Source organism: Triturus cristatus, chromosome 2_2 (assembly GCF_964204655.1).
Source record: "Triturus cristatus chromosome 2_2, aTriCri1.1, whole genome shotgun sequence".
NCBI lineage: Eukaryota > Metazoa > Chordata > Amphibia > Caudata > Salamandridae > Triturus > Triturus cristatus.
Window position 1 is genome coordinate 142,953,133 of NC_140582.1, and position 144,179 is coordinate 143,097,311.

At 44.4% G+C, this 144,179-nt stretch overlaps 1 long non-coding RNA gene across 4 annotated transcripts; it reads left to right on the top strand.

Moving 5' to 3' along the window:
• Window positions 1–16,835: 16,835 nt before the first annotated feature.
• LOC146861981 (uncharacterized) lies at window positions 16,836–100,894 on the top strand. 4 transcript variants are annotated; one of them, XR_014978356.1, is made up of 5 exons: window positions 16,836–16,944; window positions 17,045–17,141; window positions 17,224–17,276; window positions 75,341–75,610; window positions 77,128–78,699. It is a non-coding gene; the product is annotated as an uncharacterized LOC146861981 (long non-coding RNA). The 4 variants fall into 4 exon arrangements; XR_014978358.1 differs by lacking the exons at window positions 75,341–75,610; window positions 77,128–78,699 and adding an exon at window positions 99,774–100,894; XR_014978357.1 differs by lacking the exons at window positions 75,341–75,610; window positions 77,128–78,699 and adding an exon at window positions 17,546–17,752.
• The last annotated feature ends 43,285 nt before the right edge of the window (window positions 100,895–144,179 follow it).

The following is a 144,179-nucleotide window of genomic DNA, read 5'->3' on the forward strand; positions in this document are numbered from 1 at the left end:
AAAATGATTTTTCCTACTGGATTATTAGGGAGATCCTTCCCCAAAGTAGCAGCATTTACAGGATTTATCAATTGCGAGGGCTGCAGAGGGAATACCTTATCCAAGTTGATTGGTCTATTATTTAGACCAGTACTGCGAGGACCTGGGGTCAAACCCTGTATGATGGTCGTTGGAGGTTGGTTATTTGCAGTAGAGTGTGATGTCTTGTCTTGTGGCTGTGGGATTTTGGCTGATAGGGTTAAGTCTTTAACTTGGGTTTGGATAGCACGAACATCATTCCTGAGGCCCATGCTATCCACGAGCAAGGACTCCATTTTCCCAAGTCTATCATCTAGATGTTTCAGCTTTTGTTCCACAGGTTGGATAAGAGAAGATATAAGAAGACTCAGTCTGCCCACCAATAAATCCAGATCCAGGGAACAAGAGTTTACGGGTGAGCTGCCATTCTTGGCAGGACTGTCTGTTGAAGTCTCACAGGAGCGAGGCTCCGGGGGTGCTGTAGACAGGGGTGGCAATTCAATGGTGGATTTAGATTGTTTTGGTTTTCTACCCCGTACCAAAGTATCGGCTTTCCTCTTCTTTGGGATTGCACCCTCCTTGGGTCTTGACTCCTTTTCATTATTTAGACTCGGTTCGGGTGGAGCCACAGTTGTATTGGAGGGCTGACCACATAAAGCTCGCATTAAGACCTCTGTCTGAACACCAGTAGCACTACTTGACCCCTTGTTATGTGGATTAGGTGGAGAATCCACGAAGGCTAAATTTGGCTGCATGGGGACAGGGGAGCTTGCATGGGCAGCAAGGCCCAGGGAAGATCTTCTCGAAAGGACCGGATCTAATGCGTCATTTCGATTTCGTGCTCTAACACCGATGATACCCTTGTTATGAATTGATCCAATGTCCCAGCTACCATCCCTATAGGTGTGGCTTTTGTGCCCCTTCTAGTAGCCATTGTATTAAGTACGGGTGATACACTCAATTGATGTACGTACTTACAGTTTACAGTAGCTGTTAGAGGGCTGGCCCTGCCCGGCCTCTTCCGGCCTCGGACGGCCACAGACGGTCCCGCCCTTGTCCCGGGCTTCTGTTTATACACCACCACCACTACCTCCAGTTCAGCCAGGAACCAGGTGGATGGGGCACACTGGGTCAAGGACACAGGCGTGTGGATGTAGGGGTTGTGGTAGGGAATCTGTCGGCCAGCAAAGTGGGGCCACTGAGTTCACTGTCTCTTAGGCGACCATCAACCAAGTCTTGGGATCCCTCCATCAGTCTCAAGACATGATGCCAGGTCCTGATGGAGATCCGGGAGATGAAACAGTTGCAGAGGGAACACAATGTACTAATGGAGAATCTGAACTCTAATTTCGGTTCCCTGACTGGGGTGCTGCATGACATTAACACCCACATGTGCAGGGCATTTCCTGCAACATCTTCCCCTTTCTGTGGTTCAGTTATATTTGGCCCATTCACATCTGCCTCAGCCACAGAAAGGGAGGCACTGCCACAACAGGAATCTGGTGCACCCACCTCAGCACCCTGCACCTGTGGATCTGCCCTGCCCCCACCTTCAGGAGGGGATGTTCAAGAAGACAACTAGACGAGGATAACAAGACTTCCACCACCACCATCAGCAAAAGACGCCGAACCTAATTTCCTCCATTGTTACTTTTTGATGTCAGTTGTATTCTGGTCATTTTCTCTTAGCAACAATAGTTTCATTCAGAATGATTGGTTGTTTTAATTTTTGGTTTGGGTTTTTGATTTCATCCTGTGTTTAATTTTTTTGGTCATGTTGAATAAAGCAAAACTGACAAAGTCATGAACTGTTGTTGTATTCCATCCACCAAGTTTATTTTTCTATACTTCATACATTTTAAAATGTCTACTTTAAAATGATTGTTTAGTCATAAATAATTTCCATTTCAGTAAAGTGTCCCACATTTTTAAAGAAATAGCAAAAATAACAACAACCACAGATCAATAATTAGTAGTTTATTAAATTTGAAGAAATAAATGTTTGAGATTTTTCCTTAAACATTACTACCCATGCATAACCGAAATGCTTAATGCCTTTTTCTCATTTACACTTCCAGTCCTTGCCACCAAGGAAGAATGGAATATAATCAAATACATCACATTAAATAGTCTAACTATTTTTGGTTTATGTCATCAGTTGGAGCCAGATATCCTGGCTCAAAATAGGAATCTCACATTAATAACAATAGTTTAAATCATGGCAGTACTCCATTTAGTGACCCCAAGATCATTCAAAAACAGGGTTGCAATATCTGGTGCAATGTTACAAGCAACTTGGCATGTTGTGCCACAAGAAGTTCTTTCTACAATGATAACACACAGCCTCAGACACTCAACACAAAATGAGGTTTTTGCAAATGTGAAGGGAGATTAATTTGCCGTGTGTTAACTACTACATGTGGTCAGAGTGATTTAGGCAGCACATATTGGCTTGCTGCCAACATTCCCCAGAAAAGTCTAACGCAATCTTGAAAACTTCAATTCAATCACTGTACAAGTTGTCTTTGAACAAGAAAATGTACATCCAAAGTCTCTGAGTGTATTTCACTGCTTCAACCCATGTTCCCTTTGTACTTCACGTCAGCAGCATATAACTGAAAATGTCACAATTTTAAAATGTCCAAATGAAGATAGTATGGTGAAGAAACCTAAAACAGATTAAAAAACAAAAGCAATTAGTTGATTACATTACAGAATTTTCACATAATAAATTAAACATTTTGAGGACATATTTTCTAACAACAATCAAAGATAAGCAATGTAAATGAACAGAGTACTCAATGTATCAAAACGTTGTTCGACAAATCTTTGCACTGTGTTTTCCTTAACTTGCCGTTTCTAAAACATGTCCTACACAGACTGTCATCCTCATCAGATTGAAAGCTGGTTTAACATATATTTAAATATAATGTAAGTATAACATTGTCACCCAGTGGCTCTTCGTGGTCTTCATCCTCTGCAATGTATGGGATGTTCCGTTGCAGAGCTACATTGTGTAATATGCAGCAGGCAATGGTGAAGTGGAACATCTTATCGTGAGTAGAGGAGGGCTCCACCAGTCTTATCCAGACAAATCAGGCCTTTAGGAGCTCAAAAGCCCGCTCCATGGGCCTCCGTGTTCTTCCATGGGTCTCATTGAAGCGGACTTCCACTGGTGTTGTTGGATTCCTCAGTGGTGCCAACAACCATGGTCAGAAAGCTGAGACTTCTATAAGAATTTTTTTTTTAGCCAAACATGTAACAATATTTTAGATCATTAAACTCAGAATTAATCAAACAATATATTGACAGATTAAACTCACCAACAAGCCAGGACCTCTCAGGTATAAGTTATGACATTTTATGCAGTATGCTGTTGTTCCGTAATACTTAGGAATCATGGGTTGATCCAGGAAAAGGAGCATGCACGCTTGTGATTTACAAATCAGGTAAGCAGACAACTTGACATTGATTGAATGGATGTTTTTTTGATTGTGGTAGAATTGTTCCCTGTCATGTAGTGTCCTTAAGGTGATATGTGTGCCATCAATTGCTCCAACTGCATGTGGTAGGTGACCCAAGGCATAGAAATCTCCCTTCACATTGGCAAAATCCTCATTCAGTGGAAACTGCATGTAGGCGTTGGGTTGTATCATCATTGAAGAAAGAACTTCTTGTAGCACACCACTGAAAGTTGGCTGTGACATTCCACCAGATACTGCCACATTGTATTTGAATGATGCTGTGGCTGCAAAATGAAGTACTACCATGATATTGGCTAGTGGTGTTATAGCTGTGGGATTCCTATTGTCAGGCAGAAGATCTGACTCCAGCTGATGACACAAATCAAGAATTTTTTGCCTATTCAATCTGATTTTTTTGATAATGTACAGTTCATCCATGGGGCAAGGTCTGGAAATGGGCTAAAATCTTGAGGTTGTCAACCTCTCTCTCTCCCTGGGTTCATAGGCATGCATTAAAAAAGAATGAACAGAATTAAATATATTTTGCAAACAATTTTTCCAGATCTAACACAAATGTCATGTATATGTAAAAATATATTTGGTTACTTATCTGTACACATTTCCTAGTGTTTTCTTTTAGTGAAAATAACAATTTTGACATGTTTATTATTTTTTCAGGAAATGTGTAAATAATACCATTCAATGTGTTATTAACACTTTTGGGAAAAATATCATCTAAAAAGCAGTCTCTGGCGCTATAAACAAAACCATGCAATATTGCATTCAAACACAGTAATGCACTGAATAAGACTCAGAAAAATAGTGAGTAACATTACCATGTTGTAACCGGAAACGGACTAGTTAATATTTTGAGTGGTGGTGGCACACTTTACATACGCAATCACACATTGAAACAATCTAAAATGGTGGGAGCCTGACCTCGCTGGCATCACAATTGCTATCAGACGTCCATTGGTGGAAGTTGACTGTGTAGTGGGTGTAAAACTCCATGACAAACACAGCTAATGTGAGTGAAAGCATTGTACAAATGCCAATGGATGTGTCCATCTCTGTTAATGATCATGCATGTCGTGTGCATATATGTGGAGTTTAAAAAAATCTCACTTACCTCCGAACACTGCAGCCAACAACACCTCCTCATCATTTGCTGCTGATTCAGACCTCTGGGAGACACAACGCCAGGAATAGCAGGTCACCTGAGGAGCTGAAATTGCTAGCTATGGAGGTCCATGGCTCACTGGAGGAACAGTTACATGTTTAAAATGTACCTTTTAGTTTTTGAGTGTGCATTTTTAAACACATTATGGGCCTCATTTAGATCTTGGCAGACATGTTACTCTGTCACAACGGTGACAGATATCCCATCCACCGAAATATAAATCCCATTATATCCTATGGAATTTGTATTTTGGCAGCCAAGAAATCCTTCACCTTTGTGACGGAGTGACCCATCCGCCAAGATCTGAATCAGGTCCTATATTTGAAAACATTTTTATGTGTTGGGTGTTGATACCCTATATTTTATTTGGTGTGTATTGCTATGTAAATATATGTGTAATTTAGATATGCTCTTGTGAAATCTACTAAATTAACATTATGTTGAGTTAGAAGATGCATTACATCCAGTACCAATTAATATATATATATTTTTACATACCAAATAAAAGTTGTGTTTGCTATTTGTATTATCCCACAATTCACTCAGCCTGCAAACAGTTGATCATGACCTACCAGTAGCTTTCAGACACCTTCAGAGTAGCTCAGAGCTTTTAGTGTATTTTTAAAATAGTAGAAGCTCATATTTACCTTTAAAAGTTAAGTGAAGGCTATGTTAATTTTGAATTATTGTCTTCCGGCTGCAGATAGCAGGGCCTGAAAATGAACAGTGTACAGTCAGAATCATGCCCCCAGCCGGGGCTAGGCGTAGGAGTGTCTGGTAACAATGAGCAAGTGGTTTATCATCTCGATGATATGCACTGATCTGAAGTATGTCTTACAACAGAAAATGTTATAGACTAGATGCTGTCAGTGACCTGGATTAGTGAGATAAGGATAATTCAAGAGATAAGGGTACTCAACAGGTTACAACAATATTGTTTCATTGTTTGAAAAGAAAATTATAAAATTTCAGTTGGAACTTCATGCTAATACTTGTGAATGATCTCTCAACATTGTGTTACAGCAATACAAACAAACAAAAAGTTGCAAAACAATTTTTTTGTTTCTATTTCTGTATCCATACAGGTCAGGGTATACGCGCATGAGAAGAAATCAACATGGAAGGCCATCACCAAGAAGGTGCTGACCCTGGGGGTCTACAAGCGTGTAGCATCTATTGCCATTAGACTTGGGAGGACCTACGACACTGAACCAAAAAGTCATCTGAAGTCCAGATTGGACAGTCCTCCCTAGATGGGAATCTTGTGCAACGTACCCTGGCCCCCCTAATCGCCTGCATACTTGAGGTGACCTATCCCCAGCTTGATGGGCAGTTGAGAGCCCAACAGCAGCCTCAAGGGGGAAAGTTCAAGTTTAGATTTTTCATGTTTCCACACTTGTTTTTGTTATGGCAAATGAATTATGGCATCAATGGTTGACACATGCCCAATGCACAAGAAGAGTTCTTGGAATTGTAAGTTTTGCCCAAGGTGCATAATAATGTTTTTTGTATATGAATTTGTGGTAAATAATTCCACTAGATTTCTGGTCTGTACCAAAGGACTGTTTTGAGCAGACACATGTCTACCTAAACAACATATATACCTGAAATTGCTATCTGTTAGAAGAGACAGTTGTACCAAACAAGCCACAAGTTATTATTGTGTCAGGTGTGATGCTCCGTCACAATTGTGAAGGATGTTAAGGTAGCCCTATTACAGGTGCCATCACATAAAATACACTTAGGACACAGTGTTGTTCTAAACATCACATTGTTCAGTTGGTATTGTAAACAAACAGAAGGAAGCATGCAAACAAAATGACTAAAACATTATATTAAATGCATACTTTTGTGATTGAAAACATCGCACAAATATGTTTAGAATCAAAAAGACTATTTAATTTATGTAATAAGTGCTGGATTTGAATGATGTCTTACTCCTTCACAAAGGTGCATGTAAAACTGTCTGCTTTTTTGGTAAAAATGTTTGTTTGGCATATATTATAGAGAAAACAGACAGGAATGTGTAAACATTGGTGACAGAGAAACACATATCCAAAAATGTATTTCAAATGTCTTTCGATATGTCCAGAAGATATATCTATGATCAACAAATATAGTATACTCGAAGGGACATTTGCAGATGGAACGTTACGTCACATATATGTTAGGGTATCCCATCTTGAAAACTCATAATCAGCCACAACTCTTGCCTCATTATGAAATTGTAGGAATCCGTCCAGGTTTGATCTGTTGCATATCGTAATTTGTATTTTAACATTTGAATCAAAAATTGTATATGAATCAATGTATGAAATATTTATTGTGATGTTGTACCAATTTTTGCCTAAAGTGAAAGACAGTAAATTTGAAAAATATTTTCACAATTGGAAAACAAACTGGGAATTAAATTTAAATGTTTTGGAGTCAAATGTAAAAATGTTTTTGCTCTGTACCAAAGTGGATTAGAAATGTATCAAGCCCTATGTATTTAGTTATGATGTAGAAGTCATTTGCAAATGCCCAAGCAAATGGAACATGTATTCAGATTCCACCAATATTGCACAGCATAGGAATAATTGTTAACACATAATAGGAAATGTTTGAATACATATATTTCACATTTGTTTGCCTTGTACACACACCACATATGTATTTTCCCTTCATATAATTTTTTATGACATAATCTCTCTATTCAAAACTGCAAATCAGAACCATTCAGAGGTGTTAAACATTTCCTGGAATGAATTTAAAATGATTAAGAGACAAGATCATAAATTATATAGGAGAAAAAAGGGGACTTTCTAAAAACTGTGACCAAACGGTTTCTGAAGTTGTTACTTACATGCATGAGATTATGATAAACATGAACTAAAGTTTTATAGCGTTGAGTCAGGTGAAATCTGAACATTTGGAAAAAAAATTGAGAAAAAAGTTCATCATCGGTTCTATTTACGCAGATACAATAAAACTATTGTATATGTCTTTTCAGCATCCTCAAGAGCAGGTACAGAGGAAACTGGCCACAAAGGCGGGGAGGCAGGTGTCCACTGTGTTTCAGGTGCTGGACCACCGACTCTTCCAAACACACACCTACACACAAACCTACACCCACCAAACACAAATGCGCACTCTCCCAGAACAACATACACCTGCTATGAAACACATCCACAAATATACACAACATACACCATACCCACATGCAACTGCTAAAACAACCGACACATGCACATCTACCTCCGAACCCCAATCCTCTCCTACCCATCCTGCCCTTTATCCTCATTCAGATTTTTTAGCAGGTTTGTCCTTGGCCCTTTCCAAACCCAAACCCAGCCCTCCCAAGAAAGATCACTGAGGTACCTGCTCTGTGCTCACTAGATGCCCCTTCCTGAGGAGGTTCTCCTTGGCAGTTTCATAGGAGGCATGTGTGCTGCAAAAGCACCACAGTGCACTTCTGGACATTTATTTTGCTGTTATATTTATAATTGTATTCTAATAAATGTGAACTATTTTCTTTTCACCAAATTTCGCCTGACATTATTTTTCATGGGCAGCTCTTTGATTCCTAGAAATGATATTAATTAAATTGTGAAGGACATATTGTCAGTGACCATTAGGACAGGTAGTATATAATTTTGTTAAAATGTATACTTTGTAAAGTCCATACACTAGTTTAAATAGTATGTAATGGACATTTAGATTTTGGTGCAAATATTAATCATTATACTGGACACTTACACCAACACATGATTGTTTCAAATTAGTTTTTAAGTGTTAATACAGATGTGTTTATTTGAACTTGATAAGTGATAATAATAAACACACATGCATTACATCTCAAAAATGATGTGTGAATTGAAATATAATAAAATACAGGAAATGCACTAGACAAGGGGACATGGTATATGACAAGGGGACATGTTATATTGTCAGTCAGTCAATACTTTATTTCGGCTATATAGCCATAAAAGCCAATATACATAACAAAACAATTACATACAAAGCCACAATATACAATTGCAAACGATGGACAAAAGGTGATTATGTCTCCATGATTAAGCAATACCAATTAAGATATAAATAAGAAAATTAATTTAATTAAAAGCCAGAGTTCTTAAAATGAATAATACTATAAAACTGAGAAAGACATGATAGAATAAATCTGTAGAGCAAGGGTAATCCATAATTTCATGCCTCATCAATCAATTACAGTTTAAGACCAAAGCGTTTCCTAATGATATATACATTAAATAAAAATCTACTTATACCAAACACCATCAGTTGGGAGGTGATAGATTTTAATATGCGCTCCGCTGCTTTATATGACTTGACCCCCATGTTTTTACAAAGGGGTTTAATCCAGCAAATCCTCGGTTTCATATAAATTGGACAAAAGAAAAGTATGTGGGCAAGGTCTTCCCTAACCCCTTGAGAACACATAGTACACGCATCCGAACCATTTTCCCCGACCCACCTACATGTGTAGGTATTTATCAATAAAACCCCATACCTGCATTCTAGATAAAGTGATTTTGCTAATGGAGGAGCGATCTCATCCATAAATTCTTCGAAGTTAGGTGAATCTTTTATGTTTAAAAAATTCTGGGACAATATGCCAATAGTAGAACCCAGAATTAATTCACCAGTAACATGGGACCAAAAAGTATCCTTAAGAAGTTTTTGGGAAAACTGGGTCAAATTGTGGGGCTCCTCCCAAAAATGTAAAAGCCCTAGTCTCTTAAACCACATACATATATACTTCAGCCATGGGGTTTTCAAATGCTCATCCAACTTAATTAGTTCAATCAGACCAGACTTGTAGTCCCTCAACTCTGGGGTTGACCATACCCTGGTCCAATACAACAGTGGTCTTAATCTAGCTAAGTGCTCTGTTCTTTTAAGATTGACGTCCAGAAATAGGGGAACAGCGGGAGTACGAGTCGGTATTTTAAGTAGACTACGCACAAAATTGTTTTCAATAATCCCAAATTTGTTGGTATTGCAAAAACCCCATTTCTCAGCACCATAGAGAGCTGCTGATTGAGCCTTAGCTTTAAAAACCTCCAATGCTGGAGAAATAGCTTTGGAATAACTTGCTCCATGCACCTTTAGGATAGGGAGTGAGTTTTGTTTGAGGGACAACAAACTTTTATTTAGCTGACCTCGACAAGTCAATTTGTTATCCAACATCAAACCCAGATAATTAAAACTTTCTACCTGTTCCAGTGAACGATTCTCTAAAAACAAGTTTTTCCTAGGGGTTTTTGTAGGGTTTATGGCCATGTATTTGGTTTTCATTGGGTTTATCTCTAAACCCTTTTCCACACAGTAATTTTGGAAGGAATTAACCAAATTTTGCAAGCCTCTCCTAGTCTGGGAAATAAGAATAGTATCGTCGGCAAAAAGTAAAGAAGTGATTAATTCGCCGTCTAGTTTCGGGGAGTCATGGACGCAATTCCTCAGGTATGTTGGAATGTCATTCACATACAAAGAGAACAATGTGGGTGCTAATACGCAACCTTGGCACACACCTCGATCTATCGGGATCGCTTTGGATAATTCACCTGCCTTTCCCCATCTAATTTTAGCATAGTTCCCTGTATGTAGTCTAACAAGTTCATTAAGTAGTTCACCTGGTACAGTTAACTTCTTTAAAGTAGACCACAACAGCTTACGGGGAACGAGGTCAAAGGCGGCCCTTAAATCCAAAAACGCCACATAAAGACTACCCCTTCTAATATTTATATATTTCCAGCAGATGCATATAAATCTAAACACCTGATCAACTGTGCTAATTTTTGATCTAAAACCTGCTTGGTATTTGGTCAGTATCTTTGTCTCCTCAATCCAATCTAAAATCCTGTTTAAAATGTGTCTGGCAAGGATTTTTTGTAAAATATCTATTAAACTAATAGGTCGGTAATTGCTAGGATCATGGCGGTCACCTTTTTTAAAGATTGTTATGATTTCTGCCCCTTTCCAAGATTCTGGAATTGGTGTACCGGCCACAATTGAATTGCTTAAAAACTTAATGTAAGGTCCCCACACTTTCACATCATGTTTCAGTAGATCACCAGGGATTCTATCAGGACCGGGGGCTTTACCTGTTTTAACAGCTAATAATGCCCGGTTTGTTTCTTCTAGGCTGAAACGTAATGGAATAATGCTTTTAGCAAAGTTAATGTCTATATTGTCAAGGGACAAATCATCCTTACTAATAGAATAGAGTTTGGAAAAGTGATCACACCAAGTTGATTCGTCTAAAAAAATGTCCTTGTGTGATCTACCTTTCTTATTTCCCTTGGCAATTAAATTCCAGAACGTAATTTGGTCATGTGTCTTAGCTGCACTCAGTAAGGCCTCCCATAGGTCAGCGTCCCATGCTTTTTTAGCTTGATTCATAATATTTTTGTAGGCCAATCTTGCATTTTTTATATCACTTTGGCTCCCACTTTTTACTGCAAGGATCAGCCGTGATTTTGCAACCCTACAGTCATGGTTATACCACTGATTTTCTAACTTTAAAAGGTCCATATTTTTGTTCCCTTCTTTTTTATAAACTTTACTCAGAAGGGGGGCTAAAGCGTCGACCAACTTATGATGTAATTCAAGGACTCCCTGAGTGCCTAATAAAGGCATCTGGGGTGTCCCAATAATTTCATTAAATTTGTTATAAATGTTGGACAATGCTTCTTTTTTACCCAATATATAAGACCATTTTATAGTACGCCTATTGTTAAATATCTGAAGCTCTCCAACCGGAGAGTTTGATGGGCCTTCTACAGGTAGTCTAAGTAGAAAGAGAGCAGGATCTAACCATAATTGGAGAGGAAAGTGATCACTCTCTATTCTGGAGTTGACCTTAAAATCAAATATTGATCCCCATAAGTTTCGAGAGGCCATTACAAAATCAATATGTGACCTAAGACTTCCCTTAAAATAAGTTGGAGCTGATGGACTATCTGAAGGGAAGCGACCGTTACATGATTTTAAATCATGTGACACAGTCATCTGTAAAATCTGTGTGGCAGCTATTGAGCTTTTGACAGAACTTAAAACCTCCAGTGGCATGATATCGTTGACAGCATCTTGTTCATCAAACAATCTTTCTAGACCCTGAATAGGTTCATATTTGCAATTGAAATCTCCACAGATTAAAAGCTGAGCGTTATCTCCTAAGCCTTCTAAAGTGGAATCCAAGATTTCTATCACCTTTGATTCCCTGTTGGATGGGTATGGTCTATTATAAATGTTTATTAAATAAATGACTCCTTTCTTACTAGTCACAATTTTTAGGCCTAACAGGTCAGGGCAGGGGATAGATAGCTGGCTAACCTCTATTTCCATGGTGACTTTAACCCAAATAACCAACCCCCCCGATGCCCTTCCTCTATTTGATGGTGTTGCTTTAGAGCTGAAGGTTTTGTATCCTACTCTATGGGGAGTTTCTACCATCCAGGTTTCTTGAAGGACGATGATATCATGTTCCTCAATAAATGAGCACAATTCCACATCCTTCAAGTTCCTGGAGAGGCCAGCAATATTCCAGGATATTAGTCTAATGTTAGAATTTTCAGTGACACATGGAGGAGATTCCCTTAAACTAATAACATCACTAACAGTGTCATCCACAAGTGAGGCAGGAGAATTTCCTATTACCTCTTTATAATCATCAATATTATTACCCGGTGTTTCTAGCCGTACTGCGTTTGACTTCAGAGCCATGTCTGAACCAGCTGCGTCTTGCTCTCCCCACCAATCTCTGGAAATCCCAGCTAGATATGGCTGTTCATCTAATGGCATAGTTAGAACCCTCGGTGTTACCATGGTTTCCGAACCATGAATTTCGCTACTTTTAATAGTTCCCTTCGGGTGAGTAACCAATAATGGGACTAAGGTTATGTTTTTATCAGCTTTTGTGAGTCAATCGTTTTCATCTAATTCGCTCAGTACTGTATATCTATTCTCCGTATGGATTTCGAAATTTACTGGATTATTAGTACGAGTGAATCTTTCCCTGTACATAGATTGTATTGGTCTATCTAGGTGTCTATAAAAGTAGCCCAAAGAGTGTACACGCACAATATTCTCTCCTAATGCAAGGGAAGCTGCCCGTAATAGAGTGGTTGCGACATGTTGTGGGTGTCTAAAATTTATTATAACACAATCCCCCTTACATGTTTTCCTTGTGTTACCTAACCAGGAAACTCGTCTGGTGGACAGTATTTGATCTGAAAAATTGGTAGGAAAACCGCAGTTTTTGTTTAACCAAGCAACTGATTTCCTCTTAAGTGAATCTTGCGTTTCATATTGGGAATTAGAAGTTACTGGGTCAAGTGGAGGAACATTAGATAAGACAACCACATAAGGTTCGCAAGCTGGTGGAAGGTTGACACAATGTAATTTTTGTACTGTAGCTCTGGGCCCCTTACTATTAGGTGGGTCCGTATTGGTTCGAATACCACTGGCAACTGGTGGTAGTGGTCTCATAGGACCAATAGGGACCCCATCCTCCAGTGTAGGTAGCGGAACAGTGTGAATGGGTTGTATTGGTGCTCTAGACAAAATAATAGGCTGTTTCATCTCATCCAAGAGACCGCCCAACCTCAATACCTCAGTTGATAAAACTTTTCTACAAGGGGCTTGATCATAAGCGCTAATTTTTCCTCAAAAATTTTGGCTATTACCCCCGAGAGAACAGAATTTTCAACCTCGTTAAGGGTCTGTATTTTAGCATGAGCCACAGTATTTCTCTGATGTTGGTCTGGCAGTGACTTATGAAACACACGTCCCTTTTTAGGTTGGGGCTTTCTGCATTTCCTGACCGCTCTTTTCGGGGGAGATGGGAGCGATTCAGATACTCCAGGCGACTCCAATAAACCTTGGCTTGAGGTGTCGACATCATTATCCACAATAAGATGAATCGAATTTTCCAATAAGGGAACTTCAGTAGAAGGATCCACTATGGCAAGAGTGTGAGCACTACCATCTATGGACGACTCTATATTATCTACAAAGGACTCCTTCCCTAGCGATTATCGTCTTTCACTGTTGATCGTATTAACCCTTTTAACCAGGTAATTATCCATTGTGATTTTAGCTTTTGCCATAACAGGACACACGTCACGATACTAGATATTTGCAAATATAATCAGCAAAACAGGAGGATCACCAAAGAGGCAAGTTGACGACTAATGCAGAAAAAATAAATATTGCAATACATTTGCTATCTTATGAGTGGCAGCGACTACTACGCTGCGAGTTATGACCTATATATTAGCAGTCTCGTTGTAAAAGCTCGTGACTGACAAGGTCCAATAAAACGATTTTACTTGCAGTTCAAGCGTCGTCCATGCAATCAAGGGGGGTGGCCCGACCCGACCTCTTCCGGCCTCCTAACGGCCACACAACGGCCCGCCCTTTGCCCGGGCTTAGCCCAGCGCCCGCCCGCGCGCGTCCCGCGACGCGGAGGGAGCCTCTCTAATTTATGCGCCTCCGGGCGCGCTGCTCTGCGGAACCAGGAAGTGGCGCCAAGGACTCTGGGAGCTGTAGTCTCCCCCCACAGCGGCCAGCGGAACGATGGCGGCGGGGGAGACCAACAGCGTTGCCGTCTCACGAGAGATGTGCCAGGGAGTTGTTGCGGCGTCAGGTGAGTTTTTCCAAATGCCCCCGCTCCACCGAGGGAGCCTCTCTAATTTATGCGCCTCCGGGCGTGCTGCTCTGCGGAACCAGGAAGTGGCGCCAAGGACTCTAGGAGCTGTAGTCTCCCCCCACAGCGGCCAGCGGAACGATGGCGGCAGGGGAGACCAACAGCTTTGCCGTCCCACGAGAGATGTGCCAGGGAGTTGTTGCGGCGTCAGGTGAGTTTTTCCAAATGACATGTTATATTACTAATATATTATCTGATTTAAGTTTAGGACTGACATTGGTTTTACAGTTATTTCAAACTAAAGGTTACTCCTTATCTAGAACAATTTCTACATTTTATTACATTTCATGTATCCCAATAATGTATAATGCATATGTTTTTAATTTTTATAGTTTACAAAAATTAATTAAACACACCTGTATGGGCACTTTCTTTTGTCCATTTTTGCGGAACTGTCCATTTTCAGGAAGGCAGCTTGCACCAAATGTGATAATACATTCAAATTGTACAGGTTTTTTTCTTTACTTTTTTTAAACATCAAAATTCCACACATATGCATTACACATTGGCATGTCATTGCTTGTAGGAGAGATTTAAAAATGCACGAGTCCTGAGCAAATGTTACCTTTTGACTGCTCAATTTACAAGTTAAAAGTAGCAGCTAACCTTCGATTTAAGTGATGACAGGGTTAATTTGCGTTGTGGTCAAGTATCAGCAGCAGCTGCAGGACTTGTACAATAGGGTCCATGACGGAACAGGAAGTGCAAAACAGAGATAAAGTAAGTTTCTGCCTTATATCACTTTGAATCTACCAATTCAGGTGTGGAGGATTCCCTGCCACAGTTGCTTTGATGGGAACGCCCATTGTGATTGGCCCGGTGGACAAAGTGGCTGTACTCCCTTCAGGAGCCGCTTTTGCATATTGCACTGTCGGCACGAGTAGAAAATTCTGATGGAAGCAGCACCACTCTGGCGGTCTTTCTTCCATGGACCCAACAGCATCTAAATAGAGTGGGAGGACCGCCTAGTTGGCAGACTGGTGATCTGACGGTAAATCAATGGCAGGATTGAATCCACCAAAATCTAAAGCAGGCCCTAAATCATAAACTCCTTCATATTTCACATATATGTCACCTCTAATTAAAACGTCATGCTCGTTCAGTTAACCACTCTTCCCAGTACTAAAGATTGGTTAATATGTATATCCAGCCACGGTGCAACCAATACTAGATTAGTATGTAGACTGTCATCATTGTAAAACCAGTGCTAATAAAGAAAATCAGGAAATGGTGACCCTTACTTGTGCTATCGATATCAGCTTATCATACGTCCCATTTGGAAGTCCCCAATCTTAGTACAAAAGAGTGCATTGTGGCACGAAGTAAAGCATGTCAGCAGTAGTTAAAATGAGTGAAATGTGGTCTGTCACATATAATGCGAATGAGTGCCCAACCTGGGCGCTTAATATCGTCCCACCGCTTAAGGTGAAAATAGAAAATGTGTTAAGTATAGTGATTACAAGAGGCTGCGTAACTCAGTGGTCAGTGTTTATATTTGTTACGATACAACGGGTCCTACCAATTTGAACGTTCTGCGTTTAGTATGAGTATGTGCCCTAACCGATTACATGCTGAAATATTGCATGAGCAAATTGCTGCATAAAATACAATTTTCCAACAAGGATGACTTAACAGTACACATTAGGACTCCGCACCTGGGAAGAGTACTCCAAGCCCCTCATTGAGTATTTTGAGTTGTAAAGTGGCGTGCAGCATGTCTGCCATCTTGATGCTGGTATTTATACCTATAACCAAGTATGCTGCACATACTGAGTCAAAAACAGACTCCAAGTATAAAGTCACTTTGGTTGCCATGTTGGAACTGGAAATGAAATGCCTAACATTAAACTAGAGAAGAATATCATGTAACAGACACATCAACAGCAATAAAAAACAAAACCGCATGTGTGATAAATATTTTAAATTGTCATGGCCCTGACCATATATAATTATATATGCTGACTCGTAATCACACGATGCCTGGTCAATCTAATGTGCTAAAGTTCACAATTATGACATTTGGTTCATTTGAGATTGAGTACAAGTGTGCACCTTAAATCTTCTTATGCTGACTTATGAACTTTAGCACATAAGATTGTCCAGGCATCGTGTGATTACGAGTCAGCATAAGAAGACCCAAGACGCATGTTCGCACTTATAATTATATACACAAAATCTTCACATTACCCACTTATAAACTGCATATAATGGTCATCATCAATGGTTAACATAATAGTCCATCACAGGTTCGTTTTAATATTAGACTCTTTTTTGAACGAAAGAATAATCAGTTCTTTTTGTTTGATTAACACAAATTCACTAATAGTAATAGAGAATCTAGTGGTACCATGACATCACGCTAAAATGGCAACAACTTGGAAACGTACTCGTTATTAGAACCTTATTAGTAGTCCACTTTCAGTATCGACTATCATGATGATACCACAAGAGACTATAGTCCGTCTTTACTGTTGATTCAATATGTCGTCACGTACACGTTATAACCAGGAAATGCATTTGTGGTTTGATAGCGAAACCCGGATACAAACGCCGTCTACTTGATTACCAACATGGTAAGCCAACACACTCCTAAACAAATATAGTTTTTCTATCTTGATTAGGAATTACCATTTACATTAGGTAATCTGGAAATATTTTATTTTCCGTTTTTAGACTGCCTACGATCACCGTTCGCGATTCTACTCGCACTTAGCTTCTACAATTATATGCAACTTGGCAAAGCGCCATTTCTTGTGCATTCCACATGAAGGTGAGCTATAACCTTAAGAAAGGAATAGCAGTACTGTCTGTTTCCTTATTATAGTACATTACGATTTTGTTCGTTTCTTTAGGTTTTAACAAGATAACAGGGAAGACAACACCTGACAGTACATTATCAGGCAAGGTACGAATAGTGGATTTAAGTGATTTTTGGATCTGCTAGAGCATGGCAGAGATACATATCATTCCTCATCTCAGTGTTTATTCTCCTTAGTGGTTGAATTTTGAGAACTCTAGAGCACTGACATCTAATTTACAAGGTATCGTAAATCACTGAACACATTGACCACTTTGGTGAGGAGAGCACAATACACACATAAATCACAACGAGTTTTACTGTGATTAACCAATCCCATAAAGTGCAGATTCTGAAATTTTCTCCTTTTTCCACAGCATACCCCTGACGAAGGGACACAATGTCCCGAAATGCATTGGGTGTTCTATGATATTATCATTGTTTTGATTAAGATACATGCAATTTTTGCGAATATGTTTGATTACGTTTGTTTATGTAAAACATGTATATAGATGAAAGTATAAATTGAATAGAATGTATACCATTTGTTAGAATCATTATGTTTTGAAACTGTAATAAATGTTGGAAAGAATTTCTAGCAGTGCAGATTGCAGTCCCAGTAATCTTTTCAGTACTAGGCCACTTATTAGGTTACAGCATACAACAGGTCACATATAATTTGTGCCTGTGAAGAATTCTTTTTGAATATGAACCACCTTGGTCGGAAATGATATCCTGTCCATGCTAGTGTCACTATATATGAGGAAATCCAATGAGTCCGATCTTATTGAAACAAAGCCACTAACATACAAAGGTGGCGAGGGGTCAAAAAACGGTTATCGTACTGTGGTCGAAACTTAAATAGATTATGGGTTAGACCGCCAAGAATAAAAAAACAATCTCCTATGTGCAGAAGAAAAAATTAAATCTATAGCAGGTTTTCCCGCTATATTAATTTCTGTACAACAGATTCTTCTACCCAAACCTAGTTCCCTAATGTTCACCCATCTTTCATATAAAAAATACAGTTGAAACTTTCAAATTCACTACTTCCACTACAGCCTGACTAACAGTAGAATATGTGTTGGAGTTTGGAAAGGTCAGATTTACTTATCTCAGTTCAAGGCAAGCATCCGTAGATAATGCAGGGCTTGCATTCACTCGTCCAACTTCGTCCAACTTCAGCGTACGGGACATCACGGAAAGTGCTGGATGACAGCACACAAGCCACTAGTCATCCCATCATACCAGCACAAACCCTCTTCTCTAATTTTGAGCCATTTCGCATATGAATAATATATTGTAATAGTAATTTATATAAATAATAAAAAAATGCAAAAAACTAAATTAACATATATAATTATGCATAAGATTATATTAAACACTTTCTGCCCCATTGCCCCAAAGTTACAAAGCAGATAAAGAAACTAAAATAATAACAACAAAAAAGAATACATGATATTAACAGGCTTAAATATGATTATTAATAAAAAAATATTATAATGTATTAATATCCATATAATATAAAGCAATTAGGTAATTAATACAATCAATTATCCAATTAACAAATTAACTAAAAAAATAACTTTAGCATAATCTTAAAATTATCTTTTAAGTAACTACAAAAATTATTTACATAATGAATTAAATTAAAATACATTTTATAATCTATTAAAAGCATTTTTTTGAGAAAAATTCCCACTCTATTCCACTACAAACCTAACCCAATTTTGTTGGAATGCCTCTGATTTAAAATGAATAATTTTACTGCCTTTTCGTTAGCAGCTTATGAATACGTTGATGACTTCTGGCAAAGTGCAAATGCCTGATGGTTAACGGGAGGTCTATAACAATTCACCAATTATCAGATGAAGCTACCTATCTTCCACTGGGTTACACATGATAATCAAACACTAACTTTCTTAGGCCTAACAACCGACTGGTCTGCGATAAGACTAAATGTGACATTATTAACTCATTGGGCCACATTTACAAGGGCATTGCGCCATCGGTGGTGCTGTGCCCTGCTCCATATTTACAAGGCAGTGCTAAGCCACTTTGTGCAGCTTGACGCTGCCTTGTAAATATGGCCCTCCTTGGTGCAGTTTTCTGTGGCAAAGGGGTCCGCAGTGGGTGTTACTGTGGCCGTTTCCACACAACGCCCATTGCTTTTTGGCACTGATTTGCAAGGATCTGTAAATCTGAGGCAGTGCCAAAAATGTACGCCTCCCCAGGGGAGGCGTAATAGTGGTGCAACAAGGAGAAATACTTTTGTTTCTCCTCATATTTTGCTCTTTCTTTGTGTGCTGCACATAGATGGAGCAAAACACCATTGATGATTGTTTTTTTGCAGGAAGGTGACCCTTCCTGTACAACACCAATCATCCCTGCAATGCAGGCACCCTTGCACCATGATGCAAGGGTGTCTGTGCTAAGCTGCTTTTTTTGCACCTGCGCAGAGGTGAGTACAGGAATGCACCATATTGTTGTAAATATGGCGCATTCCTGCACTAAGGAAATGACACAGCTCAGCCCAGCAAAATTGCTTGTGACACCGGGCTGCTACATTTTCTTGTAAATATGCCCATAGTGTTCAAGATCTTTGAGAGCCAAGACCGAAATGAAAAAAAACAGCAATTTGTATCTCTTTATATCCGTTTTGGCTTGTTGCATTTTACTGTGGAAAGGTTTCACAAGTAATTGGGACCAGAGCAACACAAATGAATGCTATCAATGATAAGTATTCACCCTGACTAATCCTCTTAACTCGTCTATTCCTCAATGCATAAATCTGACATAAATCTTTGAGGGTCTGAAATGTTATACTTTTGTGTTTTTTTTCGCCTGATAAGTTTACAAGCTAAGTAAGCCATGTTAGCCATCCTTCCCTGTCTTTATGCTCAGGTGATTGTATTACATTGCACATTCATTTCCGGAATCACAAGTTATTGGAGTACCTCAGATTAGCCTGCAAAGTAAGATAATTCTAACTCAGCAAGAGCTCAACCACCTTTTCTAGTGACAGGCAGTAGCAGCTCGTAGTGGGAGTGCTGCCGGGCGGTGGGGCGGGGCGAGGGAGGGGCAGGGTGGGGGGTAGTAAACTTCGGCATACGGCCTACCGGAGGTAAGTACATAAACAAATAAATACAATGAAGTACATTGCGCACGCTGCAACGCCATATGCCTTGCAGCGCGCGCAATGTCATTTGTTTTTTTATTTATTTATGTACTTACCTCCCTTGGCCGTATGCCAGAGTTTACTACCCCCCACCCTGCCATTCCCCCGCCCTGCCACACCGCCCCGCAACACTCCCACTATGAGACACTACTCGTGACAGGCAGCTTTTTTTCCTAGCACCTCTAAGTCGCTATTATCCTCACATAAATGACGTGATCAGCATATAAAGGACGTGTTAAAATAGCATGAGGGTGTAGAAAAAAAAATATTGATCAATGTTCATTATATTCATCCTGCCAACTACTGATAGAGGTAACTGACCCTTTTATTCAGACTTTCAAGTAGAAGATAAGATGCAATTTAGATTTTATTACATTCCTTGCTCTAAATACATACTTAGCTCTAAATTACGGAAACAATGGGCAAACCTTTTTTCAGTGAATCACAGCATTTACAATTGATGTCTGCATGGTTTTTTTCCAAGAAAAAAAGAATTCCTGAAAATCCAGTATTTGTTTAACACTACTATTTTAAAAACACAGGGAAAGTGCAAATATGCCTCAATACATTCCTGGGGCGTACTGTGAGCAGGTAGGAACATTTGTATTACTTTGAATTAAGTGAATGACTTGTAGTAATATCATCTTGCGTGTGTAACTGTAAGAAATTGGGTTACTAGTTGAGAGGGTGAAACCCTACTCAAGCAGCAACCACAATGCTTGCACAATGCACGCCAGGGTGAAGCCACGTACAAACTCCAAACTATCCAATGCTCAAACCTCTGGTAGCTTGGCACGAAAGCAGTCAGGCTTAACTTAGATGCAATGTATAAAATATTTATGCAGCACTTCAAACAGTAATAAAGTGAAAACAGAACACAAGATCAATCCCACACCAATTTAGAAAAATAGAGTAAAATGTAATAAATTATGTGAGACCAAGGGAACAAAAATCAAATCAGTTGTAATGGAGATATGCAATTCTAAAGATTTTAGGTAAGTGGAGCACCTAAAAGCACAAAGTGCCACTCGCAGTTATCTGGTCATGCTAGAGCAGGTGAACGTCACAAGTTCAGGGCAACCACGATGGAGTGCGGTTTGGCTATAGGGACCAGGTTAGTCCAGCTAAAAATCTTACCTTCTCAATGTCCAGGTTAAAGAGTACCATTCACTGTGGAGGAGGCCCTGTGGATCAGGGAGAGTGTTGCAGCTGGTCGTCGCTGTAATGCGAAGAGCAGGTTGGGCATCAAAGGTGGTCGTTGATGGAGCTCCTGTTGGTGGTCATAGTTGGCTATCACTGCTGTAGCACGAAATGCAGATCTTGAATTGCCGGTTGTCTCTGGCGGTCATTGTAGCACAAAGAGTCAGGATCATCGGAGCTTCACAATGACAGTCATTACCTTCTTTCACAGAAGGAGCTCAACTGATGATTGCCAAGTGTCCAGGACCTGCGGAGGTACCGCTTGTAAAACTAAAACCCACATGTCTTACTTTTAAATTCAATTCACCGTGCCCTATGAGCTTTTAGGGTCTACCATTGGTGTGACATTTATGTATAAAAAAATACATGGTTTCGAATTGGCCGTTAAAACTGCACTAAAGGCTGCCATAACAGACCTGAGGCAAGTTTTAAAGTGCTACTTTAGTGGGTGGCATAATGAGTGCTGTAGGCGCTCTAGTAGCATTTAATTTACAGACCCTGGGTACATATGACTGTAGGAGAGTAGGATCTGCTTCACATGTTTACCCCCACTTTTTGCTCGTGTTTCACTGTTTTTCGACTTTAGTCTGGCTGGGACCCTGCTATTCAGAGCCCCAGTCTAGCTGCTTCCTCTCTAAAATGATTCCATGTACGTTAGATACAGTTCAGATTGGATCTGAGGTGCCCTTATAAGTACATAGTATATGGTATACTATGTACCCAGGGCATAGGTACCCCAGAGGCCTACCAAAGGCTGAAGCATGTATTATGCCACCCTGGAAAGCCACCCAAAATGACACCACAGGTCTGCTACTTAAGCCTGGGTAAGGTGCTGCATGCACCCCTTACTGAGACATAGGTTCACTATATCTCACCATATACTGCACATACAAACCTATCAGTCACCCCTATGGCAGGCCTTATCAATCCTGAAGGCAGGGTGCTTGGTTATATGTGAGGGGGTGCCCAGGCATGAGCTGAGCCCCTCTGCAGCCTTCAGAATGTCAGTAGTGCAGCCAGACCATATACTCTTAAGTGCATTATAACCAGACGGTAAATGCTAACTTTGGATTGGCTGCACGGAAACATGTCATGTTTGGTGTCAAACACCTTGGAATCATACCCCACTCCAGTAACTGGTGTGGGAGTATGATCCCACCCTTCTAGAGGGAGAGACATGACAGCACTGGTATACCCAGTAGAAACTTAATAGAGCCCTATTATCACAAAATGGATGCTGCAGCCACAGACTCAAGTCTGGCCTCCTACTGCTGACCAATACTCCGGCAGGTGAGGGATGGTCAATAGGTTTCCTGTCACAGGGAGGTGTAACCACCTCCCAGACAGGGTTATGTGTATTGGGGCTGGGTGAGAGCACTCTCTGAGTGCTTTGAAGTCCTTCACTGGGGGCACATTTGGTGTCCCTGTGCATAGTCCAGCTCAAACTGGTTCAGGGGCTTCCAGTCCCTGCTCTGGTGTGGAACTGGATAAAGGAAATGGGTGTAGCCACCCCTCTTTTCAAACCCTCCCATAGGTGGGTCCCCAGAGTATGTCCAACCCCCTACCTTAGTATAAGTATGGGACCCCAGTCCTTAGGACTTTAGATTACCCTGGACGAAACTCTAAAGATGAATCCTGGACCTTCAACGCTCTGCTCAAGACCAGAGGACTGAAGAAATCTCCATGGGGGTCAAGGAGTGACTCCACTGCTTGGCAGGCACCAATGACGCAATTTGATGGTCTGCATTTCTGAAGCTCCCGCCGGACTCCGAAGTATTTGCAGCCCAGGAAGAGGATTTCCAGACATCTCAGAGGCCGACCGAGTCCCCAGCAAAGCTGAGACCCACAGCCCTTGTGAGTAGCGTAACTGGAACTCCTGGTCAGCGTGCACTTTTGCAAGTACATTGACTTCTCGACGTCTCCTGAAGTTGTGCTTGGGCTGACTTATAGCCCCTACCTCGAGCACTGAATCCACCGAAGATTGTCGGCCTGGTCATTCCGAGTGACCCGTGGGCCACCATTTTGTGTTTTGTCTTGAGGTCCCTTCGCGATCCCTGGTCCGTTGACTTTGAATTTCCTTGGGCTTCTCTGGTTGCTCCAGACGTGCCCCAACTCCCTACCAAGTGGTGAGTCCCACAGACCTTGCTGGTCTGCACCGAAGCATATTTCTCGTTTCTGCGTGGGTTGCTGTTGCCAAGGCTTGTTGTGTCCAATCCGGGCACCGACGCTGCAGCACTCGACATCCTTTGTGGGACAGCTCAAACTCAGCTCCTGGCTGTCCTCGACACCTGCTGGTCCTCGAGGCTGAAGAGTCAAGCTTCACCTCTTTCACCTGAAATCACCCGACATTGGTGGGCATCTGCTCATCACCTTCCTGGTCTCTGGCTAGTGACCCAGACTCTGTCCCCTCTGCTTTCAGGTTCTTCTCATCTTCGATCCAGGCTTGGATCTCTTCGAACACTTCGCATCTTCACGGCAGCAGCACTTCTTCGCCACCTCCCATTGAAATTGACGACGCGACCCGAAACCAAAAGACACCTATGCACCCGGCTTCCCTGGGTGAGGTAACACGAGTACTCCAGTGCTTCTGTGGGTGCCAGCCCTAGAACTTCCTAAGTCAAAAAGGGTTTGGACCTGACTCATTTCTAAGTGTCCCTAATCTTTAAAAATCTAACCGCAACTTTCCCCATAGAAGCTAACGGGAGCTCGCAGCTTTTTCACACACTGCACACAGCCCCTGTGTCACTACCTTGGGTGGTTCCTTGGGGTCCCAGTGATTCTACAGGCTCTAGGCCTTGTGTCTAGTTAAGTCGTGGTTCTTATACCACTATTTTAGTATATGGTTTGGCTCACCCCTAGGGCCTGACGTGTATTTGTGCTATTTTACTGTGATTATTGAAGTGTAACTTATGTGTTTTGACCTCTAGTCTCATAAAGAGACTAGAAAGGTGTGTTTAGTAATAAATACATATATTTTATATATATTCCTGGTGTGGATATCTTTCATTTAGTGACTCAAGAGATTATAGACTGAAGGACTGGGTTTTTCTAAGACCCAGCGGTGCCAGGGAACAACACCTGAAACATTCGCGGGTTACCTGTTCTGGCGTACCAAACACAGAGACACGGGACACTTCCAGCGACGTCAGAGATCAGCGTTTATTTACTGCAGGGATACAGAGGTCACAAGAAGTACACAGCGTGTAGGTTCTCGGAGACTGCTTCAATTTGCAAAAGTGGATCGCTCCTTTTATACACGTTTTTCCCATAGAACAGTATAGTGAACAAAGATTACAACCCGGTTCCCATAATAAACTTCAAAAGGGTCGCGTTCATGTTTCAGGAGGCCGGAACATAATCACAACAGTATTGCCAGTTCCCAACTGTAAAAACATATCTTCTCTGCAATAAAACACATTCCATCCTGATCGTAAACACATTAGGAGAAGGGACAAGAACAGATGCAAAGAAAGGACAAGGATGCACAACAGATTAGAGAAGAGTGTTAGGAGTAATAAAGGGAACTTGATAACGGGATCAGAGACACCGTGTCTAATGTATGCATGGCTGAAACAATAGACCGGCACGGCAAGATGAGCCTTGAGAGGGGCCATCTGCCTTCGTCGTGTCGTTCCCCTCGTCATAAAAGTCATACTCCAAAGAACACGTGTCCCTCGTATAAGCTTGGGAGTCCCAGGGTCACGAAGCGGACAAAGTCCGTTCGCTGGCTACTTGAGGGCAAGAAACAAAATGGATGCCGTATCTAAAATGGAACCCGAGGGGTCAGATGAACAAACCCAAAAATCAGACGAACCATACGTGGTTGCGTAGCGAAACTGCGTACACCCACTATACTCGTCATTTGCGGTTCATAGATACCCAACTCACCCATATTCGTCACCACCCAAAAAGGTGTCGTTCCGTCCCACACGGAACCTCAGACGCTCCTTTTGCCCTCATGTAGGCAAGCACTAGTCAAGATCGGAATCTATTTCAATATTCATCAGATCATTCAGTTGCTGCTGGAACATCATTCTATTCATCAACGTCTCCTTGGTAACAGATGGTCGTCTCATACACGTTGTAGCACATAGGCCACATAAGGCAGGACCACACTGTACACAAAGACAACACGTGAACAGAAACGTTACAACAACTCCTACGATCATCAGAATCTTCCAACCCCAAGTTGACATCAGGCCCCAAAACCATCCTAGTAGCGTCCAATTACCTTCGTCCACGTGTATGGACTCGGAGATCTTGTGCAACTTCGAGATGGCTTGGTAGACAGTTGGAGCATTGTCAGGAATAAAAATGCAACAACTCGAATGGATAACTTTACACACACCACCTCTATCTGCGAGAACAACATCCAGAACCATACGGTTCTGCAACGTCATGAGTCTATCCGCCTGAAGTTCAGCTGTGAGATTACCAAGGGCACTTGCAGTAATATTAGCAGTCGACTCTACTACACGTGTCAGCTGTCTTAGGTTCCTACTATTAACCATAGGTCCCCAAAACGGCAAAAAACCCTTAAAGAAGTCTCCTGCTTCTTGACCGGCAGTGTCCTCTTTGCTAATAACACCTCTCACAACTCTAGTCTTGTGATAATCTGAGGCAACTGTGAAAGTCGGTGGTAAAAGATTCGCAATATAACAGGTACCCGAAAAATCACGGGGTAACCATGTATATGCGCATTCATAACATACGAAATAAGTGCCCTTAGCGGTCAGAAAAACAGGGGAGGAGAGCATCGGCAGAACATACGTATCAGTGCAAGCACTGTTGCCAAGTTGTGCTCTCGGATTTCGACCCAGACCTTTTAAGCAGAAATTACCGAGGTGTGGTACAATCCATATTGGGGACGAGCTCTTAAGCTGTCTATCACCCACTGACGTACTATACTCAGCCTCACTCAGATCCTTATAAGCCTGTACCTCTTCATTTGGGATAAGCGATGCATCAAAAACATCTCTATCTAAATCCGCTATCGCTATCGCCAAAGGTTTGTGATACGGCCCAGGACCAAAATTGGCAGAACGTGGCTCTCGACTGGGGTAGGAATCTAGTGCACTACGGAACATAGTTTGGAATGCTCGAGCCGAACCCTGGGAACTGTAAGGAAGGACCAAATATGGAATACCCCTATCCATGGTATGTGGCATTAACCCACACACCCAACAATTGGTAGTATTCATCACCAACTGATGCTGATGTAGAAGTTGAACGAAGGAGTTATTCATAAATTCCGCACGCCTAACCTGTTCATGTTGAGGCAGGGGATGAAAAGAATGTGGGGAAACAGTGGTGAGGGAGCTCAGTTTAGGAGAAGAGGTAGGTGAAACAGAAGGTAATAACAACTGTACTCCAAAATACACTCCACCCACCAATAACATAGATACGATCAGGAACAATAGGAACACCTGAAACAAAAAGCATTTTGTACATACAACTCTTCTTAATTCTGATCTCTGCGCCGACATCCTTTCTACTTCCAACAACTTAGAGAATGCCATCCTCTACAAACCGTCCGTGACGTACTTGACGCACTTCGTTCTGAGTAGCGATTATCAATCCCCAGGAGTTCCCAGGAATCGACAAAAGTAACCGACCTAGCGTCAGCAACCTGCTAAACAGAAAGGAGTACCCGCACGGCCCTACGGTGACCCGGATGGAGAGGTTCCCTCGAAAAGTTCAGATTACAAATCTCTAAGCCGCGGGAAAGCACATAAAAACTCAAAAAGAAAGGATATAATTGTCCATAATGTTCATAACATCAAAAGCAAATATACAATTAATTTTTATTAGTCCTTGAACGAAGAAAGTATCGACTTCTTCCAGGTCGAGTTTGCTCTACAAACAATTGTTCGGCTGGCGCAACAGTATTCGATGAAGTGGACAACGAGTCAGACCTTGGGCTTTCTGCTACCGATAACTCCACATGTGGGTTTGGCAGTGACAAATCATTCCCCACAGGTTGAGCGTCGCTAAATGGCACAAAGTGCAAAGGAGTCTCAGTTTCTGTTGCCGAAATCCCAGTCCTCACCCAACCATCCGTTGGTAAGGGAATCGGTACCCCTTTCGTATGGCTGGCGTGCACCCAATTCTTCCGGCCCTCCAGTCGAACCGCAGTCCTCGTCGTCAATAAGACTTGAAAGGGTCCTACAAATCTTGGCTCCAAGTTACGCTTCCGACCAAAATTTCGGGTAACAATCCAGTCTCCTGGCCGGAGCTGGTGTCCAGGGCCCTCTGTCTGCGCCGGTAGAGCTTCAAAGACCTGTTGATGGATTAACCGTAGTTTAGTTGTCAAATCATGTAGGTAATCAATTAACATTGGGTACTCAAGACTATTAAAAGCCCTTGGTCTCGGGACCCCCCAAATATTCGCAGGGCGGCCGAACACAATCTCATATGGGCTAAGCCCTACTCGAGAGTGTACGGTCGCTCTGGTCGATAAGAGAGCCAGAGGCAAGGCATCAGGCCATGATAGACCAGTCGTAGCCTGGATCTTGGCGAGTTTTAGTTTTAGGGTACCATTGTACCCCTCAACCAAACCCGCTGCCTGTGGATGATTAGCGCTATGGAATTTTTGGCGAATTCCAAGACCCTTACACACACTCTGCATTATACTTCCCACAAACTCACTTCCATTATCCGACCATACGATCCGTGGCATTCCGTACCGAGGAAAGTATTCCTTCAGCAGGATTTTTGCTGTGGACAGGGCAGTGTTATCCTTAAGAGGATAGGCCTCAATCCATCTGGAGAACGCACAAACCACAACCAAAACATACTTTAGATTATTGCATCTCTCCATATGGATAAAGTCCAGCTGGATAACCTCAAAGGGACAAACAGGAGGAGCAAAATGACCAGGTGGAGTGGGAGTGCCCTTGCCGGGATTGTGCATCAAACACACCATACAGTTCTTAACCACTCTCGCGGCACACTTAGCAATACCCTCATTTCTCCATACAGGTGACAAAAACGTACATATTCCTTTCGCACTAATATGTGCCAACCCATGAGCCATCGTCACAACAGCTAATACGTACGCATCTGGTAACATCCACCTCTGACATTCCGTCAGGTCAACCCAACATCCATGCATGTCCAACTTTCCCGTACTTTCTTTCCACTTAGTCTTTTCGGCTTTAGTAGCTTCGTTCTGAATTGCTTTCACACTCTCAATAGTATTTTCGCACATGCCAGTCTCCATCGGCCACCTCACTGAACTCGTGACATACATCCGGGTCGCAAGATCCTTAGCCGTTTCCTTAGCAATCTCATCCGCAAACGCATTACCACGACCAACATCATCCGTCACTTTCCGATGTGCACTACATTTAACAATCGCCACTTGTTTAGGCAGTGTAAGTGCATCCAAAAGGTCATTCACAAGCTGCCCATGCTGAATCTTCGTACCATGTGATGTCATAAATCCTCTTTCTCTCCACAATCTTCCAAAGTTATGCGCAACACCGAATGCATACTGACTGTCGGTAAACACATTCACTCGCTTTCCTTTAGACAAGACACAAGCTCTTGTCAATGCAATCAACTCTGCAGCTTGCGCTGAATTCTGATTCAATCTCGCAGTTTCCACAACCGTGCTCAACGTCACTACAGCATACGCAGTCGTCACATCACCATTCGGCAATTTAAAGCACGACCCATCCACATACAAGGTACCATCGGGATCTGTCAAGGGAGTGTTTTTTAGGTCCACACGACCTTTTATTTCTTCCTCAGTTCGTAAATAACAATCATGTGGTGGCACATCATCTGATTCCATACTAATCGGCAACAATGTCGCCGGATTTAGTACATTACAACGTTTGATCTGTATATGACTTGCCAAAAGGGTCAGCTCGTACCCAGACAACCTTGCACTCGTCAGATGTTGAGTCTTTGTCCGATTCAAAAGAGTATCAACTGCATGCGGAACCATCACCATGAGCATATTATCCATAACAAGACCTGCGGACTGCCGAATAGACGCCGCCGCTGCCGCTGTCGCCCTTAAGCAACTTGGCAACGCTCTCGCTACCGGGTCTAAGGTCGAGGAAAAATATGCACACGGGCGCTGCTTGTCACCAAATTGTTGCGTTAAAACACTCAACGCACAACCTTCCCTCTCGTGAACGTATAATGTGAATGGCTTGCTGTAATCAGGAGTACCTAACACAGGAGCCGAACACAGTGCGTCACGTAGTTCAGAAAAACTTTTCTGACATTCCTCCGTCCATGGCAAAGGAGTCGAAACGTCCTTGCACGTGAGAGCTATCAATGGCTTCGCTAACAGTGAAAAATTCGGAATCCACTGTCTGCAGTATGACGTGATACCTAAAAAGGCACGCACATCTCTCTGGGTCGTCGGCACAGTCATTCGAGCAATTGCTGCAATTCTTTCAGGGGTCAACCTTCTTCCCGCCTTTGACAATAAGTGACCTAAGTAGGTAACTTCTTGACAACAATATTGTAACTTAGAGGGTGACACTTTATGGTGTAAGTCACAGAGATGCTGCAATAGTGACACAGTAGCAGTCCGACAAACTTGTTCAGTATCTGCAGCTACCAACAGATCGTCAACATACTGAATCAAAGCCGCACCAGTTGGCAGCACAAATGCATCTAGTTGACTTTTAAGAGCTTGGCTGTAGATCGATGGGCTCTCACAGTAGCCTTGAGGTGCGCGTTTGAACCGGAAACTGCGACCTCCTAACGAAAATCCGAACAAATCACGACTTTCCTCAGCAATCGGAATGCTAAAGAACGCATTCTTCAGATCGATTACCGAGAACCACGATGCAGAGGCTGGAATCAGAGTCAGTAAAGCTGTAATGTCTGGAACCACAGGAAACTGCGGGACAACAATTTTATTTACTTCCCGTAAGTCAATAACTAGACGGTACACGGGAGGCTTGGACGGATCAGTTCGTTTCAAAATAGGCAACACGGGACTATTACACACGTTACCTCGTGTCTCCTCGATGACATCTTTACCGATCAGATCATAGATGATCGCTAATAGTGCCCGTTCACCATCAAGGGAAATACGATACTGTGGTATGCGTGGTAAGCGCGCATCAGCTTTCAATTGAACAACATAAGGTGGGATGCTCAGTAGGCCCACATCGTTGGGACCTGTTGCCCACAAAGAAACCGGAAGAGAACTCAATTCCGGCGGGAGCTTATCGATTGACAGGTACATAGGGGAGATCACATTCTCACCCAATGTAAGCTCCACACCCGTAGGAGAGCAGTACAAAGTCGCATGTAACCTCTTCAACAAATCCAAGCCCAAAAGATTCTCACCACAACCAGTAGTCAAAATCAAAGGAGCTTCTAACTCATGAGACCCAATCGTAAGGGGCAAGGGGCTAGAGACTGGATTGCTAACGGGGGCGCCAGAGAATCCAACGGAAACATTCGTTAAGCCAGACAAAGGCGCGCCAGGGAGTTTCGAATGCATAATGGAACTTTTTGCTGCACCAGTGTCCAACAGAAAAGGCTCAACGACGCCCAATGTGGCTACTGCAACATAAGGCCCTCTCTGATCCACCGGAACTGATACTTCTCCCTTCCTTTGTCTATGGCTGTCCTAGTAGATACCATCCGTATCAACATCATGCTCAACGTAATGGTCATCCACATGATACTGTGCAGATCTACCAGACAATTGTTCACGCCGATCGAAACAATTCTGCGAGTCTGAGGAAGTGGCAAAACGCTCGGCCTGATTCTGAGTAACTCCACGACCTCTACCACGTGAAGCTTGTTGAGGACCACCACGACCTCCTCGAGCTGACACACCATTATTCCTATCACGGAGAACCGGACAATTAAACTTCAAATGGCCCTCCCCTCGACAGTACGCACATTGATTATATCCCAACACAAAACGAGGTGCGGGAGAGTCATTTCGTGTCTGCGATCTAGAGAACTGTGATTGCGATCTATTTGGCTGTTGCGAATCATTGAAATTTGAGCGCGGAGGATACGCTTGCTGCAATAAGACCTTAGTTTTAAGATCCTTTGTTTTCTTGTCTGCACGTTCACTTTCCTCCTTTTCCCTATTTTCGTAATATTGGGCCGTAGCCAATATTTGAGCAGTGGTAGAAACAGCCCATGAACTCTCAGAATTTTTCAACTTATTGCTAAGTTCGGGCAGCAAGTTCGATACAAACTTATCAACAAACAACCGCTGACCACCTTCTGAACCCATGTCCTGGCCACTATGATCGACAAATGCTTCCTCAAATCTCGTAAAGAAGTCGGATACGCTTTCATCCCTCTTTTGCTTGCACGCGGACAACTTGTCCCAATTGACGCGCATCGCCGGCATAAGCGTTTTCATGAGGGTAATTATCCTCTGGGGCAATGCCACAATAAGCTGCTCAGGCTTAGCCCCACCAACTTGCTGAGCGTCTGCCGCTGTAAGGGCAGCCCAATCACCGCCCAACTCGGCCGCGTGATTCTCGTGACGAATTTTCGCCCAAATCGGCTGAGGCACTACATTGCCAAACAACATATCAATATCAGCAAGGTTCATAACAGTAGCATCCACCAATTGGGACAACTCCTTATAATAACCTGCTGGATTTTTACGGGGATCAGGCAAAGTTTGCTTCACCTGTAAGACTTCCGATCGTTTCCAAGGGAGGTGTATCCACACTCTCTGAAAACGGCCTGGGACAGCAGGGTTAGCATTAGGATCACCTGGCATCCATACTGGGGGAACTTCCCGCATCGGATATTGACCAGGTTGTGCCATCCACGCTGCAGTCTCTTCCTTAAACAATGCTCGAGGTTGCACTGTACATCGAAATGATAACAGACGTTCTAGAGCTTCTCGAACCTTGTCACCCACGATCACACCAGTTGTGAACCGATGCTGGAGATCAGAAACCTCTGACGGTACATTATCTACCACATCGTAATCCCACTCCTCCTTCAACGATTTACACAATTCCTCGAACACAAATCGTTGAGTGGGCGCATTAAACTGAGAAAATGTTTCAAACACTACACACGAAGAGTATTTAACGGGATTACGTATCCATTTACGTGCCATTTTTACCAGCGATTCACGTTCCCTATCATCAGGAAGCTGACTACGCCGCTGAGCGGCATCAGAAAGAGTTGAGCCGAGTATTGGCCCAAAAAGCGGAGAATAAAGAGTAGCAACAGCAGTCAGGAGACGACTACGAACAGAAGGAGAAGAGGAAGAAGATGCAGGCGCAGCAACAGTAGGGGTAGAGGCAATAGAAGTTGACGCGGCACCAGGAGTAGTAGGAACGACAGACTGAGGAGGGACTTGAAAAGGTGCAGTAGGAAGAGAATCCGGTAAAAGAGGAGGGACGATTTGTGGCACAAGGGGTTGCGGGAGAGCGGGAGGAACAGCGGGCTGACCAGCGGCCGCCAAGACAGCAGGTGGAGGAAGAGGTAGAATCACAGGACCCAGAGTATCGGGAGCATAGGGAGGTGGTGATTTCAACAGATAAGACAGTAGTGAATCCTCTACCGCTTCTTCACCTGACTTATCGTCATTAGACGGTAGCACCGGATAACATTTATCCACCGCCATATGATGAAGTCGAGCACTAACTTCCTGCTCTTTCTCATTTTTGTCTCGCTGATTCTGTTCAGCATCTTGCATCACCGCAATAACACCGTCTCTTTTATTTTTCTTAGTCTGTTTGATTTCTTTCTGCTTGGCCTCTTTCCGCCACAACCGGAAGGAATCAAACATGGCCGGCCTAGCCTTCTTTTTAAACAGTTTAGATTCCAAATTATCTAAAACGGCAGTTTCGAAACTACCATGAGATGGCCAACTAAGAACCCCATCATTTTTAGTGTAGCGGACCCAATATTCATTATACACGATAGGACCCACGCCATGGCGACTATAGAGCTCGTAAATTGGAGTTCCAACCGGAGGTATCGGACATGAATCCTCCAGCCGGGAATCCGTTCTGCAACATTTGAGAAACCCGAACAAAGTACTACGGCTAGGCATCGCGCACACTAACCGAGTTTACAAACTTCAAGGGCTATCGAATTTATGATATCCTCGCAAAAATTCGCGAGACCCTCGGTTTTTGGCAATTGCAATCGTCAAATAGAACCCAACAACTAAGAACCACTAATGCTATGGTACCATGCAAACAACAAAGGGACACTGGGAGTGACCCACAAATACTTAACTGAAAGAACAATGGCGTCACCAGGAAGGCCCGTCTATCGTCTCGCCGTACAAAGGACTACGCCAGGCGCCAAAACAGGTCGACAGTCAGGGCATCAGTCCGTCGCAGCCGTCAGGAGGCGGGGATCTTCGCGGGAAAAGACGTCGGGCCACTTATTTCGACAACTGGATCGATGAAGCGGGGTGCACCTTCCCTCGGAGATTTCACATGAAGTTCCTCACGATCGTCGGGCTTTGGACCGGTACCGCTGATGTCGCCCCACATTGGGCGCCAACTGAAGGACTGGGTTTTTCTAAGACCCAGCGGTGCCAGGGAACAACACCTGAAACCTTCGCGGGTTACCTGTTCTGGCGTACCAAACACAGAGACACGGGACACTTCCAGCGACGTCAGAGATCAGCGTTTATTTACTGCAGGGATACAGAGGTCACAAGAAGTACACAGCGTGTAGGTTCTCGGAGACTGCTTCAATTTGCAAAAGTGGATCGCTCCTTTTATACACGTTTTTCCCATAGAACAGTATAGTGAACAAAGATTACAACCCGGTTCCCATAATAAACTTCAAAAGGGTCGCGTTCATGTTTCAGGAGGCCGGAACATAATCACAACAGTATTGCCAGTTCCCAACTGTAAAAACATATCTTCTCTGCAATAAAACACATTCCATCCTGATCGTAAACACATTAGGAGAAAGGACAAGAACAGATGCAAAGAAAGGACAAGGATGCACAACAGATTAGAGAAGAGTGTTAGGAGTAATAAAGGGAACTTGATAACGGGATCAGAGACACCGTGTCTAATGTATGCATGGCTGAAACAATAGACCGGCACGGCAAGATGAGCCTTGAGAGGGGCCATCTGCCTTCGTCGTGTCGTTCCCCTCGTCATAAAAGTCATACTCCAAAGAACACGTGTCCCTCGTATAAGCTTGGGAGTCCCAGGGTCACGAAGCGGACAAAGTCCGTTCGCTGGCTACTTGAGGGCAAGAAACAAAATGGATGCCGTATCTAAAATGGAACCTGAGGGGTCAGATGAACAAACCCAAAAATCAGACGAACCATACGTGGTTGCGTAGCGAAACTGCGTACACCCACTATACTCGTCATTTGCGGTTCATAGATACCCAACTCACCCATATTCGTCACCACCCAAAAAGGTGTCGTTCCGTCCCACACGGAACCTCAAGACTGGTAAAAAAAGCTGCTTTACATTCCTTCAAGACTTAGCCTGAAGGCTGCTCTCCATAGCTACCACTAGGATAGCTTTCAATAAAGGTTGTCTTTAACCTATAACCAATAAGGGGTTGTTTGGACTGGTACAAGGTGCCCACTATAACTAGTCGGCAGCCTATATCAGGGCAACTTCTCACAATGACACAATGCACTAAGGACTGGCAAGTAAATTAAATGTGGCAATCAGATATATGCCAATTTTACCATGAGTGAAGGACAAAGCACAAGCACTTTAGCAGTAGTTAGCAGTGGTAAAGTGCACAGAGCCCAAGGAAAAACAAAAAAGAAATTTAGCAAAGCAGGAGAGGGGAAATCCGAAAGTTTGGAAGTAACCCTGCAGAAAGGGCTAGGTCCAACAATAGGCAAATTGGAAGTTATCATAAACTCATATGAATTTGAAGCTCATGGACTAATTAATAATACACATACATGCCAACTGTATGCCTGGCATTATGGTAGCCATTTATGGTATATTGTGGGCATCTCAGACATGATGACACCCCCTATTGCCATAAAGTGGGTATATTGGTATATCTCTTGGCATAGTGGACACCTGTGGCCTGATAATAATCAAACACAGTGTAATGGGCCCAATGTTAACTTATTGTGGGCACTCTTGACAGAACATCCACATTCCCAAGCATCCAAGCATAATAGAGGTGGAACCTCTCCTTGCAGCTTATAGACACAAATGGATTCAAATGAGGATTATACAAGTTCATTAAATGCTAAAACTTTCCAAATATGGAAGTTTACATATTGACTATGTGCAAACATGTATTTATGTGCAAACATGTATTTGCTAAAAATAACATTCTGGTGTTTCAGGACATAGTACTTGTTTTTTCATTAAATAGAGCAAAATTACAAGCTTTTGGTGTGGAAAAGAAGGTATTTATGCAAAAAGAACTGTCTGATACAAAAATATGTATGTATTTTCAGAAATTGACAAACTGATATTTCTTAGGTGTGTGTGAAATGCCAATTCAGCATCCAGCATGATATTTTAGCGTGAAATGTGTCCCCATGTCCATTTTTTAAGTTAGGCTGCATTCTCCTGCACTATTTTGTTGACACAAAAGGCTGAGTAATTACATGACATGGTGTAATGGCATGATTTGGGAATTTTTGCATAATACTCATAATGCGAATTTCCCAAAATTATGCAATTTACATGGAGTACTTTACATTTCTAGTGTGCCTAATGTTTGTGTAACTAATTCTATAGCTTCTATAAAATTGCCTGGTCATAATAAGTAACTGGGAATCAAGTTGGAATGGGCAATATGGAATCTTGAATGTAAATAGAATCAAAGGGGCATAAGTATTAAAGGATACATTTGCGATTCTCAAATAGTGATTTTTAGAGAATCGCTATTTGAGAATTGCAAATCGCTATGTGTGTAGCATTTGCAAATAATTTTGCGAATCCTACATATTCCTTAATTGCGAATCGCAAATTGTGATTCGCAATAAAGGAATACCTCACCATTCATTCCTATGGGCCTATTGGCCCATAGGACTGAATGGGAAGACATTCTCAATTTACGATTCTCAATTAGAGAATCGCGAATTGAGAATGCAATTTCAAGGGTGCCAGGGTGTCAAAAGGACACCCTGTTGCACCCCTGAAATGTGCATGTGTGCACATGTGGCACATATACATGCCCTGCGCCACATGGCACTTTAAAAAATGCATAAAAGTGCATCTTTCAAAGAAATCGCAAATTACCACCAACTTCAAGTTGGTGGTAATTTGCAATTTTTTATGGAGAAATCGCACAACTTGGGTGCTTTTTACATTGGATTTAAGGAATCGCAATTTGCGATTCCTTTAATGCTTTTGCAAAATAAGGAATCGCATATTTTGCGATTCCCTATTTTGCAAGGGCCTTTTGGGATGATACATCCCAGAAGGCTTTTTCCAGTTCGCAAACGAGCCGATTCTGAGAATCGGCCCGTTTGCGAACGGGAAATGGGCTTCAAGCATGTGCCCCAAAATGAGAAAAAATTATGTATGCGTTTTTAAAACTGAAAAATGTGGCTTCTATTGTGTTCTACCTGTAATACTTTTAATGCCTTATTATGAGTTTGGTGGTTCAACCGTCGAAGGACTATGTCCGTGCACCTTTTGGCTACTAGCCGCCGTAATACGAGTTTCACCAGGGTCCGGCAGTGTGGCTGTGGTGGTCGGCCGGCGTCAATGTATTTCTATATATATATTAATGTCTGTGAGTACATTATGACTGCATATGTGCTGAATGCACACACCTGCATGATATATGTGGAAAAATACCACCTACCCATTGCCGGAGCCCGACCCATATGTGACGAGTCCCGGTATTGGGCATATGGTGCCAAAGCACTTACCTGTATATCATCAAAGATGGGGTCTCATTCAACCTTTAGGCGGTGGTTCGACTGCCTTGGTTGCCTTGTGGGAAAACCAACTCATAACACGGAAGGTGGTGGTGCGCCTTTGTACCACCCAATGGAGGCTGCCTTCTCCTGACCATGAACATAGCTGTCAGCGATGTGCAGGCGGTACCTGCAGTTCGGCAGCGGTCTTCGCAAAGCCAATTCGCTGAACTCGTAATATGGCAGACGGCTCACCACTGTCGGACTGCCACCGCCGGCACGGTGGTCGACGGACCGCTGAACTAATAATAAGGCCCTTAGTCTTGAAGCCCGTTTTTTGTGCATGTGCTGCAAAATGCACGATTTTGCTACCACTTTTTCAAAACTGACTTGAAGAGGTTGATTCTCTAACACCCCTAGGGAGTGTCAGGCTCGCTTGGCACACCATAAAAGTACTTAAATAGGGGTATATTATCAAGCACAGCATTAAAATTATCACCGCTTTAGCGGCAGAAAACTGCCGCTAAAGCGGCGATAATGGGCTTGATAATATGCCCTGGAGAATTCCAATAGAAACCCAGGTTCACACTAGAACATGGGCTTCTATTGGAATTATCAAGGACACATTATAAAGCCCATTATTGCGATCATTTTAACGCCGTTTCTTGATAATATGCCCATAGTTCTTTAGTGTTGCTTCAGAACCTTTGTTTTTAGGTAATTGGTGTGAAAATTGTGCAAGGAAATGTATTATTTTTCCAAATGTCTAACGTGTTTATTCTGCTCGATTGAATCTCCATTTGAGGTGGATATTTACGCTCGACTACTTAAAGTGGAAATTGAAAAAAAAAAACCAGGACTACTCGTTTAAAAATGATAGAAGTTGATATAAACACAGAGGACAATGAGCGTTCCGTACCACCTACTCAGAGCTAACCTGATAGCCAGTTGTTGACAGGAAATAGTCTCTCCAGACTCTTGCAGATGTATTTTAAGCACATTATAAGCGAGGACATGAGCACTTAAACGGCAAGAAATCAATAAAAGGGCTTGCGATATATACTTGATGTCAAGCTGTGTTTAGGAAGAGTGGAGATAAAAATAATCTCATGAATGGGGAAGAAGTGACCAGGTGGCTTTTTGCAGACTATATTCAACAGTCCTTCCCCCTTCTGCGAGTTTAAATTTCGATTGCTAAGGGGGCCCAGAGGAGACAAGAATGAGGATTTTTGTGTGCCACAGTAGGGAACATATTACTGTTCGATTGAGTGTCACAGAAGCATCATTACACGCATTAGCGTGCCCGCCAAAAAAAGCCAACAAACTTATCTTGTGCTTTAGAAAACAAATTTACTTTAGTTTTACAGGTAAAATCTCGCTTTGCTACTTTCCACTGAATTTAAAAGTAGGATAATTGTGAGGTGCCTATATGTTTTTGAAGCAATGTAATGAATCATGAGGTTTTATATTTGAATTCAATCGTGTAATTTCTACCAAAGACTCATGCAAACTGGTTTGTACATTTTTTGCTTTGTTAAACTGCAATCATGGGGGAACATTGTGCGTTTGTACTGGAGCAAAAAAGATATTTTGTTGCCCAGTTTTTTCAGCTACCCTAATGGGAGGAGCACATACATTTTTTTACTTAACATATATTTTCTTTATAAATAATTTTCTGTTTTTTAATGGATTTTTTGCTAAAGATTACAGATGATTCATAATTAATTCTTCTGGGAAAAGCAATTGTGCTCTAATAATACTGTTGTCATAAAAAGAAAAGGAGGGAACTGATTTTGCCTCAAACTTACTTTTGTCTTTCGAATGTTGGTGTATTTGCTCCATTTCTTATTATCTAAACACAGCAAAAATTATTCAAATTCACATAACTTTACTTTTTGCCCTGTTTTGAGATTCTTTGCCCCAGGTAAACTTTGGTCTTTAAAGTCTTGCAATTGTATCTACTATCCAGTGCAAAGGGCATTTTCAACTGTAAAGTGACCTTTTCTCAGCGCAAAAAAGACGCTGCTCTTCCTAGCGTTAAGTGGCATTAGTGGGGCATTAGTGGGGCAGCTCAGGACAATTCCCCAAAGGTTTTAATGCAAACACAACCTTCTAAGATATCAAAACGGCCTTTTGCATAAAAACCCTCCTAGCACGGGCATTAACAAGGGAAATTGGTTTAATCATATAAAAACGTAATACACTGCATGTGTGCTGCAGTGCACAGCACACATTCAATGCATGGTATTCTACTTAGTTTGACTGGGCATAGGAATAAACAAGTCAAGTCAAGTATTTCTTTATTCGATTTGAGCACTGCAAATCATAAAAGTACATGAATCAACACATAATTTAATAACATCAAAAAGGATAGAACAAGGTTAAGTTTACAGATAAAAGTGTATTACATCTCATAGACTTGAATTTAAAACTTCTGATAAACAACCATGATACATAAAAACTAACATTTGTTGTAGATAACATTTGCAGGAACAGTAAAGCTGGATGCACTTGTCTGAAGTTCATCGAATTAAAAAGCATGCAAATATATTTTCTTCAAAGAATGTTAAATCTAGGGCATAAAAAGACAATGTGCCAAATATCAGTAGTAGAAACCATATCACAGGTACAAACAGGGAGCTCAGAAGTCTTATGCCACCTAGCGGTACTAAGCATGGGCTGAGGAAACAAATTCAATCTAAAATTAGTTAAAAGTCTTCTATGATAGCAAGACATATCTAGGGTCAAATAAAATTCCATATTACTAATTGATTTCACCATATGATAATGAGTCATTGAGTGCTTAGTCAATGTAATGATGTCCCTCACCACGCTCACCTTAACAAGAAGTGCATGTTTAACCCTTAGTGATACGATCTTGATCGAAAAAAAGTTCAGATCTTCCAAGGTCTCTCAATGTGCGCATAATATATTGCAAGCAGGGAATACAGTACATACGATCAAAACCCATACAGTCTCCTAAAATATGTTTCTTAAAATTGAGTTCATTTTTCAGCCAGACCAAGAGCCACAGAAGCAGCGGGCGGATGAGAGTACATTTTAAAATGTATTTCACGCTGACTTCCTCTTGTGCCATCTCTGAAGGGATGAATTGAGGGATCTTTAATAAGTGCCTTAACATGTGTTTTCTATAATCTGGACAGTGTTACAGAGAGTGTATCCCCATATTTCAGACCCAAAGCTAACTATGGGAATACATTTAGCTTTATAAATATCAACACTCGACTTGATGTGAGTACGTACAAGATGCTGAGAAAAATCCCCTACGCTAATCGCTAATCTTTTAAAGGACAGTATAATATTGTCAATGACAGGATATCAGTTAAACTGCGAGTCCATTAAAATGCCCAAATAGCAAAAGTTATCAACTCTGCTGATACACTGACCCTTTATCTTGAATTTTCTGGTTTTGGTGCCCTTAGATCAAACCACCTAAGTAAGAAAGATAGAGAAATTAGTGTGGAGATCCACACTATCCATACAAGTAATCAATCGGTCTAACAGAGGCTACAGGCAATTCACTGTATGTGCTATCAAAATTGTATCATCAGCCTTTAACAGGAAGGCATAGGTCTACCCCTGATCATAGGAACGTCCTGGCACTGCTCAGTGTTAAAAAGGACTTCTAGCAGTTTGATTTAAAGAATGCAAAGAGTAGGAGATAATATGCATCCATGTCAGGCTCCTCTGCTCAACTTAAAGTGTGATGTGCACTCCCCGTTAGGGCTGTACCTCACAGAGGTCGAAAGCCCCTTGTGCAAATTGCGGAAAAACATGACGAGTGACATCTCAACCTCCATGGACTTCAGAACAGTCCAGAGCTTATCTCGGTTGACCGAAACGAAAGCCATGCTGAGATCCATTAAAACCGAGTGAGCAGCTCCCTTCTTTACTCTGGTATATTTACTAATGAGCAAATATAGGTTTAAATTCTACACTGTAGTTCCCTGCCCTAGGCTAAACCCATATTGAATATCCAATAAAAGTTTATGATCATTAGCCCATGCTGTTAATCGATTTAACACTACCTGTCTGACAATTTAACTTCTGCATCCACTAATGATATAGTTCTATAGCAAGCTGGATCTGCTCTATTTCCTTTTTAAATACTGGGATGACCACTGACTTATGCCAGGACACACAAGTAGGGCCCTGGGCTGTGGCATTTGAATGCAAGGTTACTCATAAATCAATATAAGATTTAAACAAGTTCCCTGGGACTCCCTGTTGGGCCCGGAACTTTGCCAGATGGGAGGGCTAGAATGGCCTATTTTACCTCCTCCCAGCAGAAATTAGGTGCCACCATCTCTCGGGGACTAATAGAAAGGGATGGTGAGCCATCAGGATAATAAATGGTCTCAAAATGGATGATCCAGGCATGTGTGAGAACTGTTAACACTAAGGGCCCTATTACGATGCCGGTCTGTAAGCCTCAGACCGCTCGTTGGAAGCTTACCAACAGACAATGTAGGTTTACATTCTGACCGCCGAATGATAATGTCGGCGGTCGGAATGTGAACTGGCCCATCAAACCAACTGCGTATAGATGGGCTCCAGGAGCCCGTCAGCCATTCCGAATCCACACATAATCTTTAACGGAGTGTGTTTCCACTATCGGGATTATGATGTTGACTTCCAACAGCCTCCCCATGTCGGCCTTTCAGACATGGAAAGGCTGTCGGAGACCAACTTTGGGTTTAGATGGTGCAGGGATGTTCAAAAACTTCCATTTCACAATGGGAGCTTGCCGTACAAGCTCCCAATGTCAAATGCAAGTTTTCGACCGCACCATTTGCGGTTGCATCCTAGTTGCGGTTTCAGGGCCGCCAACTGGAGGTCTCAGTCCAGATCGAGGTACCGACGGACAGGGCGGGGCCTCATTCCCTGAGCGGATGCCAGGTGAGGTGAGGTGCACACCCGTAAATACACGGGTATGAGTCCATTCTTCCTGTTATTTACTACATTTGGGATTCACAGGATGTGGCAGGTTGTATAGAACCTACAGCTTGAGATTGAGACTTACGCATTTTTTGTTGATTCACTATTTTGCAGTAGCATTATTCATCTCTATAGGTCCTGACAAAAGCCTGGATCAATTGATCTGAGGGTTGAAACATGTAGACCTTCTCCTTAATGATTTACAACAGTTATTCTTTGAAACTGTATTTTGCACTGTTTTTAGTTTTGGCATCAGGGTATCATTAATTAAAGTTGGTCAGTATCCTGCTAGCCAATTTTAACATCACTTGTTTTTTCACGTTATCACATTACAAGCACTGCAACCATCACCCTTTCCAATATTCTTATGAGCTCTACATTTTTTGATATCGCACTGATGGAAACCTTTTTCAAAACTCCCTTCTACTTTTGAGAAGTCTGCAGCCTCTTGATTCAATAAGGGCACGCAGTTGAGTGGATATCCCAAATGATGATGCAAGCCACCTCGTGGGTGATGGGATTCCGTTGTTTTCCTAAAACTTTTCATTCTACTGTGTATTTTCGAGCTGACTTAGATATGTGTTTTTAGAGACCATAGTTTTCTTCTTTTTGTATGATAAATTGTTAAGGGGAACAGAATACTATTTGGTCTATAAATAATTTCTCCCTGAGACCCTCTTTTTGAATGTTTTTGAGTATAGCGGTTTCGGGGCCGCCAACTGGAGGTCGGTCGGTTCTGCATCCACGATGATGTCGGTGGGAGGAAACTCTGATCAACATCGTACTGAGCCCCTATATTAGATAGGCACTCTGGGTTAAACAGTGGGCAGTTCACCACTTCCCAAAAATCCTCACTATCCTTTAAAGTCCAGGGGGCAAGTAAATCCTCCCAGGCCTCCCTTCTTTTTTTAATTTTTAAAAAAAATGTTTAAGTCAGATATGGTCAATACATATGAGTTCAAATTCAAAACATAGGGGAAACACCCCAATTATAGACATAAAACAAAATTCAACATTCAGAGTTTAGAATTTAGGCTTGATTTATTCAATGATCTAGTTTAAAGGATCCCATTTAAAACCTATCCAGGTTAGATCAAATTTTTTAATAGACAAGAGACCTCTAGCTTTGTCCAAAGCCAGTTCAGACTCATATATCTGCTGGAAAGAAGCCCACCACTCAACTGGCTTTTGGGGGGGGGGGGGGGGGAGGAGAAAGCATGACCTTGCGTCACAGAGCTGAGAAGAAATTATTATAATTGAGAGCATACGTTTAGTACCCCACTCATGTTCCAGCTTAACTCCCATCAGTATCTCTTTAGGAGTTAGTTGGACTTCAAAGCCTAAGCCGGATGATATGAGCTTGGTCACACCATCCCAAAATTCCTGTAAAGCAGGGCACGTTGCAAACATATGTACAATTTCTGCTGCTAACCAGCCACACTTAGGACATAAGGTCTTATCAGTACCCATGTTCGCACCCAATTTAGAGATTTTCTCCAGTGTATAGTACAATAAGCAGACATTCTTAAATTGCTGTAATTTCGAGTTAATAGAGTGTACCGAACATCCAACAATATCAAGCGCACTCTGAGTTTCAGAGGCAAGGATATCTGAAGAGAGCAACGGACTCCACTTTGTCACTAGTATCACAGCATTATCAGTTCCAGGCCTTCCTTCCAAGCACATGTATCTGCTCTTTACAGGCTGAATTATACCAGACCCTAGCATTCCTTACCTCCTCCTATGTCTGTGGCTTACTGTGCAAGGCCATCAACACATTTTTATGGGCCTTAAAACAGTTTTTCTCAAACCATTTGGCACCGGTTGGAGGAGGAGCCATTCCCATCCTAAAAAGTGCTGACTTCACTAATCTACAGATTTTAATGAAGGACTCCAAGATGCTACTATCAGAGGTGTCCTTTTTAAGGCATGTAAGGACATCTTAGTGGCTTGACATAATCAGACCATTTAAGAACTCTGCAGGAACAATCTTTGCCCAGCTGATCCTCCAACCCTGTTCTTTGGAGACTACTGGCTTCTTGTAGATACAAGGATTAGCAATCCTTGAGTCCTTCAAACAAAAGGCCATCAGGATCGGGTTATGATCACTGCGGACGTCCCATACCATCTTAAAATTGATAAGGAAATAACTAGCTGATACAAAATATAATCGATGGTTGTGCTATAACCCCTCCCTTTGAATGTAGAGACTAAATCAACTGCACTAAAGACATCCCGCATCAGCAGATTGACAATATTTTATTCTGAAAACAAATCATCTTGCCCTGGCATGTGTGTTGAAAGTGTACCTTTTCTGAAATGTTGGAGGGGTACCAGGGTCCTCATCATGATTGCAGACCATACAAGGGTGCCCATACAAGGGTGCAAGTTAACATGTCCTAGTGACAAAATCTGTTTGAAATTGGTCAAACTAAGGAAATAATAATCGCAAAAAGTTCGAAACTCCAGAAAAAAAATATTACTGGTTGAGGCCATGTTATGCACATTTATTATTAAAAGCCTGCAATTGTTAGGTAGGGTCAAAATAACACACAAAATAATTGACAATTTAAAGAAAACTCTCTAAGATTTGCCACCCAAGCCGAGGTTCACAAATGTTGCTATACCTCCCTTTGGTCTTCCATTGGCAGGTGGTGTAGGATTGACGAAAAAAGTGACAAAGCCATCTAAATGTAAACTACCCTGAACAAACCATGTCTCTTGAAAACAAACAATATAAAAGCTTCTTAACTGACTCAAACAAAACTCATCCTAGACTTTCCCGATACATTCCAACTAACTGTTTTGAGGAACCTAGGGGAAAGGGGGAATCATCATTAACTAGGGAATCTGCCATCACAAGGAGAGGAAGTCAGTCCTGATCCTCAAGCAGGGTTAGCGATTCAAATCTAATGTTAAGCTGAATGCTAGGGTATGGACCATTGGAAGAGGAGGTAGAGGGCCCACCATTCTTTAACTGGGTCAAAGACCCACCCACCAGAGTTCCAACATGATGTGGAGGATAGAAAAATCCCTGAGGGTAAACAGAGATATTGCTTCTCATTGCCGTACTAGTCTCAATATTGAATAAGATGTACCCCACCAATTTGGAATTCTGGAAATTTACTCATACAGTCACTGTGGCCTGACTTTACAGTGTTCCCTACCCAACCTACTCTTCGTGCCATAATAATATCATCAAATAGAAGCAATTCTTTGATAATCTGGGTCGAAAGCCAATGAATCACCTTATTTTTTAGTTGATTGTGACTCTCGATATAATCCCCTTTTAGTGGTAGGACATTTGACATAACAAGAACATATGAGGTTGAAGTGGGACGCAACTGGATGACCACCTTAGAATGTTTTATACAAGGTATCACTCAAGGTGGATAATTGAGGAGCGGTCCTCGCTGAGGACCACCAGCAACAAGCTCTGGAGGATCAGAACTCCAGACACAGGGGGCAGATGACTATTATCTCTAGGGAGATATAGCTGAAAATCTGGTCACTTATGAGTAAGGTCCCAGTTTTCCGTTTAAACTGATTTTTACATATAAATACAGACGGAAAAATATTTTTCCTTTGTCTGCATTTATATATGAAAACGGAAAAATGCCAATAAATAGGTTTAACTTTGTTGTGGTCTCGAAGACAAGTATGTCCGAGCGCAGGCGGGGAGAGGGCTTTTCGGATTTCAGCTGAGCAATACAAAGGTCGATGTTAAGAAGCCATTAGTCCTTTTGTTAGGTATCCTGGCTTGGAGCTCTCCTGGCGGGACCATAAGAGCGTCGGGACACCTAAAAGAAATGAAGGGAAAACAAATGCACAAAGCTAATCACTTCACAGATACTTGAGAGGCATGCTTTTGACTTTGTTCAGCTCCTAGATTCAAGAGATATGCATGCGCACACATTATACTTTAGTGTGAACTGATCTTCGGAGCCAGCTGCTTGCAGGAAGTGTAGTGCAGCTACTTTTTCCTGCTTTGTGCCTCTGAGTGTGCACGATATCAGTCTAATGGCATCTGTAGTAAGTGGTGGAGGGTGTCAATAGAGTGTGTATGCAGTGTCTAACACATTTTACAACATAAGGAGAGGAGGGGGAGAGGGAGAGTTGAGCGTGCCCCCTTTCTCGTGTTTTTTTATTTGTGGACAGTTTTTTGTTTACGTTAATGCGCACACATAGCTGCCAAGGTTTCACATTGTTATGTGTGACATTTTCATAATTTGGCAACATTGTTAAGGTCCTCTTAAAAACTGTGGTGGGTGATTGCAGGACCAGTGCGACTTTCACAGGGAGCTCTGCACAGCACTATATTTACTGCAGAGTACCGCAGCATTTTTTGTCTGGGGAGGCATTTTTTTACTACTGCTAGGTCAGTGACAAGACAATATGCATGCGCACCAATGGCAAATATTGATTTTATCCAGTCCAAAACATAATTATTTCACCTCTACTCAAAAATATTGTTTCCTGACTAATATGTGACCACCACGGAAAGTCATGCAATTCACAATCCCTGATTTTTTTAGTTAGTTCCGGAGTAGCGTGCTACTGGATAAAAAAGTGCTTCAATGCCTCGTCAAGGGTTGTAAGCGCTATATAAATGCAATTACAATACAATACAATAAATCATGTGTAAATCAATGCATAGCATGCGTTACATAAGACAGCGAGGCTTACAAGGCCCTTCATAGCTCACTGTCTTATATTAGAAGGTTTGCAATTTATTAACAGCAAGTAACAAAAGGATCTCTTTGTTAAAAGCAGTAGCCCATTTACCCATCTGCATAAATCTATCTGAACCTATAACAACCGAGCGCGCATTGCCATTTTAATTAAATGTGAATAAATACTAGATACAGCGTCTTTTTTTTGCTCGTGACAAAATAAATATGGATAAATACTGAAAAAATTACCAAATAATAAATAAGGATAAATACAGAAGGAAATGTTAAAAAACATAAATACCATAAAACCGGGAGCCCTACTTATGACTGTTATGAGAAATGACAGCCATTAAAGACTCCCTAACACGTATTAGGAATGGGGGGGGGCAAATTAGATGATGTCTCTAGGTGGGGATTATTAACAGCGCCATGAGGGGCATTTGACTGCAAGTCTACAATGTATATATCACGCTCCAATTTCTCCACAATTCGAGAGATGCGACCCAATGCCCTTCTCTCCCAACTTAACCACCATGTTCTCCAGGTTAGTCAAACGGACATTAAGAGCATCTAAGGTTCCGAAAGTTTCAAGTCCAAGCCGTGTGAAATTACATGACAATTACAAGATACCATGGTTACAGGTATTAAGGTATTTTCCTTTTTCCCTGGTTTGCTTTCTGGAATAATTTGACTGGGGAGGTGCAAGAGTCCCGTTTCTAGATCTTCCACCTACCTTCGTAGGTCTGGCCAAAGAAATACTGGGAGCATCTCCTGTACTCTTCTGTGGCTCAGCAACAGCACCCCCATCAGAAGACCCAGCAGTACTAGTTAAAGAGGCATGATCAGAAGTTGCAGATGGCAAGGCCTCTGCTTGGGCAGATATAGAGTTTTCCTCAAAGTGATTAGTTGCTAATTGGTCTTCCACAAGAGTAATAACTTTCGAAATGACACCCATAGCATTATTAAGGAAAGTCAGTATTTAGTTCTGTGGGCCAGGTCTCTTATCGACCAATTTCACGGACACCCCTTTCCTTTTCCCCATTTCAAAGGCAGTTCCAGACAAGACGAAAAAGTGTCCTTGCTTAAAAAAGTCACATACAAAAAATAAGAAATAACTGACAAAAAAACAAAAGTCCAGCAGACAGTACTGTCAACCCCAGTCGACGGAGAGCCAAGAAGCAAATGTAAATGGGGTGGCCCAGTCCACCCTCCTTAGGGCCCTGATGGGCGCAGAAAGGTCCCACCCTTTGCCCGGCCACAGCTGGGTAGCAGAGAGTCAAAAGTGCTTTATAGCTCTGAGGAGCTCCTCCCCTCAACATAGGTGAAGTGTGCCTCATGGCACGATGTACTCTGGGGCTGGAAGTCCCCGTAGCTACAGCAGATCTGATCCTGCTGATTGGAATAAGCACTTGAAGGGTGTGCTTCTTGTACAAATTCTATGGTAGAAAAATTAGTACATCTGTCCCTTTATATATTATTCCACAGGGTAAAGACTGCTTGCTCCATTTTGTATTAATAAACATGAACAAAAACAGTGTAAAGAGTGTTCACAGTAACCACAGATATCCTTGCTTTGCAGTTTTCAAGTTGTAAACACAACCGCATTTCCCTTTGTTTGTTCTTCTGTGGAAATTTAGCAAATTATTAGTAGATACCGACCAGAAAATGGCAGCTTTTTCCTAACTGTCCCCGATGTCACACATTGAATGTTCATGTATTTAAACTAGTTGTTGATACAGAAAGATGCAGAAAGAGACCAATCCAAGTCATTGTGAGGACACCAAGTTGTCACTACAAGCACTTCATTTAGACATGCCAGAGGAATTGTTTCTTTCTCCCTATGAAAACATAGCACCATTGTCTAGTAATGACAGTGCTATGTTTGCTGGCATTTATAATTGTCACTTAAGGAGGCATCTGGTCATGATGATAAACTGGCGAAAATCAACATAGTGCTGGTTTTAATGGCATTTTAGCATGTGTTTCTTTGAATCAATCAATCAGTACTTATTGAGCGTGGCTATTCACCCCTGTGGGCATCCAGGTACTGCAGTCCCCCAGCTCTCAGTCGAATAGCCAGGTCTTGAGTCCCTTTCTGAAATCCATGAGAGAGTGTGAAATTCATAGATGGCAGGTAAGGTTGTTCCAGATCTTGGCGGGAGGTAGGAGAAGGAACGACTTCCACTGTAGCTTCGGCGAATGTGGGGGTATGTGCGAAGGCGAGGAAGGTGGATCACTGTTGTCTGGCAGGTTGGTGGCTTTTCAAGCAGTGACTGATGTATGCTGGTCCCTGGTCATGGAGGGTCTTGTAGGCATGTGTCAGCATCTTGAACTGGCATCTCTTCTGGATAGGGAGCCAGTGGAAGTTCCTGAGTGTTGAATACGGTGTAGCTGAGGGTTGAGTCTTGGGGAATGCTGCAGATGATGCTCTTGGGCTCCGAGGTGAAGTGTGGAATACCGATCCTTGGGTGTATCCTGGGAGGAAGTAGGTGATCCATTTGCAGGGTGGCTCACTGGACATCGACGTGGTGGAGTCTTCTAATGAGGGTGTGGTGAGATACGGTGATGAACACTGCTGAGAGGTCTAGGAGGATGAGGGCTGCTGTTTCATACCGGTCGAGGAGGGTTCTGATATCATCGGTGACTGCAGTAACGGAGGTCTTGGTGCTATAGTTGGCATGGAAGCCGGATTCTGAGGCACCAAGCAGGTTGTTTCTCTCTAGGTGTTCATCAAACTGGTAGTTGATGGCATTCTTAAGTACTTTGGCAGGAAACTGCAGCAGCGAGATGGGACAGTAGTTTTTGAGTTTGTTGGGGTCAGTGGAGGGTTTCTTCAGGAGGGCTCTGACTTCTGTGTGTTTCCATCTGTCAGGCAAGGCGGCTGTGGTGATGGATAAATTTAGAATAGAGGTGAGTTTGCCACTGATATCTTTGTGTCTGAGGGTAAAGAAGCAGTGGGGGTAGTAGTCCATTGGTGCTCTGGAGTGGATGGGGTAATAATGGCCATGGTGTTCTGTGTGGTAAGTAAATTCCAGGCACTGAGCGGGGGGCTGTGGGTGGTGTCCGTTCATGTGAGGAGGTTGTCAAAGTTGGTGGATTGAGGGTCTAAGTTGCTGCAGATGGTGGATATCTTGTCATGAAAGTAGTTTGCCAGTGGGTCACAGAGTTCTTGGGAAGCGATGACCGTGTTCTCAGTGCCTGAAAGGTAGAAGAACCTATTGACAATGCTGAAGAGTTCCTTGGTGTGGTTGGCGCTTTCTTTGATGCAGTCCCTCAAGGTGTCTTTTTTGTGTCCTTGAGACATTGGTGGTATTTGTTGAGGATTGACTTGAAGGTGGATTGGTCTGTGGGGTCTTTGCTGGGGTGCCATTGTCTTTCTTGTTGCTTGCAGTAACGTTTGATGGTTCAGAGTTCTGGTGTATACTATCTGGCTTGTTTAGTGGCTCTGCTTGTATTGGCAGGATTCATGGGGGAGACTCTGTTGGTGCATTTGTTGATCCAGGTGGAGAATTTCTGGACAGCCTGTACCAGGTTGGTTGCGGTGTCGGGCTGGGTTTTGTTGAGGGTGTCCATCCTTTTTGAGTCTGTCACAATGTTCCAATTGTGGTGGTGAGAGTTCGGAGGCCTGGTGGTGGTGTATGGGGAACCTGTGATGGTGAAGTGGACAATGGCGTGGCTGGTACAGGTGCGTTTGGTGACATGGATACTTGACTCTGTCACTGATTGTGGAGATCGAGTCCAATGTGTATCCTGCACTGTGTTTTTGGATGGTGACCAGTTGGGTGAGGCTGATTTTGCTTGTGCTTTTTGCTCGTTGGCATCTTTGGGGTCATTGAGGTGAAATTTGAGGTCTCCGAGGAAGATGTAGCGCTTGGAGTCGATGGCTAGTGGGGTGATGAATTTGGAGATGACATCACAGAACCTGGGGCAAGGTCCTGATGGTCTGTAGGCAAGGGTACTCCGATGTTTGTCTTGGTATTGGTTTGAATTTGGAAGTTGAGGAATTCCATGATTGGTGTGATGTCGTCTTCAGTGGTGGTGCATCAGATGGTTTTCTTGTGGATGATGGCGATGCATCCTTCATGTTTGTTGGTGCGGTCCGGGGTATGATCTTGTTGCTGGAGGGTATTTCAGTGGTAATCTCAGGGGTTGAGCCAGGTCTTTGTGATGAAGATCAGTTCGATGGTGACAGTGTCCTAACAGCTGCAGCAGGGAGATCTGAGAGTCTACGAGGCAGAGCTGGCACAACAACCTGCTCTTTGGGGTCGAGGTGTGGCCTCCATTAAATAAGTCCTTGGGGAGGGAGGGGCATTGGGAGGTGGGAAGGGGAGGCAGAAGAAACGCAAATGGCAAAAACGTCAGGAAAGCAAGTGGCAAGGCAACCTGCTCGCTGCAGGCAGACAACAACAAGCACAACAATTACAAGGATACTGCATAATGGAATAATAAAATAGGTCAATGTGGCTAGTGTCTAGCTAAACAGAAAAGGAAGGCTAACTGGAATAGTAATCAGTCGAAACAGAGGAAAAAAGCACAGACAAGGTGGCAAAATAAACAATTATCGTGGGAGCGGTGCGTGGCAGTGAGTGGGGAGGCAAGCAGTCATGACAGCCGCACATGGGCGTCTCAACAGCTGTAGCAGGGAGACATGAGAGGCTGCAAGGGGGAGCTTGCACAAGGACCTAAAGTGCCTGTGGTATCTTCCTAAGCATGGGAGCATGCAAATGAATACGCTACACACGGAGTTCTGGATTGTACATCTTTATTCCTCTGCATACAAACACACACTATTATCTGATTACATCATAAACGTTAATAACCACACCATAACACTTCCCAGTCAGTTACGTACTTTCTCTGTTGAGTCCACCTAAAACTGAAAGGGGCACAAGGGTCCTAGCACACATAGTCCCATGTTACTACAGTGCCCTGAGACTATGACCATAAGACAGAAGGCCCACTGAAATTGTGTGGTGACTGTTCTATATCGAAAAATCCTGAGAATTCAGTTTCCCCAACTATTTTAAACACACAGCAGTCTGTGGGGGGGGGGGGGTATCAAGGCCTTTGAATCATGGGTGAATGTGGAGTTTCTGGGGTCCTCAACTCTTCATAGCTCTCCTTTTCCCATTTCTTAATATTGCATCAAACATATTATTTTCTGACCAATCAGTCTTGTTTATTCTAGCCAATCAGTTGATCCACACATTTTGTGAGAGTCCAGTGGAAGGTATACCAAAAGAATGATATTGTGCCACCCACTATTAGAAAGAGTCATATGTCGGGACCGCAAAGCAGCAGATTTAATAAGATATGAGACAAATGCATTGTAAGCCAAACTGGCTGTGGATTGGTTAAATGGCCGTGCTTTTGGGATAGGTAACCTATTTTAATGATGTGGAAATGTGCGCTTTGCTCTCTACATTACGTGAAATGTCTAAAATAAAAACAAGAAAATTAAGCCAAATGATGCGAAGTTCACCTTGGTATATTTTGTGTGAAAACATAACATGATGGCACACAAGTCAGTCGATGTACTGGTAAGGGGACTGGTTAACTGAGAAAATGTCTGTTGTGACACATTTTTGCTCAAACCTATCTCTTAAAAGATATTTTCTGCCCAAAAGGAGTCCTCTGCAACACAAATGTTCAGAATTTCATGCTGGCATAATTTGCAACACTTCACATAATTTACCTAACATGAAACTGTGGATATAATGCAACTTAGGGGCCTGATTATGATGTCCGGTGGGAAGACATCCGAGAGCTAGTTGGAGGCTTTCTACCCGACATAAAAAAAATTATTATGGAGTTATATATAGCGCAAACTTGACCAGAAGGTATCAGGTATCAGAGCGCTTTACATGAGCACCAGTTGCATTACAGATGGACACATTAATTTTTTTTAGGAACGGGGATATTAAGTGATTTGCCCAGAATCACAGAGTGTCGAGCGTCCTTGCTGAGACTCTAACCCAGTTACCCAGCTCCGATGTTGACCGCCCTAGCTGTTAGGCCATATACTCTCCCCTGAGAGGATATGAATCAATGGTTTCCCTCTGACTGCTGTATTACAATATATGCGGTCGGAGGGAAACCCGGCGGGGGATTCCGCTCCGCTTGCGACGGGCTCACAGAGCTCATTGGAGTGGCAGGCAGATTGGTCATCCACCATTGGGATTGCGATGTTGCTGTCTACCTGCCCTTTCAAGGCAGTTCACCTGCCATGAAGGGGCAGGTGGAAAGTGACTTTGGGGGTGCCCAGCAGGGCCCCCTTCCCCCCCTAGCACTCCGCTATGGGCTTGGAAGGCACCTATGTTGCTCCCCTAAAGATCCTTGCACTGTGTGGCAGGCACCGCATGGTGCCTGCCACACGATGCAGAGATGTTCACAAACATTGATTTTACAATTGTAGCTCATGCTACGGGCCTTTTCTGCCCGCTGCACAGGCTGGAATTGTAAAATGGATGTTTCCGATAGCCCATAGGGCAGGTGCATCCAAAGATAGTGAGTGGAACCGCTGACCTATGGTCAAGCGGTTCCATTCTGCTATGATGTCGGTCGGACATTCGTCCTGCCAACATTACGATTAGGCCCTTAAATGAGTTATGGAAACATTCTCACATGCCTAATGGCAATACAAGATGGCCATGCACTGGTGTCAGGTGCTTAGCAGGAACAGGTAACTAGTAACTAAGGGGCATATCAGCAAGGCGAGGCGATAGAATTATCGCCGCTTTTGCAGCCGTTTTCAGCCGAAAAGCAGCGATAATTTTATCGCCTAATTAGCAAGCTCACGCTAACGCGTGAAAACTTGCGTTAGCGTAGGAATTCCTAACGTCCAGCTTTGCATCTCTAATGAGATGCAAAGTGGGCGTTCCTGACCTGACATGACAGGAGAAATGTCGCTAAGCGACATTTCTCCTATCATCAAGCTCCACGCTATGAAGCATAGCGGCAAGAAAAGTAGCGATAAACCCCTGTTATCGCTACTTTCCTTACGCCTGCTTCAGGACTGACATAGCCATGATATCCTATGGAAGGTGGATATCATGGCTAAGTTTGTGAGTCACTATCATCAAGCTAACGCCACATTGCGTGAGATTATCGCTGGGTTTCCAGCGATAATCTCACGTTAGGCAGTTAGCGTGAGGATTTTTATCACTTTTGAGATAAGCGTTGCTAATAGCATGCTATCTCAGCAATAAAAATCCACGCTAGCCGGCGATAATTATCCTAGCACTAAGTGCGCTTAGCGATAATTATCGCCGGTTGTTGCTGATATGTCCCTAATTGCTTCAAAAGTCCTATTCATGTCACTGCTACAAATCCTCAGTAAACCTCTTCGCTAGCCGGAGAAAATGCGGATACCAGTATACTGACGCTAATACCATTAATTATTGGAAATACAAATTACTTTGAAAAAGGGGAAAGCCAAGGATTTCTTTCATCTGTTTCACCCTGTGGCAGGTAATCTAGAAAATTCCCTGAGGCCCTATAGGAATGAGTGAGGGATTCCTAACTTCAGGCCCCTCTCAGGAAGTTATTTGGGCTCCACTCTTCGTCGACCTTCCTAGTTAGACATTCTATGCTCACTATTATAAGTGATGCAGGATTGCCTACAGACAAATGTTTTTAGGGTTTTGTTTGTAAAGAATGCCCCTTTAAATAACCTGCTACAGTCACATGATGTAGGAACATGGGGGCATATTAGCAAGCCAGGCGATAAAATTATCGCCGCTTTAGCGGCAGAAAATTGCCGCTAAAACGGTGGTAATGGGCTTGATAATATGCTCTATGGAATTCCAATTGAATCCCATGTTAGATGTCCTTCACATTTAACATGGTCTTCAATTGGAATTCCATAGAGCATATTATCAAGCCCATTATCGCCGTTTTAGAGGCAGTTTACTGCCGCTAAAGCGGCGATAATTTTATCGCCTGTCTTGTTAATATGCCCCATGCTTTCTACTTCCCCCTCAGTTTTCCTAACGAGTGTTTTCGGTTCGTTGCTTTGTTACCCCTTCTTTGTTTTGGTGTGTGTTATCTGTGCAGTTTTTATTAAAATGGAATACGCTAAGGGTTGATCAAATTGCTACACGTTTATTTCCCAAAGGTATTTTTTTTTGGGTGATACACTTTTAATTATTTTATGCAGTTCTATTAAACAACGTACTTTCCCTTGTGACACGCATATTTTCGCATGACATATTGGAAAGATGTCTAGTTTTTGAACGCTTAACTTTCCCCAGTGAATTATATATGAAGTCAATACTGCCAACGCTTCTGCGGAGGGATTTCGAAACAGCATCTCGGGTGCCAGTTTGTAACTTCTCAACTGATTACCAAGCACTGAGCCCTTCTGTCTCTTCTAGCACGACTCCCAAAAAGTCCATAAACCGTCAGCTGCTTATTACCTAAACATTATCCAAAATATCCCAGACCCAGCCAAAGCGCGACAAATTCATACACTACAAAGCTGTGATGTTTTCATTGCCTTTTCCACAAACTTTATATCGCAGCAATGTTTCAGTTTTTGGACGCCAAATATGGATATTATGTTCATTATGTATGTACAAATGAAGCGTTGTTTGTTATATTATGTGCACTAACCCTTTACAACCCACTGCATTTATTATCCAGCCCTGTTTTCAGAAGATTTTGGTAAGACATAAAAACATCCATATCTATAAAGTCCATGTAAAGTACAAAGCTTTCCTGTTACCCGAAATGCCACTGGGTGTTGATTTGTATTCCAAACGCCAGTAAAAGAGTTCACAAACTATCCAAAGAACATTTTGTGCCAGGCAAACAGCTGGACATTTACACCCCTCATGCACCAAAGTGTAGGGAAAGCAAAAATGTGCAGAAATATTTACTGAAAGATGTAGGGGCCTGTTAGACCTGACATCCTTGGCGTGGGTTTTTCCCCTATCTTCTGCCTCTGCTACATGGATTTTTGATGCTGTGCTGGATTTCGTTTTGCTGGTTTAGATGCTTTGGACACTCTGCCACTGCTAATCAGTGCCAGAGTGTAAGTGCTCCCTGTGTAAAATATCGTATTGATTGGATATACCTGATTGGCATATCTGTATCACCATGAAGTCCCTAGTAAAGTGCACTGTGTGTGCCAGGGCTGGTGATGACAGATGCTACTAGTGGGTCTGCAGCGCTGATTGCGCCACCCACCTGGGTAGCCCTAAAACAGTGTCTCAGGCCTGCCGCCGCAGGCCTGCCCGCACTCCCCGGACTGCCATGTCCTCCTGGCCAGTGTCCACACTGGCCGGGCCTAACCCTTCCCTTTTCGTACACGTCAGTCATCCCTATGGAAGGCCCAAGGTACCCCCCTGGGCAGGGTGCAGTGTATGTAGAAGGTAGAGCATGTACTAGTGCAGGTAACATGTTCTGGTAGTGAACACCGGCCATTTTGTGTGTTCACTACTGCAAGGTTATCTTGTTCCATAGGCTAACATGAGGGAGGCGGGTGCCAATGGCTATCCGCCTATCTTCTCATACGAACAAGATAAGACATGAGTGTTTGATATCCCTGAGCTCAGCATTTAATAACACATCTTTTAGGAGAGATTGTTTTTAAATCCTGAGTTGGAGAACAGTACTTTTTAGAGAGTAGCTGTTCTCTTGTCTGACCCTTCTGTGTGCCTGGGCGCGCTTGTGGATTGACTGTCTGGTTTGAGAGTGACAGGGGCTGGGGATCCCCCGGGAGGTTGGCTGAGTCAGCCCTCTGCTGAATGGCAACATTTGCAAGGAGAGTGGAGGGAGGAGATAGCACCTGGGATTGAATAGGGCTGTGCCTGCCTGCCACTCTGCTGGCTCCACCTCCTGCTGGGCGGCTGACGACCTTGCCCCTCGCTCTGAAAAGAATGTAGAAGCCAGGAAAACAAAGTGCTCCAGCAACACCCAGAACTGGATCAGACCGGGCTCAGGACCCACTTGCAAAAAGACTTCAAAGACTTCTAGGGGTATAAGTACAAGACCCCTGACAACAGATTTTTAGATTCGACCATCGAGAGGAACCTCTGCTGAAAGACGGACCGCTGAAGAACTAAAGGAAGATTGCCGTGCTGTGTGCTCTAAAGGCTGACCTGTTCTGGCGTACAACTGAAGCTAAGGAGAAGAAGGGGTCCTGCTGTGTGCTGACCCTATCCACTTGACCAAACAAGACTTTGCTGTGTGCTGTGTCTTCAACTGAATCTCCAAGGGCCTGAGAAGAGCTGGCCTCCTGTTTCGCAACCCAGGGATAGAAAGGTTGCCAAGAACTCAAGACTCTGCTGTGTCCCACCTGCGCTGCTGTCTGCCGCAGGGACCGTGGACTGTTCTAACAAGCTCCTCAACATCTGCCTGTGAGGTGGGCTGGCTGCTCTCTGTCTTGCTGGAGAGTACCGCACCGAGCCGGGCCCGACACCGGTTGCCGCATCAAGAAGATCGACGTGCTCATCGGCACGTGCCTTGCCGCGACCCGGAGGCCTGAAGCAGATCGAGAGTCGTATTTCCCTGCTCTACGAAGCCGCGCTGTGAGTGGCTGACTCCAGTGACGTCGACATCGTCACTGGGGGCTCGTCGAGGGAGTTGTGGAATCCTTGCACCGAACAGCCCGAGGAGCGCTTGTACAACGAGCGCAGCGACACTGCCGGAGCAACGTAGCTGCCTAAAACATCGAGAGCCTACAAAGTGATTAATTCTCAGATTCAGATTCAGATTTTAAAGTCTTTATTTCGATAATAAAATCATAAAAGACAGCGGAATTTACACAAACAGTTGAGGCCATACATTACAAACGCCACATACTGACCAGTTTACACACAATAAAAACTATACATTAAAAATAATCCTTGTTAAACATCCCATTTATGTTTAGACGATCCGTTTATGTATACTATTTCTTTTTAAAACATAAAATCAATAAATAAAACCATCTTAAAATACTGTGCAATATACAACTTTGGATTAAAACTTTTAAGTACGAATCGTATGATCAAACATTTCTAGCTATTTATGGGCTCTAATGATCCAAACCCAGCCCAAGAATTTCGCTGTGCTCACCACAAACAACTCTGAAGTATTGGTCTTTAGTGCCCGAATCGCCTCAGCGGACCTACCACAAGTAAGGCGTTGAAACAGAGGTTTTAACCATTTTTTACGAGGATCGTGGTACTTGGGGCAGGCAAATAAAAGGTGGCCCTCTGACTCCTTGTGGCCAGGACACCATTTACAAAATTCAGTTACTCCAGTGCCCCAATTTTTAACAAATGTATTCAGGGGCAAAGAACCCACCCGAAACTGATGGTAGAGTTTCTTATCCAGCGGCCTGGTGATAATGTCCCAGTAGTTCTCACGGGAAGGGTCCAGCTTGTTAGCCAGGAACCTGCCTGTTAAACTAGTGGAGCTGGAAGCAGACACTAGGGTTTGTCGGACCGAGGCCCAGTACAATGCTTTGAATTCTTGTTTGGAGGGAAACACATTGGTTCCAGGAGACAACCACAGCTGTTCCAGACCCATTTGGACCAAAATGGTTCTAACCGTACGTAGCCATGGAATTCTCCCGGATCCCTCCAAGGACCTGACTTCGACAAGCTCCTTAGCAAATAAGGCAAGGTCAGGGGAAGACCAAATCCGTCTCCAAAAGGCGACTAGTCTGAACCTCGCCATCTCGTTAATTGGATTGCACCCTAAGTCCAGACAAAGGGGTATAGATGGGGTTGATTGAGGAAGCCCCACTAGATTCCGCAAGAACTTGCACTGTGCTTTAAACAGACTAGATAGATCCATGTACGCCCAAAGATCCGCTCCGTATAAAATAGCAGCGTTAATCTTTGCGTCGTAGATTTTTAGCGCGGGGTGCACTCGTTTAGTGATGGATCTCTTTTGTTCCCTAAGGAGACAGCCAGTTAAGCGGGCCAGTTTAAGCTGCTGTTCGACTACCTGCTCCTTCCATCGCAGGCGAAAGTCTAATGTAACCCCTAGGTAGGACATGTGATCTACTTGTTCCAAGTTAGCACCACCCATCATTACCGAGCTCCGAACCGAAGTATTCCTTGTGAATACCATGAACTTAGTTTTGCTCACGTTTACCTTCAAATCATTGATGACACAAAACTCCTCAAAGCGGTTCAAAGCCGCTTCTGGTCTTAGAGAGGAGCAGAGTGTCATCAGCGAAGATGAGCAAGGGGAACCTCTTCCCAGCCAGGGAGGGAGCGTCTGTTGGGAAAGTATTGAAAAAGTTTGCTACCTGGTCAATAAATAGCAGGAAGAGAGTGGGCGCCAGGACACAACCCTGACGAACCCCGCGTGTTACTGGGAAACTGTCCGTCACTTGTCCTTGACTGCCCCACCGAACCCTAGCAAAATTGTCCTCATGCAGTTTAACAATTAAATCCAGGAGTTCCAAGGGTAAACCTAGGTCTCTCAAGACGCACCACAGTTTAGCCCTCGGGACCATGTCAAAAGCAGCCTTTAGATCAATGAAAGCGGCGAAAATTTTTCCCCCGCCTAGCAGCACCACCTTCCAGTATATCAGACAAAATCTAAACACCTGGTCGATGGTGCTGATACCAGCTCTAAAGCCTGCTTGCATGGGAGACAAAATGCACTCTGAAACCATCCATCCCTGAACTCTACCTAAGATCATTCGTGCGATGACCTTTTGGAGAGAGTCAATAAGGCTGATCGGGCGATAATTGCCCGGGTTGGACCGATCCCCTTTTTTATGTATTGGGAGGATCTCAGCCCCCTTCCAGCTCATTGGGATTCTAGCTCCTTGGGCGATTGCATTGGCTAACCTAGTAATGTACGGTATCCAAAGTTCTTGGTTGGATTTAAACAGATCAACGGGGATTAGGTCCATCCCTGGAGCCTTCCCCCGCTCAGTCAAACCCAATGCTAATTCTGTTTCTTGTTCAGAAAAGAACAGGACCCCACCGTGGTCCAACAGTGTGTGCTCGTAACTTAGCAAAGTAGAGGATACCGAGATCTCAGACCTAAATTGGGTAGCATAGAAATCCACCCAAGTTCCGGGGGGGACATGATTTGAAGGCATTTGCGAATCTGGGTCCCTGCCCCACTTGACCAGTTCCCAGAATTTCATCTGGTTATTGGATGTCGATGCATCCAGAAGATCGGACCAATGCCTATCTTCCCACTCTCTTTTAGCCTCCCACTGGTTTTTTTTATACTGGACCCTGGCTAACTTGACATCTCTCATAACCCGTGACTTGGCCGCCTTAACTAATTGGCTATAGGCCTCCCTACATTTCCCGTTATACCATTTCTGACGGGAACCTAGTTTTTTTGGCAGGCCTGCCAGGTATGGACTGGATAAAAGAATTTTAAGCTGTTCAAAACAACCTTCGTGGGTCTTGGTAACATGATCGAGGCCAACCCCCTCGGGCACAGTGGCCATAAGTTCGTTCACCGTGTGGGTAACCAATTTTGTAATACTTTCATGGAGGGTGGCATCACCCACTATCCTAGACCATTTCAGCCTTCTTCTGTCATTAGTCAAGGTGAGATCTCCTGTCCTAAGATTATCTGGGTTCTTCAATCTATCAGAACCCAGAAACCTTAAACTGAGCGACAGGGGGTTGTGGTCACTTTCTGGGCGGGATACCACTTCCATGTCGATCATATAATGCCAGAGTTCCAACTTTAGCAAGATATAATCTATACGGCTTTTCCTTAAACCATTATCATAGGTATTGCAGGCACATTGATCTGATAAGGAGCGGCCATTAACTGCCCTTAAGCCCCTGTTCAAGCATAGGGCCATCCAATTCAAAGCTGCCTCAGTCCCTTTGGCGATTTTATCTATTGATAGGTCAGGAATGTTCCAAACTGCATCCTCTGAGGACCCCCAACTGTCCCCAACTGCCTGGAGCGGCTCAAAGGTACAGTTCAAGTCGCCCGCAAGGACAAAAAGATTATCGCTTCCTGAACTATCAAGATACCTATCAACTACATCGACAATGCCAGGGCAGCGGCCTCCAGGTAGGCCTCGTGCATAGATGTTAATAATGAACAGGTCCCAGTGGGCAGCTTTGCTCAACTTGATGCCCATGAGGTCTTGATGTTCCAGAAAGATTTCCGTTAAATGGACTCCCAGGGATTGCCCCCTAAAGCGCGCCCTTTGCTACCTCTGATTGCAGGTTTGGAAAAATTAATGAACCCAACCCTGCCCAAGTTTCCTGGAGTAATATAATATCAAAGGAATCTATAAATTCCAACCACTCCTCTGAGTGTAGCCGGCCCTTGATCCCAGCCACATTCCAGGAGGCTACCTTTAGAATGTCGTGGGGAGGTGTTACATTACTTTTATATGATTGGATCGTTGGCGCAGTGGGGGCTGGGATCTCCACTACCTTCTCAGGTTCAGCCCGTAACTCGAGTCTTGGGGTCATACAAGCACCAACCGCCCCCATGATTTCCTCTGATATATCCTCAGTAGTTGCTTCAACCGACCCCTCCATAAGATTTGACAATGGGCCCCCCCCAACAACATGCCCCATAGAAGATTCCACCCTGCCGGGCACAGATATTACATTCCTATGGCTCTCCACAATACTGTACTCCTTACTTGATAAATGTAGTCAATCGACAGCCTCAAGATCAGAAAGGGGGCCTTATCGATTGAAAAGTTGAAGATGTTGGGAGTGATAAGGTGTTCTCACAATCGAATGCCTCCTATCTACTAATCGCTTAGGACGGGGGCCTGGTGTAAGTTTAAAATGTCTATCGGGGTAAAAATAAGCAAGATCCAGTGTTTGTACATCCCCCATTCTTGCAAACCTTGCTTCCCTTCGAATAGACTCTACTACCCAGGGATCCTTAAACGATACCAAAATGCAGTCACCCTCTAAATCTTTAGTCCCAAAACCCACCCAATCAACTCTCCTCACTAATAGGATTTCAGTTGAAATAGATGGCGGGAGAGGGCGATTTTTATTCAGCCAATATACTACTTTATTACGTAGGTCCCTATCTGTCTCTTTAACTCCCTCCTTAACGGGTGCTGCCCCAGTTAACACGATGGTGTATTGATTAGATTCTGGGGGTAGGTCAGTGCGGGGGTGAACGCCATTAACAATGTTTCCCCCGTTATGGATTGTAGGGTTACGGATAGTGGTTGGCTTTCCTAAGGGGGGCTGGGATGGGGTGCTATGTGCAACTTTTGCCCTGTCATCCACCCTCCTAGTTTGAGCTCGTTGCACTGTTGTCATGGAGGAGGTCTTACTAGATTCCTGCACCAAGATGTCAGCACCAGTGGTGCTATCTATATCCTTGGAGACCACCTGTGCCATAGATGTTGTTTTTGCAACCCCCATTGTTTTACCAAGGCTCACATTGTCTGTGTTGTTGATTATGTTTGCCTGAAAGGTGGGGGCCCCCACTACTGAGGGGGGGGCAGTTAGCTTATGGAGTAGGCGCATGTTCATGTTCGCGACAGATTCCAAGGCTTCGATTTTGATGGACATCAACCTTGTTTGCTCCAAGACGGGGCGCAGGAGGGTTTTGAACATGGCCTCCATTTTTACCAGGAGGATTTCATCGCTGTTAAAGCAAGTGGGGCAAGGGTCTGATGAACCGATAGGGGTTAGAGAGGGGCACAATACATTGGGATGTACCAAGGGGGGGTGTGTAGCATTGTGAAACTGTAGAGCAGCTGCATTGGTTTTATTAGAAGCATTTAATTTAGGCAACTTCTGTACTCTCCCCCCATGTTTGCTTTGGGTATTTTTCCTTTTACTTGTTTTTTTTTTAGCGGAATCAGACACTTCTGGTGGCTTCGGCACCGAATTATTAATTGTGTCCCCTCTGTCCATGCCACTAGCATTTGACCCATTGTACTGGGTAACATCGGGGCTCGAATCAAAATTGTCTGTCGAGTGTAGAGAATCCACCCCATCTCCCACAGCATGCATCAGTGCCTCTGTCGTTATTGGATGTAAATGATTAGACGGGGCTTGAGGTGCAGGACTAGAAATTGAAGCCAGGGCACCTATGGAGGAACGCTTACCACTGACTAAATCTAGAGAGAGCCTTTTCTCGGTCAATGCTATTTCTTTTTCTAGGATCCCGGTAGCTCTAGTTATAAAGGCATCTAGTGGGCCAGAAACTATTCCCTTGGAAGTTTGTAGTTGGACTGTACGGTCTTTACCTGACCTTAGAGGCATGTTAGAATGGAATAGAAACAAGCAATACTTATGTCAAGCCCCGAACTATAGTAATAAGTGGATGCCTGCGGTGATAAAGAACACAATAAAATGTGAGAGAAGGGCCAAAAGGTGTAGACAAACTCAGCCTTGTCCAAACACAGGCAGGCACAGGCCAAGCCCAGGCTACACCCGGGGTAATTACAAGTTCTCAGAATTGACCCTATTGCACAATAGACAATGGACAATGGCTACACTGTCTGGGTAAGGACAAGATGAACAAACTAGCATAGGGGGGCCGACTGCTGCAGTGCTCAGCAGATCTATAGCAGGAAAGAACGGGGTTAACGACCAGGGATGGTGCCAAAGGATCGTTAGAAAACAAAGTCCACAGTACCTTGGGGAGACCAATGATGGAATGGCACAGCTTAGAGGGGTGGCCCCGCCCCGGCCAACACCGGTCAGTGACGGGCAAGGACTGGCCCGCCCTTGGCCCGGGCTTCGCCCGGGCGCGGCCCGCGCGCGTCCCGCGCAGCGAGGCAGCTCACCGCCTCAAGTAGTGCCCCGGCGCTGCCTGATGACAGCAGCGGCAGGCGTCGGGCGCTAGGGATGCTGGGAGAGGTAGTTTACCAGGCCGTTCCCCTCACGGCGGTGTAAAACGCTGGCGAAAAATCGTTGCAGGTAAGGACCTGAAGCTGGCCGTTCCCCTCACGGCGGGCTCAGATGAATGGCAAGCGTGACAATGTCTGAAAGCGCGTCCCGCGCAGCGAGGCAGCTCACCGCCTCAAGTAGTGCCCCGGCGCTGCCTGATGACAGCAGCGGCAGGCGTCGGGCGCTAGGGATGCTTTGAGAGGTAGTTTACCAGGCCGTTCCCCTCACGGCGGTGTAAAACGCTGGCGAAAATCGTTGCAGGTAAGGACCTGAAGCTGGCCGTTCCCCTCACGGCGGGCTCAGATGAATGGCAAGCGTGACAATGTCTGAAAGCGCGTCCCGCGCAGCGAGGCAGCTCACCGCCTCAAGTAGTGCCCCGGCGCTGCCTGATGACAGCAGCGGCAGGCGTCGGGCGCTAGGGATGCTGGGAGAGGTAGTTTACCAGGCCGTTCCCCTCACGGCGGTGTAAAACGCTGGAGAAAATCGTTGCAGGTAAGGACCTGAAGCTGGCCGTTCCCCTCACGGCGGGCTCAGATGAATGGCAAGCGTGACAATGTCTGAAAGCGCGTCCCGCGCAGCGAGGCAGCTCACCGCCTCAAGTAGTGCCCCGGCGCTGCCTGATGACAGCAGCGGCAGGCGTCGGGCGCTAGGGATGCTGGGAGAGGTAGTTTACCAGGCCGTTCCCCTCACGGCAGTGTAAAACGCTGGCGAAAATCGTTGCAGGTAAGGACCTGAAGCTGGCCGTTCCCCTCACGGCGGGCTCAGATGAATGGCAAGCGTGACAATGTCTGAAAGCGCGTCCCGCGCAGCGAGGCAGCTCACCGCCTCAAGTAGTGCCCCGGCGCTGCCTGATGACAGCAGCGGCAGGCGTCGGGCACTAGGGATGCTGGGAGAGGTAGTTTACCAGGCCGTTCCCCTCACGGCGGTGTAAAACGCTGGCGAAAATCGTTGCAGGTAAGGACCTGAAGCTGGCCGTTCCCCTCACGGCGGGCTCAGATGAATGGCAAGCGTGACAATGTCTGAAAGCGCGATTAATTCTCAGTGAGTATCGAATCACTCAAGAGACTAGAGACTATCATCTTACGATCCCGACCAACCAAGAAAGCGAATATTGTGTAAACCTGTGATGCTTGATTTCAACTGCGGAAACTAGATAAAGATATATTATTTTTGATATAACTCACCTGTGTGGTCTAAGTTTGTGGTGTGCGGAGGGGGGGGGTCATTGTGGTGTCTACGTGCAAATACCTTACACATTGCCTTGGGGATAAGCCTGTCTGCTCGAGCCAAGCTACCTAGAGGGTGAGCAGGGGTTATCTACCGTGTGTGTCCCTGTACCCTGACTAGAAGCAAGGGTCCCTATTTGGTCTAAGGTGTATACCTCTGCCAACTAGAGACCCCCAGATCTAACAGGGCCTACTTGTTGTGCAGCCATGTGCTATGTGGAGAGCAATCGCAGAGCCCTATGTACTACAAAATGCAGCTTCTCCTCTCTTTCCCTGCGTTGGTTCACTAACAGCCTGCCGAACAAACACCATGCGCACCTTTGCAGTATTCTGCAAAGGTTTGCGCTTGATGCCTAGCCTGGGTATTGTACTGGAAAGGTACCCCAGAAAAATCACAAAATATCTTACTTGGACATACTTTAAATCTGATCCCATTTTCTAAGTGTGTGGTATAGTTCAGCACATATGCGATGTGAGAATATTTAGGGGACATAGAAATATTTCTCCTTGTTAGCGACTGCCTTGAGGCAGTGACGGCTGGTGCAGGTAAGCGTGGTGGGGTGGGGGGAGTCACAGATGATGATGAGGGAAAATTACATTAAAAGAATCGAAAACCACTTACCTTGGGATGCGGCGAGCACAAGGCAAGTGGTTTTCTTTTTTTTAAATTCATTTTCCCTCATTGTCGTCTGTCGACTCCCCCACCGAGCTTACCTGCACCGGCGGTCACTGCCTTGAGAGTAGGTGTCATTTTTGTGGTGCAAAGCTTTGTCTGCTATTGCTGGTAGAAAGGACATTGCAACAAACCCCATGGGTGCCAGCGAGGGAATGCCCATATACTACCCATGGGATGCCCCTTTGACACAAATAACGCAAAGAAGTGCAAAGCTTTTACAAAGATTACTTTTAGGGCTACTTTCCAGTGCAAAAAACGTTTTGCACAGAACAGTAAATATTTTCTCAACATTATGTACCTGTTTGTTTCACTAAGTTAGAAGCATTGTTAAATTTGCCACTAAGGGGCCAATTTCGATTCCAGCCGCAAAACGTACCGACCTGACACGAACCCGGAACGGAGACCGACCGAAACGGACCGGCGCCGTATGACCCATACAGTACGATGAAACGCGTGTGATTTACAACCGACACGTACGGAATACAAGCCGTACGACCAAGCCATAGGGAAAACAGTGATGTGGCAGGAAAACTGACACGATTCACACCAACCAACACGTACCCGGAATGAACCCGACCGACAGGTACCTGCGATGTCCGATCCACGCAGTACGATGCAATGCGTGTAAAACCAGACCGACTCGCATGGAGACCAAGCTGCATGACCACCACGCACAGAAAACAGGGAGCTCAAGCAATAGAGATCTACGCGACTGACGCGTATGAAACACAGAAGAAAGTCAGCGTCAACGAGCCGGAGAAGCCCACATGAGCCAACATCAGCGTCCGTCTCAGTCAGAACAACGTCTCCTTCATGCCTAGAAAACCCAAAGGAAAAAATACAAAAAAAGGACCAAACAAGCAATGACAAAGCCAATAAATATCCCCCCAAAAAAGCTGGAACAAAGACACACCCACAACTCCACCTATATAAAGGACATCAATCACTACCATGATCCTTTGCAAATATTAGATAACAGCCTGCAGAAAACACCATCACACAGCAACCACAGACACACTCACAACTTACCCATCACACAACTTTCACACCATTAGCACCTAACCAAAAGAACACACACATACAGCTAGCAAAACCACCACTAACCCACCCTCACTTGCACCCTCACACACACATCACTCACCACCACCACCCATCACCATGCCCCCAAAGAAGAATCCAAAGTTCACAGATGATGAGTTAGAAGTGCTGGTAGACGAGATCATCAGAGTAGAGCCACATTTGTTTGGTACATTGGTCCAGAGGATCCCCATGTCACAGAAAACAAAGATGTGGGCGAGGATTGTGGACAAGGTGAACGCACTAGCACCAACATTGTGCACAAAGGACGATATCCAGAACAGGTGGTATGACGTGCGCAGGAGGGTCAAGAAACTCATCGAGTTAGCACACCGGCGGTGGCCCTCCTGCCAAACCAGTTTACTTCAGGACCTGGGAGGAGAAGGTGCAGGACATCCTACCACCAGAGAGCGTCCATGGTCTAGCAGACATACCAGAGCCTGGTGAGTACCCAAACAACATACTCAATATTGTGTAGCAAGGGGACAGTGAAACCATGCACCGTTAGCAAAGCCACAGTAATCAATAGATAATCATCCCAAGATGTGTATGCTAGTCAGACAAACACAATACCTGCCATCTCATAGTGACTTGGAACTGTGTCATGACATGTACCAACCTACAAACAAATAGAGCAAGGCAGTGGCACAAAGCCAAATAAACACTGTCAGGCAGTTTGCCAACACAAACACACTACCTCACAGTGCAGCTGACTGACAGGAAGGAATAGTGGGTATGCAGGTGAAGTGAGTGTATCCAAAAGCAAGATGGGGTTTGTAGTCACAGATAATGCTCCCCTCAAAATTGGCCCATCAAGACCTCTCTGAACCATGCCCACATCACAGGGAGTGGAAAATGACTGACAAGATGGCTGACACTGGCTCCTGCTGTGGGGAGCACAAAGCCCTGGTAGGGCTTGTGCGCCAATCAGTAGCAGGACACCACTGACTGACATCCTGAAAGACATCTTGCACGCCCTCCAATGGAAGCACGTTTCATGGTGGGATGTCTGGCTGGGTGGGAAGGAGGACTGACAGCTCTGACCATACTTACCAGCATGTGGAGACACACACACCCCTCAACACAAACTCCACACAACTCACCGGGTAGAATGCATTGACTCACACCGTAGTGACATATCAGCCAAAGTTACACCTTACTGGGTGCTGCTGTGTGAGGCACAGGGGCTCTCATTGGACTTGTAGCCAAACAAACACAAGGACTTCACAGTCAGCCATCTTGCCTTTGCTGTCACACTCCCTCACAGGGAAGCAGAGTCAAAAGGAAGGAAGTATGGGCATGCTGGGAAGGGGGGTATAGCCAAAAGCATGATGGGAGTCGCAGTCACAGACATTCCCACCCAACCACATGGCCCAGCAAGCTCACACTGAACCATGTTTGCCTCACAGGAAGTGGGAATGGACTGACAAGATGTTTGATACTGGGCTCTGTTGTGGGGAGCACAAGGCCATGCTGGGAACTGGGTACCAACAAACACCAGGACTGCACAGGCAGCCATCTTGCCATTGCTGTCACTCTCCCTCACAGGGAAGCAGAGTCAAGAGGAAGGAAGTATGGGCATGCTGGGAAGGGGGGTGTAGCCAAGAGCATGATGGGAGTGCAGTCACAGACCTTCCCCACCCACACACATGGCCCAGCAAGCTCACACTGAACCATGCTCGCCTCACAGGGAGTGGGAAGGGACTGACAGGATGTCTGACACTGGGCTCTGTTGTGGGGAGCACAAGGCCATGCTGGGAACTGGGCACCAATAAACACCAGGACTGCACAGGCAGCCATCTTGCCATTGCTGTCACACCCCCTCACAGGGAAGCAGAGTCAAGAGGCAGGAAGTATGGCCATGCTGGGAAGGGGGTGTAGCCAAGAGCATGATGGGAGTTACAGTCACAGACAATCCCCACCCACCCACATGGCCCAGCAAGCTCACACTGAACCATGCTCACAGGGAGTTGGAAGGGACTGACAAGATGTCTGACACTGGGCCTGAGAAATGATGTGGCTGACAATCACACATATGCACTAGCCAAACAAAACCGGTCGCACACACAGCCATTGCAACCATATGTTAAAACTCATTGTCAGGGGATGCAGTGTCCAGGGGTGCTCCTGGCTGGGCTGGGGAGTTGTATCTTGTAGATGACAAGTGTGGAGAGCCATATATGGTACATTGCACAAAACACACAGGAACTCAAATATACATCATTGACAGGGGACATCTGACAGTGAATGGAATGGACACACCAATATAGCCAACACCATAGCATGGTCTCATTCACACTCTGTGCTGTTGTGAGCTGCATTCCACTCCTACATCATGCTGAAACATATGCATCCTACACACAACACACCACTCACTGATATAGACACTGTAGACTCAAGGTTTAACCTGGACTGCATTGGAGGAGACATGCTACTCACAGCAGCCAAACTGCAACACACACACCAACGGCCCTCACTGTCATGAGCATTTAAAAGCCAGAGTGCTACCTTGCCCAATCCGTCATTATGGAGAACATTGACAAGTCAAATCACATATGCACGTACAAAACTCAGCACCAGACTCATTAACGATGGTGACATCATCACTTGTATGAAATGTGATGGGAACTAGGAACACTGTAAAAAAACACTTCCTCCAAAGAGATCACAGGCATATCGGACTGTGACCATGTCGTACTAATACACCAATGTGGCACACAAAGACTAGCAAAATCTGCTACCACACATACCCCAATACTACAACATATCCTCAGTGGAATAGCACGTATGTCCTTGTTAAAGCTCACATGTGTACAGGGATGACACGCCTGTGTCAGCAACATGATGGCCCTTGAGTAGTAATGGTCATGTACAGACAATTCTATACATGAGCTTGGCATGCATACACTTCGACATGCTCAATGAAATGTTTCATTTTGGCTGGGCAATGTGCAACAACAATATCAATCTCTGTCCGTGACAAGCCTGGACAAAGCAGTGTACAGGCAGGCGTCCGGACGTACAGTAGAAAATGTCATGTCTGTGAACCATTGATTCCTGTAGAAACCTAACTTACATTGTGTGTCTCTTCCAAACACAGGTAGTGCTGGGTACACAGCCCCAAATGAACAGGAGTCCCTGTCCCAGACTCTGGTGGACCCTCAGCTCTCTGGTTTGAATTTGTCTCTGTCCTCTTCGGATGAGGACGAACAACCTGGCACCTCTGGTGTGAGTCATCATGCAGCACCAGCAGCACCAACATCTGCACTCCCCGTACCCATGCCTCCAGCATCTGGAAACAGACAGGGCACCCCCGCCAACACAGAGAGACCAAGGCCACAGAACACCGACAGCACAGGGACACAGGACCCCCAGAAAGCTACAGACAACACCACCAGCAATACCACCCAAGGGGTCCCAGTGTCACCTGTGCGTGCCGCCGCTGGTCCTGCCCGTGAGGATAGGGGTGCTGGGAGGGGTGGGAGGCAGAGGGCGTGGCTTGCAGAGGGGTCTGGACTGCATGATGACCCCCAACTGGCATGCAAAATAGATGCATACCAGGATAGCACCGGAGGATTTGGCCAGGTAGTGGGGATCCTCAAGGACATTCAACAGGAGCAGGCTGCCCACCATGCCCGCATGGAGGCAAAGTGGGATGCACTTACTGCGGTGCATCGGGACATACTCCAATGCCTCCACCAGATCAGAACAAACATGTCCATACCTTCCTGTGTGGCCACAACATCTGTGGCCACACCATCTGCCAGTGCCACAGGGACCGAGGATGACTCTGGCGGAGAGTCCCCTGCACCGCAGAGGCCTGCACCTGAGGATCCCCCCCAAGAAGAAGAGGGGTCGTCCAAAGAAGGACATGTGAGACGCAGATGCCCCAGCACATCCACCAGGACCTCTAAACCTGTTCTGGACAATGCTCTTTGTGCGCAACCCATTCACCTTGTCGTATCTGACACAACTTGCCTACATGACATGGAGGGTTCATGTTGGTCCAATGTAGCAGATGACTGTGGACTTTACTCTGGACATTTCATCCACCAACACTTCCAACTCTACTGTGAACTTTGGATTCAAAACCCAATGTACAGCACCCACTTCCTGTGCACTATCCTCACACATGTATGTAAATAAACTCACCAGTACACCATACCTCCCTCTGTTGTGATTCCAACTTGTCATGTGTCATGGAGATGTTGATCTGCTAAACAACACAGTGCATGCCAAATACTACAACAATGTGACCACCATTATGTGAGTCATGGCGATGTGACACATGTGAGGGAGACACACCACTATGGCACCACAACACATTCTCACCATGTCCATGTAACTCATCGCACACAATGATGTTGGCCTGAAACACATTGATATACACAGACACAACACCTATCCACAGTCAGTGGTAACAAGTCCACAGGTGAGGTAAGCAAATGTCACTCAGATGTGGGTAGACAGACAAAGGACTTAACAAAGCATAGCACAGGTTCATTACGCATCAGCAACTTGTTTATTCCAAAATAGTTGCAAGGTTATTGTACGTTACAGTGGACACACAGTCCCAAAGTGTCTGAGAATTGAAGTCCAGGGGTGTGTGGCACATCACTTGATGAGAATTGACAACTCCCACACTGATGTTGGATTCTGGGTGTTGGGGGTCAGTGTTGACCAAACAACAGGCAAAGTACCCTGGGAAGGACAGACACAAGACACAGTCAAAAGCACAGCAGAACAGGAGAGAAATGCAATACACATGCACAAAACATGTCACAAGAAACCTACACAGAAACAAATGAGCAATTCTACACTATTGTGGAGTACAGACCACCTGAATGGACACATCACTGCACACATCCAGTCAAGTGGCACACAGACACACTCAAACAGCAACAGAGCAGCCACAACACATTTCAGGCTAACTCCATACATTGACATAACAACCCTGTAAACTCACATTAAGGTGAAGAAGTTGTTGATGAGCTGTGTGCACACGTCACCCTCATCACCATCATCACTGGCATCGTGGTCCAGTCCTGGATCCTCCACAGGTGACAGAGGTCGGTCATCATCATCCTGGATGAGAGGCAACTTCTTCCGCACTGCCATGTTGTGTAGCATGCAGCATACAAGGATAATTTTGCACACCTTTGCAGGGTCATATGGGACGGCCCCTCCGGTCTTGTCCAGGCAGCGGAAGTGGCTTTTCAGGAGACCACATGTCCGCTCAATCACCCTCCTGCTCCAACCAAGTGCCTCATTGTAGCACATCTCGGCTGGTGTCACAGGGTTCCTGAGGGGAGTCAGCAACCACGGCATGTTGGGGTATCCGGAGTCACCTACACACAAACAATTGAACAATTAGCAGAGTTTTGAAGGAGGGTGGAATACAACATTGCCAAACACACACAATGGTAAACAGTCAGTACACACCGACAAGCCAGGCACGCTGGTCTGGCATCTGTGACATCAGTGTTGCAATGCGACTGCTCCTCATGGTGTAGGCATGGTGTGCAGAACCGGGGAAACATGCACACACATGTGTGATACACATGTCTGCAAGACAGACCACCAGAGCATTGATGGAGTGGAAATGTTTCCTGTTCCGGTATGCCTGCTCATGTGCCTGTGGTGGTATCAGGGCCACATGTGTACCATCAATGGATCCGATGACTTTCGGCATGCTCCCCAGTGTATAAAAGGCATCCCTTATTTCAGGGAGTTGAGCTGGGCTAGGGAACTTGATGTACAGGTCAAGGAAATGCAACATCCCCTCCAAGACATCGCGTAGCACATGACTAAACATAGTTTGAGACATACCACCAGCAGTAGTCACATTGTACTGGAAGGTACCAGTAGCAAAGAAGTGCAGGGCTGCCATCACCTTCACCTCTGGTGTCAGTGCTGTAGGGTATGTCCGGCCAGATAGCAGATGTGGTGCCAACTGCTCCGCCAACTACTCAATCAGTGGCCTGGTGAAGCGGTACCGTCGGATGCAGTCGCGTTCCTGCATGGGTTCAAGGTCTGGGAACGGTCTATGGACAGCTGGTGCCCTGTAGAACAGAGATGCACAAAGGACGATTGTCGGTTCATCCACCCATGTGGCTATGACCAAGCAAAATATCACATGAGACATCATGCAAATACACAATGTACTGAGGTGTGTGCAGTTGGGCATGGACACATATGTCACCTACATGGCCATCACCTCACATCCCAAGTCCACATGTCCACATAAGTCCCATGTAGTGCAATGGCCAATCATTGGGCTGTGTCACCCTACCTATGTACTGCTGTGACGTTACAAACACACACCACAGTGACAAGTGAGGCCTGATGTCTCCCAGACATCACGGATCTTTGCCATGCAGATACCCAGGGTCCCTGTATTGCCACATTGACACTGACATGACATGGCGTATCATGTACACCCCACAAGGCAACCGTGAGTCCCACAGGTAGTGGCTACTGTTGTCTCTGCAGGCCCTACATGTATGTCTCTTAGACACACACACAACATCAAGGTTGATGCACAAACAACATGGATGTGGAGACTGTCTCCCATTGGGCACATTTGATCAGCCACATCTGAGACACAACATGCACATAGACTATGGGTGTACATCAGAATTGTGGCTACAGGTCTCACTGTGACGTACATGCCATCACCCCCAGGACTCAAGGTGTATGTGACATGTCCTTAACATATCCAACCTGCAACTGTGTCCATGACTTATGCCAATAACTGTACAATTCCACATCACAGTGGTAATGTGCACAACACACAAATGATCCTACCCACATGTGAGTGGCTGAACAAAAGTGCCACACAGCAAACCAAATGTTCCCCCCCAACACACAGAAAATGCAGCCTTACATGCCATGGGACACTGCGTGGCCAATGCTGTAGTGTGGTAGGTGTGCACCTGAGTCCCTGGCAAGTAATTGTGTGTTGAAGCCATCAAATAGTCACACCAATGAGGCCCGACGCGGGTGACAATGCGTACGCATTGCACGATTCATGACCGAGCCGTACGTACGCTTTGCCATTGACTGCAATGAGGCCTGACGCGGGTGACAATGCATACGCATGACACAGTTCAGGACCGAGCCGTGCGTACGCTTTGCCATTGACTGCAATGAGGTCTGACGCGGGTGACAATGCATACGCATTGCATGGTTTATGACCGAGCCATGCGTACGCTTAGTCATTGACTGCAATGAGGTCCGACGCGGGTGACAATGCGCACGCATTGCACGGTTCATGACCGGGCCATGCGTATGCTTTGCCATTGACTGCAATGAGGCCCGACATGGGTGACAATGCGTACGCATTGCACAGTTAAGGACCGAGCCATGCGTACGCTTAGCCATTGACTGCAATGAAGTCCGACGCGGGTGACAATGCGTATGCATTGCACAGTTCATGACCGAGCCGTGCGAATGCTTTGCCATTGACTGCAATGAGGCCAGGCGCGGTCGACAATGCATACGCATTGCACGGTTCATGACCGAGCCGTGCATCCGCTTTGCCATTGACTTCAATGAGTTCCGACGCGGGTGACAATGCGTACGCATTGCACGGTTCATGACCGAGCCATGCGTACGCTTAGCCATTGCCTGCAATGAGGCCCAACATGGGGGACTATCATGCATGCGCGTTGGGCAGGCATGGTCCGAGACAGGTGTACGCCTTGGCCATTGAATCGTATGGAGACGGGTGCATGTGTATTTTCAAAATACGTGTTGTACAGTGAGTTGACCGAGCCGGGTGCACCCATTGGCTCTCGACTGTCATGGAGACGGATGCAGATTCAAAACTTGTACGAGTTGTGCGCTGGAAATTTAGTTGGATGCCTCCAACAATGTTGCAATTCCTAGGGTTTTATGAAGGTGAAGATTTGAACGATGCGGAAGACGTGTACGAGTCGTACATTTCCATGGATTGGCCAGGTTCATAGAATGCAACTCTGTTGGACCTATCACTCTGGACATATGGCACAGTCTGCCTCTGCAGCACAGATATAAGGCTGGCTGGCCCCCAGGGAGCTCACTTGCCTGCACTACATGCTACTGGACCACATCCCTGCTGCCACTGCTGCTGTCTCTGCATCCTCTGGCTCCTGCTATGGCACGTACTCTGGAGAGGGCCCCAGACTTCACTGAGGAGGAGAACCAGGCCCTGCTGGATGGGCGCCTTCCACAGTACAGCAAGCTGTATGGGAAATCCACTGCCTTCCTTATTGTGCATGTTGTCTGACTAGCAGTACTAGCAGTGTGTATACCAGTGGCAAGCATACTCACTGAGTACTTTCATCCACCAAAGTGTGTAGGTACATGTAATGAACAGGTGTTCTGCAGCTAAAGTGCATTTGTGCAAGCTTCAACTTCCCAGGCATTGTTAACATGTCAGACATGCAGGGCATTTGTCCTTTTCCATGGGTGCACTACCTGTGTCACTTATTTTCCTTTGTGATGATGACATGTATATCCAACTGAGTGCAGCACAAATATGCGGCATGTGTGTTAATGGACTTTTAACTTTGTCATCCTCACAGGTTGATGCCCACCAGAAGCAGGAAATATCGCTGACCATCGCCCGGGCAGTTAGATCAGTGGGGGTCTACAAGCGCCGGATCCGCAACTGCCATAAGAGGTGGCAGGACCTTCGGGCTTGACCCGGAGGATCGCAAGGGTCCAGCTGAAGCTGTCGCCTCCTCGCAGGAGGGGCGGACACCGGACCCTGACCCGCCACATGCTCTGGATATTGGCGGTGGTCTTCCTGGACCTGGATGGGCAGCTGAAGGCCAGACAGCAAAAAGGAGGGGGTAAGTCCGTGCCTAACCTGTGTGCTATGTCTGACATGCTAATTGCAGTCTTTTGGCCTGGTCACACTTCCACATTACGTAAGTCTTGTAGTCCAATACTCATGTCCCTCAATTGTGTGATGCACCCTCCTCATCTGATCCACAGGTGTGGCCCCAGTCTGTTGCTTGTGTCACTAGGGCACTGTGCCCCTGCAGTCAGCTATGCTTCAGCTTCCGGACAGCATCTGTTACCGTGACTCTGTTGTGTGTTTCATGGGTGGGTCAATTGTTTACACAATGCCTGAGATCTGACATGTGATCTGTGTGTGCCCTTGATATGTGTTACAATTGCTGGTCTGACTCGCCACTTGTGGCTGGGGTATTTCAAACAAACCCATGCAGCAAGGGGCTCCAATTTGTGTGCCTCAGGAGTATGTATATCAAGTGTGTCACACTTGCTTAGCCACCTGACTACTGTCCAGGGCTAAACACTGTTTCATGTAGACCTGGACAGCCATGCCTACTCAAGGGCATTTAGAAACACTCTGTAATCCCACTCCTGTGTATCAACTTACAGGCTGTGCTTACTGACATGTGCCTTCAGGTGTCTGCCTCTGTGTCATTGTGTTGTGGCTTCCTGTTACGTACAACTGGGGTGTTCATGAGTTTGAGGGTCAGCAGGACATCTGAGATGTGACTATGAGAGACAAGACCTGTGTGACATATAGGTGTGTGATCACCTGACAGTGCACAATGGTGTATGCAACTGTGCACTTCAGGCAGCTAGGTTACATGCACAGCAGACTATGATGTGCTAATGTACAGGGAGTTGTGTTCGCTGAGACTCATATGTCTGATTTGTATGATGTGGGGTCTTCTGGGTCAGGGATATGTTGTTTGCAGGGGATGGGCAAGTGCACTTGTCAGCAGCAGAGTTTGCTTTACCCCTGAGCTATGATTGTGACACAGTGCATACTGTTGTTGTCTGGATGCCATGCCCCTGTGACAGGAGACAGTGTTGACTGACTTTCCTGGCATGCCAGTGCCATGGCATTTAACTTGCTATGAGTGATTCTGCATTGTGTTCAAGTGTGCTCCATGCACCCCATTGTGGCATTGACTATCAGGAAATGAGAACATCATAGTGTGTCTTGTAGGCATGCATCAAAAGCATGTGAAATGAGTCTCTGCCCATCCCTTCATCCTGACACCTGTACCATGTCAGTGGCAAGAGATGTGCTGTGTGTATAGTGACATACTCCTACATGTTCACTTGCATGTCCAACAAATGTGTGGGTGGTGCATGTCGGCACATTGGGTTATTAGCGTCCAACATGCAACAGACATATGGGTGCAAGTCCCGGAGGGATATGCATGCCATGAGACTGACAATTGGCTTTTTCTAAACAGTGTGAGCACTTTGAGCAGTGTTCAGCTGATGATGCCAGGGCAAGCCCTGTGATGCGATGTACTCACTGTGGTGTGTGCAGTCAGTGCAGGTGACTGATGTTGTTCTCTTTTTTCCTAATTCTATCCAGATACATCCACGGGCCACAGGAGGGGACAGCTCCACAGATCAGGAGGAGCCACAGAGCCTGTCTAGGACAGAAGATGAGGAGTCGGAGGGACCCAGTGGCACGTAGGGCGAGTGGAGCCACACGGAGGAGTCCTCAGCACCATCCACCCCAGCTGAGGGCCACAGCAGCTCGGAGGATGACTCCCTTGTGGAGGCGGGAGTCAGCAGCCACCAAACCCCAGCTAGTGAGGCTGTCCTCGCCACCGCCCCCACCACCACCATCACCACCCTCCCATTGGCTCCCATCCCAGAGGTACGTGGAGGCTCCCGTGTTCGGGAGCATGTCTCCTTTGTGCCAAGCACTGCACCCCTGCCCCTGTGTCCCCTGCTGCCCTGAGTGATGAGTCTGTGGACTTGCTTAGACAGATCCATGTAGGACAGACATCAATGCTGCATGTCCTCCATGCACACACCGGTCTGTTGAAACGACTGGTGTTGTTCATGGAGGGCATCTCATTGGGCATGTCTGCCTTACAGAGGACCAATCAGTCCTTGGCCTCCTCTCTGATGGCAGCAGTGTCCCTCCTCCAACTGTCCCACACCCCTCCTATCCCTGCACCACCCACGATTCCCAGCACCCTACCGTCCCAAGCACACACACCTGCACATTCTCACAAACCCACAGACACGAGCAGCACACAAACACCCAAACCAAGGTCTAGACATGCACACAAGCAAGTGCAGGGGACTGATACCACACTCACAGGGGATGGTATGCACACAGTCATCCACAACCACTCCGCACTCCTCCGATACCTATCCCTCCCAGCCCCCTTCCCTTGCCTCACCTGCAACCCCATCTCCACAAAAGCTCTTCCTCTGTGACCTTGGCCTCTTCCCCACCGACCCAGCAGATCCAGCTTACAAGGGGAAGATGAAGTCCCCACACACAGAGGGGATGCCCCTCACACCCGGACACCCTTCCCCAGGCACAGTCAGACTGAGGCCCCCACCCGCAAGTCCCCCCGGAGCCAGAAGAGCAAGACCCCACCCCCGCAGCTCAACGGCAAAGTCTCTGTCCTACATCCCCCAGGCCACCACTCCAGAGTTTCCCCCGCCACACCTTGCCCCAGGTTCCCCCACCCACAGAGACACCATCCCCAAAATTCAGAGGCCCTCCCCCTAACACTTGCTGTTCCACCCCCGGTCGGACAGTTAGTGCCACTGATGTGGTGACCGTGTCCCCCCCTCTGTCCTGCCGACCTCACCTGAACCCTATTCCGCTCCCTTTGAGTTAGGCACTGCAGTGGAGTCCATGACCACCAAGTCTGACTTGGGCACTGCAGTGGGGACCCAGTCCACTCCATCTGACCTGCCCACTGCAGTTGTGCCGGCACACACCCCATCTGACTTGTGCCCCACACTTGTGACTGCACACACTACTTCAGACAGCTCCACTGCAGTTGCCAGTGACTCTCCTGCATCCACCACCCCTTCACTGCCTCCTTCTGCTGCACCCTGATCCTGTCCCTGCGGTGCCTGGCCTGCCCCCATGTATGCCCCTCCGAGGGGATGTCCCTTGTCCTTACCAGTGCAGGCAAGCAACGTGTGACAGTTGTCACTCAAGTTAACATCTTGTCATTTGGATATGGACTGGCCATTGGCCTTTGATTTGAAAGGACTTTGAATTCTTCATCTGCTGAATAAAGCTTTTTTCTTTATCCTTGTGATTTTGATTTAGCTGTACATTATGTTGATGATGTTTAGCATGACCTTGCAGTTGTAATGCTGGATTTCAAATGTTGAATACTGAGGTGTTGATGTGAGGTACTCCATGTGGTCCATGAAATATGTATCCTATTCTGGTCGTTATCCATATCGTCCTTTGCAGCTAAATGGGTGTGTCATGATTAACAATTTGTGGACACTCTGTAAACATTTCATTTGCATGGTCACATCTGTGGCTTGCACACATGCACATATGATGTGCTTCCCATTGTCCAATTTGTCTATTTCCCTGACTGTGGGCACATCTCCACTGGCCATGTAAGTGTGGGCATCATTGGTGTAGGAGCAACTGGGTCCTCTGTGCAACTTGCTGGACATATGTATTGAGTATGTGCAGATGACTTAAGGGACACTGTCGTACCCAGGCTGTTGTGACCAGGGCCTTCATTGTGTGGTAACTGATGGCTGACTGACCAAGTGTTCTGCTGACATGACTGAGACCTGCTGGGGCTATGTTTGGCACAGCTGAGCTTCCACAGGAGTTGAGTCCCCTCAAGTAAGTGTGTTGTTCCGTGACATTGCCTGGGCCCATGTTGTGTGTTGTGTGGGCATGTGTATGTGTGTCCACATCCCTTTTCATACACAGACAGTGTTCCCTTGATATGTTCCTGTTGTTGAGGCTTGTTGAGTGGTACTGTGTTCATCCTATAACTTTGCCATGGGCCACCAGATGTGTGGGTGCATGACACACTACTGTTAATTGGTGTTTCATCAAAGGGATTTGTCTGTTTTGAGCGGTGATGATGTTGTCAGACGCAGATGGGACACAGTCAGGGGTCCCCAAGGCACTTGTTTGTTCGCAATATCATGTCGTTGTCCCTAGGTGGTACCTTTCAGTGATTGAGACATGTGCATGTGTGTGTGACTGCTCCCACTTGTCCGGTTCAGGGCTGCAATGTTTGCAGGTGTCAGCATGTGTGACTTGTGGTTCTCCTTGGCTTCTGCATTGTCCTGGGACTGTGGCAGGTATTCTGCATGTTACGGGATCTTTGACATCATGGTCATATACCGCATACTGTGCAGTATGTCTGTCATTCACCAGGGTTGTAAACTGTCCTTGTGTGATGAGTCTGTGCACCTTTGTTCCTCCCAACATTTCTGTGTTTGTCATGGGTGCATGTGCAATGTCACCTGTCTATGTGTGCTTCACAGATGCACATTGGTGCAGTTCAGGGTGTGTGGTGTTGAGGGTGGACTAATGTAAATGTTTGCATGGATGGGCCCCTAGCTCCCGTTTGTCCATGGATGACGGGCCATGCTGAGTGATTTGTGTTTGTGTAGGTGTGATGTACGTTTGTGGCACAGGACCCATGTCTGGGTTTCACAGTTTGTACAACATCTACCTTTGTCAGCACAGTGGACGTGCCATGCATGCTTGTGTCATCCCACTGTCTGGTATCTGGGGGTAGTGCTGTTGTGTGTCAGTCTCTTGCTGTGTTAGTTGCTGTTCATTCCAGCTTGTGTCACATGTATCTGTTGTGCTCCCTCTCATCTCAGAATGCCAGATTGCCCACTAAGGGGGGGACCATTGATGGTTTACTTTTGTATGGCACTGTGTCCACATCTGTCTCGCTGTGGTTCAGCCCCCCTCATGTGTTGTGTAGTTGCCTCTGGATACCGAGACACACACACACACATGTTGTGTCAGATGTGCAGTGTGAGGTTGCCTGTTTGTGTTTGTGCATCTGCACCAGTGCATTGGTATTGCTGTTGTGGGCCATTGTCTGGATGTTGTTTTTGTGATTTACCCTGATGTCCCTGTGAGTCATATCACATCATTCTGTACATTCATCCTGGTTGTTAGGTGTTATTGCTGGCAAGGAATGGGAGTTTGTGACCTGACACCTACAGTCTACACAGGTTGTTTTGATTTGTGTGACTATTTTCGAGATGTGTGCATGCTTTGTGATGGTCACTTCTGCTTTTGTGTCATTGTACACTGTATGCATTGTCAGCCCCCATGGGTGGGGCTTGTCTGCACATGGCCGAGAGTATGTTAGGTTTTCACAGCACTGTTAGCCTCACCACTTCTCTGTGGGTATGGGACACAACCACTACTTTGGCCCAAAAGTGTTTCATGTGTTGGGACCAGAAATCATACATGCTGTTTGGCATTTGCAGCTTTGACCATGATGACACTTACCTTTTGATCACTGTGATGAGAGGGTTTTGGACCCCATCACCACAATGCTCAACATCTGCTGCAGTTTGGAAGCACACACTTAACTTTTGTTCTACACAGTGAGGGGGTGTTATTTTTTACATTGACACAGTGCTAGTGATGCTTGCCTTGTGTAGGCCACACTCAGTTTTTGGTCACACATGTGATGGTAGTTACATTGTATGTTCAAAGTCATAATCACTGTTGTGGGCATTTGTCACAGACTACACACTCTTGTCATGATGTTAGGGGGGATGTATTTTGCTGACATACCTAATGTTGGTGTATGATGGATGTGTGGCGCATCACCCATCCTATGAGTGGGGGTGGCATTAGTGATGGGCAACATAGGTTCTATGGGTGGGGGTGGCAGTAGTGATGGGCAACATAAGCCCTATGAGTGGGACTGGCTGGAGTGATGGGCAACAGGTCCCCTATGGGTGGGGGTGATAGTAGTGATGGGCAACATAGGCCCTATGGGTGGGGGTGGCAGGGGTGCTGGGCAACAGGTCCCCTAGGGGTGGGGGTGGCAGTAGTGATGGGCCACAGGTCCCCTATGGGCGGAGGTGGCTGTCGTGATGGGCAACAGGTCCCCTATGGGTGGGGGTGGCAGTAGTGATGGGCAACATAAGCCCTATGGTTAGAGGTGGCAGTAGTGATGGGCAGCATAAGCCCTATGGGTGGGGGTGGCAGTAGTGATGGGCAACATATGCCCTATGGGTGGGGGTGGCAGGGGTGCTGGGCAACAGGTCCCCTATGGGTGGGGGCGACAGTAGTGATGGGCAACATAAGCCCTATGGGTGGTGGTGGCAGTAGTGATCGTCAACAGGTTCCCTATGGGTGGGTAGTGGCAGTGGTGATGGGCAACATAGGCTCTATGGGTGGGGGTGGCAGTAGTGATGGGCAACATAATCCCTATGGGTGGGGGTGGTAGTGGTGCTGGCCATGCAACCCCTATGGTGGCCTGTTGTTAGTGGCCAGGATATGGCTCCCCTGTGTGTGTGTAACAATTTGCGGGTACATGTCGTTTGTTTGTGTGGTGGGTGTCTGACTTACCGTCTGTGCCATCCGCGTATGTTCCTGATCCGGTCATAGATGTATAGTACTGGTAGGACATGCGCGATGGGATTCATGATGTGTTTGTCTCCTACGTGCTGCTTGTTGCTCCATCTCGTACCCTTTGCAAGCTGGTCCGTCTCGTAGCTGTGGATTGAGTTCTGTCGCAAATCGTAGCTGATATGCTTCTTTTCCGGATGCTGTGACGTGCCGTACGTGGCGACCCGTCCGATGCATAGGAAATACGCTATGGATACTGCTTCCGGGCGACTCGGTTCGGCGTTCAGAGATATGGCTCGAACGAAGAATAGAGCTTGAATCACAGCCTACGTGTCGGTCGGATTTTTGTCAGTTATGCGCATCGTACTGCATCGCCAGGACGGACCGGCTCCGGGTATGGGTCGGCCGCGAGTTAAGGCTACGAACAGCTCTTGGAGAGCTGTCGGACCCGGATCGGAATCGACCCCTCAGTGTTATCTTGTGTACACCAGGAACTGACAACCAAAGTAACCAAATCAACCTGTAGTTCCAAGTATGGGAGAAAATTGTGATCAACTTGAATCCATCAATAATGAACTAGTGTGAAAAATGATTTCATCCGATTACTGTTTCCCTTTTCCCATCTACCACTTTACAACAAATCTGGAACTCTTCAGGAGATGTGACTGTAATACACCTCTCACTAAAGTTGGCAATTGTTCCAATAGGTAAAGGCTGCTGGAATTGTGAGTCAGAAATTACCAGGGTAAATATATTATGGCTGCTCATGCCCAAAAATTGAAGGGTCAAGCACTAAATACACACTAGTTGATGCTGAAGAACCAATTATTGTCATTAAAACTATTTGTAGCTGGTTTAATAACCAGGCCCTAAGAGTTCATCCATCAGAAATGCGTGTTGGGATTTGGACACAGCAGTACAAATCATGAACAAACTTCATGACTCAAAATTGAAATAAAGCGTGGGTGTCCAAGCATTTGGATGTGAAATAGTGAATCTCAGAATTAGCTGCTGATTTCTGGTGTCATTCCTTTTCCGTCGGGCAGCCATATGATATTGTTTATAATATCACTGTAATTGTGCATCCCAGAGTTACCAATCCACCAGATTGTGCTAATTGAGGATGAGAATTTACTGACGGGGTCAAAGTGGAGGCCATATGGTCATGATTCTTGTTTCATCAAGCTAATCACGTGGAAAAACTTCATGTAGGCAATCATGTAAGGCAACGTTAATGCAAATGGCACCAGTGTTCCTACATTTCCACACCCAGTGTCAACAGACCAGTACCAGGACTCAGTTGAATTGAGGTCAGCAGAAATGTATTAATTGCTACAAAAATGCCCCAAAGAAAGAACCAACTCCAGACCGGTTGGACACACAGCAGGTAAGGAAGAGCCTTCGGTCTGTGATATCCACTGAGGGGAATAGTTATCTGAGGGGCGTATTATCAAGAACGGCGTTAAAATTATCGCCGCTTTAGCGGCAGGAAACTGCCGCTAAAGCGGTGATAATGGGCTTGATAATATGCCCTTGTGAATTCCAATAGAAGCCCATGTTCTGGTGTGAACATGGGCTTCTATTGGAATTCTCTGTGGCATATTATCAAGCCCATTATCGCCGCTGTAGCTATAGTTTCCTGCCGCTAAAGCAGCGATAATTTTAGCGCCGTTCCTGATAATATGCCCCTAAATCTTTAGGACATAATTACAAAAATATTCATGCACTACAGAGTAGCAATTAAGTCAGTGTACTGCATTGTGTGGAAGTGAGAGAGCAGAGCTGTGCCATGTCTTCAAAGAAATGGCATAAGGCTCTTTTTCTCTAGTTCTTGTGCAGGAAGGAGTACCTTCCTATACAAAAAATATCCTTGGAGGCATTTTGTTCCATGTGTGCTGCTGAATGCAGCACACTTGCAAAGAGGAAAGGAGGAGAAATAAACATATTTCTCCTTGTTATGCCAGCCTCAGTAAAGTGCATAATTTTGACACAAACTCAAGTCTACATCACTTTGTAAATATGTTTTTGCATCACAATCCATGGGTGGATGCGCAGAAGCGCCTGTGAACCACCCATGGGACTCCTACCTGAGACAAAGTAATGCAAGGCAGCACAATGCACTGCATTGAGTAACTTTTTCTTGCAAACTCACACAAATTGACATGAAATACCAAAGAGAATTTTGCTTCGGGCTTCGTCAAAAAAACGAGAAGCGACCCCAATACAAAATCTTTGTAAATCTGGGCCCAAATGTCTCTGAAATATTACCGGGAACATGTTTAGTGAGTAGTTACTCAGATTTGCTTCAATAGTCACTGGAAAACAGCGGACATGCTTGTGTTGAGGAAGCTGAATCTCTGTCAGATGAAATAAAAGTTGTCGTTATCAATCAGTCCTGTACAAGGTGTGGGTCCAATATGGTATTTTCTTATTGCCGTGCTGGATGAAACATTTGTTTCCTATATATAATCCATGTATACAAATTCCAAAATGCTCCATGTCATGCCTTTTAAACCACGAGAATATACATTATACAATAATATGCGTGCAATCACAATAGTGGACTGATCACGCTGAGAATCCGCACTTCACCCATCCTGAGACTGAGGCATTTCATATTGAATGTAAATACACAGGAACAGAGTGATTTGCAGATCTAACTCCAACCTGGAAGTCCAATTTGTTGGGGAAGAGTCATAGTCGTGTCATCCAGGTAGCTCTAAATGACAATCAATAATGTACTTGTAAAGCTCAACTCCAAAATGCCAGAAAATCAGTGACAGAGCCAGTTACGACTGACTTTTTGTGAAAAGCTGGTACAATAGAAAAAAGGGAACATACCATTAGCTCACCTACCTTACCTTGTCTGACCGTGACCTCCTCAAAATGAACTTTTTTTAGCAGAGTAATTTTTTATCGAATTTTTATCACAGTCGCATGTGCACAATGGTCTAGGAAATCAGTGCAACCCTCCCAACCAAACATTCATCCTGAGACATCTAGACAAGACTCCCCTCGTATACATCACAATGATAGTTGACAGACACCAGATGCAGTAACTATCGACACCTCCTGTGTCATTATCAATGTCTAGTGACAATCCTATTCTCTGACAGTCAGTGCAAACTTGGTTAACACAATAACAATAAACAAATAATGTTGTTCGGTGCTGTGATGTGCTGTGTCGGCTGTGGTGTAAGATCCTGTGCCTATGTGGCACGTGGCGGGATGGGAAGGGTGCTGGAAGAGGTTGCACCACTGGTACAGGGACAGAGACACCAACAGCCCGCCCAGCCGGATAGTGCCCATGATCCAATTGCCATTACTAATGCCCAATGGGCGCACATCTGTCCCAGTTCACGGCAGTCTCTCATCCATCTTAGTTGGTAAGATTCTAAGAACTTGTCCCATATATTTCATTACAAGACCGGAGGCTACATTATGCATTAATCTTTTAATGCAGATCACAAGCAGCCGCACAAGAGTACAAAGAAAACAGTTCTAGAATGCAGTGAGCACAAGCTATAAATGGCATGAGGGGCAGACAGACTGCCTCTTTTAAATGCGGCTCGCATGCAGATAAGTAACATCTCTTCTTGTTTTGATCTAGACACATGTAATGATTGAAATGCCATTGTAATGTTGATTTGTAACATAATGGTATCCTCTTTGCCCTTTACATATTATTATTCCTAGCGCTTTTGCCTTCATGGCTTGTTTCCTCGCTTTTGTGGGGTGATCCTGGGTTTTCTTCCCCCGCTCACCCCTTCCCAACGACTTCCTATTAAGTTTGTCACCTTACCCGCTCCTCCCTGCCCCCTCCCATTGGAAATACCTCTTTGCAACTTCGCTTTTATCGAAGACAGAACAAACTCCCTTCCCTCACATCCACCGGCATCGGCCTCGCGCCGCAATTCCGCTTTTGATTCTTTAATGGCATACTGTTTCTGGCACAGGAATAAAACCCCAAAGATTTATTCGAAGGTTTATACAATTTCACCGACGCGCTCGCTCTGTCCTCGCGAGCGCGTCGACCCCTCAAAGAAAAGCACCTTAGCAACGGTGCCGTCACGCTAGCCCTCACCCTACGGCCTTTCCTCTAATCGCTTAACTGGCAGCATCTGAGCTCGAGCAAAGCTTTCAGTTACTTCACTATCATCAGCTGCTGCCGGAGATAGTTTTGCTCTAGCTTAAAAAAAAAAAAAAAGGGGGATACTACTTTCAGACTACAGAGGTTAATACCATTATTTAAACCTTGCCACCATTATAAATAAGTTTACCCTGATCACCCAAAAAAAAAAAGAGCAAGATCAACCACCTACTTTAAGCAAATTAATTATTTATTCAGACATCATTTCAAGGCCAGCCATAACACGGCCTTTCCAATATAATATGTCAGAATTTGATTCAGACATCGCTACTGCCAGCTCTCCCAATCATGACAATGATTCATTTAAACTTTTCCTGCAGAAAGAAATTAGATCCTGTATGCTTTCTACTCTTAAAGAAGTGATGTCTTCTAAGAGATCTCTCTCCTTTGTCCACGGGGATCTCCACGACGATGTCAGTACAAGCAAAAAATCAAAAAATTGTGATCACCCTTCTGACTGCACTATGGGCGGTCGTAGCACCTCAATTGATTTGGGAGGTCCTAGCACCTCACTGTTGATGGGAGGCCATTGCGCCTCAAATGATAATGGTGTCCCTCATGGCACAAATATGATGGGTGTCCCTAGCAGCACAAATATGACCGGTGCCCGTCGCGGCACAAATTCTAATACTACTCAGAATGATGCAGTCTCTGACTCTGAGGAGGAGGAAGAAAGTTTTACTAACCATCATGATGAATTCGTACTGGACCTAGATGACAAAGACCTCGAATTCAACAACCCCGGTGAACTCGACTCCCCTTCTTCCTCCAAAAACGTAAGATAAGGTTTCGCAAACCCCTAACCTTGACCTTGACCTGATCAAATTCCTATGTAAACTGGGGAAGGACCCTAGAAAAGGTCTAGAGAGAGCTCTTAAAGGTTGTCAGGACCGCTTACTTGACATCCTCGGCCCACTCACCAGGATTCTAGACTTAGCCAAAGAATCACACATTTCCAACACCCCCCTTGATGTTAACCTCATTCGAGGCTGGAGACAAAGAGCCATCGTACTCCTTGGCAATGACAATTCCAGCCTCAACATCGAAAGAAGGAGAACCATCCTCACCAAGATCAATCCTACACTGGGTGATTTAGCCAAAAAAGAACCCTCCGATAACCCTAAGGGCCACTCCTTCGGAGAGGGCATGATTAAATCAATAGGTAAATACGTCGCAACCTTTACTGCCCTCGATAGGGCTCAAGCAAACATGAAACGCATATTCAACACCAACCTTTTTGGACAGGCTGGAAGAAGAGGCCGCTCTTCCGGCCGTGGCAATCAACGGCCCTTCTCAACATTCAGAGGTACTGGTAGAGGCTTCTACCCATCCAACCAGCAATTCTATCCCCAACGAGGCAGAGGACCACGAAACAGAGGCTACAGATCCCGTGGAAATCCAAACAACTCCAACCTTCAAAGTAAGTCTTCCTCTTCTTCCCAAGTAGGGGGCAGACTAAGATAATTTTACCACATATGGGAATCTCTAACTCAAGACCCATGGGTTCTCGAAACCATTCAGGGTATCAAAATAGACTTTATAGACAATCCTTTTCAATCACAACTCCCAGAACCTCTAACACTTTCGGAAGAACATCAGAAAATTTTCGAAGAGGAAATCTCTTCAATGCTTCAAAAAGGAGCTATCGAACAAGTTCCATGGTCCTTAAAAACCTTTGTCAGCACTCTTTTCCTCGTTCAAAAAAAGGAAAAAGGGTGGAGACCAGTCATAAACCTTCGGGAAGTAAACAAGTACCTAGTTTACAGACACTTCAAAATGGAAGGCATTCACCTCCTCAGGGACCTTCTCTTGAAAGGAGATTGGTTGGTGAAACTAGACTTAAAGGACGCTTACTTTACCATCCCTATGGCCCAAGAACAAAAACGCTTTCTCCAATTTATCTGGAAGAAGCGTCTTTTCCAATTCCAAGCTCTTCTTTTCGGTCTTTCCTCTGCGCTTTGGTGCTTTACCAAGATCATGAGGACTATTGTCTCTCTTCTGAGAGAGAGGGGTATTCGTCTCATCATTTATCTAGACGACATCCGTATCATGTCCCAACTCTACTCTCAAATATTGAAAGACCTCAATACTTCCATGGAGCTTATCAAAAGTCTCGGCTTCATTATAAAAAGGGAAAAATCTATCCTAACTCCCTCCAAGTCGCTAGAATTTCTGGGCTTCAATGTAGATACCTCGAGCTGCCTTCTCCTTCTACCTACCAAGAAAATTGCCAAAATTCGAAAAGAGATCAGGTATGTTCGAAGACAAGAATCTCTAACCCTACGAGAATCAGCCAGACTTCTTGGCCTCCTTTCCTCCTCCATCTAAGCTATCTTTCCGGGTCCTCTGAATTACCGTGCCCTTCAAAGACTAAAAGGGAAGGCTCTCAGGTCTGGTCTCTGGTACAGAGATTTTGTGACCTTAGATCAGTAACCCAGGTCAGAACTTTCATGGTGGCTGGAGAACTTGGATGCCTGGAATGGAAAAGCAATCTTCAGCTCTGCCCCGGAATTTATTCTGGAATCAGACGCCAGCCTACACGGTTGGGGTGCTCTCCTCCTCGAGCAAAACACTGGTGGCGCTTGGTCTCTCACGGAATCTTCCCCTCATATAAATTTCTTAGAACTTACAGCAGGCTATACGCACTAATGAGCTTCAAACACTCACTTCAAGGGAGATCTGTTCTTCTGAAGATGGACAACATCTCCGCAGTCTCATATATCAACCGCCTTGGCGGTACCATATCTGCAGACCTATCTGCTTTAGCCAAGAAACTCTGGATGTTTTGCTTAGAACACAAGATCTCTCTGAAGGCAGAATACCTTCCCAGAAAGTCGAACCTATCTGCGGATTGGAACTCAAGATTCCTTTCAGACCTCACCGATTGGAAACTCAACGTGAATGTTTTCAATGTTCTCTTTCATTTTTGGGGTCCACTGGATGTGGACTTATTTGCCAGATTGACATTCCAAAATATTTCACCTGGATGCCAGACCTGGGCGCTCTAGCGGTGAATGCTTTCCTCCAATGCTGGTCCAACCTTCAGGGTTATGCCTTCCCTCCCTTTGCTATGATCCAAAGGGTCCTACAGAAGGTCAGAAAAGACCAATGCTCCTTGGTTCTAATAACCCTGTTTTGGCCGTCTCAGGCATGGTTCCCGACTACTCTGGAACTGTCCTGCGACATTCCCTTCCTCATTCCAGCGATCAAGGGTCTGGTTTCCAACACAGACGGAGAAGATCATCACCTAATCATTTCCGGGAATTTGAACCTTCTTGCTTGGAAAGTGTCAGGCAATCCAACGAATTGTCTGGCCTTTCATCATCAGCTCTCACTCTCCTCAGAGAATCTTGGGAACCTGGACCGCACTATAGATACAATAACATTTGGAAAAAATGGTTTTGTTGGTGCATGGAGAGGAACGTGGATCGCGTGGAAGCTCCTATCGTCCATACCGGTGTGTCAGGTGCTGTATGGAACTGGCTTAGATCCTTCCTAGAAGGGCAGGCCCAGCAGATTTGGATTCTGCCATCCTCCCCCTCTCTACAGTCTGTGTCAACGGGAGTCCCCCAGGGGTCGTCCCTTAATCCCCTTCTCTTTAACATCTATATGACACCTTTGATCTATCTGGCCGAGAGTTTGGGAACTAGGGTGATGGTTTATGCTGATGACACCCAGCTGCTATTTACATGGGACAATAGTGATGAGTCAGTTTCCTCGGTTCATCACTGTCTCTCATCCATTTTCAAATGGCTAGCGGCTGCACAATTAAAATGTAATGAGGAGAAGTCATAGATCCTTCTTTACGGAAAATTTCCTCCCAACTTCCGGGAATCTCTCTGGCCTCCTGAGTCTCCCTTGCCTACTTCTGCTGGGAAGCTGGCCAAGAACTTGGGGGTATGGTTCAATGAGAGTCTTTCTTTCTCATACGATCTCAAGAAATTGCACGGCAACTGCTTTGGTCTTCTCAAGACTCTGAGGAAGTTTTTTCCTCTCCTTTCCTAGGCAGCAAGAGAAACGGTCACCTGTGCACTTATTTTGTCCCGGATAGTTTATGCCAGTGCTCTTTACATGGGCATTCCGGGATGTTTGTTGAGAAAGCTCCAGGTGGTCCAAATCGGGGCAGCCAGACTTCTTTTGGACATCTCTGCCAGAATCAGCGTGCGTTATCATCTGCGATCTCTGCATTGGCTGCCCGTGGCAGAAAGGGTGAAGTTCATATCACTGGTTTTGGCCCACCGAGCTTTGCACAGTCTCAGCCCATCCTACCTACAAAAACGGTTCTCTTACTATGTACCATCTAGACAGCTGCGCTCTTCCTCCCTTCACCTTGTTCAGGTTCCCCGATTCAAATACCAGAGGCTAGGTGGCAGTTTAATGGCAAGGAAGGCCGCTGTTGCTTGGAATGCACCACCCCTTGCCTGACGTAATATTCAAGACCCAGCAATATTTAAGAAAAACTTGAAAACACATCTTTTTGCATAAAGAGACTTTCTCACCCTTTTTTGTTAGGCATCGCACCGGGAAACTCGTGAGTATCCGTGCTCGCTATAAATTAAAATAACATATAACCTTATGAAAAAAGAGTTCTGGTGCTACAGATCTCCATCTTAATCTTAGGCCATCTGTTGAGGGATCAAGTTGTTGCCTTATTGTACTTTGGCCTAGAAGCCATCATTAGATGGGCTTCAATGGGATTATGGTCACTGAAACTAGAGGAAAGCACTTTACCATGTGATATGTGGTATATAAGGAAGGAAGATATAAAGATATAGTCAATAGTGGAACCAGGGCCTCGTCCTGTAAGAGTAGGGGGAGTATCAACATCAGTACACGCGAGATCCATAATATTAACTAGATCATATGCAGCCAACAAAGAAATCAACTTGCGTCCCCTACCATCAAGACTGCTCTCAATGGCACTAGCCTTTGTGAGATCAGGGTGCTGGTTTCTTATGTGTGAAATGAATCTAGAAACTGAGTGAAGTCTTATATTAAATCGTCTCCTATACATATTCCTGCAGGCTGCCCACTGTCTGAGATCTTATGCCGAAGAAGGGATATATGAACAGATAATGATGATATGTTAATGTTTGGCACGTTAGTAAAATCATTATTATAGCAGTTAATTAAATATAATGTGCCTCCTCTTTTATATCTTATCGTTAGAAGGTTGAAATTATTTGTTTTAACAATCTTACCACTTCCTCCTGCTTTAATGTTGACCCAAGTCACCAACCCCTCGATAGCACAACCAGAACTTGAGGGGGGCGCTAGGTTATGGATACTAACAAAGCCATTAATATGTGATTATTTTGTAGACCAGGTTTCCTGTAACACTAAGATGTCATATTGGGTAATAAATGAGATCCACTCAGGGCATAACAATTTAGAGTGCAATCCTGTTATATTCGAACTCAGAAATTTCAGAGTGTCATTTCCAAGTTTTCGGTTATGCCAGACCCTGACATAGATGCAAAAAGGAGGGTCTGAGACTGGCACAGAAATAGTTGGGGCAGCTCGATCTGTGGAAAATTCTAGCCCATCCAGACCTACTAGTGTGGCAAATCTATTTTCTACTTGTATAGGAGGTGCATGTACAAGGGTCGGTGTTATCATCGTAGGCTTATAGAAAAAGCCAAGTGGTAGGCAACAGATTTTAGTAGGGTGGGCCCAGGTCTCTTCCTGATATGATAACATGACTGCAAGGGTAATGTCTGGGGGCCTTATTTATGAGGTTTTGCCATAGGGCAGCGCAGCAGGCCTTCCTCCTGCCCTGCCCTACGGCAAAAGAAAAGGGCAGGAATGCGCCATATCTAAAATATACGGCCCATTCCTATCCTTTTCCCCTGTGCCAGAGCACAATGAGCTGCCGTGCACCAACGCAGGCACCTTTGCATCATGGTGCAAGGGTGCCTGCATTGAGGGGATGATTTTTCTTGTACAGGAAGAGAAACCTTTCTGTACAAAAATAATCACAAGAGGCTTTTTCCTCTTTCTATGTCTGCTGCAGAATCCAGCACACATAGAAAGAGGAAAAATGAGGAGAAATAAAGATATTTCTCCTCTGTTGCACCTCCCTGACGCTTCCCCTAGGGAAGCGTAAGCTTTTGGCACTGCCACAGATTTACGATTTCTGTGACGTTCTGGAGGCTCAAAGGGCCTTATAAATGAGGTCCTTGGTGAATAGAGGAGTGTATGGGTAGTGCCTGAGTGATTAGACGAGTGTTTACACAGTGTCTGGGTGATTTTATAAGTGCATGGGAAGTGGCTGGGTGATTGCGTGATTGCCGGGATAGTGTCTGAGTGATTGAACGAGTGCATGGCTAATGTCTGTGTGATTGCATGAGTCCAGGGGTAATGTCTGAGTGATTGAAGGAGTGCAAGGAAGAGTTCATGGGTAGTGCCTGGATGCATGTAGGACTGTATGGGTAGTTCCTGGGTGAATGAAGGAATGCATGAGTAGTAGTAGGGTGATTCCATGAGTGCAGCAGTAGTCTGTGGATGATTGGAATACTGCATGGGTAGTGCTTGGGTGATTACATGAGTGCCACAGAAGTGCCTTAGTACCTGTATGACTGCATGAGCAGTGCGTGACTGATTGAAGGAGTGCATGGGTAATGCCTAGGAGATTGTATGAATTCAGGGGTAATATTTGGGTAAATAGAGGAGTGCATGGCTACTGCCTGAGTGATTAGGCGAGTGTATCGGTAGTGCCTTGGTGATTTTATAAGTGCATAGGTAGTGGTGGGTGATTGTAGGAGTGCATGGATAGTACCAGGATGACTGGAGGAGTGCAAGAGTAGTGCCTAAGTTATTCTATGAGTGCATAAATAGTGCCTGGGTTATTGCGTGACTGTAAGGGAAGTGCCTGAGTGATTGAAGGAGTGCATGGGTAATGCTTCTGTGATTGTATAAGTGTAGGTATAATGTCTGGGTGATTGAAGGAGTGCATAGGTAATGCGTGCGTGTATGGAAGAGTGCATTGGTAGTACATGGGTGCATGTAGCCCTGCCTGGTTAGTTTTGGGGTGATTGGAGGAGTGCATGAGTAGTAGCAGGGCGATTGCATGAATGCAGGAGTAGTGTGTGGATGATTGGAAGACTGCATGGGTAGTGCTTGGGTGATTACATAAGTGGTACAGAACTGCCTTAGCACATGTACAACTGCTTCGGTACTGCCTGAGTGATTGAAGTGGTGCATGGCTAATGCCTAGGTGATTCTATGAATGCAGGGGTAATGTTTGGGTGAATGGAGAAGTGTATTGGAAGTGCCTGGGTGATTACACAAGTGCATAGGCAGTGGCGTAGTAATTTTATAAGTGTATGCGTAGTGGCTGGGTGATTGAAGGAGTGCATAAATAGTGCCAGGATGGCTGAAGGAGTGCAAGGGTAGAGCCTAGGTTATTACAAGAGTGCATAGGTAGTGCCTGAGTGATTGTATGACTACATGGGCACTGCCTCAGTTATTGAAGGAGTACATGGATAATGCGTAAGTGATTGCATGAATGCATGGGTAATATCTACATGAATGGAAGAGTTCATAGGTAGTGCCTGAGCGATTAGACAAGTGTATAGGTAGTGCCTTGATCATTTTATAAGTGCATGGATAGTGCTTCGTGATTGCATGAGTGCCACAGAAGTGCCTGAGTGCATGTATGACTGCATGGGCACTGCATGAGTAATTGAAGGAGTGCATGGGCAATGCCTGGGTGATTGTATGAATGCAGGGGTAATGTCTGGGCGAATGGAGGAGTGCACGGCTAGTGCCTGAGTGATTAGATGAGTATATATTTAGTGCCTTGCTGATTTTATGAGTGCATTGGTAGTGGCTGGGTGATTGGTGGAGTTAATGGATAATGCCAGGATGGCTGCAGAAGTGCAAGGGTAGTGTCTGGGTCATTGCATGAGTGTATAAGTAGTACCTGGATGATTGCATGACTGCATGGGTACTGCCTGAGTGATTGAAGGAGTGCATGGCTAATGCCTGTGTGATGATTGTATGAGTGCAGGGGTAATGTTTGGGTGATTGAAGGAGTACATGGGTAATGCCTGGGTACATGGAAGAGTGCATGGGTAGTACCTACCTGCATGTAGGACTACCTGGGTAGTTCCTGCGTGATTCAAGCAGTGCATAAGTAGTTGGAGGGTGATTGCATGAGTGCAGGAGTAGTAAGTGGATGATTGGTAGAATGCATGCATAGTGCTTGGGTGATTGCATGAGTGCATACGTAGTGTCTACATGTTTTTATAAGTGTATGAAAATTGCATAGGTAATTATATGAATAAAGCAGTAGTGCCTGGATTATTAGAAGACTGCAAGGGTAGTGACTGTCTTATTAAAAGATTACAAGGATAGTATATGGCTGATTTCAGGAGTGCATAGCTAATGCCTAGGTGGATCGAGGAGTGCATCAGTAGTGCCTGGGTGCATAGCTAATGCCTAGGTGGATCGAGGAGTGCATCAGTAGTGTCTGGGAAGAGTACATATGTAGTGTCTGGCTGATATTATAGGTATATGAATTCAGGCTAGGTGAATCAACACATGGTTGGATAGTGCTTGGGTGATGTCAAGAGGGTGAGAATATTGTCTAGTTATATACATCAGTGCATGGGTAGTATTTGAAAAAATGGATGAGTGAAATAAAAGTGACAGTAAACATAACTTTATATTCTTCTGCTTATTACATTATTTCATCTTACCTTCTTTTTTAAAGTACAAACCAAACTCAGTGAAACTATTTTGTAGTTGTTTTGTTGAAAACTGATTTTAAAATCTTTTCAAGGTTTACTATTATTTTCTGTAATAAAAAAGAAGAAAAACTGTTATTACATACATTGTTATGGGTTTAAAAACACAACATAATTTTACAATTAGATAAGATATTCAGTTTCCCTTTTTTGCTGTTCTCAGGTTCTATTGAATTTCATTATACAAAGTGATTTTAATGTAGATCGTCAAATAAAAGCAGGGAAAAAAATATAATCAATGAGATTGTAAAAATTTAGAACAAAATCAATCATATGTTTACCTACCTACAGTTTGCAAATTACATTCTTCCACTACATTAATTCATTTATTTCTCTAAAGTACATTTTCTAAAATATACACTCTCATTTACATTGCGTATAATATAAAGATCAAATATATCAACTAGTTCCTTTAAACTCAATTTTGCAAATGCAATAATAATTAGCACAAAGAACAATCCAAACAGAAAGTGTTCACATCTTCCCAATAGGCCAAATAATGTTTCCAATTACATTTGCATTGAAAATATCTAAAATAAACTCATTAATTCGTGTTCACATCTTCCCAATCGGCGGAATGATGTTTCCAAAATTTGGTATCAAAAATATCAGATAAGAATTTTGTAGGGCAACCTACATTTGAATTGCAAATGTGTATCATTGCAATATGTCCATCCTTTCTTTATTGTAATTTAAATAGACCGTATAGTGTCCAGATGTTGTGGTAGGTCCATGATGAAAAATATTAGCCACTGCTTTAAAAGTTCTTCCTGAAATAGATACTTGACTTGCCACCAAATTTTTGTATATTGGTTTCCAATTTTCTTCCATCTGCTGTACAACATTGTAGCATTAAAGTGACATATTGACCAAATATTTCCATAAATAATGTTGACAACATTTCTGATTTGCAATGAGAACATTTCATATCTTGATTAGCTGTTTTTACTAATTTGTTAAAAGACACTGTTTTGCAATCTGGTATTGTCAAATATATGAATCGTTCAGTGTCTATTTCAGTGGTAGAAGAAAATGAACACTCTTCACATTAATGATCCCATCTATAACGTAGTCCAAACAAATTTTCATTTTCTATTCCTTCATCTTCCAATACTGGAAGCATAAACATAAGAAATTATTGTGCATCTTGTGTACATTAAGTATAAATTCTGAAGAACCAGTACATATTTAAAAAAGATGCCGTATGCCAGAAACAATATAGATTTTAATTTTATCAGTCTCCAACTTTTCAAAAATATAATGTAACACGGAACAGAATCTTTTTTCTCAATTTTCCATAATTTGATGATGAAGATCTTCTAGATAAAACAAAATCAACAACTTTTCCCATTGCTCCATTTACTAAACCTCATTCTACATCCAAATTGCGCGGTAAAATTACCCGACAGTTTACACATAAATATAAAGGGCCTCATTTATGAAAAGTGACGCATCGGTGCGTGAAAACAGCGATGCGTCACTTTTCAATGCGCCCTCCTTGCGACACCAATGATGCGTCATATTTACAATATGACGCATCATATCGCAAGGAGTGACAGATGCGTCAGTATTTGTGACGTATCTGTTGGCGCAAAAGTGACGCATTGCTGGGCTGTGTCATAAAAGTGACGCATCTCCAGCAATGTGTCCTTTCACATGGGGCAAGCCCCATGTGAAAGGGCCTGTGTCAGTCTTACGCCTGCTGTGAGGCAGGCGTAAGATATTGACGCATTTCTGTCCTAGAAGTGGCGCAGTGAAATCTCGTAGATTTCACTGCGTCACTTCTACAAGGCTTACTTGCGTCGGTACGCCCACCCTGCATACATTATACCTGGTGCAGTTATAATGTGGCGCAGGGGTTTACAAAGTGACGCATCTACCTAGATGCGTCATTTTGTAAATATGACGCAACATGGTACATCTTTTACGCTGCTGGTGCGTCACAAAAAGTGATGCACCGGCGGCGCAAAAGTGACGCAAGGGCTCATAAATAAGCCCCAAAGTCTTTTCTAAACCTGCAATCTTAGATACAGACTTCTCCAAAGAAACTGTAGTTTCTCTGAGAGAAGAAGAGGAACTCCTTTGTGTTCTATTTTATCAATGGCTTCCATTTTCAGTATTGGTTGTTTTTCCAGTTTCAAAAGTTATTGATTGAATGTAGAACACTCTTGCAGTGTTCGCATTAGGCAAACTATAGACATCTTTTCTTCAATTGTTTTGTACATTATTTCAGATGCAATGTTTTCATTTGGAAACAAGTTTGTTAGTAGCTTACTTTTTAAAGCTTCTTTGCCATGTTTTGTCAAAACACCAATTCTTATATCTTGAAGATGTTGCCATAATGATAATCATTTGCTTGTCACATATTCTTAATAAGTTATTTATATTCAAAATGAGACCAAATGTTAACATTTCCAATACTTCCCAAAGATTACCTAGTCTCTTCATGGACAAGTTTTTTAAAAACAGGTTGCTCTTTCACAGGAGTAAGTTGCAGTAGGTCGCCAAATAATATTACATGTTTTCCTCCAAATAGAACATCATAATCTGTTTTTAAAATCTGTTGCATTCTCAAGTGTATAAAGGCAAGCATTAAGTTTGAGGCCATGCTTACCTCATCAATGACCAGAAGTTTCATTTTCCTTAGTACTCTTGAATATTCATAACAAGTTTCTCCAGTTAGCTGGTGATATTCCAATTGATTTTCATGTTCAACCGGTAGCATGAGTAATCGATGTAAAGTAATCCCTTTAATGTTGTGTGCTGCTAATCCAGTAGGAGCTGTGACAACACAAGATAAATGACATCCAGTCGTTTTGTGTAGATAAATGGTCAAAACTTTAATGAAAAAACTTTTTCCTGTTCCAGCTTCACCACTAATCTACATTCAAATAGGTTTAAATGATGTACATTGGCATTCTTTTTTTCATGAGGCAAACCATGCTGAATCTGTAGTGTCACTTGCAGATATATTTCTTTTTTTTCAGTATTCAGTTGTTCTTCCAACTTTCTCAAGTCAATAACATCCTGTTGTGTGTGTTGCATTGTCGTTTTAACTTCACTCATGGCTATTGCTGCTTCATTTTCAAGAATTGGTTGTCCTGGTGGATCTTGACTCAGTGGAGCAGACCTCTGACTATCTTGAGGACTGTCTCTAGCTATTTCAGCTGCATTAGTAGTTCAATCTCTTCATTCAACATTTGTAGATAAGTAGGGAAAATTGTGCATTGAATGTTATCTTTACACGCATTAAAAGAATCTTCATAGCAGTCAAACTCTCCAAGTAATTCTGCTTCTCTACGCCAAGGCTTGAAAAGTTGCAGAAGTGCTAAATAGAAAAATTTCCTTTTATCTGAAGTTTTGCAACTGAGTTTCCTGTGGTTAATAAGATTTCCTCTGGAAAATTTTAACAAACATCCTTCACATCCAATTACTGCATATGTTTCTTCATTAATATTTTCTGAAACATTTCTCTTAGAGCTGTAATGTTGCAGTACTTCATACAGACATATGTTTTCAAGATGTGGACTTCTTCTAGGATAGTACGTATCCAACATATTTGTTTTGGCAATATCTGTACTTTCTGGTTCATTCAATGCTAAGTATTCATTTTGTTGTACAGATTTCAATACTCGATTTTGTGTTGGAGCAAGACCTAGACTTACCCAAATGATTCCTCTAGACTTTGAATATAAACCTGCAGAGGTCAAATGATCTGAACATTCGTATGATCCAATCTCTCGATGGGAAAGCGTCTTCAAACTAAAGCTGTACAATTTGTTACTAAGAGTCTTCTCATGTGAAATCTCTTCCCACATTTCTTTCAACTCTGTCAGATTTGGTTATATAAGATGTAACGTAGCGAGCAACAGCAATCAAATTATCTGCAACATACTGGATATCCATATTTGCATTCCTGATCGTCAAAATCACTGGATTGTAGTCATTAATATACTTTGATTTTTCAGTTGTTTTTATGTTGTAAGTATTCTTTGTAGATTTTCGAGCTATAGTATGCCTTACTGCCGACATGAAACTTGTGACTCTTCCTTTTGAAATTACTGGACGTGGGAATCCAAAATGACATTTTGTATGAAATTTTCCCTTTGACTTGTATTTCTGTTGACAATATTTTCCACATCGATGACTTTGAAACCATAAAACTTGCTGTCTAAAGTTGTTTTCTCCTCCTTCTTTTGGTATGGCACAGTTAACATATGTTTCAATGAAAGACAAAAAACTTTAATCAGTATCAGTTCTACATTTTTGTGCATTCTTGATCCATAATAGCATGTGAATATGAGGTGCATCTCTAGCTTGGTACTCCTTTCTCCCAAAGAAATCAATAATTTCTCCAAGAGGTGGATTATTTTTACTGCAGATAAAAGACATCTTAGCTTGAAAACTATGATTAAAATATCTGCACACATTTACAGGATCCAAGGAACACAGTTTTCCAACAGTCTTCAATTAAATGTTTTTTACATTTAAATGTGCTTCTCGTAGAAATTCCAGTAAATCATCCCTGGCGTATTCAGCACAGTTAAGCGTAACAAACCATGTAGGGTTTCCTAAGTTCCTTAACATACATTTAAGTTCTCAGTGTCAAAGATACCAATACTCATTAGTTCCACGTTGACACACCATCAAATTATTTAACTGGGATTCTAAGTGATCATCTCTTTGTTTAACTTTGTCCAAAAATTCCTTTGCAGAAATACGTGTAAGATGAACTCTTGTTTTTAATATGTGTTTAACTGCAGATTAAAGTCCAGACAAGTCACTTTCAAACAGATGATGAAATAAATATGGAACACACTGTGGAAATCTTGAATCCTCTGAGTACAATCTTGTTGTACCGTATTCTGAAGCTGGAATCTGTACTGGTAGTTCATCATATCGTCCACCTTTTCCAGTGGGGAAGAGCTGTCGAAAACAATGAGCTTCTAAACTTTTTTCCAAAACACTCATGGGAGTTCCTTTCGCTTTCTTCATTTTGAATAATTCAATAGTGTTTCTAATCACTTCTTTTGAATGTAGAGGATGTATACTGTAATGTTCATAAATTTCTTCACTCCTGGACTTGTCCACTTTTTCTATTTGGCCAGTTGAAATTTCTCTATCATCTTCTAAAGATATTTCTTCTTCTTCCACACATACATTTTTATAATAAATATTGTTTTGTATAAGATATAATGTAGCTTTTTGAAGTTTGGTGACATCTACTAACTCTTTCCATATTTTCCGACTCTATGTTGGTACACCATTAACTAGAATACCTATAGTTTCACTTTGCTATCTCTCAACACCAACAGTTTCAATATTTTGCTTAAAATCTAAAGGTAAATACACAACTATTCCTTTTAAACTTCTTTGTAAATTTGTTGGTGTCAGCTTACCTGTTTTAGGCTCCATACGAACTATAGACTGAAACGGGTGCACAGATTGAATAACAATGGACTCATATGTATTTAATTCTACCAGTTCAGAAGGAATAACATCAACTCTAGGTTATAAGGTACAACTCTAGCTGGCATTTTGTTCCCTTTTAATTTGTTGTAATAATATTATAATAATGACGATTCGGAGAGCGAAACGGAACCACTTATCAAGGTGACTAGTTTATTTTTCGTTCCTACTGAGGAGCGTCGATCGATTAAAATGCCACGCTCTTAAGGTTTACGGGTGCAATACAGCTGGCAATTTTGAATTGTTTATACATCAGAAAAAAGAAGACATTCATCTTTCAATTTTTGAACTATATTCTGAAATTTAGAAACTGTCTTCCTGTTGATCTAAGCCCTGAAGAAGTTCCGTCAATTTGTTTATATAGGAACAAAACGCGTTGGCTGTTTTCTGCGCATTTATCATCTGTGAAATAAAAGCTTTGAAAAAAGAAGAAAAAAATCTTTTGGACTTTGTATTTTATGTTTAGTGCACCTCCATTTGTAAAAAATATTTACAAACACGTTGATCACGAACTAACTCAAAATGACCTTCCACCAACAAATAAGCACCAAATTGCTCCCACTTATCATTGTTTTCCTTTTCACTTTTTAAATGCACATCAATATTCCTAGTTTGACTTCTATAGTGAGTACGTCAACAACAAATGAAAACATAGTTTGGTTTTTCACAACAAACTACCTTAAACTTTGTAATTTCTTCTACAAACTTCTGAGTAGTACTATCTTCCACCTCTTCTTCAACACCTACACTTATGAAACTCTTACTTTCTCTACACTCCTCTTCAGGACCAAAGAAACAAAATTGTAAATCATCGCAAACTTTTTTTACATCCGATACTGAACCATGCAAAAGAGCAGTGTTTATTTCACTTAAAGATAATGCAGGACTTTTTACATAGTACAATCTTCTTACTAACTTCCACATTTCTGAGTGATGTACTGCTATCATTCTCAAATGATGAAAAGTACTTTGACACACTGTTCTAGAAAGCCAAGCCAGAGAATGACCCTGCAAGTTACTATATTTTATCACTTTAGAAGGATCTAGTCCTTGCAAAATCTTAATCTTCTGTTTAATACTTTTGTTTACCATACTCTCATAAGAAATTTTGTAAAATATCAATAGATTCCTGCTGTATACTACAAATGCAGCTACAATCCCACCTATACACTGGAGCTTGTGAACGTCTCCCTTGAACTTCTTCAGCTATTACTTCTTCGACATTTTTAGCAACCATCCTTTCTTTTTCAATTGGACAACCATTTATAATTTCATAAGAACGACCACTGGTATCAACTGCGTGAATTAATGTATTTTGTTGAAAATAGATTTCCACATAAAAAAAGGTTCACTACTAGAAGTGTGCTTCCATTCACCCAAATTATTTTAGCTAAAGTTAATTCTGTTAACCAGTCTTTTTCTTTTGCTTTTCTCCTTCATAAAATGCATTGTTTTATTCAATGTTTTCATTCTCTTCAATACTAGTATAAACAATCTTCTTTTCAATTCAAAAGTGTTTTCGATTACACTTTCAATCTGTTGTTTTATGTTGTAAAAGGCAGATCTTTTTTCATATTTTTGCAATCTTTAAATAAATTTTGTAGTAGTCTACTTTTATACATTTGTTTCCTAAGGTCCTTATATTCTTTCACCCTTCTTTCAACATTGATTTTTTTTACATTAACCTGATTTTCCATTAATTTACCCTTTTTTTCATTTCCTTCTACTTGGTTCTTCAACTTTTCTTTCTGTTTTCTCCATTTTCAAAATTCTTTCCAGTCCTTAAAAGTCTTTTAACAAATTCTTTAGTTCTCTTACCAGAGACTTTTTCTTCAATGTCACATGTTGTACTTCATCTAATTTCTGCTTTTCTCTCTCCTTTAAATAGTACTGTTTTTTATGTTGTTTTTTCTTTTCAACTTGTCTTGTCATACTGAATCTTTCTTAATAATAATGGAGAATATCTAAAAACACCTTTTTAAAAATCATTTAATATTATTAAAATAATTATATACAAATATTCTTATCTATTACTAAAAAAACACCTTCTATTTAAAAGGTACAAACATATGCATATATGGTTTTCGGAATATGGTGAGCCTCACACCTGAGACATGTTATAGACTTTTTTTTATATTTGCCTAGGCCCAACACTCTGAGCATTCCTAGAATGGTAAAGCAGCAGGACAAAAGTGACGTTTAAGGCATGTTAGGAAATAGACTGTAACAGAGGTGCAGAAAGAAGCAAGAACAGTGCAGTAAGAAACAACAGAGGTACAGAAGAAGGGAAGAGATGTGCAGAAAGAGGCAAGTGCAGTACAGAAAGAACAAATACATGTGCAGGAAAATGGAAAAAAAGATGGAGAAAGAGGCAAGAGGAGTGTATAAAGAAGAAAGAGAAGTGCAGAAAGAAGCACCTGAGGTGCTGAAAGAGGCAAGAGGGGTGCAGACAATGGAGGAAGAAATACAGAAAGAAGTAAAAGAGGTGTGGAAAGAGCCAAAAGGGTTGCATAAAAAGGGCAGAGCTATGCAGAAAGAACCAAAAGATGTGCATAAAGAGGCAAGAGAGGTACAGAAAGAGGCATGAGATGTGCAGAAAAAGGGAAGAAAAGTAGAGAAAGAGGCAAGTGAAGTGCTGAAAGAGGAAAAGAGTTGAAGAAAGAGGCAAGAGGGGTACAGAAAGAAGCAAGAGAGGTACAGAAAATGGATCAGAGGTGAAAATAGATGCAAGACAGGTGCACAAACAACTAAAGAAAGTGCAGAAAGAAGCAAGAGAAGTGCAGAAAAAGGTACGTGAGGTGCAGAAAGAAGCAAGAGAAGTGTAGAAAAAGGTAAGTGAGGTGCAGAAAGAGGCAAGAGAGGTGCAAAAGGTGACAAGGTAACTACAGAAAGAGGCAAGAGGGATGCTAAAGAAGAAAGAAGAGTACAGAAAGAAACAAAAGAAGTAAAGAAAGAAGGAACACAGCAGCAAAAAGAGGGAAAATGGGTGCAGAAACAAAGAAGAGGGGTACAGAAAGAAGCAAAAGATGGACACAAAGAAAAAGAGAAATACACAAAAAAGGAACAGAGGTGCAGAAAGAGGCAACAGGGGTGCAGAAAGAGGGAACAGGTGGGCAGACTGAGGAAAGAGAGGTACAGAAAGAGGGAACAGGGGTGCAGAAAAAGGCAAGAGGGATGCAGAAATTTGGAACAGAGGTGCAGGAAGAAGCCAGAGCAGTGCAAAAAGAACCAACAGAGGTGCAGAAAGAGGCAAAAGGGGTACAGAAAGAGGCAAGTGAAAAATAAAATGAACCAAAAGAGGTGCAGAAAGAAACCAAAGAAGTGCAGAAAGAAGGAACAGAGGTTCAGAACGAGGCAACGGGGATGCAGAAAGAGGGAAGAGGAGTGCAGAAAGACGCAAAAGAGGTGCAGAAAGAGGTGACAGGTGCAGAAAGACACAACAAAAGTGCAGAAAGAAGGAGCAGAGGTGCAGAGTCCATGCATACTGCCTAAGTAATTGAAAAAATGCATTGGTAATGCCTGGGTGATTGCATAAGTGCAGGGGTAATGTCTGGGAGATTGGCAGAGTGCATGAGTAAAGTGTGGGTGATTGCATGAGTGATGAGGTAATGTGTGGGCGGTTGTATGAGTGTAGTGTGAGTGCCTGAGTGATTGGAGGAGTGCATAGATAGTGCCTGGGTGATTTTATAAGTGCATAGATACTGGTTGTGTGATTAAAAGAGTACAGACCTAGTGCCTGTGTAATTTGAAGAATGCAGCGGTAGTGCCTGGGTGATTAAACTAGTGTATACGTAATGCTTGGTGATTGCCAGAGTGCAGGGGTAATGTCTGGGGGATTACAGGAGTACATAGGAAGTTCCTGAGTGATTTTATAAGAGCATGGGTACTGCCTCAGTGATTCAAGAAGTATTATGGTACTGCCTCAGTGATTGGAGAAGTGCAACATCCTGAGTAGTAGTATAATACTGAAATTGCAGCACAAAAGTGAGCTCTTTGACATGGTGTACACTTTCGTACTACAGAATCACAATTCTGTAATTACTCAGGTTGTTGGGCATACCCAAAATATAGCATCAAACCTACACACCTTGTGTTGCTGTTACGCGAAGGCTTAGGCTTTCTCTTTGGCTAAAATCTAAATTTAAAATCACTGTATTCGTTTTGTTTTCGGCGCTTGCATTTACAATTTTATATTGACCCTAATATCCTGATAATATAATTTGAAAGGAAATATATCTCTTACTGTGTATACTTCGTTGTTTGTCACTTCGTTCTTTGCGTGCATTCCCCGGTCCACCACAGCTGGTGCTGATTGTGTGGAGGGAGTTTTTATGCTACATACCTGCCCCCACTTCCGGTGAGATATCCTCGCCCGCCATCTTAATAGGGTGACGGTCTAGTCTTTTGCCACTCTCTCCCCAGCACTGCATAAAGGCAAGCTATGGCGCTGACGCGTAGTTGATAACTTGTGTTGCTGTAACGCGAAGGCTTAGGCTTTCTCTTTGGCTAAAATCTAAATTTAAAATCACTGTATTCGTTTTTTTTCCGGCGCTTGTATTTACAATTTTAAATTGACCCTAATATCCTGATAATATAATTTGAAATGAAATATATCTCTTACTGTGTATACTTCATTGTTTGTGACTTCGTTCTCTGCGTGCATTCCCCGGCCCACCACAGCTGGTGCTGATTGTGTGGAGGGAGTTTTTACGCTACATACCTGCCCCCACTTTCGGTGAGATATCCTCGCCCGCCATCTTAATAGGGTGACGGTCTAGTCTTTTGCCACTCTCTCCCCAGCACTGCATAAAGGCAAGCTATGGCGCTGATGTGCAGCGGACGCGCGCAGCGGGCGCTCCGGCGGCACACCGGCAGTGCGCCAAAGGCGCGCCTAAGGCAAGCCCGTCTGCGCCCGTCCGCGTCCGATGGGCGTCCAGCGCCAGCCATGCTGCTCGTGACCCTGTTAAACATAACATGCCCACTTGCTACCTGGAGAAATGGAACACCAGTAAACAATGTGGTCATGTCTTAGATGTTAATAATGTCGTGGGCCCGACAAGCTGCAGGAAATGCCAGACACAAATATTTCTATGGGATCATCACCGCATCACGATTGACTCAGGTATTGAAAGCAGTCACTCGGTCTCCGTTCAAGGGGGCCTAATTAACGCTCGATCTTTAATTAAGCATGCCGTAGACATTAACGAATTGATCATCGATAATAAGCTCGATTTCTTGTTTATTACTGAGACTTGGTTGAGGGATAACTGTAACCCAGATATAGGGGTCGCTCTGCTGCCAAACTTTACTATGTGTAGGAAGGATAGAGATGACGGCAGGGGATGGGGAGTCGCCATTATACATAGGGTGACCTTACAGATGAAGACCTTTACCCTGCAAGGACTAAAAGGAGTTGAAAATATGGGCTTTTGCTGTACCATGCATAACTCTTTCTCCTTTTCTGGGGTATTGCTGTATCACCCTCCTGGCAACATTAATGCCTTCCTAGAATCTTTAGGAGACGCCCTTAGTGAGGTAGTGCTTAGATACTCGGGCCCGATTCACAGAACAAACTTAAGACTAAATCCTAAACTTACTACCATTTTGGTATTCACAGAATGCACCTACTACTACTGGTATTCACAGAGTGAACTTACTACTTTTGCTATTCACAAAATGAACTTAGGACTTTTGCTATTCACAGAATCCATTTACGACCACTAAACTTACGTCCGCACTCAGGCCGGAATTTCCGCCCCCGGAGCGGAATTTCCGGGCCCGGAGCGGAAAGTCCGCTCGCGGGCCGGAAAGTCCGCTCCGGAGGCGGAAATTCCGCTCCCGGGCCGGAAATTCCACTCTCGGGACGGAAAATCAGATTTGGGACCAGACTACATTAACTGTGGCCATTGATCATTTGAGCCAAGGGGAAACACCTGTTCAAATCCCTACCATCCCCCACCATGCATCAGCTGACGCACTCCAGCCAATCCCAGCCAACAGCTCCAGTTAGCCATCATGTTGCTAGTGCATTCCATCCCCCACCATGATCCAGCTGAAGCCAATTAACACTGATTGACCAGCAGCAAAAAACATTTAAAAGCAGCACACAGTGAAGGAACAGGTTTGGCCACACAGAGTTTGTTTTTGCAAGCAGAGACCGGCTAAGAAAAATGGACCTCCTGAAGAGAAAGAGGAATTACACAGCAGAGGAGACCACCATGCTTGTGGAGTTCATTGTCAGGCACCACAAACGCCTCTATGGACACCCACCCTAGTGCACCAGTGGGACACAGAAGGCAGCCCTGTGGCAGCAATTATCCACTGCTGTCACAGCATTGGGGGAGGAGAGGCGCACTGTCCAGGACCTAAAAAATAAAATGGCAGGATGAGCGGCTGAGGGTAAAGGAGAAATACTCCAGGATTGAATTACAACGGATCCTCCCAGCCTCATACTCTGGACCACGCATCCGCCTCACCCCACTGGAGGAGGATATCCTGACAACCATACACCCCCACTTGGTCCATGGGCTGCCTGTCAGTGACGTCCGCTACGTGGTACCAGGTAAGTGGGATGAAAAGATAAAGTGCATGAATAGAATGTCTGTGTTGCACTGTCAGTGTGAATAAGGAAGTAGTCCAAAGTGTATAAATTCATCCGTCAGTCAGAGACTCCTGTGTCACCCTCTGTATGTAGCACTACAAGTCCCACAATCCTTAGCGATGGAAATGGCAAATCCCTCCCCCACTTCAGAAAACATGGCCACTGTCCAGTTGCAGTAATACACCAGCCCGCTAAGTAGCAATTGACAAATAATAGCAGAGATGCGCCAGTAACAATGCCACACGCAATCCAACTCTTGTGCAACCGCGGATGCCTCACATTTACAATGCGATGCACTGTGGCGCTGGGATAGACAGATGGGTGTCGCAACTGATGGCATTAGGGGGATGCTCTGCTGGAGTAGTGTCACAAGTGTGACGCAACTCCAACAATGTCCATGGACCGCCTACACCTAACGTTCAGGGCCACTCATTACATGTGCCTCAAGCTGGTTTAAGTTTGCATGGCACCACCCTATGAAAAGTGACTACGTGAAATGCCGTCGATTACAATGCATCACTTGTACGAGGCATAACCAAATAAACACACACCCTGCCTACATCACAGCTGATGCATGTTTAATGTTGCGCAGGACCGCACACCGTGAGGCATCCCCATAGATGCATAACATTGTGAATAAGTCTAAATGTGTCACCTGTATTACCCCACCGCTGTGTCACAGAAGTGACGCAACTGCGGTGTAAATGTATTACAAGGGGCGTGGAAACATGCCACTAAATATCAAAGAAGTAAATCACCCCGTGCAAGCTTAAAGCACAAAGCAGAAGGTGAGAGAATCATCTGATCCAAAAGTCAGACACCTATTCTGTTGTACATTTCCCACCCTGCCACGCCATTACGACCCCAATGCACCACTGCTCCTACCTGCCCAGTCAGCGGCAGTACTGCATAACACTGTTAGCATGCAGAAGAAATGGGGAAATCACAGAAATGTTCCACAAGCACATATTCCAGATGTTTAGTTTTCTCTCTTCTCTCCCATTGACACATTCAGCCAGAGCACAGACAACTGCCGCAGCAGAGGTCCCTGCATCGACTGGGAGGAATCGCCACCGTACACCCTCACCGACTGGTAAGTCAAAGTGTCCAGGAGATGGTCAAAATGCATACATTGTCAGGAGTGACCGAGGGACATATAGTGCCCACATATGAAAGTCAACCAGAGATGAACAAATAGCTGCATTACTATTGGAGTAGTCAATGGACATCCACCTTTAGCTAATTATAATTGTGAACAGCTGAAGACAATATATTACATGTCTTGGCTCATCAAACCTTCGTAATTGCGGAACATGACATGTTTTTCAGCAACAGCCCCAGACCTGGGAATCCAATCCTGTTATCGAGTGCCAAAACTACTCAAAAGGGTGCCCCCACTATGTTGTAATGGTGTCTGTAGACATAATCAATCAAAGTAATTGACTGACATATGGCAATGATGAACAAGTGAGATCCCAGGGTCATTAGTATTGACAATGCATACACTGTCCAACTTTGAATGTTTCCAATATAGATCAAATTCCCAGTCCACACAGCTGGTCATGTACCACTTACATTGTCTGGCTTTTGTGTTGCCCATCAACAAAACACGATAGTGGACCTCACATCAGGATCCGTAGACATATCATTGTGATATTGGTTGCATCCAGGTAGTGGGCCCATTCGAAGTCATGTGGGAGCAATCTTGAAATTACGTATAACACACTTCAGCGACGCTGGTGCCCACAACCGCTTGTGCTCATCCTTTGTGCCAGAAATCTAGTGCATCACATGTGGCTGCCGGAATGTAAAGTAGCAAAACACACTTATCACTGTAGGTACAACGAGGTCCTCCCAGAATCAAAGACACACACTGACTTCTGCTACAAGGTTGGCTGTGACATCTGTTCAGGGCCCACACACTGTTCCCGTGCTGGGCCAAGGGAGCGGAACCCAAGAATATATCAGGCTGACTGCTCATGAAATGTGCCTTTCACGTCCGCCGTATGTTGTATGTGTATTACAACACTGTTGTTCTGCATCACAATATGCTCACATATGGCATTTGAACCCATGCAAGATCAGACCCTGGTGGCTAATGAAAGGATGACACAAAATGTATGCCAAGTGAGTGCAGAATGGACATTCAATAGTACCATGAGTCATATGAAGTGACCAAAACATTCAATGATAGGAAACACCATGATGAAAATAGCATGGCTGAGGCCAACACTGATGCCAGTAGTGTACCTTTGAGATGAATGTAGGGGCTGCTAAGGTGAATCTTCATGCAGTTACACCTGCTAAATGACTAGGCAGAAGAGCAACACGCTAATCCAGTGCAGGCAGAAGGCATCAAAGCCTCTCAGCCTATCCGCAATGTGTGAGTATAAACCAAATGTTACATTCTGCTTGCCTCCTCTCCTACTATATTCACATGTATAGGTGAGTGTTTGGCATATGAGGTTTGGATATCTGCTGTACAAGACACCAATCGTCGTCAGCTAAGTAGTACCATGATCTGGGAAATAGAGTACGCAAAGAGAGGACACTCAAAGGATGGACATAAGACATCTGTGTTCTCTCATACAATTATGTGTGACTTCATGCGTGGGGAAGCACAAATGAGCAACATCATGTCCCTGACTATTGCAAATCCCACACATGAAACCCTTTCTGACTTGACATCAAACAACATGAGACTCTGGAAATATGTAAGTCTGAATAGCAAAGGTGATAGCAGTGTAATGGGGAGGAATCCGGGTCATTTATCCCTTCCTATCAGTAATCTTCTCATACATGTGTGTCTGTTGATGTGTCATCTTATTGTTGTCACTGCTGTGTGGAGGAAACGGCTGGCAACTGCTGCATGTGAGCAGGTGCCCAAATGTAAAGTTCAGGAGCTAAACATGCTGCACATAGTTCTGGATTACCCACAAATGGTCATTGAGAATGACATGTTGGCTCAGAGCTACCATCTGTGGTTGCAAAATATAGACCTGTATGTCTTATCACAGCTGCTGACCGGATTACACCACAGCAGCGTGCACCATCCCGGGGACTGAATGACATCCTGGCTGCAGCAGTTCAACCCTCGCACACCCGTCCTTCAGGTAATTCTAGCATGCATGAGGTGTCTGTTGATGTGTCATCTTATTGATGTCACTGCTGTGTGGAGGGAACGGCTGGCAACTTCTGCATGTGAGCAGGTGCCCAAATGTAAAGTTCAGGAGCTAAACATGCTGCACATAGTTCTGGATTACCCACAAATGGTCATTAAGAATGACATGTTGGCTCAGAGCTACCATCTGTGGTTGCAAAATATAGACCTGTATGTCTTATCACAGCTGCTGACCGGATTACACCACAGCAGCGTGCACCATCCCGGGGACTGAATGACAGCCTGGCTGCAGCATTGAAACCATCGCGCACCTGTCCTTCAGGTAATTCTGGCATGAGGTGTGTCACTGGCTTCGACTCCAAAGCCATGACAGAGATCGTGATTCCCCTCTGCATGTAATCAGCAGTTGTTGTGTACAAAGTGAAATACAAATCAGGAGTGTCATGTGCCTGTCTGACAATTGGTGATGCAGATAATTGAGAATGTTGTCACTTCGCTCTACAGCTGCTGGTTCAGGGACAGCTAGGCCTACAAAAGCCATGAGGAGACAGGTCCAGCAGGTGACACTAGGGGGGAACACCAAGGGACAGAGAGTTGTGGCTGGAGCTGGTGAGTTTGCCTGTATCTGTGTAACACCTCAGTGCTATGGTGTGAGCTGTCATTTGTGGTGGTACCCTACACAGGTCACATGATCCTCATCTGTTGATGCAAAGTACAGTTAATACAAACCCTTGTGTTGCACCACATGTTATACCAGGTCAATCCCTAATACGGTTGCAACCTCTGTTCCAGGGGATGCTGAGGACGAGGATGACAGGCCTATGACCAGTGCGGGCCGACGGGGAATCAGAGGGGAGAATCCCCTGATCCTCCAAGCTGTGATGTCGGCTGCAAGCACTGCTCAGGAGGAGGAGGATGAATTTCCTGAGGACGTCTACTTGGTGGATGATGAGGACTACATGTCTGATGACGATGAAGATGCCAATGCGCGCTATCGTGCCAGATTGGCTAAATCGGTCGGGGCATCAACTCCTCTGCCAAGCAACGTCCGTCAGCATCCTCCCAAGCATACCATGGCCTGTCCCCAGACTCGAGCAAACCAGCCACAGCACCCATGCATCACAACACAGACATCACTCCCTCACAGTCCTCACGTCCAGGACCAACATGGTGGTTCCCATACCCACTCTTCCCTAGACAGTGTATCCCTGCCATCCTTTCCACCATCTGGGGGTAGTATCAGCCCTGTTGTGCTGCCGGAATCCCCTGGGCACCATTCACCTGCCCACAGGCTCCCACCCCCCCCCCCCCCCTGCTGTAGGACCTGCTCATCCCATCCATGGCAGACAGCTGCAGAGAGGGCCTGCACCTGGCTGTGATGGCCAGTGGGAGCAGGACTTCTACCAACAGCAGAGCGATGTGAGGCAGGACATTAGTGCCATAGGGGCTACCCTGTCCGACATGTCGGACTCCCTGCAGGACATGGTCCACTTCCCTCAGGCGGTGGAGAGGCTGAGCCAAGTGTTGGAAAGGATGGATAGGACTTGGCAGGACATGTCCAGAAATATGCGAGACATGCTATCCATCCAGAGGGAAGAGAGTGCAAGACACCATGCCTTGGCCATGAAGATGATGGAGGGCATATTGAGAGTGAGCCAACCTATCCCTTCACGGTCAACGTAGGGAGGGGAACCATCATATCTACCCACAGGACAGCACATCCCCACACCTGTACCAACTGCACACCAACAAAGCAAAGGGAGACATCCACACAAGCGGCCTGAACTGGCACTCCCAACACCACCCCCTGTACAGGCACTCCCACCACCTGCATAACCACCACCAACCCCTGTACAGGCACTCCCGCCACTTGCACAACCACCATCAACCCCTGTACAGGCACTGCCCCCACCTGCACAACCACCAACAACCCATGTACAGGCACTCCCACCACCTGCACAACCAAAACCACCCCCTGTACAGGCACTCCCACCACCTGCACAACCACCACCTCCCCTGTACAGGCACTCCCACCACCTGCACAACCACCACCACCCCCTGTACAGGCACTCCCACCACCTGCACAACCACCACCCCCTCCGTACAGGCACTCCCACCACCTGCACAACCACCACCCCCTCCGTACAGGCACTCCCACCATCAAGTGTGCACACACCACCTGCACCAGCACATGTAGATGACCCTGGACAGTAACTTGGACAGTACCCACCTCCACGTAGGCGGCGAGCCATAGCTGAGCACTCCGAGCGGTCCTCCCCCCCCCAAATTGCGACGTCGCAAGCTCGATACCCGGTGACAGGAACCCAGGACTATGTAACCACGTGATTGTGTGTTCACCAAATAAAGACCTCAAAATAAAGAACTCTGTTGTGTCTCATGTCCTGTGTAACGATGTAGGTGGCCTCGAGATGTGAGAAGGTATGTGTGTGTGTGACACAGCTACAAGTGTAACCCTTCATTGCACCAAGCCATTATGTGCATAGCAGATGACTCACCAAATATGTGTCCTGATTCAGAACCCGACATTCTAAATGAAGTCAAACAAGTAGAAGTAAGTAGGATTCCTCAAATATATTTAGGATTCAACAGAACAACCGTCCGTTTGGAAGGGAGGAAGGAAAACAAATGATGGTCTTGATGCAGAGGGAGAATGGAACCTGGATTGGGGTGGGGCAACAAAAATATAACACGTCAGGGAGCGTCAGGGAAAACAGTCTATTTACAAGGGGAAACTGAAATAATTGTTCACGTCAATGTCTCCGTCAAAAGTCAAGTGTCCTTCTGGTCATCCTCTAGGACCACAATGTCCAGATCCTCTGAGTCCGACGCATGCACAAGTCTGGCAGGTGCAGTAACAGGCACCACATGTGTTCGTCACACACGAGGAGTACGGGGGGTAACAGTGTGGGGCAACGGACAGGGGGAGACATTGACGGTGGTATGGGAAGGGATTGGGGAGACAACAGACGACATGGCTGTGGTCAGTGAATTGATGCTGGTGGCGAGGGTGGCCATACATCGGAGCATCTCCTCTCGCAATCATGCGTACCTCCATACACACTTGTAGCTGGATGCGAGCGGACATGTCTGGCTGACCCTCACACATCCACATCAAGTCCACTGGCACAGCCACAGGAGGAACAACACCGGGAGGGGCCTGGGGGGACAGGAGGGATGTGGTGCCTGTGGTCCGGAGCCAATGATGTTCTGGGGCTGGTAGCGACGATGAGGGGGACTTGTTGCAGGGGATTCAGCTGGAGCCCCCGATGGCATAGGGGACTCTAGAGGTAGGGAGGGGCTGATGGCAGGCCCAGGTTGTGTGTTGAGTGGTACAAAAGGGAGTGGTGATGGACGGAGCATCAGAACCAATCAAACACTCACACCCAGTCAACAGATCTGGGTTTGATCCATCACCGTTCTTTAGCCCACTCTGCCACCCCAGTTCAGACATGGCCATATGCAAATCAGTCTGACCCTGTGCCTCATGGGAACAGTCCAGCCTGAACTGCCAAGCCATGCCTTCCCTGGACCGGAAACAAGCTTCCTGGGACCGGTTTCTGGCATTTCAGCCGTCTTCAGCCAGGCTTGCTTGAATCCAGTTGCAAAGTGAGCAAGGGACTCACGCCTGAGCATACCCTGCCAACTTATGGCGAACAAAGCGGTACAAAAGGGGGTGGTGATGGACGGAGCATCAGAACCAATCAAACACTCACACCCAGTCAACAGATCTGGGTTTGATCCATCACCGTTCTTTAGCCCACTCTGCCACCCCAGTTCAGACATGGCCATATGCAAATCAGTCTGACCCTGTGCCTCATGGGAACAGTCCAGCCCGAACTGCCAAGCCATGCCTTCCCTGGACTGGAAACAAGCTTCCTGGGACCGGTTTCTCGCATTTCAGCCGTCTTCAGCCAGGCTTGCTTGAATCCAGTGGCAAAGTGAGCAAGGGACTCACGTCTGAGCATACCCTGCCAACTTATGGCGAACAAAGCTGTACAAAAGAGGGTGGTGATGGACGGAGCATCAGAACCAATCAAACACTCACACCCAGTCAACAGATCGGGGTTTGATCCATCACCGTTCTTTAGCCCACTCTGCCACCCCAGTTCAGACATGGCCATATGCAAATCAGTCTGACCCTATGCCTCATGGGAACAGTCCAGCCCGAACTGCCAAGCCATGCCTTCCCTGGACCGGAAACAAGCTTCCTGGGACCGGTTTTTGGCATTTCAGCCGTCTTCAGCCAGGCTTGCTTGAATCCAGTGGCAAAGTGAGCAAGGGACTCACGTCTGAGCATACCCTGCCAACTTATGGCGAACAAAGCGGTGCAAAAGGGGGTGGTGATGGACGGAGCATCAGAACCAATCAAACACTCATACCCAGTCAACAGATCTGGGTTTGATCCATCACCGTTCCTTAGCCCACTCTGCCACCCCAGTTCAGACATGGCCATATGCAAATCAGTCTGACCCTGTGCCTCATGGGAACAGTCCAGCCCGAACTGCCAAGCCATGCCTTCCCTGGACCGGAAACAAGCTTCCTGGGACCGGTTTCTGGCATTTCAGCCGTCTTCAGCCAGGCTTGCTTGAATCCAGTGGCAAAGTGAGCAAGGGACTCACGTCTGAGCATACCCTGCCAACTTATGGCGAACAAAGCGGTACAAAAGGAGGTGGTGATGGACGGAGCATCAGAACCAATCAAACACTCACACCCAGTCAACAGATCTGGGTTTGATCCATCACCGTTCTTTAGCCCACTCTGCCACCTCAGTTCAGACATGGCCATATGCAAATCAGTCTGACCCTGTGCCTCATGGGAACAGTCCAGCCCGAACTGCCAAGCCATGCCTTCCCTGGACCGGAAACAAGCTTCCTGGGACCGGTTTCTGGCATTTCAGCCATCTTCAGCCAGGCTTGCTTGAATCCAGTGGCAAAGTGAGCAAGGGACTCACGTCTGAGCATACCCTGCCAACTTATGGCGAACAAAGCGGTACAAAAGGGGGTGGTGATGGACGGAGCATCAGAACCAATCAAACACTCACACCCAGTCAACAGATCTGGGTTTGATTCATCACCGTTCTTTAGCCCACTCTGCCACCCCAGTTCAGACATGGCCATATGCAAATTAGTCTGACCCTGTGCCTCATGGGAACAGTCCAGCCCGATCTGCCAAGCCATGCCTTCCCTGGACCGGAAACAAGCTTCCTGGGACCGGTTTCTGGCATTTCAGCCGTCTTCAGCCAGGCTTGCTTGAATCCAGTGGCAAAGTGAGCAAGGGAGTCACGTCTGAGCATACCCTGCCAACTTATGGCGAACAAAGCGGTACAAAAGGGGGTGGTGATGGACGGAGCATCAGAACCAATCAAACACTCACACCCAGTCAACAGATCTGGGTTTGATCCATCACCGTTCTTTAGCCCACTCTGCCACCCCAGTTCAGACATGGCCATATGCAAATCAGTCTGACCCTGTGCCTCATGGGAACAGTCCAGCCCGAACTGCCAAGCCATGCCTTCCCTGGACCGGAAACAAGCTTCCTGGGACCGGTTTCTGGCATTTCAGCCGCCTTCAGCCAGGCTTGCTTGAATCCAGTGGCAAAGTGAGCAAGGGACTCACGTCTGAGCATACCCTGCCAACTTATGGCGAACAAAGCGGTACAAAAGGGGGTGGTGATGGACGGAGCATCAGAACCAATCAAACACTCACACCCAGTCAACAGATCTGGGTTTGATCCATCACCGTTCTTTAGCCCACTCTGCCACCCCAGTTCAGACATGGCCATATCAGTCTGACCCTGTGCCTCATGGGAACAGTCCAGCGTGAACTGCCAAGCCATGCCTTCCCTGGACCGGAAACAAGCTTCCTGGGACCGGCTTCTGGCAATTCAGCCGTCTTCAGCCAGGCTTGCTTGAATCCAGTGGCAAATGTGTTGGCCTGCCCCAAGGACACCTCTTCAGGGCCCACAGGTGAAGTGTGATGGGGAGAGTAACTTCCCAACACATCATGGTCCGAGGTGTCGGGTTCACCCCCCCCCTTCAATGTCTTCAGCCTCTACCCGGGATGTAGCACCAGCATCAGGGCGCAATCCCCTTGCCTCTTGATGTTTTGGGTCCCTCCTCATCCTCCTCTTCCTCGCTGGTGGAAAGAGGGTGTAGCCGCCGCCGCACTGGTGGCCTCTTGCTCCTGACCTGGTCCTGCTGCCCTTCCGTTTCGCCAGCTGTGCCTGCAGAAATGTAAGCAAAGTCCTAATGTCATGGTTGTGTCATGCAGGACGAGACACATACATAGAGGAGCCAAGCTCAGACTTATTTTCCTCTGATCACATTCTATAGTTGTCACCGTCTATGAGCTGACATTACGTGTATGTTCACTGTCATTTACTGGATTTAGTCTGACATGGCCATCTCACGTGGATGTTTGTGGCTTACACAACTGTATTGCCCAACCCTCAACCTGGCATTCTGGTGATCTGTGTGTCCTGCCACTGCTACATGTGTAGGTTCCAAAAGCAGTCCACCAATGGAGAACATGAAGAGTCCTGATTTCTCGGATTTTGGCCATTCATAGGGAGTCGCAGCTATTTAAGGTCTGGACAAGTGTCATCTGCTTTGTGTCATTGTATGGGACAAGACAAGTGGGGAATGGGGGTCACACATCCACTGAGGCTCTGGGCTATTTGTGTAGCTACATTGTGAGTCTAGCCTTGGGCTGTCCCCACACATGATCTGACTATCCAGTGGCACATATTGTCTTTGGTGACTGATATGGTAATGCAGTACACCGCTGAACAGTGGGGGATTGTTGTGACAGCTACCTGTACATGTGAAATGTCAAAAAGCCCACTGAGGGTGAGACGTCTGTCAGTGGACACCCCTTGCAAATTTAGAAGCGCTTAGGAGTGATGCAAGGATGTCAAAGTCTGTCTTGACTCCATGGCACATGAAGATTTGTCACAATTTGAACCCAAACTCTACAAATGCAATGCAAGTCATAGCATCCAATGCCCTTTGGCCTGCCATGCTCACACTGGACAGTGTCTGTACCAATGCTCATCCAATGCACACATGATTTCCTAGTGCCAATTGTAGTGGTGCGTGAGGAGCAGATTTCAGTATTAATGCACTATTATGGCTCATTTAGCCAGTTTCTAAAGATACGTGGTATAGAGGAAAGGATATACAAAAATATTCGAACAAGGACACTTTTAATTATCCATTCACATGTGATTAAATTCACTTATCATTTTCTTTGTATTTGTGCTGAGCATATACAAAAACATATATTTAAAAAACCAAACCTCTGTACATATAACAAAACTACGCTACTGTCCTAAACATTAATTTTCAATTGTGGCTCCCCCCCTTCAATAGTGTGGACAACCCCAGAGGGCATATACATTGCATGAGAAGTATCAATGTCCCCATAAATTCTAAGGCAATGCAAGGTTGTTGAATCCCAACACAATCAAATTCTTATGGGTCCCTCTGTAAAACCAAAATGTCGACGCGGGCGCGTTTCAGCCAATCAATTCCTTTTGGCCTCTTCAGGACAAGGATAACCGCAGCAATCTTAGGCTGGTCCCTCTACTCAGCATACCAAGAGTAAGTACTGTACAATAGCCCGGAGTGGGACGCAGGGGATCCATGCCCTATTCCATCTGTTTATTGAAAAGTCAGCTGGGCCCCCCTGTTCATGTTCTAAAGTCAAGATTTATTCCGTCGTGATTACACGCTTGCTTCTCTAGCATCTCCTTGATAGCTCTTCCGCATCTATCGGTGCTAACTCTCGCTACGCGAGTTTGTTCAGGAGAGCACTATCTGCAGCGTATGCTGCAGATAGTGCTCTCCTGAACAAACACGCGTAGCCTTAGCATTGCATTGCCTTAGAATTTATGGGGACATTGATACTTCTCATGCAATGTATATGCCCTCTGGGGTTGTCCACACTATTGAAGGGGGGAGCCACGATAGAAAATTAATGTTTAGGACAGTAGCGTACTTGTGTCATATGTGCAGAGATTATGTTTTGTAAATATATGTTTTTGTATATGCTCAGCACAAATACAAAGAAAATGAGAAGTGAATTCAATCACATGTGAAAGGATCATGAAACGTGTGCTTGTTCACAAATATAGTTATATCTTTTCCTCCATACCACGTTTCTTCATATATTGTGTTCACTTTAGCCAGATAATGGATGGTGTAATAGTTGGGTATACCCCTAGCTTTCAGATCCATTTAGCCAGTTGTTATGACAAAACTACAACTCCCAAAATGCACTCTGCCCTGTACAGTCCATATGCCACAGTGTGCCTTTTTATGCTTGGTGACTGCTGCATGGACACAGAATCAGTGAATGGAAGCATCGGACACACAATGGTACAGCACTGTTTCACTCACATCATACTCCCAGACACATTTGGCTTATGATGCACTTACCATGTCCTTGCTGCTCATGCTCCTCCATCTGAGCATGGAGGGTCGGCCAAGCTGCTCGCAGGACCCTCCTGTACAGTGGGGATAGGCGAGCACGATGCACATGGTGCTGGGAGGACTGGCCCACCATCTCCTCAGCCTTGTGCCGGGACCACCGTTTCAGGTCCTCCCAGCGCTTGCGGCATGCCCTCGCACTCCTGGTGTGGACTTCCACTGCACTGCAGCGCTCCCCGATGTTGGCCCACAGCCTGGCCCGGGCTGCATTGCTCAGCTGGTGTTCAGGGTCCCCATATAGCTGAGGATATTTGGCCAGCACCCCCTCAGCCAAGATGTCTAACTCCCTTTCAGTGAAAGGGGGTGCCTTCTCTTCGTAACCCTCAGCCATTATGGGGATAATAAGTATGATGGGAGCAGCAGGCTGTCAGAGGATCTGATCTGTGAGTGAGGATGACTCAGAATGAACACAAAATGGCTGCCAACTTTTTCCTGTGATGTATTTCCTGCCTCCAACTTCCTGTAAAACATTTCCTGACTGAAATAATGTGTTCCGGGACATTTTCGGAGTTTACGGCCCGCGAGCGCAGTTTCCGATTCCGGAGCGGAGGGTCCGCGCACGCGCCGTATGCTCCGTGATCGGGACTTCCGCTTTTGTGCCGTAAACTCCGAAAATGACCCGGAACTCATTTTTCAATACAGGATATGTTTGACAGGGAGTGGGAGGCAGGAAATACATCACAGGAAATAGTTGGCAGCCATTTTGTATTCATCCATATCCATCCACAATCATGAATGTAATCTACTGCCATCCTGCTGTTCTGTTGTGGATAAAAAAGAAAAGACAGTGCATGTGTGAATTATTAAAATGTAACAAGAGGGGGAAGAGACCATTTAAAGACATTTCTGCACTAATGGGCGGGGGGCTGACACAACATGAAAACCCTGTTTCACTTCATCATGGTACATGTAGTCCATATTGGGTGCTCAGTAGCAGAGTTGTGTGATCTGTTACGTAACATTGGGGTGGAGAAGTGTGGATATATCACAGACACATGGGGGCAGATTTATGTTCCCTGGCACATCCCTGCAGATCAGCAGGGATGCGCCATGGGAGATGCACCCCCGCAGAAGCGCCGCATTCACAATGCCGTGCATCGTGGCGCAAGGACAAGCAGATGCGTGACGCATCTGGCCGGCGTAAGGTTGGCGCATTGCTGGAGTTGCGTCTCAACCGCCACACAGCTCCATCATGGCTCAGGGTGCCCCTATCCCTGACATGCTGCGTCAATCCTTAAGCCTGCTTCAAGCAGGCACAGGGCTTTGACGCAGCATGGCCTGAAATGTGTCAGCGTGAAATCTTGTGGATTTCAATCAGCCACTTTTCGGAGGCATTCCTGTGCCAGAGGGCCCCCCCCCCCTGTGCAGGTACGCCCACATGTGGCGCAAGCTTGACAACGTGACGCCTCTCCCTAGATGCGTCACGTTGTAAATAGCAAGCAGCATGGTGCTGTGTCGGCGCCGCCGCTGCGTCACTTAAGTGACGCAACGGGGGCGCAAAAGTGGTGCACGGGGCGTATTCATCTGCCCCATGGTGTCTGATTCACCCATGACATCACTCACGTCGTAGGCGCATCTTTTGGGGGTGAGTCACATCTGTTGATGGCACAGGCCCGCCAATGCTATGGTTATGGCATTTTCTGATTCAGTGACCCATCCTCATGAGGTCCGGCTGTGTCTCTCAGTACATGTATCATTTTCCATCAGCGTCAATAGATTCTTTTGGGACATCCACTACACTGATCGCTGACATGGGCACATGAGCTGCAGCACGCTCAACCTTTAGACTACTGTCACCAGCTGTGATGAACATGCAGTTAGTGTGGCTTGCAAAGTTGTCTCAGGAAGGAATTTACTGACACAGTCGTGTATATCCAAGTTTCATCATTGGCAACAAACAGCAATCCACATTTAGTCCATTCCACTACAGGTTGCTCATGTGAAAAATGTGGCAACGAGCTGCTCACGGACTTGCATGCCTTGACCTCGGTTATGTGCCATGGGCCGGTTTCCCAGATTCAGAGCTAGCCGAGGTTCCAGCAGTATGTGTAAGCCATGCACTAAGGCAATGTTGTGCAAGACACAACAGGCTAATATGATCTTGCACACGACTTCTGGGGAGTACTGAAGCACCCCCCCTGTACGGTCGAGACATCTGAATCGCGACTTCAACAGACCAAAAGTGCGCTCTGTGATGTCTCGATTCCATATGTGTGCCCAATTGTACCTACGCTTGGGTACAGTGTTTGCATGCCTGTAAGGGGTGAGGAGATGTGGGGTGAGTGCATACCCAGTGTCACCTGAGGAGAGGGGAAAGGGCAGTTGGTTACATTTCCCTCTTTGACTTGCACAGGACATGATCTGTACTGTATTACATGCAGTATCTGTTGGGCCATGTATGTAGCTTTATGATTCTTATTGTACAATGGTTTATGTTGGGGGGCATTCATACATTAGCAAAACACATTTCCCTCATTTCTAACGCTTGGTACTTACCCAGTAGCCACATGTTGTCAAATTTTCCCGCAGCCATCCGCCGGGCAAGAGGTGACATGCGGAATATGAAGCTGTCATGGGTACTGCCTGGGAACACCGCATGCACATTGATGAACCTCCCCCTGGCATCACAGACAGCTTGCACGTTGATGGAATGCCATCGGTGTCTGTTGCAGAAGATGTGTGCAATGTGGCGGGGTGGCTGAAGGGCCACATGGGTACAATCAATTGCACCCAGCACACGTGGGAATTGTGCAATGAGATAGAAATCTCGTGCTGCCATTTGTCTCAGGGCCAGTGTACGTGGCATGTGTATGTGGTTGTGGGATCTTGCAGTGATGCATCTCAGTACCTGATGCAGGCACCGCGACTGGCTCGCCTGGGATATGCCCACATGGTCACTGGAGACCCTTTCGAAAGAGCCAGTGGCAAAGAAATGGAGCGCAGAGAGGATCTTGAGATATGCTGGGATTGCATGGGAACAGCAGGTCACAGAGTCAAGTACCTGCTCCCACTCACATACCATATCCAAGATGACTTCAGGAGGGAAACGGTACCTGGCCCTTACATCTTGGCTGGAAAGTCCAAATAGGTTGATCCTCTGCCTAAAGATCCTCTCTGCTCTCCTCCTTCTCCTCCTCCTCAAGTAGATTTGCCGCATGGCAAGGGGCAGTGCAACAAACACCTTCAGTGACATGTTGTAAGGGTTTGTGTGTGTGTCTGCTCTGCAGTTATATGTGCTGTCGACCTGGGATTGGCTGGAGTGTGTCAGCTGATGCACGATGGGGGATGGTAGGGACTTGGACAGGTGTTTACCCTTGGCTCAAATGATCAATGGCCACAGTTCATGTAGTCTTGCCAAAATCGGAAGTTCCGGTCCGTGAGCCGACTTTCCGGCCCGCATGCGGACTTTCCGGCCCGTGACCGGATTTTCCAGCCATGAAGCGGACTTCCCGCTCCGGACCCGAAAGTCCGCTCCGGACCCGGATAGTCCGCCCCGGACCCGGAAAGTCTTCTCCGGAGCCGGAAATTCCGGCCCGAGTGCGGATGTAAGTTTAGTGGTCGTAAATGGATTCTGTGAATAGCAAAAGTCCTAAGTTCATTTTGTGAATAGCAAAAGTAGTAAGTTCACTCTGTGAATACCAGTAGTAGTAGGTGCATTCTGTGAATACCAAAATGGTAGTAAGTTTAGGATTTAGTCTTAAGTTTGTTCTGTGAATCGGGCCCCTAAGCTTTACTTTGCTTGGGGACATTAATCTTCACTTGGAATGTGATAATAGCCCAGGAGTTTCATCTTTTTTAGAAATGATCTCCATATTGGGACTTAAACAAATGGTCCAAGGTCCATCTCACTGTGGAGGGCATACGCTTGATACAGTCTGTATCAATCTAAAGTCTTTACAGACCAGTAATCCTATGCCACAGTTTTGGTCGGACCACAGTTTCATTCCTTTCGCCCTCTCAATTCCTCAAAAATGCAGTATAGGTATAAGTGATAGTGACAATGCTAACGTTTACAGGCGGAAATGGCTCTCGCTAGTCTCTAACCCCCTTTTATTAGCTACAGCTCAAGATACGGTGCCGGTACTTATTGGTGAACCGGGAGAGGATTCAGCTAGAATGTATAACTGGCTCACATCCATAGGCAATAAATTAGAACCCCCTAAAGGAGGTATTCGCTCCTCTAAAAGGAAAATTCACAATGATCCCTGGTTCTCAAAAGCACTTGTGGATCTTCATCTGCACAGTAAATAGCTGGAGCGCAAGTGGCGAAGGGGATATGATGCAACTAATCTGCACATTTTTAAAGCATTTAGGAAGCAATATAAGCTGGCCATCAAAGTTGCAAAAAAGGAATATGTTTATAATCGAATCAATATGGCCAAGCATAATCAAAAAGAAATATTTAAAATTGTAAAATCTTTCATAGATCCTAAAGCCTTGCATACTGCTATCCCTCCGTCCGTTGCACTTTGTAATGAAATTGCTCTTTATTTTGACAACAAGGTTAAAAATATTCAAAGGAACTTTGAGATTTTTAGGCCACAAGATTTTGCTGACGAAAAAATATCAGATCACGGTTTGAACCTTCCTGTCTTGCAAACATTCCAAACTGCTACACTAGCTCAAACAAAAGAGGCCATATTAGCTTGTAAATCTGGTTCACCATTGGACGCATGTCCCCCAATTTTTTTACATCATATCATTGATGTAGTGAACCCGATTATTAACAGTATAGTGAATTCCTCCCTCACCTAGGGTATTGTACCCAAGGAATGGAAATTTGCTATTGTAAAACCCCTAAAAAAAAGCAGAATGTGGAATCGTCAACTTTATCCAATTATAGGCCTATATCTCTTCTACCAATTCTGGGTAAGATTACAGAGAAAATAGTGTATAAACAACTTGTTAGCTTCACTGAATCTACATCTATTCTTCATCCCCGCCAGTCGGGTTTTCGTCCAAAACATTCGACAGAGTCAGCTTTATTGGAGATATCAGACACCCTTAAATTCATCATGGATAGTGGCAGGAAGGCAGTCTTGATCCTCTTGGACTTGTCTGCCGCGTTTGATACCATCTCCCATGACATCCTGTTAGCCAGATTAAGATCTTGTGGCATCACTAATCTGGCATTGGCCTGGATTACATCTTTTTTGTCAAATAGAAAACAGGCTGTCTCTCTGGGATCCTGCGTGTCATCCGAATTTATTGTCTCTACGGGTGTCCCACAGAGGGCCTCTATTAGTCCCCTGTTGTTTAACATATACATGGCTCCGCTTATCTCACTAATCTCGTCCTTCGGGATTGAGACTACGTCCTATGCTGACGATACCCAACTTATTCTGTCATTACAAGAGGGATCGACAAATGTGGAAGAAAACTTTAAAGCTTGTTTTTCGGCTGTCATTAAATGGATGAACAACAACCATCTCTGTGGTAATACTGACAAAACAGAGATCCTTCCCATTGGTAAAAACAATCTTTTCCAACCTAAAGACTGGTGGCCAGATGATATTGTTGCCCCTCCTTCAACGGTTGAGGTCGCTAAAAACCTGGGGGTGTTGTTTGACTCCTCTCTTTCTTTTAAGCCCCATGTTTTAAAATTAACAGGGAGCTGTTTCAGCTATATTAGGACATTGAAAAAGTTTTTCAATCTTATTCCATCCCCAGCTAGGAAAACGGTGACAATAGCTCTTATACTGTCACGGCTGGACTACTGTAATAGCCTCCTCGTTAGGACGAACAAGTCTTCCCTGAGACGGCTTCAGGTAGTCCAGCATGCAGCAGCCAGATTGGTTTTGGGACTTCCGCGTAGAGCGTCTGCCTCTGCTGCATTGAAGACTCTGCACTGGCTTCCGATCCACAAAAGAATCCTGTTTAAATTGCTTCTGACAACTTTCAGAGCTTTTCGGGGAGTAGGCCCTGCTTATCTCTCCACTAGATTTAAACCATGCACTACAACAAGGACACTCAGATCTAGCTTTGCAAACTTATTGGCAATAGCTAGGTTTAAATTGTCATCTAAAGGAGGGAAATCAGCTATGGTCTTGGGAGCTAAAGCATGGAATAACTTGCCAAAGGAATTGAGAGCGACTCAAAGTGAAAACTTGTTTAGAAGAGCCCTTAAGACCTGGATCTTCGGCCTAACAGATGTCTGGTCTCTGGCTATGATCTAGCCCGGATAGTTACAGTTAGTTTAAGTTATCTGCAGCACCAGGAGACTCCGTCAGGAGTGACAGTTGCGCTACTTAAAACTTTCTTTTCATTTCATTTCATATGAGTTTGTTATAAATCTCACCATATTTCTAAAAGCATGCATGCATATGTGTCTACCTTTTTAAATAATCATCATATAGTAAAGAAATAAACAAATGAACTGCACTTTACATTTAAAAGACACACCTATATTTCTGCAGTGTATTTCAAGTTTACCTTTTCAGACTCATAGAAAGTAGCTTAATCAGTAATTCCTCTGCCAACATGTCTTAAAACATTTATTCTGCATCTTCATCATTCTACAAATATTGGGCCTAGCCAAACATAAATCAGCAACCTATGACATGTCTCTATCAGAACTCTAACCATATTACTGAAAAGCATGCATGCTTCTATCTGTACCTATTGCCAAAAGCATAACAGATATCACAATAAATGTGCTAGTAGAAACATAACCACAAATACAAGACCATAAAAGAATTATAACACACAGCGTACACTTCATATTTCAAACACACAACTAGATTTACGGGGCAAATTTCAAAATAACTTCTACACAAACTCTTATAAAATACCGTAATCAAACATTCCTCTACCCTAATCACTAATACCTTATCTCAAAGTCTTTTAAACCACACTTTTGTGCTCCATCTTCACCATTCTATTACTACTCATAGTCTTGACCCTACCACATAAAAAGCAACAACACCTCTTTGTTACACATCATACACCTTTAAATGTAAAAGACATATAAAAATATATATACAAATCGACACTGACTAGGTGATTGAAGGACTGCAGGGATAGTGGTTGAGTAATTGAAATAATTCAGCGGTAGTACCTGTGTGAATGCATGAGAACAAGGATATTGCCTGGGTAATTGGAGGAGTACCATGATACTACCTGGGTGATTCATACTGCATAGGTAGTACATGAGTGATTTAATAAGTGCATGGGTACTGGCTAAGTGATTGGAGGAGAGCATAAATCCTGACAGGGTGAGTGGAGGAGTGCAAGGGTAGTCCCTGCGTGATTGAATTAGACAATATAACTATTGCATTAGTTATGACATGAGTGCAGGGTAATGTCTGGGGAATAAGAGGAGTACATAGGTAATGCCTGGGTGATTGCATGAATGTAGAGGTAATGTCTGGGGGATTACAGAAGTACATAAGAAGTACTTGGTTGATTTTCTAAGTGCGTCAGTACTACATAGGCCATTGGAGTAGATGGTGCATGGGTGATTACATGAGAAAATGTTTACTGCCTGGATGATTGGAGCACTACTATGGTAGTGCCTGAGTGATTTTATAAGTGAATGGGCACTGGCTAAGTGATTGGAAGACTGCATAGATCCTCACAGGATGATTGGAGGAGTTCAAGGATAGTGCCTGGGTGATTGAACTACTGTGTAGCTAACGCATTAATGATTGCATGATTGCAGAATTAATGTCTGGGGGATTACAAAAATACATAGGTAATGCCTGGTGATCGCATGAGTGCTAAAGTAATGTCTGGGGGATTTCAGAAGTACATAGAAAGTACACGCGCTACCTTTAAAATGCAGCTGTTCCAATGCAACTGCCTTTACATTGCATGCCTTTACAATGCAGCCATTACAATGCATGTCACTACAGCGCATTCCATTACAACGCATGCCATTATAACGCATTATAAGTTAAGTAATGGAGACTTTTTAAGTTTTAGGGTGGGTATGGGTTTTGGGGTACATGGTTATAGTAATGCATTATAAATGCTTGCGTTGTAATGTCATACATTCCAACCTATCACATGTCTCTACCATAATTCTAACCATATTCAGAAGGACCTGGGTGATTCTATAACTGCAAGGGCAGTGCCTGGGTTATTACATAAGTGCATAGGTACAGCCTGCATGAATGCATGACTGCAGGGGCAGTACATAACTACTGCCTGGGTGATTCCATGACTATAGGGGTAATATCTGGGGGATTACTGAAGTACATAGGAAGTGAGTGGGTGATTTTATAAGATTGCAGAAGTACTAAGATACTGCCTGAGTGATTACACAAGTGCAAATATAGTGCCTGGGTGATTGAAGCACTGTATAACTAATGCATTGGTGATTGCGTGAGTACAGGGGTAACGTCTGGGGGATTAAAGGAGTACATAGGTAGTGCCTGAGTAAAAAAAGGAGTGCAAATATAGTGCCTGGGTGATTTCAGAACACCATGACTACTGGCTGAGTGATTACAGGAGTATAAGGGTAGTGCCTCCATGATTGAAGGAGTGCAACGGTAGTGCCTGGGTGATTATATAAGTGCATCAGTAGTGGCTACATGATTGAAAGAGTGCATGGGTAATACCTTGGTGATTGCATGAGTGCATAGATAGTGCCTAGATGATTGCATGAATGCTGTAGTAATGCCTGAGTGATTACAGCAGTGCATATGTAGTGCCTGGATCATTAGGAGACTGCATGGGTAGTACTTGGGTGTTTTTATAACTGCATGAGTGTTGGGCCTAGACAAATATAAAGCATCAGACTATTACATGTCTCAACTATAAGTCTCTCCATATTGTTAGAAGCATGCATATACATGTTTCCAACTCATCATGATATCTAAAAGAAATCTATATACAATATTTCTGCACAATAGTGAGCCCTAGAAACTGAGACATGCAATAGATCTGCCTGAGTGATTGCATAACTCCATGGGTAGTGCTTGGGTGATTGTATTAGTGCAAGGGTAGTCACTGGGTAATTGCACGAGAAGATGGATTGTAACTGGCTAATTACATGAGTGGAGACATGGACGTTGAGTGCATGGATAAGTGCATAAATAGCTCCTGAAGGCATAGTTGAGTCATTAAATAGTGCCTAGGTGAATAGATTTATTTATTTATTTTATTTTAAAGGTTTTATATAGCGCTGGCTAGACCTGGAGGTATCAGAGCGCTTTAAATGATATCAGACCATAGTTGCAGGTTACATCGTTACAAAGGTTACACAGTTATTAGAGCATGGTAACATAGTTACATGTAAGGTCGAGACAAACAAGAAGGACATATACGTAAGGGAAAAAGCAGGCAAGGGGAGAGATTCAGGGGAGGGGGTAGGAGCAGGGGAAGTAGACAGAGAATGGAGGAGGGAGGGTGAGAGACACAGCATGGAAAGAGGAGGGGAGGGTGACGGGACACAAACCGGTAGATGAGTCAAAGCTGCGTCCAAAGTCTGTTAAACTGTGGTCCCAGGGGATGTGGTATCATTTCCCTATCTCTGTTGCGAGAGGTTCCCTATACGCAGTGGACTCTCTCAAAGGGTCTCTGAGACTCCAAGGCCTACATACTGGATCCTTCCCCAAAAAGGGGAGAGGGAGTGCTTTGGCAAGGGGTGCCATACCATACCTCAACTGCGAGTGGCTCCCTTGGCGCTGTGGAGTATCTCAGCGGGTTCGCTGAGACTCCAGATTATAAATATTGGATCCTTCCCCAACAAGGGGAGAAGGAGTGCTTAGTCACAGGGCACAAAAGGGCAGGGTGCTAGGCGGTGTAGCATGCAAGGGGAGAGATTCAGGGGAGAGGGGATGGGAGCAAAGGAAGTAGACAAAGAAAGAGAGTACTAAATGGGAACAAACAGCATCAGTTTGGGGGACAGACTGTTTTCTCTCTGTGGCCATGAGTTTGCTCCATCTCTAAGGTAAAAGCCTCGCACAGGCCATTCCAGAAGGTTTGCCATCCAGGACATGAAGCACACAGTTAGTAATTCGAATAATTTGTTCACGTTTCACAGAAGTTTATAGTACGCTGCACATGAGCAATCCAGATGTTATCATATTAAGTTCTTGGGTGAAGAGGATGATGCTCAGTTCGCCATGTTGTTTTCCCCTGTTGTCGGCACCTGTGAGTCTTTGGAGGGAGATATGGTGAAGTAGGAGGAAACTCTATTATTTTACTGTTTTTTGGCAGCATAGACGAGATGAGGACAACAGTAGGGCCTGGGTGATTCTATGACTGCAAGGGTAGTGTGTGGGTTATTACATGAGTGCATAGGTACAGCCTGCATGATTGCATGACTGTAGGGGCAGTACATAACTAGTGCCTGGGTGATTGCATGACTGCAGGGATAATATCTGGGGGATTACTAGAATACATAAAAAGTGAGTGGGTGATTTTATAAGTCCATGAGTACTGCCTGGGTGATCACAGAAGTACTACAGGAGTGCAAAGGTAGTGCCTGGGTGATTTTAAAAGTGCATGACTACAGGCTGAGTGAATATATAAGTAGAGTCTTATAAAGTACCATAATCAATAAATCAATGCACACCTTAAAACTTCACTGACTCCACCTCCAAATTTAAAGCAACAGCTAAAATTATGCGGTATACTACAAATATACATATCCACACACTAAAACAAACTACCATAATCACTAATACATCTTCCAGAATACACATATTACTATACAGAATCTATTTCAAACAACATTTAACTACAATAAAACGAACTACGATACACATCTCTACATTTAATAATATATTTCAAACATAACAGTTTATGATAATTTAAAAAGTTTAAAATAAACCTAATACATAATACACCTCATAAAAGTATAACTCACCTTCCAAGAAGATTTGTAGAATTTAAAATATCACAATCTCATAAATGATTTTCTTATACACACAATCAATGTAATGCAGCACTCTCAGCAAGGTAAAACCAGTAATGGCAAAGTTTCCCTCTCTTTCTCCACACAAATACATGTAAGTAACAAAACACATAGCTTCATACATTATTTCAAATTATAAAACACATTTCTATTGGTTAGACATATTAACCTTTACCAACTAACTTCTAAAAGTGCCCAAACTGCTTCTGGAATTTTTGGGAGTCGCGACTCCACCGTGCACCAACACGATGGAGCTGCAAATCCATACAGGAGTTCAAAATTATATTACAAATAAAAATAGCACTATTTTTTAAGAACACACCACTTTTAAAGATGGTACTGACTTGGGAAATCTTACTTTAATAAGATATCACTTATATATAAATTACAATTTCACATTTAAGTCCACAGTTAAGTGTCAACCCTTCCCCCATTCTGCTCAATGCCAGTTTCCATAGTAAAAGTTCATGGAACATTCAACTGAACTGACCGGTCAAAAGTTCACCATATTTTCATGTTCACCACACAAAGTTGCAAATGCAAACAGCAGGTTTGGTTGACATTTCCAAAATATGACCTTTTCCTATCTACTGTATCTTTCAATTTTTTTTTACTACCCAATAAGAAGCATGCTTTTTAAAGAAAGTAATATGCACCCTATTGTTTTTTTATTGAGCGTAGGAAACAAACATACAAATGTACAGACTCTCCAATCCCATATAATAAATAAACAATAAGTTTAACCTATTTCATGATTCATTAGTACATAATAAATATAATTCACAATATATACTAAGAGGTGGAGAAGATAAAACCTATTGCATATTAAGTCACACAATTACATTCCCTAGTAAAACAAAGACATAAATTCATATTCCATTATACATAATGTATAATATCAGCATTCTAAACGTCCAATCTATGGTGGTGTATGGCCCTTAGCTTAATAGCCTATATAATTATACTTCTCTCCTAGAAATTCCACTTTAATAAATCACATAGTATCACTTATATGTGTGATTGCAACATATACCTTCAATGACAACCCAAATCTCCGCACCGCCCCTATCCTCTTTGCATAGGCCTCCTCAAATTTGTAAGTACTCTCTCCATCTTTTGTAGTCATATGGTAAATGTAGGTAATTTCTGAGAGCTCCAATTTTGTAAAATTAGAGATCTGGCTATAGCTATGGCAAGAGACACGAAAAGTTGCTTGTGTAATGAGAGCTGCTCAATTACGTAGGAGAAGCGAAATAGCGCCAGCGATGCACATGGAAGGATATCTAATGAAACACACGTACTGATAAACCTAAAAACCTCTTCCCAAAAGTGTTGTAATTCAAACAAGTGAAAAATATATGTTTCCAGTCCCCTGCCTCAGGCAGATTACATCTAAAGCAGTCATTCTGTAGCATAGGGAACCATTTATGGAGCCTGGAGAGAGTGTAATAGGCCACCCACGAGAAAGGAAGGACATTCTTTGAAAGTTGGCCGCTCTCAATGCTCTGTGGCCAAACTCACAGACTCATAGCCATTCCTGTCTACTGAACCTGCAGTTAGTTTCCTGAGTGATTTTTGGGAGCATTAATTCAATTAGGTTCCTGTTCTTTTCCTGGCGAAGTACCTTGTACCAGTTGCCAATACCCGATAGGTTTGATTCAAAGGCAGCTTTTAAAATTACTCTTGTACTCTCACTGATTCCTCTGAAGTTGGTCCTGAGAAAGCATGAAATCTGCCTAAAACTTAGCCAGAGGTCACGGCTCTGTGTTTCAAATTGCGCCACAAAAGCCTCCCACTTCATCTGATTAGTACCATTATAAAAATCGCCCAGTTTACAAAATCCTAACAAAATAAAAGGCTGTACCCCTTTTTGTGGGAGTTTGAGGTCCCATACCTCACAGTCACAGAGAAAGGAGTATGCATGGCATGATGGAATACTATAATTTTTATGGAATTGCTGACTGCGGCTTAATAGTATGTTCACCACCTTGTATCTTGGTTTTTTTGGCATCTTTGCAATTGGCAAAAATGCTGGTAACTTAATATCACTCTCCCTTAGCATATGATTAAATAGAAAATTATCAAACTTTGAAAAAGGGGACAGAAGCTGAGTTGTTAAGCTAAGTAATACAGCTTCATAAGTAGCTACATGAGGTACCGCAAGACCTCCCTGATCTACGTCCAATTGTAAAATATATAAATTAGTGCAAGATCTTTTCTTAGCCCAAATAAACTCCTGAAGCACCTTGTCGACTTCATTAAAGTATGAGATTGAAATCTTTAAAGGAAGGTTTGAAAATAAAAACAAAGGAAGAATCAACATTTTTATCAAAGAGACTCGACCTATTATTGACAAGGGCAATAATGCCCATCTGTCTAACAGACTTTTTATTTTGTCGAGTGCTTTACCGTAATTTAGGGGAAAAAGTTCAAGGAAGTCTATTGGTATAAAAGGTAAAAATGTTAGCCCTTCCTGCAGCTCTATTCCTGGTGTAATAAATAAAAGAAGCTCTGTTTTAGATTGGTTGACCTTATAACCTCCCAATTCTGTAAATGCCTGGATTTCACCCAATGCTCTCTGGATGTTTGCTTTTTCTGGCTTCAGGTACAGGATCAAATCATCAGCGAATAGCTTTATTTTGACCATTTCTAATAGGGGGGCTTGGACTAGAATGTTAGAATGAATTTTTATCGCTAATGGTTCAATAAAAAGTGAGAGCAGAAGAGGGAGAGGGGGCATCCCTGCCTATACCCCACCTTATTACTACCTCTCCCACCTCCTCTGCATTTATAATCATTTTTGCGATAGCTCCCCTATAGATTCACCAGGTCGAATGCCTTTTCTGCGTCCATCATTAAGATGGCCGCAGCCTCCTTTGTAGCAGGAAAATAATCAATAGCTTGAATCAAATAGAAAGTATTCACAGCCATCGATCTCCCCGGCAAGAACCCTGTTTGGTCTGCATGAACCAAATAATGTGCGCAGCCCATGATTCTATTTGCCCAAATTTTCATAAGAAGCTTATAGTCTACATTTAGTAGGCTTATTGGGCGATAAGAGCTTGGACCTTTAGGGTCCTTATCCCTTTTTAGAACTGAGATCATCACTGATTCCTTGAATCTGTCTGGAACTCCCGTTCCAGCCATAACCTGGTTATACAGTGATACTAAGAAAGGGGTGGGTTTGTTTAAAAACTGTTTATATACTTCAATGATGATCCCTTATTTACCACTCTCCTTCCCATTTGTCATTTTTTTTAACGATTTCACTTAAATCTGTGAATGTAATTGGTTCAGTCAGGAGCATACAGTCCTCCTTGCTAACTTTAGGCAGGTGGACTGTTGTAAAATAGTACACAAGAGCTTGAGGATCAACTATTTGGTCTTTCGTATATATCTCGCTAACATGTGATTTAAAAACTGCGGCAATTCCATCTTTATTGTTCAACAGGCACCTAGTACTCGGATTTCTTATTTGTGGGATAGACTGTTTACTCTGTTGTGTTTTTGTGGACCAAGCTAAAAAAATTCCGATATGCTGGCTTTCCTCGTACGCCTTTTGATGGGCGTCTTTGCTTCCAGCAATTTACTCAAGCAGAAAAAAAAGGTTTTAGCTCTTCCTTAGCTCTTAATAGTTCCTGGTGAAGTGCCTCTTTCTCCTCCCCAGTTGACCTCCCTAAAAATTCTCTCCTAGCCTGCTCCACCGCTTCTTGGAGTCCGGCAATCTTCAGTTTCCTTAGCTTATAAAGATGAGCACTGAATGCCACCACCCGTCCCCTAAACGTAGCCTTGAAAGCCTCCATACCATAAAACCTGGCACCGTATTCACATTCTCCTTAAAGAACCACCCTATAAAATCATGGGTCTCATCAATCCATTTTGATCTGATAACAGTGCTTTGTCAAAATGCCACCTATTACTCTTTCTCTTGGGGGCAGGCAAGTGTAAAATTAAGGATACTAAAGAATGATCTGAAAATGGATTAGAGAGAATCAAAGAGTCCCCCCTTGTGAACAGATCACTAATAAAAAAAAAATCCAAACGGGATGCTGTTTTAAATCTTGCTGAGTAGCAGGTGAACTCAGCGGTACCTGGGTGGTCTAACCTCCATGGGTCCAATAAGGCGCGATCCTCTTTAATAATTTTTAAGAGCCTATCTGTTTTAGGTTTTAGTTGCTTTTTTCCCTTATTGGAGGTATCAAGACGTAAGTCTTGTATTAGATTAAAATCTCCCCCATAATTATATATCCCTGCACACCCATCAGCAAATCATATACCTGTTCCAGGGGCGCACAGTCGTCACCAATTGGACCATAATAATTGAGCAGGACGACAGCTATACCATTAACTACGACCTCTATCCACAACCATCCAGCATCCTTGTCCCTAATCACCTTACCCACCTCCCAGTCCAAATCCGAAGACAAAAGAATACCCACTCCATGCAATGCCGCCTGGGCCGAGGCAAAGTATGCTTGGGCATAATTCTTAGGGAGAGTAAAGTTGGAGGAGTTTGATTTAAGATGCGTCTCCTGCAAAAAGATCACCGGGGGTAAGAAAGAGTCTAGCCACTTTAACATAGCTCTTCTTTTTTGTGAGTTCAAGAAGCCATTCACATTACAAGAAATTACTTTAAACAATTGAGTCATCCCCTAGACCTACGTGGCTCATTACAGCCCGGACTATCATATTCTCTCCTCCAACTCTCTTCCATTTTTACCAGATCTTTCAATAAAATAAAATCGAGCCCCTTGTTGACAAAAACCCTGCCAATTACAGCTTGGCCTCCAAATTTAGACATATTGCTCAACATTCCTAGTCTGCCTTTTAACCCTATGCTCATTTTTTTAATGCTACACCCCTCTACCCCCCTCTGCCCACCCCAAACCATCTGTGGAGTGAGGTTGCCCTTCCTTCACTACCACAGCCTCCCTCTAACAACAAGGTGCGTGATTTAGCACCCTGGAGCACGTCCTCCCCCCACTTCACCTCTGAAAAAAGCAAAAAGATCACAATTCAATTACCTCTGGGATATTTGAGATATATTGCTTGCTTGAAAATCCCGTAGCTTACTAATTCAATACATATAAACTTATAAACATATACAGTACAGCATCCAAGAATCATTAGTGCAAGTGCCATACAGATAGCATCAACTATAAGCCTTTTATGGTCTAGTGCAGTTCAATGTTCATTAGTGCAAGTTACTACCTAGTTATGCCTCAGTTTACCTTACAAACACGGGGTAGAGTATATATAGTGCCAAAATCAAGATAAAGTGAAATGTGCTAGATATAAAGAACGTCAGCTATAAACTTACTATACCAAATACAAAAGCAAATGCAAATGCCATTGTCATCAGTGGGAAGAAAAAAAAAAAGAACCCTACATATCATTACCTCCGCACATACTCTAATGAAGATGTAGAGATAGAGGTAAAGTATATATAAAGTGTATAAAGTATCAGAAAAAATGTAGAAGAAAAATGTAGAGGATTAGGCTCTGTACAGTGCCAATGCAGAAAAGTGCAAATGTGCAATGTGCAAACTGCCATATAGGAAAACATCGGCTATGCTTGCTGTAATATTTACAATTTCCCTAATGCAAATACCACAATTTTACTGCCCCCAACATGCACTTATGAAAAAAGTGGAAGACCCTGTAAAGTGCTCTGTAAAGTGCATTATGACTCATCTCCCCCTTCCCCAAAGGGGTAGTACAGTGCAAAAAGGCAATAAGCCTTATCAGCAAAAGGTAGCCTTCAAAGTTGTTTAAAGTGCCAAGGTGCCGAAAATACAAAAACAGGAGAGAGAAAATATTTTGATCAATTTTTACAGTAGGCTGACCAAAAAAAAAAAAACAAAGGTGAAAAAAGGAACTCTTTAACAGTTTAATTGAGTCTACCCAAGTCCCTTATTATTTTTAATTATCTTGGAAAATCTTCTGTAGTAGGTCTTGGGCTTCTTCTAGAGAAACACATAGGTGGAACCTTCCTTTCCATTGCAATCTCAGTTGGGACTGCTGCGCAATCGAGGCCTGGGCTCCTGCACTCTTAAATTGGCTCAGCATCCCAACAAAGTCCTTCCGTCTTCGTGCTGCTGCTGCCGACATGTCAGAGAACACTTGTACTTGGCCTCTGTTGGGTAGAACAATCTCTCTCTTCTGAATTGCCTTTGTTAGTACTGCCTCTCTAATCCAATAATCCGAAAAGTTCACAATTATTGTCCTGGGAAACTTAGGTCCTGGAATTTTGTGGGAAGGGACTCTATGGGCTCTCACTACTGTAAGGTCTTCAGTGCTTTCTCGAGCAGATGATCTCTGATTAATGACTCCATAAAAGCCACTGGGTTGGATTGCTCGTCGATACGTTCACTATCTTCTGGGACTCCTGTAAAACGCAGATTCGAGCGCCTTGCATAATTCTCCATTTCATCGATCTTATTCTGAGAGGCATGGAGCTTCTTCTGGAGAGAGATGATGTCAGAATCACAGACTGCAGATCGGTCCTCAATATCAGAAACCCATTGTTCCAGCTCTTTAAATCTCTCAGGTATTTGCTGTACCATGGTTTCAATTTTGTCAAGTCGTTGGTGCATTAGAGAGAGCTCTTGGGCTTGCGAGATCTTATAGTCTCTGATCTCTCCCAAAATAGTCTCAAAGTGCTGCTGCATCTGATCTAATGGGATGACTGAAGATTGGGCCACAGCAAAGGACGCCTCCTCCAGTATTAGTGCCGCTATTATCCATTCTCTGCTGAGAAGTCAAGGCCTTCGGTTCCATCCCTATTCCTGGCCCTGGCGAGCAGTGCTGTGGTGAAGGAGATAAAGACCCCTGGTCCTCACATGTCCTGGAACTGCATCTTGGTATCTCCGGCGTTACCCCTTGTGCAGTCCCTGCCTCCTGCCTTGGACTTTTTTCCCCACCAGAAACCTCTCCTTCATTTCCTAGAGGAGCCCTAGTTCCCGTAGTGGCATCCGCACCTTTCTCCTGTATTACAGGGACAGCTTCTTCAGGAAGTGTCTTGTCCACTGTCTGCTTGTCCACTGTGTTAGCCGGGGTAGCCATCTGATTACATTTTGATTGATAGAGAATACCGGGTACTCTTTAGGAAGATTAGGAGAATTAACCACTTCTGGGTTCTCAATACTTAGTATATCGGATCCTGATAATGACGACACTGCTACCGTTGCCCCTGTGACTCTGGCTTTGCCCTCGGATCTCACTTCTGGAGAGAGCTCCAGCGAGGCTGAAGATGTTTCAGGGGAGTCAGAAAGCATAGAGGAGAATTTCTGAGAAAAGAGAGCCACCTGCGAGTGTCAGGGCTCACCTTCAGCTTCCCGCTGGTTGCTGTTGTCTTGCACAGGAACAGAAGCTGCTAGCTTCCCGACTCCCACTACTAATCACTCAGCCCCAAGAAATGTCTTTGGCTCTAACTGATCAGCAAGGGGGAAGGGGGAAATTGGATAAAATAACAAACGAGAGAAGAGACTGGTTCTGGACCTTTTGGTTTTCCTATCTGGAATTCTTCTTCAGCTATCACTCTGCTACTGAAGATTCCTGAGGTAACTAAGCACACAACATTATTATTATTATTCCTCCTCTACTCTATTCTATCTCTTTTCTTCTCTTCTCTAATGGTGTTTTCTACCTACCCAGTATCCTGAACTCTGTGCCTCTCTTCTTGTTCAACTCTGCCTTTTCTTCTTTCTGGTTATTGATGTCACTAATTATCTGTAAAACATATATTCGTCTTTATTAAACCTATTTATCTTGTAGTCTTAATATCTTTTAACTCTTTCTCTTTTGACCTACCATAAATCTTTCTTCTCGTGGTTTCTCTTCTTTCTTTTCTTGCTTCTAGCTATACTAATAACTGTTGTCTTCTTGATGAGTCTTTTGTGCTTTAACTTCTCCAGTTGCTTCCTCTCCTATGGTTACTGCGATCTGTTATAGCTCTGGTAAGTGTTTCTCCTTACTTCCCTAGTTGACTGTTCTTATTGTCTTTAATATTTTTTCCCTTAGTAACCTCTTCAGTATCAACTACAATATACTTCTTTTCTTTTCAGGACTCGGTATGCAGATCTCTGCTGTCTCTGGTAAGTCTTTACTTATTGCGTCACCCAACACTACTTATCATTTTTATGTGACCTTAAATAAACTGTCAGTAATTCACTTAGCTTTCTACTGTCTTCTCTTCAGGTGCTGTAAAAGTCGTATCTTGCCTCCTGGAGCGACGAGGAAAAACTCCGAACTCTCTCAGTAAGTCGCCTCTTCGGACTCTGCGGCTTTTCCTGTTCTCTTCGGTAAGTATCGACACAACTCTCTTGTGTCACTCTGGAAAACTTCTTGACAAGGTATTCTCTTCAGAACTGGGAACTCTCTCGAACACGTCTTCTCTGAGGAAAAATCTTGGTGAAGTGCGCACTACCTCAGGCGCGCGCGTGTCACATCGTCTCCCTCTGGATCTGTTAGCAACTAGACCGCCGACCCCAGCGTCTGCGCGGCCATCTTGGAAATGCGGGCATGCCACAAACTCGACCATTGAAATCCATTCAAGACTGAAGCGCCCATAGAACTTAATTCCTTGCGCTTCGTTTTGGAACTCACATTAGGGGTTCTGACAGCGAGTTTGTAAAGTTTATATCTCCCCTGGCTTTCTGAGCAGTTCTTCCACTCCTGGCAGCCAAAATACGAGCATGCGCTGTTTGGCATCTAGCTTTCTGTGCTGATGATGGAGAAACAGGGGGGGCTGCAGATGGAGCTACTGCTTGGGCTGTTGTCCCTCTCAAAACCATCTGACGCATAACTCTCTATCCAAGCCCTTAATTAACTTAACCTGCGCAGTTATTTCTTTTCACTGTCCATATAGAGCTTATCGAACACCTCATAGACATTTTTGCTGCCAAACTGCCACCAAGGGAGTAGCTTAAGAGAGGATTATGTAACTACTGCCAATCTGTCAAGAAAGTTCCAGCCAGCACGGTACACTTAAGAGTTCATGTAGAACAAAAACCAGCTCTAAAAAAAAAAGTCCTACCATGCCTCACAAGCTTGGTGGCAATGTGCAGTGTAGCGCCTGGTAGTCCGTTGGTGCCCCTATTTCCACACTCCACCCTCGTCGTCATAGCTCTCTTAGCTCAATGGCAACTCAAAAGTTGAATCCTCCTCAGTACGATCCTCAGCGTGATCCTCAAATCTCCAATTTCATGGGTCACCCGCATGCGAGACCCCTGACGACCTCTGGCAACCTCTGGCTTCAGCCCTGGCAGTGATATCTCACCGACACCATGTAACTGCACTCCGAGGGGGGGAGGGGCAGCAAGGAACTGCTGCCGCTGCTAGAAGCCTCGGAGCCACCACACGCCTCATGTGCCGGTAAATCCTTCCAAACGCTGATAATGTATCGCTCACTTTCACTGGAGACTCATCTCACTGCAAGCTGCTGCTGCTGTTACTGGTGTCTCATCCCAGAAGCCGTGGAAAGAGGAAGGGGAGGGGCATTTTGCTCAGCTCCTACAGGGCTTTGGGCTCACCTGTGGGGAGCAGCCACCTATGCACCCTATTTATGAATGTAAAATGCTCTTAAATAGCCAATCAATTCTCTACAGCTTTTTGTCTACCATTTTACATAACTATCATTCTACTAACTGACTATCTCAGCTACAGACATCTTTTCATTGCTTCCAGACATCCCTTCAAGATGCTTACAGTGTGGATTTGTTGGACACAGCTATGTTTTCTGGTGCAAAAGGTATGATGAACATAGAGGTATTGACGAAGACCTAGCTTTGCAAAATGCGGATATTAAATGGATTGCACAGAGAGGATTAAAGTGGCACCAATTGTTGCCTTTGGTTAAAACCTTTTTGCATGTCCACCCCCCTGATCTCGTGATTGTGCACTGTAGTGGCAATGACCTAGGGACATTGACTGGGGTAGGTCTTGAAATGCTCATGAAGGACACCTTTGCACAGTTGATGTTGCTTTTACTGTAACATATGCTTCTTTTCTTTTCTTTTCAGGACTCGGTATGCAGATCTCTGCTGTCTCTGGTAAGTCTTTACTTATTGCGTCACCCAACACTACTTATCATTTTTATGTGACCTGAAATAAACTGTCAGTAATTCACTTAGCTTTCTACTGTCTTCTCTTCAGGTGCTGTAAAAGTCGTATCTTGCCTCCTGGAGCGACGAGGAAAAACTCCGAACTCTCTCAGTAAGTCGCCTCTTCGGACTCTGCGGCTTTTCCTGTTCTCTTCGGTAAGTATCGACACAACTCTCTTGTGTCACTCTGGAAAACTTCTTGACAAGGTATTCTCTTCAGAACTGGGAACTCTCTCGAACACGTCTTCTCTGAGGAAAAATCTTGGTGAAGTGCGCACTACCTCAGGCGCGCGCGTGTCACATCGTCTCCCTCTGGATCTGTTAGCAACTAGACCGCCGACCCCAGCGTCTGCGCGGCCATCTTGGAAATGCGGGCATGCCACAAACTCGACCATTGAAATCCATTCAAGACTGAAGCGCCCATAGAACTTAATTCCTTGCGCTTCGTTTTGGAACTCACATTAGGGGTTCTGACAGCGAGTTTGTAAAGTTTATATCTCCCCTGGCTTTCTGAGCAGTTCTTCCACTCCTGGCAGCCAAAATACGAGCATGCGCTGTTTGGCATCTAGCTTTCTGTGCTGATGATGGAGAAACAGGGGGGGCTGCAGATGGAGCTACTGCTTGGGCTGTTGTCCCTCTCAAAACCATCTGACGCATAACTCTCTATCCAAGCCCTTAATTAACTTAACCTGCGCAGTTATTTCTTTTCACTGTCCATATAGAGCTTATCGAACACCTCATAGACATTTTTGCTGCCAAACTGCCACCAAGGGAGTAGCTTAAGAGAGGATTATGTAACTACTGCCAATCTGTCAAGAAAGTTCCAGCCAGCACGGTACACTTAAGAGTTCATGTAGAACAAAAACCAGCTCTAAAAAAAAAAGTCCTACCATGCCTCACAAGCTTGGTGGCAATGTGCAGTGTAGCGCCTGGTAGTCCGTTGGTGCCCCTATTTCCACACTCCACCCTCGTCGTCATAGCTCTCTTAGCTCAATGGCAACTCAAAAGCTGAATCCTCCTCAGTACGATCCTCAGCGTGATCCTCAAATCTCCAATTTCATGGGTCACCCGCATGCGAGACCCCTGACGACCTCTGGCGACCTCTGGCTTCAGCCCTGGCAGTGATATCTCACCGACACCATGTAACTGCACTCCGAGGGGGGGAGGGGCAGCAAGGAACTGCTGCCGCTGCTAGAAGCCTCGGAGCCACCACACGCCTCATGTGCCGGTAAATCCTTCCAAACGCTGATAATGTATCGCTCACTTTCACTGGAGACTCATCTCACTGCAAGCTGCTGCTGCTGTTACTGGTGTCGCATCCCAGAAGCTGTGGAAAGAGGAAGGGGAGGGGCATTTTGCTCAGCTCCTACAGGGCTTTGGGCTCACCTGTGGGGAGCAGCCACCTATGCACCCTATTTATGAATGTAAAATGCTCTTAAATAGCCAATCAATTCTCTACAGCTTTTTGTCTACCATTTTACATAACTATCATTCTACTAACTGACTATCTCAGCTACAGACATCTTTTCATTGCTTCCAGACATCCCTTCAAGATGCTTACAGTGTGGATTTGTTGGACACAGCTATGTTTTCTGGTGCAAAAGGTATGATGAACATAGAGGTATTGACGAAGACCTAGCTTTGCAAAATGCGGATATTAAATGGATTGCACAGAGAGGATTAAAGTGGCACCAATTGTTGCCTTTGGTTAAAACCTTTTTGCATGTCCACCCCCCTGACCTCGTGATTGTGCACTGTAGTGGCAATGACCTAGGGACATTGACTGGGGTAGGTCTTGAAATGCTCATGAAGGACACCTTTGCACAGTTGATGTTGCTTTTACTGTAACATATGCCAAAGACAGAAATGGAAGTGGTCAAATTAATTCCGTCCACAGATTGAAAAAGCTAGGAAAAATGTCAATAAAGCTGTTTCTGCATACCTAAGAGATCATAGAATGGGCTCCATCTACAATAACAATATACGTTTTTATATGGATGACATCTACAGAAGTGATGGAGTACACTTCACTGATCAAGGAAACAGTCTTTCTCAACAACCTAAAGCTCTGCACCCGCACTTACATGTAGCTACAACAAACTCATAATGAACACAAGGGCTCTTTTTAGAGCCACCCTATAACATAGTAGTGAATATAAAAAAAAGATTTCACATACATTTTTTAAAATATTTTATTTGGATTCACGCACACGACGTGAATCTGCAAAAGCATGAATTCAATGTACTACAACACAATATACTTTTCAAGTTTAACTATTATTTTTTTATCCTTTATATTTTTAACAAGTCTATCAATTGTAATCTTGTCATTGACTTCAATCACACTACCTCTTTAAAACAACTTCACAAATACTACACTACCTTCTAAATTATATGCTACTTAATTATTCATTTAAGGTGAATTCGCTAATCCAACGCGATGATACATGGAGTCATGACTCCAAACTCAAAAGAAAAAAAAGCCCCACTTCCAATATTCGGTATTCGCCCCTGGGACCCCATCCCCCGGGGTCTGCCAGCAATTATTATTTTTTTAAATGAGGAGGGGGACAGCGTGGCCCCCCACCTTAGGCCAAAAATGGCCCCGGGGACCCCATCCTCCGGGGTCTGGCCTCTTTGATGGGGACCGTGGGGGGAGCCCCAATGCCCCCACGGTCCCAGCCGGCTCCCCGCCTCCTGCGGGAGCCGATATTGCTTTTGGGCAGAGGGAGCTGCTAGCATGCAGCTCTCCTTGCCCAAAAGCAATTCTGCTTTGCTTCTTGGAAGCGAGATCAGGTTACCTGCTCTCGCTTCCAAGAAGCAAAGCAGTATTTTCTATGGCAGGGCCGGAGCCGTGCCCTTGCCCTTGCCCTACCAAAGCAAACGGCAATGTCCCAGGGTTGGGCACCCCAGGACATTTCAGGAGCCGGCCCTGGGGGGCCCCCCAGGGTCATCAAGGGCTCGAGTAGGGGGGGTGTGTAGCCCCCTTCCAAACATGCAAAAAGCCCTGTGGAGGTGGTGGTCCCCAGGCCCTGGGGTCCACAACAGACCCCCATATTTACAAATTCAATGGCCTGGAGGTGGTGGTCCCCAGGCCGTGTGGGAGGCTTCAGTCCCCCCACACTAATTATTGATCAAAGCCCCGGGGAGGTGGCGGACCACAGGGCTTATGGGTGGCCACAAGGCCTCCCACCCTATTTTAATAAAACCCTGGGGAGGTGGTGGTCCCTGGGGTTTGGGGGGCCTGAGAGGCCCCCCTCATTAATCAAGGAAGCCCGTCATGGTTGGCGGAGCCCTGCTCGACTGGTTGGAGACTTCTTCACCATTATTTATAACTCAAAACCCACACCACAATACCTTTAACCGCTGAAGCCTCCCTCCGTGGGTCCTATCTGGGATCTTCCATTTTATCTGGGAGCCTGTTTTGACTACGCGAACGCCGCCCCTTGAGGTACCTTCTCTCTCTTTTGAGATTTGTCTTTACAACATTGATCATAAATATACGTGGAACCGGATGACATATATTGTGGACATTATATTCACTGTCTATTTTGTACATGTGGTTTTTCACAGAAAATATTCTGTATATTTATATGCAACCAATATTGATGCCATTCATGCCTAAGAAGGCATGCTGTCTTCAACTGTTCAACCTGCTGTCTCCAACTGTTAACTTTGCATTATTGGATCCTTGAGCTCTAGGACGTGTGAGTATGCGTGGGTATGCAACTGGTTGTCTGAATGATTGAATGAGTGTGGTGTGGGATGTACCTCAATTTCATGATGTTTTCACATATTTCAAGTTTTCATCTATTTATGAATTTACAAAAAAATAAAATAATTTTGATATGATTTGATTTTTCTATCTTGGTGTGTTCCTGTTACTTGGCCAGAAATTTAGAATGTTGTAGCATTGTGATGCAATGCACATTATTATGTAATATATGTAGAGAATTTCTCTTTTTGAGTATTTTGTCAAGTTCCCCTGTTTTTCTCTACCTTTATCCTTTCTCCAGTGGCCCCCTTCTTGTGTAGTGGTTGGGCTTGGGAGGCCCCTCACCTCAATTATAATAAAGCCTTGAGGAGGTGGCGGTCCCCGGGACTGCAGGGGGTTGCGGGGGCCGCGTACCCCCAGCATACAATTAACTAAGCCCTAAGATGGCTGCCAACACTTCCTGGTTTGGAGTGTAGACCGCCATTTAGAGTAAAGCTCATGCCCGGGAGGGTTCGCAAATCCTCCTCGGTGCTCAGATATTGATATTTTAATTTTTTTAATTTCTCAGGAACTACTGAAGGTATTTACACTGTTGGAAAGTGGGTTATTGGTGGGGCAAATGTAGGTCTACCACTGGCAATAAGGCCACTAACACATGATAGGACTCAGCATAGGTCTTAGAAAAGTATTCCTATGCTCAACCCTTGGTAACATGGCTGCGAGCAGACATTCTTAACTTCAAAGACAGGTATGTAAAGCATTTAAAAATACCATTTCAGTAAATAAT